The 144,179-nt window shown below is 39.5% G+C and overlaps 1 protein-coding gene across 1 annotated transcript; it reads right to left on the reverse strand.

The window, feature by feature from the left end:
- Positions 1-21,143: 21,143 nt before the first annotated feature.
- Positions 21,144-117,888, reverse strand: CTDP1 (CTD phosphatase subunit 1). Its single transcript, XM_059481591.1, has 13 exons — positions 117,767-117,888; positions 104,011-104,094; positions 101,478-101,571; positions 99,494-99,622; positions 98,014-98,164; positions 92,751-92,841; positions 91,449-91,615; positions 88,825-89,910; positions 81,529-81,670; positions 79,029-79,259; positions 73,048-73,213; positions 50,346-50,524; positions 21,144-22,161 (listed from the first exon to the last, which is right to left on the reverse strand). The coding sequence occupies exons 2-13, from the start codon at positions 104,049-104,051 to the stop codon at positions 22,020-22,022; spliced, it is 2,619 nt and encodes an 872-aa protein (XP_059337574.1). The 5' UTR covers positions 104,052-104,094; positions 117,767-117,888; the 3' UTR covers positions 21,144-22,019.
- Positions 117,889-144,179: the final 26,291 nt, after the last annotated feature.

A 144,179-nucleotide genomic window follows, 5' to 3' on the forward strand; every position in this document is an offset into this window, starting at 1 on the left:
AGAAAGTCCAGAGAAGGACTGGCTGTCTTTGTCCTGGTTTACAAAGATGCTAATTGGGAAGTTTAAGCAGGATTCACTGCTGTGTCACACATGAAACGGGGTGGTTAGATCACTCAGGTCAGAGCCGTAGAGAGAATCATTGCCTTGCTGCTGGGTGGTAGGCACCATTGGGCCAGCAGTCCTGTCCCTGGTGATTTTGAGAGACCTATAATCTTGTTCCAGTGCAGAACAAAAAGCCATCTAAGGTGCTGGAAACTTTTCCTTTGTTGCTAGGGAAGTCAGTCCAGTGAGGCAAGGACAATGTTTTTCTTTCTACATCCGTCCTCTAAATATTTGTAATTTCTGTGACTACTCATTTGTGCATTCTTTATTTTCTCAAAGCAGTACTATTCTGAATAGATCTCCTTATCTTATTCTCCAAGGGGTTTCTAAACTGTAAGCAAGCAGGCTGTGGATCAATTAGCTCCACCTACTCCATCTACTTCTTTTTCTTTTTCATTGTGTACTTAATAGCAAACAGTTGAATTTCCATCTCTTGGTGCCCACTAACTTTGGAGATGAAATACTGGGAAAACAAGGCATTTAAATCTTGCTATGAGAAAGAGCTACCCCAATGCAGCATAGAAAAAAAGACACCCTTTGCTCTTCATATGCCACACAAAGTCCTTCAGCTGCAGAGGAGTTCGAGTGGCTCAGGAATTTGCCATGGTAATATGAGGTTCAGACTTTGTTCCTGGAAAGGGCTGCAGTACCTACAATAGCTGGCCTTCAGTTGGCCATCAGGTGACAGCCTTAACACAGTTGCCCTGCAGGGTTACAATTTTTCCTCACACCCATCTTCCCTAGGCTTATTCCAAAAAGCTAATGATAATTTCTGCATAAAAGAAATATATTGACATTTTCCCTCTCCATTTATGATACCACCAAAGATACTATTCGTTATTTAGTTTTCTTTTTTGAGGTAAGTACCGTGCTCTTTATAACCCCGTTGAAGCCAACAGGTTTTTCTCAGCTTACATCTAGGAATGATACCAATTTTCTGTGTGTTTCTCACTGTGCCATTCTGCCTAGGACACAATTGTGGGAGAAGATAGCTTCTTCTTGTGTAGAAGCTATCTGACTGGGAATTCATGCCACTGTCAGCCTGTCACTGACCCAAAGCCCTAGGACATACCCCCTTGTTAAATCTAAAGAACATCATGTACCAGAGCCCCATCACTGCGCTGACTTGACCTTGAGCTATTACAGCATCTAGCAACTCGCTTGTCAATGGGAAAAAAAGGCATTCAGAGGGGGCAGAAATTAAAAAATGCAGCACAATAAAGCTCAATATTCTTGTATGTTCTGCACATATAAAGCACCATTTATCCAAATCCTTTTTCCCATCCTATTGCTTAATTCTATTTATAATGATGAAACAATTCCTCAGGAGCATGAACATGTTCATATACAGGAAGTAAATTAACTCAGTAAATTGCTGACTAAACCAAACAAATTAATTTTTTTTTTCTTTGAGAATAACATCCTCCCCATCCATTATCAAACAAAAGATACCTGTATTAAAAGCTTACACTTGAGGCACTCTCCCTGGTACTGCACAATTTGTGACACAAACACATTAAGTTTATTACAGCAGGGAAAATTATTTCTATCTGCAAGTATTTTGTAGTAGCTCTTTCTTACGTATCAATTATGGGTCATTAGCTTCCAAATAAGCAATATCTGCTCACACACATGGCATGTAGCCACCTTGAAAGGTGGAAGCACCTGCCTAATGAGGTCATCCTGGGAAATGCATGCAGCCAGGCAGCTCTGATTTACAAGTTTACAGAAGCAGGGGCTGCAGGCAGACACTTCGCCATCACTTCTCAGGCTAGGCTGTGCAGATGGCATTTTCTTCAAACTGTTCCACCTTGCGGTATGAAGTGTTTAATATGGAAGTTCAACCTATTCTATTCCAGGCTCAACATACTCCAGAACCTGAAGAAAACTAATCTCGGGGAAAGTGTTAGAGCAACATTTGCAGCTTAACATTTCTTAATGTTAAGAAATGTTAAGCTGCAAATTAAGCACAGCCCCTTGAAGGTATCTTCAGGCTTGCTCCTTGCCAAAAGAGTTTCAGTATGGGTTGAGATCAGGATCCAAGCTGATAGATTTCCTGTTGGTATTTAGACACCTAAACATACAGGTGTCTGATTTTCTTCATAATAAATGCTTTGCTTGTGGCATCACAAGATGCTTGTGATCTAACAGGCACTGCCTCAAGCTCCAGCATGGCCTAAGCTGTATTCACTCTACTGGATGTGCCATAATGAGACAGTAGCAAGTCACCAAAACATTGACTCAGCTGACTGAATATGAAAGGAATCAGTGGTCTATCTCCAAAGGCTAAAGGCAGGTAAGAAAATAATAAAGGTCACCAAAACAAATGCCACTAAGTGAACACTTGGCTTGACCCCTCAGCACAGTGTATCAAGGAGCTGGAGAGAGGTAGGGGCAGCTGTGGCTGGGAGAGTGCAAGAGAACAGCCTCAGCCCAAGAAAAAGTACTGTCAGCACATTCAAAGGTGTAGAAGCAAGAAAGGAGTTCAGTAAGTATCGAGCCTTCAGTGAAGCAAGGAAGAATGGATTATTTAATTTCTGGAAGATGAAAACTTGACCGTAGAATAGCATTTTTCTGCAGAAGATTGAATATTAAGGTATTAGGTAAACAGGAATGTACAGTTACAGACAGAAAAATGTATTGTCTGAAGGAGTTATTTAGAAGAAAGAGTGAAATAACCAAAGAGCTGAATATTACAGAAAATCTGGAACTGACAGTGAAAAACTAGGATAAAGTTTTATTTCTAAAATGGAAGGCACCCTCTTCCAAATGGAACCTAAACCACTTCCAGTTTCAGTATGTATCGCACATTACTCACATTACTGATCCACAGGTGGAGGACGTGAGGTGAGCCTCGTAATGTCTGAAGAAGAGCCATCACAGAACTTGAAGCAGTGAAAAAAAGATTAAAAAACCCCAAAGATAAAATACATCCTCAATTAAATTATTACTCAGCTAGTATGCACAAAGTCAAATGACTTCTGGCTCAGTTTCTCAGAGAAAATTAGATAGTTCTGCTCCAAGTGGAAAAAAAATGTATCCTTTTGCAAATGCATTTCTCTGTGTTATGCTTTTAAGTACCAGCTTTTAAATCATATTTGAAGAGGCCTGGGAAAGCACATTAGCACCTCTCCACAAGCACTGTTTGAACATGGTTGGCTCGGCGAGAGGGGAATGAAAGATTTCCAGACTCAGCGCAGACAAAGCCCAAAGGCTGTTGGCATAAGTACAAAGCTAGAATAGTGCTTCAAGAAAATGGAAAGAAGAATTTTTAAAGAAGAATTCACCAAAATGACATGAAACAGCAAAGAGGAGACAGGGCCTTTGAGAGCAGTTTTTCACAATTAGGTCACTGGTCTTTTGTGAATGTTGAAGGTGTTCCACAACAGGAGTCAGAAACCTGCGGAAAGCCTGTTCCAAAAACCCTTCTGGATCCCCTGGCTCACTTTTTACCATTGCAATTATCAGACTGCCAGGGCAACTGATACAGCAAATTGACTGTTCACTTCCAAAGCTGCTTGCTGCTGGTCTTACAGAGTTAATGCAGGAGCTCTGGGGAAGCAGCAGCATGCCTGGAGCAGCTCACAACATCCCTTGGGGGAATGAGAGACTTACCAGCCATTTCTGTGTCTAGAGGCACACAGTGCAATGCAAAGTTATCAACTACATTTAAAATGTCTTTTTTTGTGACCATCACTCTCCTTTCCCTGACTCCAGGTTAGCAGAGTGCTTTCCTGTGCCCTGTGTTTTAAAGAACAAGCTGGGGTCCTGCGTGTGTTTCTGGCTTGGTGTTTGCAGCCCCTGACAGCCAGCGCTGTCTGACAGAGTCATCCGAGTGAGCACTAGCCAGTCGGTTGCACCCTGCACCCAGAAGGGGATTTCACATTTGAAAGGAGCTCACCACAGAGGAGGTAAGAAAAGAAATGTCTGCCAATGTGCAAGAGGAGCAGACCAGCTCCTGGAACACATTTTAGGGAATGTGTTTCTGTTTATTTTCTTTCTTCTAGCTTAAATGTTTTACTATTTTCAAAAAGGAGACCATATGAGCATTAAAAATATGTATGCCGAAGAGTGCACTTGCATTCATAAGACAGCCTGCAGACAGGTGAGATGGCACATCAGAGCAAGAGGGATACAGGTTTCCAATCAAATCAGTCACTGTGCTGTGTGGAGCTGGAACTGAAGCTCAGCACAGGTTTAGGCAGGTCTGTGTGCAGTATGGCAGATTTTCCAACTACTTCAACTTACAGCGCAGTTCTGTTTCCTGAGTCTAGGGGTTTGGTGTGGAGCTTACTGAACATCAAAATTCAGTAAACTGTCACTGTTCTCTGTGTGATTAACAGAGATTAATGTTGATGTATGTGCCAGCATATGACACCACTGTTTCTACAAGGAACCATTACTCATCAGCTCAACATGTGGGATTAATTGGCTTTGCTTATTACTAGGGAGAAACAAGCAAAAAGGTCAAGTTGCCCTAGCAGAATTATGCACTATCACTTAGTAATATCTCTTCAGTTGGAAATACTCACTGAATTGAGTGAGAACAATTGTTTTTTATTTTTTGTCAGACTGATCCACTTGGTCTGTGTAATTAAGTCTAGAACAAATATATGTACCCTGACAGCCTCTTGCTACCTACAGACCACGTTAGTTGTGTACTGACAGTCATGTGCCACAGTAACATTTTTTTCCATCTCATTGTTTATTTTACTTTAATTCAAGGCATTTCTGACACTATGTTTTTTTTCCTGTGAGTTTGATTTTGCAGAAACAAACATTTGGAAATAATTGGTGCTCTTTTAGGCCCTACTAAACTACCTTCAGCACAACTATCTGTATAGACAGGGAACACTTAGCTGAGACCTTTATGCACTTTGAATAATCTTTTTTACAGTGTTTTTACAGAATTCTACAATTCAACTTACAAGTTACAAAGGATGTGAAATGAATGATGAATGGAGAATGGCTGTGATGCTGAATAGCTGTGTAGGAAAATCTTCCATAACAAAGAAAAAGGGGCTAAGGAAAGGTGTGTGCTGCTTCCACAAAAAGCAGGTGTGATCTCTTAAAAAAGCAAGTAATAGTAATGCGAGTCGTGTGGGCTGTTTTAGTCTGTTTCTTATTGGACAGGAACACCCCTGCGCCACTTCACCCCCCATTTTGAAAAGAAATATTGAAAAGGAATTGTTTTGCAAGCACTTAGAGATTTTGCAGAGGTTGTTTAGTATCAGGATGGGAGCTGTGTCCTAGGGATCTGAAAGTATCCTACTTCTCCCACTAGCTGGTGAGAATCAATGAAACCCAACTGGTCTCTGGTAGTATGGGCAAAGAAACCATGTCACAGATGTAGACTTCAGAAATTTGGTAAGGCCAAAGCTTTCTAGAAAGTTAAAGATCAGTAAAAATTGTTCAGGATTTTCAGATTTCCTGCTGTAGCCAGGAACACCAAGAGAGGAACAGATGCTCTCTGTACAAATGTGCAGGTCTTTGAAAGCCTTGGGATCATTTCTGATAGAGTGAAGTCTGGGATATTATATGCAGGGAATGCCACAGGAGGAGATAAACTAAAGCAATATGAGTAACTGCTTGTCCACAAGTTTGTTGCTTAGGCAAAGATTAATGGAGAAACAGTGATAATTTGTTCCTCTTGAAACAGAAAAATTACCCTTTTTTGCAACTCTGGGAAAGTATGCTTACAGTGCATTCCAACTTTTTTTTATTCTTGTACATAAGATTTATAAAAAGGAAAACTATAGAGGGATTCAACAATTTTTCAAGATGTTATTGGAAAAACTGAATCATGTTTCAAAAAACAAGACCCTGATTTATGCTGTAAAACCCAGTGTTTTACCTTTCATGGAGGCGACTTCAATAACAGATGGAACAGAATTTTGATGAATTTCCCTGCTGTCCTGGTTCTGGCCAGGACGGGTTTGGTTTCTGCAGTAGCCAAGAGAGGGCTTGGCTAGGACCTGGAGATTATTTTGTACCACCTCTCCTCATTTTCTGTATGGGGGAAGCATGGAGTGGATGGGTTGGATTTGTGGTGAGGATTTTGCATTTGAATCACTCTGTGTCTCACTTGTACACTTTTGTTATCAATATTGTTGCTATTAACTGTTCATTTTCTTCTCTCATTGCTGTTTCCAGTAAATTGTTCTCAGGTCAAGCCAAGATCTTTGCCTTTTGTGTCTCCAGTTCTCCGCTCCTGTCAGCACAGGAGAGAGTTGGAGGGGGAATGGAAAGCGAGTGATGGGCACAAGCAGAGCATGGTTGCAATGCGAGCACTAAATTCCTAAACTACAACAACTGTAAACACAAATAATCATGGAAGGGCTTTGTGGAACTTCTGAAGCTAGAAAAAGTAATTTTTATTTCCAGTATTTTGGTGTAATTTTCTCACAGAAGGAAGACCATCTATTTTTCCTTTGAAAGGCAATGTCCTTTCAGAGCCACAAAATTTCACTTAAAACAGTCAATAATGCAAAGCACAGAAATGCCATGCCTTTCTGAGTACCTCTTTTTGTCAAGCTTAATAGGTAGAAGCAACATTACAAAACAAACAGCTCTGGGAAAATAACACGAGCAATACAGATTATTCAAACAAAAGAGATTGCAATGGTTATCTCATATGACCGCTTCCTATTGTTATATTTGGAGTTATTTGTAGAATATTTTTATGACAATGCCCACCAAATCTTCATCTCAACATCATTTACTAGGGTTAAGAGATGATCACACATCTTTTGTAAATTAATTTAAATATTAGAAACAAATGGTGAAAGTAACAACTTATAAGTTGGCAGGGACACTAGCAGAGACATTTGTTGAGTAACATGCATCTGTTCTTTTATGCATTTACTAATTATCTTGAGTGGAGAATAAAGAATATATTAGTTGAAGTCACTTATATATTAAATTGAGGGAAATTACTAATACAAAGAAGACATGAAAAAAATAGGATGGAACTCACCCAGACAAAAAATACAGGGAGAAAGTGAGAAAATGAGATGCTATTTGTGGATTAAAACACAATCAAAGTGAAAAGTTATTCTAAATCACAAGGGGATATAAAAATCTAAGATGTGCTATCAAATAAACCTGCAAAGAAATAACATGGAAAGAATCTTAGGGGGTTGTACTTTCAATGCAGGATAACAAGGTAAAATAGCCAGAGAAATATATAATGAGACTGGAATATATAGATGAAATCTTTTCACAAGCACCCCTGGAATAGCCTGTTCTCTTCTTTATGAGATGAAGAAGATCTGATGAAAGAGACAATTCTGATCAGCACAGCAAATGGATTCATCAAGGTCCAAAATTTGATTTATGAGAAAGAATGAAAAGACTTCAAAACATTTTAGGTGATTAGTTAGATTAAGAGACAAGTACAGCCTAGGAACAAAGCAGCAGTCTTGAAATGCATAAGACCTATAAATAATGTTGAAAATACTTCACCAGCTAATCCAAAGCAAACATAAACGAATAGGTGAAAATAGGTAAAGAGAAGGTCAACAGCTCCTTTCCTAACAGCACACCATTAACTTGCACAGTGGTCTTGCAGGAGACATCATGAAAGAAACTCCACACAGCCCACTGAAAACCTGAGAAAAAATGTGCAAGAGGGGACAGCTAGGAGTGGGCAGCTTTGGCTTCCCAGCTGGAAGTAGCTGGTGTCCCCCTGCCCTCCCTCTGCCCTTCACTTCTCAGCAGAGGGATGTTACAAGGCAGTAGGGAGCCAGTTGTACGTGTAGATCCTGGTTGGTGGCACCCCTATGCCCCAGCCCTCTCCATGGCTGGATAATTGCTTCTCACTCCCTGTGAGGCTCTTTTGGGCATGAATTAGTTCCCATACCATTAGAAGTCAGTCTTTCCCTTCCTTGGTTCAAGTCTTTCCCTGGACACGCAATGGATCTGTGCCAGAGGAATGGTGCTGCTTGTTTCTCAACTCCAGCTTTGCCAATTCCAGGCTGTCCAGAGGATGCCCATGGGAATTCTCTTGCCTGGGGAGTACAAGGGCATTGGTGGGAAAGGGTGTCAGATGGGAGAGAGAAGCCCTAACATGGCAGCTGCAAAGCTGGAACCTCTCCTTGGGAAGAAGTGCAGTTTTGTGTCATGTTTCACAAAGCAGAAGAGAGCAGCAGGTAAGATTTGAATGGCAGATTTGGGGAGCAAGGAGTGAGACCTGGCAACCTGGCAGTGAAGAAAAAGTCTTGTTAAATTCCTTGGCATTAATGTTCTGCTGAGATGTTAAGCCATACAGCATCAAAAAGCAAGTTGTTGGGAGGTGTTTCCTGCTCTGTCCACCTCTCTAATCCAGGGGATATTTCCCTCAAACTGAGTTTTCTCTTCCGGTTGATGTTTCCACACCAGCCCTGATTTCAGAGGACTGATTAGCATGGATGTCCCTATTTCATGTACAACACTCCCCAGCACACAGTCCCTGTTTCCCCAAACCAACTCTTCTGTAGCTGCTGGTAAGGATATCATGTTATTCATTAAACCTTTTATTAGCATGCTGCTGTCTAACATTTCATTGTCTAACAGAACTCACTGCGTTAATGGTCACAGAGTGCAATGTTGAATGTGCTCCGTGGGAAATAACACACATCACACAAGCAGGAGGGCAATTGATTGGACAGTTTCATCTCCTGGTTTATTCCCCTGCTGCCACTGGCAAGTCAATATCATTGAGTGAATATGCCAAAGCAGTATCTTGTGAGAAAACCTGTCTTTGGTGGGATTTAAAGAAGAGATAAGAAGTAAAGAGAACATTAAAAGTAAAACAATACTTACGTAAAACTCTGTCAGACCTGAATTAGTCCCACCAGGTTTGCAAGTAGATCTTGGTTTCAGGCAGCATTTTCCTACAGTAGCACCAAGCACCTTCAAGCTTCATTTGCTGGATGAATTAAAACACAGTGACCTTTCAATGCTTTCTCTAGATAAGCCTGAATCAGATTCCCAAACCCAAACACCCCCAAATGCTGGGGACATTTGGATCTTACGGACAGATTATCAAGGTAGTTGGGGATAAGTTTAGATGTTTGTGGAGGAGGGAAATCTTCCAGCGCATTACAGCCTGCACAATTTTAACATCTGCATGGAATAAGCGTGCCTGTAAGGAGGACAGCATGACTGACTGAGACAGAAGAGGAGGAATAGGTGAATGTGAGCAAGTGATAAAATTTTCCAGGCACTGGGAAGAGGAGTTTTTGTGGGGCACTGCATGTGCCCAACAGCATCACTTCTGCAGTCCTGTTTTCTTGGTTTTGTGCTTCCAGGGAGAACATGGAAAGCTGGAAGCAAAACCCAAAAGGCTCATAATTAAAGGTGTGTCTACTACAAAATCCTGAGAGATAAGAGCACAAAAGATTAATGTGTTTGTGACAGTCTTGGCATCTGAGGAGTACAAGCAGAAAGGTTAGTGAAAGCTGGCAAAGCTGACCCCTAAGAACTGTTGCTCAGATATTGGAAGGAAAAGCTTCCTTGGCTGTAAGTTTGCTGGATGTTACTCCAGCAAAATATTACTCTAAGGAAAAGGCTAATGTTGTTAGTGTGGATATAACTAAATATCAAGAACTTCATTACAAGACAATTCCAAGCAGGAGAAGTGGGAAAATCTATTGTGTGCCTTATAGCAACCATGTTTGTATGAACATTCCTACAATGATCGTGACCTTTATGTGCTAAAGGACATGAATTTCACCTGCAAGTGCACATATGCAGTTTTGGGTGGAAAAGCAGGAGAATAGGTGGTTTTCTTGCCTTGTGGCACTTGCAGACAGCAGTGCAGGCAGGGGGTGTGCACCCCAAGGCAGATGCTGACAGCTGAGGCACAGCTGATTTTCTAAAGGAGTGTCCTGCATCACTGGGCAATGAGATTTGACTTTTCTCCATTCCTTCTACCTCTGATTTATTTGGAAATAGGATAGCAGGTTGCTGCAGGCACAAAATCTGGTGACTTTCAGAGGACTGAATTGTATGTTGGGCAGCACCACTCCTTCACCAAAACAATAGGAAGGACAAGGACCAACACTCCTTTTAGTTCTGTTGTTTCTGGGCACTGAAGTGGGAAGAAATAACACAGTTTTATCCCTTTTCCTTTTCTACTCTGAGAGGGCATGTTGGGATGTGCTGCCACACTTGAATATGAGAGTCAGGTGCTCTCCAAAGGTGTGGCAAAGACATCTTGAATCTGCTGAAATTAGTGGGATGGCAACCTTGGGCTTGTTGGGAATGCAAAAAGTGCATTCCCAACATGTGTGTAAGTTGTGACAGGTAGTACAGGCCTGAGTGGCTCATGCCTAGATCCTACCCAGTGCTGGGCAGCTCCATCTTCGAGGTGCCCAAATATCCCAGAGAAACCCCTTCCCACAGCAGGAAGGGCACACACTGAGCACCTCTGCCAACCCCTGCAGTCAGCTGAGAGGAGCTGAAATGGCACAGGGAGCTCAGAGCTGCTCAGGAGGATGCTCTGCAGCCATGCTACTCAGTCGAGATTTTCATAATTATTCTAATTTATAATTGAAAACCTTTTCGTTTTCTAACAAGCAGTGAAGATGTGTGGTGAAAACCAAGAGAAGATGTTTAGCAAAGAAAAAGAAAGCTTTGCAGTGAACCATGAAGTATGTTTTGGGGATCCCTGGTGAGTGCATGCTGCTTCAGGGACCTGACCAGACACCCACAGGCCCTGCTGCAGCATCCACAGGGCGCTCCCCATTCCATACCCACATGTGTGAGACACAGAATCAAACCCCAGTCAGAATCCATGGCAGGACACAAGGTTTGCTGTGCTGGGTACAGCAGCAGCACAGCTAAATGCCTGGAAAGGCCCTTGTGTTGTTAGAATGAAGTGTGCAGCAGAGCATCCCTGAAGGAGGGTCCATGTGGGGAGAGCTGGGCAGGCGGGGGCCCGCATGTCACAGCAGTGACAGACCCTGTGCCAGTCAACAAAACCCTTCCTGCAGCACGAAGCGACCCCTACAGTGATGGTGGAGAAGTGAGTCAGCTCACGGCTCCTCTGGCACCCGAAGCCCTTGCAAAGGGGGGCAAAAGGAAGGGGCAGGAACCCCTCCCCTGTGGAGGGATGCATGGAGCATGGGTGAAGGTACCCACTCAGCAAGGAGGGGCTCCCACTCATGAAGGCTTTTCCTGTAGGAGACTCAAGTTCATGCCTGGGCTCACAGGCATTGTGATTCTTAGTGAAAAAAGTGGCTAGAGAAAACAGAATAAAATTCAAATCAATTATGCTGTTCAAAGTCAGTCTCTAAATTAATCCAATTATGCAGCAGCAATCTTTGCTTAATGCCCAGAAGCTAGAAATGATGGTTAGAGCAGTCGTTGGGGAAATCAGTTGATAATGACAATAACTAACAATGGAAGATGCTATTCTGAAAGTAAAGTGGGGGGGGGGGGGGGGGGAGAGGGCAGAGAAAATACTCTATTATTCAACCTTCACTCAAAGTATATAGCTTAGCTATTACAGGATAATGCACCAGAGCTAACCAAGCACAGTGCTGCCTCCAGGTCTCAGCAAGGAAGAAGTTGAAACTTGCTTATCGTTCTTTGCTAAGGAAAGCTCCCAGCACTGTTATTATGGAAGTACAGCTCTTAATAACCATTGCACAGCCGTGTTCTGGAACAGTTTGCCCACACAATGTCTCTGCCTCTGTCAGGCAGGCTGCTAAAAGCCTATTTTTATATTTTCAAAATTTATTCTTCAAATCAACTTGGTGCAGAAGCTCAGCTTCAGGGCCTTGATGTTTTTCATAGAATGGTAGAACAGTCTGAGTTGGAAGGGGCCTTTGAAGCCCACCTAGTCTAATACCCTCCCTGAATAAAGTAGGGATGTTTTCAGCTAGACCGGGTTGCTCAGAGCCCTGCTCTGCCTGGCCAGGATACTCAGTCCCCCAGGATGCGACATCCGCAGCTTCTCTGGGCAACCTGTTCCAGCGTTTTGCCTCTCTCTCCATAAGAAGTTTTTCCCTTATATCTAGTCTGAATTTACCCCTTCTAGTTTACAACCACTACCCTTTGTTCTATCCTTCAGGCCCTGCTAAAAAATCTGTTCTCACCTCTTTCATAAGCCCCCTTTAAGTACTGAAAGGCTGCAATGAGGTCTCCCTGAAGCCTTCCCTTCTTCAGGCTGAACAATCCCAGCTCTCCGAGTCTGTCTTCACAGGAGAGATGCTCCGTGTTTGTGACACCCTTTGGACTTGCTCCAACAGGTGCTGAGGAGCTCAGAGCTGGATGCATTGCTCTGGGGGGCTGTCAGCAGAGCAGAGCAGAAAGGCAGAATCCCCTTCCTTGCCCTGCTGCTCACACTTCTTTTGATGCAGCCCAGGACAGGATTTGTTTTCTAGATGGCAAGTGCACATTGCTGCTCTCCATCTCCATCCCCCAGCCTCGCTGGTACTGGGGTTTGCCCTCACACAGGTGCAGCATCTCACACAATTTTTAACATGGGTGGCCACACTGGCCTTCTCGCTTAAAGCATGGAAAGACAGAGGAGGAGCAGATGCAAACAAGAATGTAGTCTTATTCTAATCAGTCAGTCTGTGGGCACACAGGCAGCCAGCTGAACCTGGGCCTCTTGAAAGCACCAATGAAGAACTTCATGTTGATAGTTTCAAGGTGGGACCTTTGAAATATTTTTAAAACATTTGGACCAAAATGCCAAGATAATGGGAAGGAAATAGCAAGTGGAAATTCTACTGATTGCCCTAGGTGATTTTCACTCAGTGCTTGCAATTCAGGTAGTCTTTATGGGGCAAAAATTGTCTGAAAGAAAGTATACTCATGAGTTTTGTGAGGGACTGGTATTTACACAACTGCACTGAAGTCACTGGTGTGTGGCATGATTTGCATCCCTCTCACCACAAATATTCTGAATCTTGGTCTAGCTTTCTTGTTTTGTAAGATACTTTATAACAAGATTTCATCTTTGAGCTGTAGCTCCTCTCTTCAAACTGCATCTTTCAGATCCTCTCTGCTGGAAAATAGATGCACCCTCCTGTGCCCAATCTCACACATCAGAACATAAAGAATATATTTATAAGATATTCAACTCTGAAAATGCTTGCATGTAATTTCTGAGGCAGTATCCTTGTTAACATTGGAAGAATCTGTTCCCAATATTGCAGCCCACGTGCTCCTCAGAAAACGTTTCTTTGAGCTGTGTCAGAATTTCACAAAAGATTTGAAGGAGCCTCATTTCAACTCAGTGGGAAAATCTTGTATTGTTTACCTCATTACACCTCGTTGCCTCAAGACTACTATTATTATTCATAGCCCCTCACATTCAAAATTGCATGTAAACCCCCATGAAGCTGTGAGCTTAGCTTAAAAATCATCAGGTATACTCGTGGCTGAGCTGCTGAGCTTTTTCACAGTGCAGCCAGGACAGGATTTCAAAGTTTGCTTCACAGCCTGAAGGAGCAGAAAAGAATATTCACATTTTTCTAAAGTGCAAATTGAAATTCCTGTAGTTCACAGACTCCACCGTTTTTAAGTGGGAGGAGAGTTGATAGCAGCCAGTAGCAGAAGTGTGTCACAAGAGTGCTGCAGCAATATCTACAGATACAAAGGTGTTAAATGATAATGATTAGCTAAACATCTCCCAAGAAAGCCAAGTGAAAATCATAGCATGAGAGCTACAAGCAGTGAGCCTTCAGTGTCATGTAAGGAAACCCTGCACAATGAAGACAGTTTTTCCTTTGTGCTCTCTAGGTTTCCAAATACTTCCCCAATGACCCAGAAGAGGATCTTGAATTAGGGTTAAATTCTTACTTCTGACCTGAAAAGTGGTCCGTAATAGCTTCCAGAGATGCCAAAGGGAACCTCCTCGGCCCTTGTGAGCTTCTTGGAGGGCTCCAGGGCTTCCATCAAGGGAGACACAGCAGTTCCCACCACGCAGGAGCTGCTGGTCTGGGAGCTCCATGGTGTCCCACAGCCCTTTGCAGCACAAAGGCACCAAGCAATGGGGGGATCTAAGAAAAGCAGCACATTTTGTGTCCCTAATACCATGACCTGGATCCCAGATGAGGCTGCTGGGGGATGGAGCTCATGCTGACTGTGTGGACCTGCTTCACCCAAACCCAGGCAGAGACCTGCACACAGGGGCTGTCTCATGGAATTATGGAATAGTTTAGGTTGGAAGAGACTTTTTAGCTCATTGAACTCGCTAACCCAGCACTGCCAAGTCCACCACTGAACAATATTTCCTGGTGCCTTTTGAACACTTCTCTCTGGACAACCTGTTCCAATGTCCGACCATCCTTTTTGTGAAGAATTTTTTCCTCAGATCCAAGTAAACCTCCTCTGGCACAACTTGAAGTACATTCCTCTTGTCATATCCCTCGCTGCTTGGGAAAAGAAACCATCCCACCCTGGCTACACCCTCCTTTCAGGCAGTCGTAGGGTCTCCCCTGAGCCTCCTCTTCTCTAGACTAAATAATCCCAGCTCCCTCAGCCACTCCTCATTGGACTTGTCCTCTGGACCCGTCACCAGATTCACGGCCCTCTCTGGACACTCTCCAGCGCCTCAGTGACTGTGTTGTAGCGAGGGGCCCGGAATGCTGTTCCGGGCTGCTCCAGGGCAGCTGCAGCGGAGTTGCAATCCGCCCCTCTCCAGCACGGACAGCTATTTGCTCTCCGAAAGCAGCAGCTGTTTCCGTGCTGCCACTCATGTCCCAGCCTGTGCTGCACCACAGCAAAGCACCGTGGCCAGGGCTGCTTCTGAGCACGGCGCATTTTGGGGCAGCAGCGGCTGCAGCCCCGCCACGGAGCGCTCGGGCTCCCCTCACACCCTCGGCGGGCTGGGGAGGCCGCGCTGTGTCTGCCTGCAGAGCTCGGCTGCGGCAGGGACGTGGCACAGAGGCGAGCGAAATCCATTAACCCTGGGGAGGCAGGGAGCAGCTGAAGGCTGCAGGCAGTCCCGTAATGAGGTAAACGATATAAGCCGGGGATCAAACAGGAATTAGTCACGGACTTGTTCCTCAGCACTTCCACTGCGACTCTTAGTGCCTCTGCCTCACAGATGTCAAATGTGGGCAATTTAAAGTTACATAAAGCCACAGCTGAAATTAACCCCTGCTGTGCCCCAGTGTGCACCTACGGGTACCCTCCTGTGATGGAGCAAACCAGGGGCTCTGCTCGGGGGCCTGTGCATGGGCTGTGGTTCAAGGAGAGCAGTAGTGTCGGGCTGATACAGGCCTGGGCACATTCTGTACAGCAGAATTTCTAATCTAATGAACTCCTGTTTTTCCCACTTTTCCCCCCTTATAGACTGAGGACCGTCTCATGTAAGGAAACAGTGTCCAGCCTTTGTTCACCTTTCCTTGCCTGAAGGATATGTTCAGATGGACGCAGACCAAGCATAGCCTCTGTAGGGAGAGATGAGTTCTTCTGGTAATGCACAACTTTCAGACTCTTGAGTTTCTTTCTTTCCCAAACCCACAGCCCACCAGGGGCCTGCTTTCACCTCCTTAGCTCTCTTAGGAATGATAAAAAAGAAGAGAGATTTAATGTGCCAAAACCCAAATCACTGAAAAGTGTCTTGCGTTGCTGACAGGAGGAGCCAGCTGCAGGGGAAGATGTGCTTTGTGCCAGCAAGCTGAAAGCCTTTTCTGCCAGCAAGGGAAAAGTGATGGTCAGTGAAGAAGATGGGTGCTGGAAGATGCACAGCTGCTGTTCTGAGGCAGGCTCACAGGTGACACAGCTTCCACAGGCAGCCCCTGGAGGGAGCAGACCCAAGGAGGATGCAGCTGGTGGCTGTGTCCTGTGGACATGGCACAGGGCTGCTGTACATATGGGCCCTGTGGTGGGGCTCCCCCCTTGGTCTGACAGGTTGGCAGAGAGCTTGGATCCAAGGATGCAAAAAGCAAAGGAATCAGGTGGAGTGTTCTTAATTTGGTATTCAGTATCAAGGAAAAGAAAGCTTTTCTGTGGGTTGCAACTATAAGATTATGAGAGACAAAGCTGAATTATTAAAACATTAATTCACCCAAGGACATGTTGAGCTCTCTGAGGACCATGCTCATCCACTTAATTGAAACAGAGAATCTCCCAAGCGCCATTTGTATTGGAGCTAAGTGACATATTTATTACTCATGTCCTGAAAGGGTCATACATATCCATAGTGGTAGATCTGAAAAGATAAGAAGCTTTTCTGACTTCTTGCTGTGCTTCCTGCCAGAAAAGCATCAGCACCTGGTCTGAAGGCAGCATGAGGAGTAGGAGGAAGAGGCTGTCGCCTATGGCCTTTGACCCTTACAACTGATCAATAGCAATGATAGTTTGTGCTTCAGCAAGAACAGCTTGATTGCTGTGAAGGAGCAACAACATCCAAAATCTGACAGAAAAACATCTTAGAGATGCTCGTCTCCCACAGAGAAGGGAAAGGAAGGAGGACCCAGCTCTTCTGACAGTCCTTGGTCAAGGTTTCTCCCTCATGATTACTGTCAGTAGAGGCCTGTCTCTGAGATTCACTTTTCCAAGGCTTCCCCTGGCAGGTGTAGAAGGGATGGAGAACTGCACTGCTCCAAGAGCAGACTTGGAGAAGGATGGGTGTTTTGTCATCGCCTATTAAATCCATATGGCTCTGCAATACAGTTACTGTCTGCCAGCTCTGGTGAGAGTTTGGCTCAGGAGGATCGCAGTGGTGCCTCAGGAGGAAGATCTGTCCCTATTCTGCTTCCCAGTCTCCCGGCACAGTGTGCTGACTCGTGGAGTACTGCTCAGTGGAAGAGGACAGCACATGGAAGGAACCCATGGACACAGCTGTCCATCCTGCAGATAGGGCAACAAAATGCACTTTTAACTCTGTTGTTTCAGGTTAGCATCTGCTCTACCTTTACAGTGCCTCTAAACCCACCTAATGACTAAGTCAACCCAGCTTCATCTTGGGATGGAGATCTTTAGAAGTGCCATACATACTTACATCTACCAGATATGGCTCCTTGTCTTTTCAGGGAGCAGAGTTAGGATGGAATGTGGAAAGAAAAGAGAATTAATCATCCTCTGCCAAGGGAGCTCTGACTCATGGGGTGGCAGCACAGGCTCTGTGGGCATGAGAACTCCAGGGGGTTTAAAAGGTCCCCTGGAAGTCAGCAATGTCAAGTACTTCAAATACATCAAACCCGCCCTCTGCTCAGTGCACACAACAGAAGCTGAGTCAAAATCAGCCCCCATCTCACCAAGTAAATGATCTGAGTGCTCTGGGGTTGGGAACTATGCCAACCCCACCCTTCCCTGGGATCAGGTCACGGGGCATTTCTGCTGCTCTCCAGCAAAAAGAGAAAGTCACGAAGAATGAGAGGAGTGAAAGGGATAAATTGTTGTACCAGAATAGAAACATTTGAAGTACTTGACATTTGTGCAAAAGAGGGCTTGGCTTATAGTTCATGTCTGTTTCTCCACAGTTCTAGCAATCCTGTGTTCCAGGTGACTGACATCCTTCTCAAATCCTGCTCCCAAATAAACTCTCAAGTGGCTCAAAAACCCATCATGTATTTATTAGAAGTCACACTCTCACTAACATGTGGTAGGGGATCCTCCAGTATAGTGTCTGGCTCTGGACTTGAAAGAAAACAAGCTTCTGACAATCATGCATCCCAAAGTTTCGGCTCCTTGAGAAACTCGGGGGTGAGTTCTATGCCTCCTCTGTTTTAGCCAGCAATCATGCTCCTTGTGCTTACTTTTTTCTTTTCCACTTCCCCCCCCCCCCACCAAGTAATCTTTTTACTGTGAGGTGACTGAACAAATGCTGTAGACTTTCCATCCTTATAGGCATTCAGACACTGACATGGACATGGACATGGACATGAACAGATAACTCTCCCTGCTTGAGCAGGGAAGATCAGACCAGATGACCTCCGGGTCCACTCCCACCTCAGCCATTCTGTCATGCATATATTGGTGACAACAGACTTACTCTGAAAGAAAGAAAACAGGATTCATGTGGGCCCTGAGGAGATCCAGGAAAGCAGCTGGCCTGGTTCTTGGGGACAATGACTTAACAGCTGCTGGGAATGGTTGAGTTGATCTTCATGGGAGACCAGACCAGAAGCAAAGGTTTTTCCATTTATGGTTATGAACTGTATGACACTGAGGAATAAATTGTTAGAAGAAAGATATTCCTTTTCCCACACAGAAGCACTCACACGCAGCCTACAAAAAGGCAGTATTTTCACTTCTCTGTACTATTTGTTACTGCTGTTACTACAGGCCATCTCTCTGTCTCTCTCTCAAAGCCAGGTCAGCAGGAGCACAGGATATGCAGCTGCAGCCTCTCAGTACAGGTATGCACGCCTGCTGTAGGTGATGCTGCCTGGGGGATTGGATGCTGCTGCCTCCTGTTCCTGGGAGAGGAGGCTGGGCCAGGTGCTGGGCTGCAAACACTTCTGAAATGACAACAGAAGGTGGGATTGGATAAGAAAAACAAATGTATAAAAGCTTGCCTGCAGAGAGTGAGAATTGGGAGTCTTCTCATGCTGAATTTTCAGCTACATGATGAGATCCTCTTCCTTAACAAGACCACTATGTATTTATTCTTCAACTTGTAACCTACTGCAACGTTCACTGTAGTAAAATTAGGCAGAGCTGAGAAACCTTTCTTTAGGTACAGCTCCGGGTTTGTGTATGCGTATTTTCACACTTGTAAGACAGTCACCTATTCCACAAGTAGTAGTGCCAAGAAGGAAAATTGAGACTTCCCACCCCTCACAGAGGATGTTACTATCCAACTCTGAGAAAACTCAAGGCCTACTTCACATATGCACAAAACCCAACAGGGAAAGTATCTGCTCACTTGGAGCTTTCCACATCTCAGTGCTAAGCAATGGCTCCCTCTTCTTCCCCGGTCCCCAGCACAGGCACAAGAAAAGCTTGGCCACTATGTGATGCTTTTTGCCTTGACCACAGGTCCCACTACATCCCCATCCCTGGAAACATTTGAGGCCAGGTTGGACCAAGGTCTGAGCAACCTGGTCTAGTTAAAGATGTCCCTGCTCATTGTAGGGAGAATAGAGTACATGACCTTTAAAGGTCCCTTCCAAACCAAACTACTGTATGATCCTCATCAGAGCCATGATGTCTTCTCATTCTCTTAAGAACTGGTGAGGGCAAGTCAAGGAGAAAGTAAAACTATTGGTCTTTAAATCAAAATTATGGTTCTTCCCAGTTGTTAAATAACCAGGAACCCTTAGGAGCCATCTTTCCTAGCCAGCAGTGATAGTACATGCTTAGAAAGCTTGATGAAGCAAGGTGCCCATTCTGTGCTCATTTCCACACCTAGTACCCTTTCAGAAACCAGTTCTGCCCAGTGAGTTCAACAGCCTCACCAGAAATCCGGCCTCCTCTTCAGCTGTCAGTGTCCTAGCTGACTACCAAATGTACAGAAGTAGGGCAAAAAGGCAGGATAAAACACCCAGTCAAATATCTAGGTCACTTAATGAAGAGTTAAACTCCTTTCACAAAGCACATTTGTTGCTTTTCCTAGGATGCTCCTGCACCTTCAAAAAAGTGTAAGCTAGTGGGAGTGAGTGACAATTTCATACATCCAGACTTCTCGCTGCCAGGTTAGAATGGGCATGTAACTTACCATCTACTAAATCTTCAGTTTCCACTTGTCTCTCCCACCTGTGCAGAGACTGGTGACCAGTGCCCTCAGCACAACCACTGAGGCTGAGCAGCAGCTTTTCAGCAGAAAGCAGGCTTGGTGTCTTCTGCCCTGCTCTGGCAGTGAGCAAGGAGTTGCTCAACCTCCCTGTGCTAGATCCCCCTACTACAAGGACTGGAGGGCAGGGATTGTTAAAGAGATACTGGAGTGCTGATGGCTTTTAGGACTCCTACTAAGACCACCCCCTCTCACCAGTTAAACCATCATTCATAAAGTAACACTGGGAGACAGATACAGCCTTCCTCACCAGACAGCCTGTCCGCAGGGAATCCCCTCGGGAATACTGTGAGGCCGCTGCGGTGCCTGGGATGCAGCACCCAGCAAAGGCTGGCTTTGCTCGCTGCCTGTGTTTACATTCAGAGTGTAAATGCTGCCCCAGAGTTGCGTGACTGGCAAACACCATCAGCCAGAACAAGTCTCTGTTGAAATTTCTGCTGTCAAGTCATTTGCAGCATCACAGTGACCCAGAAAGCTGATGTTATTTCACATTATTTCAATTGGGGTTTTAAGAAAACACAAAACACGCCCCACAACCCCTGGCATTTTAGTATTTAATTAAGGAGTCATCCTCTGGTAGCTGGGGATGCTGTATTCAGGTTGCTGAAAAAAAAGAAAATATTCTGATGTCCCATTTTACAAGCATTAGTCTTTTTCTTCTGTTATATGATCAAAAGTCACTTGGAGACATCCTGCTTTTTTTCATGGAGAGCTACAGCAAGCAGGGCACTGTAACATTCAGCTGTGTGGTACCTGTGTAAATGTCCAGGAAACTGTGCAGTTTCCCACAAAATTCACTATTTTTGTCTGTGGATGCTGACTTTGCATTTTTAAGTGGAAAACCAGTATGAATCTGAAAAGGCTCTTGTATTTTCTCAGTCCTCCTTTTATTGTCATTATGAAGCTTTAAAATTAGAGTGCTATTTGCAAAGCAGCTGAGATTCCACTGAAATGTTCTGTTTTACTGTTAAGTGGAAAAATGAAGTATTCCTGCACCAGTACTCCTTTTAACCATGACATACAAACTACTAAGTCTTCTTTTGCAAACATATTGTTAAAAGGATTCAATCTCCAGTTGCTAACAATTGAGAATAAACCATGATCCCAGCCACAGAAATTCAATACCAGAGAGACAACTCTTATGGTAATTTCAGAGGCCAGTCAAAGACACCTGAGAAAAGTCAGATGTTAGAGCCCATCAATCTTCTGAGCCACTGTTTCTCTTCTGTCCTTCAGCTACCTGCCCGAATCTACAAATTTGCTCCCGCTTTCAACATTTTTCATGCAGAATAAAGGAAAAGATAATACAGAAAAGCTTATATTTGATGGAAGGAAATGAACAGGAAAGAGAAACAAAGCATACAAAATGAACCTTTATTAAATGAAAGAAAATCTGTTTTGTGGGTCAAATATGAAATATACAAAAACTTTACATCAGATCTCTTGCCAAAGAAATTAAATTCTGTCTAGACTGAAGTAGCACTTGTTCTTTCCAAGACAACACGAATGGGTGAATATGCATCTTGTGGCAGTACAGGACCACACAGACTGCTGTGCTAAATTTCTGGTTACAAAGAAGAAAAGTTAAAAATCTAAATGATGTCTCTAAAGAACTCAACTATTCAACAAAGTAACCTAAAAATGTTGCATGTTGACCACTATGTATTCTCTTACAAGCAAATGACAGGTGGGTCAAGCGCAGAGTTCACAAAGCTTGCATATCACGTTGTCTGTTTCTATACAAATATAAATAGTTCTTTTTTATTTCAAAAATCCTTTTATATTCGATAGCTTTATTTGTGGAAAAGGATGACCAGTTCGTCAGGTTCCTGCTGTACAGCCCGGACAATTCCATCTCCTTTATTGTAACACATAAACCACAGCCGGCAATATTTTTAGAAACTTGATGTATGTTTAATCACAAGTCTTTGTATCACTGTCCTATACATGAAGGTTCTGCAGAGCTCCTAACATGTCTTTGGCATAGCACACCATGTCCCATTTAATACTTTTTTTTTTTTTTTTGCTTAAAAAAGTATATTTCATTTAGTAAAACAACTTAAAAACATCTATTTCTGATTTTGTAAAATAACGTATCACCTCTTGAGATGCTTTGCAAAATATACACACACATTTTGGAAAAACATTGAGTACTGACGTGAGGGACTCATCTGAAGTCCAATCTGTTTATGAGAAGTAAATATAATTACAAATCCTGTCTTCTGCATGACTCTCACATGAAGTCGTTCAGTTCAGCTTCAAGTGCTGCTGCCATTTCATCTGCTTCAGAGCTGCTTCCTTCCTCATCTTCATTGCTGGATTCTTTACTGGATTCACTGGCAGCATCATCTTCATCCAGTTTGCGCTTGTGACCCCTGGAAGGACAGACAGAGACAAGACCCATGAATGGAGGTGTCTCAGTGCTTACTGAGAGACTCATATTCAACATGAGAAAAAGTGAGGCTAGAGGACTCATCTTTTTTCAGCCTAGACAAAAAGTATGGCCCTTGCTTTTTCATGAACTAACAGTAGCCAGTTCACACAACTTGTTTTTTAATTGCTGTTATGTGCTGTCAGCAGTAGGTGCAAAGAACAAAGTAATGTTAATTTGTTTCTTCCATTCTTCTGAAGAAAGTATGAGACTGTTTGAGAATAATGAGTAGATTTACATTCCTCTTGCATCCCAAAAGAAAGAATGAAGCCATTGTGTGAAAGAGATATTACCAAAATACAAATGTTGCATGATTTCGAAATATTCAAGTTTCTGCTTTTCTTATCAAAATAAAACCACAACTGACGAACCGCATCTCACTGCACCAGCATGTACACTTTCATGCTTCCAAACTTTGGGGTCCCATCCTTCCCTTTTGTGTCTCTTTGGATTAGTCCTGCCAGGCTGAACAACACATTTCTTTGCATCTCTGGAGAATGAACCAGTTTAAACAGGAAACTGATGTGCACCATACCCTGCTGAAAGAATCATGTTCCTGGTTCTGAAAGATCTCCAAGGAAAATCTAATGCTTCAACTGAGACATAGCCATAAGCAAAATAATTCGGATTTGTGGAAACATAAAATCTCTTTTCCTTGCCAAAGGGAATTATATATCAGACGTGTACTTCTAAGACAAAAATAAAGTTGAGATTTTTGCATTGCACAGAATTCATAATGAGATGCAGAAGCACCTTCAAAATCCTTCAGGATAATTTGTTCAAATTTCAAGCAGAAAAATACATGCAGAGGGGCAGGCATCTCTCAAATAACTTTCCTTGCTTGGTAGGGCTTCATTAAGAAGAGAATGCACTCACTTGCAGTCATGAAAAACTCATAAAATGATTTATTTTAGGTAAAACAGTAATTTAACAATAATCCTGTTACTTCTGAGACCACAGAGAAATAGCATATAGCAAGAAAGAAAGACATTTGATAAATACTGACATGAATGATACATATCCAAAAGAAATGAAGGCAAAGATTAAGAGTCAAACTTGTGAGCTTGTAAGCAATGCTGAAATACAAAGCAATTTTCATTTACACAGACACGTTGATTGCTGTTTTCCAAGAAAGAGGAAAGCTCATTAGCCCAAACTGCTTGGTGTGTGAGCTGGCTGACTGACACCTGACTCATCCTTTCACTTTTCAGGGAGATAGATGGACAAGGTGTGGTGGGAAATCAGAAGGGAAGTCCAAATCAAAATGGGAAGTGAGCAGTACTATGTTCTACCTTCTCTTTCTGCTGCAGCTGTGGACAAAGAGATACTGCTGGCTGCTTTACAGAGCACCTCCTCCCACTGATGTCAGGTGGGTTTTGCTGTTGAGCATAGGGTGGTAGAATTAATATTCCAGGGAGGCAAGGCTGAAACCCTTGGATACACTCTGGGCTCTAAATCCCTAACAAGGAAAAATGGGATGAAGTAAAAGTGCTACCTGAATACTTTGCTACTGAAACTCAAATGTGGTGTGCTGAAGCAGTTTCAGGGTACTAAATGTAGCCTAATTCACAATAAAAAGCAGTTTCTCAGGCATAACAGTGATTATTTCCACACAGCCTCTATTAGCATGCAGTTTGGACAAGGAAGCTCCCATGCTTAAAATGCCCAATTGGAAGAAATCTCAGCACACTTTCATTAAAGGCTATACAAATATGTGGAGCCTTAGCAACACTTGCTTAGTGATGGTTTCAGCCTTCAGAACTACAGTGCTATTTCAGGCATTAATGATACTTTAGCAAAGAAAAGCTAATTGGGAATTAAAGAAACCTGAAAGAGTCTTACTCAGCAAAAGAAGAAATGAGTTGTGCACCTTTAACAAGTAGAGGATAAGAAGCACACATGCAGTGCTTTATTTATTTGAGAAATAAAGTCATGAAGGGAATCTATACCACAATGCTCACAGCTGAAAACATTTGCATTCATCTGCTTGTAAGACTGCATCTATGGAATCTGATGGTATTTGCCCACTGAAAAATCTGACAGCTGTCATTTACACATCTGAAACGTACACACAACTGCAGATACTGTATTGAAGGGTGTGTCAGGACAAGCAGGCTTTTAGAGCCTAAATACTATAATTTACTGGGACATAAATCAATAGCACAGATTTCACAGAAAAAAACCAAAACGGTCTGTGAAGAAATACAAGAAATAACAGCTCATTGAAATAATACCTCACTGCCAGTTCATTATTTCTTGAAAGTGTAGAACAGTTAATTTTCTAAACAATAACAGCAAAGACTAGCAAAATTATTACTTTATGCAAGAAAATAACTTTTAAAATTTCAATGTACTTCACAGCAACTAGATTTTGGTGAGGACAATCAACTAAATACAGAAATCTGAAATACTCAGTGTGACTAATTAATTAAAGAATGGAGCTCCAGCCCATAAAATGACTTTCCAAAAACCTTAATGGATGCCTCTCCCATATTTCATCCCTCATTCAGTTGTATTAAACAGTATCTTTGGAAATCCAAAAGCCTGACCATTATCTGTTTTGTCAGTTCTTGTTATTTCAGGAAGGCTAGAATGACAGCCCTGTTCAATCTCAATATGAAACATTAGTCATTTACAGGGAGGAAAAAACCATAAAAAAGCCAAAAAAGAAAACACAGCTAAGTATTAGTTCTCTATAGAAAAAAAATCTTCTGAATGTTAGCATTTTTTTATTGTGATATAAAAATCTTTCAGTATTTGTGTACTGTAAACTGCAGTTTCACAGGTACTCAAAAAAACATTTAAATGAGTATTATGATATGAAATAAAAAGCTAACCCTCAGAGAAGTATAGAGAAAGGATGTCAGGAAGACAGAGCTGCTCTTCTTCTTTGCAAATTCAGAAAAGAGAGATAACACTCTGTTCATAATTTCTATCTTCAGAGAAAAAGCAGTATATCCCCATGGTGGTGTACTATTAACATAACAAACAATTAAAAATGTATATTTTCCTCACTGTTTTGTGCCCATTCTTTGTAATTTCCCATTTCAGAGCCATAGTATGTAGCACTTTTGAGTGGAAAAGTTAAGCTCATACAGAATTCCTTCTTACTATTTAGAGAAAATGATTCAGCAGTGTTGCAGGCTTCCATTAGCCTGATTTGCATTTTTATAACGAATTTTGCTTGACTGTTATTAAAAGCTAAACACATTTATAACAACTGAGTATCTTTAACCTCACATATAAACAACTGCCAAAACAATGAATGCAGAACTTTAAATATCTTACAACTCTGTGAAAAAACCTCTACAATCCAGATTACCTTTTCCTTTGCATTAAGTATTTTTCTTTTGTAATATCCAGTACAAGGAGGCCCACCAGTTCATGTGCTGGAAAAATCCTTTCAAAAGAGAACTACATTTCATAAAATCTCATGTATTTATATGAATTGTCAAGAGATTTAAATAAACTAAGTGTAATTCACAATGACATTAAAAATAAAAAGAAAAAACTATTTGTAATTACATACAATTAAAAGTAGTTTTTAGGGAAATTTCATCCAAAGAATGCTAATAAGAAACAGTGATTTTCCAAATGAAGCGACAGGTTTACAGAGTTGCAATAGCACAAAGTACATACCTATAAAAAATCACAGAAAAATTTACTGAAAATGAAAATTTATTTAGCTCTTGATCCATGAAAATGAGCACTAAAATCTGATTAGAATGTCCTAGTCGAATGAAAACTCCATTCTCATGAATTCACTTTAAATTTAGTTCACTAAGAAAGCCATAGGAAACAAAGTGAAAGAAGCCCAGTATTTCTTGCTTCTATTATCTTAAGGTCTTAATTTATAATTGGCTGAAAATAATGTTGAAAAACATTCTTCTTTTCTTACTTGAAAAGCAGATTGTCTCTGTTTTTTTTGCACCCATTTAAGAAATACAGTGCTACATTAAAATAGAAACATCTAATTAGCAAAGGAACTCAAAGGGCAACGTAACCCTTGCTTTAAACAAAGCATACTTAAATCTTAAATTCCAAACCTCATTTTAGACTTGTAAATGAAAACTACAGAAAATACTTAAATATATCGTTCACATATCCTTTAAACTCCAAATACCCACAAATCCCCATCACTATTCTGATAATGAGTAAACCCTTTATTTTTTGCAAGTTGACTTGACTTTTTTCAGTATCTCCTAAAATCACTACAATAACAAGGCAGAGTCTGCAGACTAAATGTGTTTAGTCTTTTACAAGCAATCAGCTTACAGCACTGACGCTATAAATGAGGACTTCAATTTGCTACCAAACACAGCCAAGTTTCTCTCTAATGAGAACACTCACACAGCAGCCATAAGTAGTTTGGAAAGAGCATTTTGGAACTGTGTGCTGCCTTCTAACATCATCACAGCCTTGCACCACAACCTACACCACCCTGGCATGCCTCCAAAGCTCCGTGTGGAAGGTTTGTCCTGGATTCCATACACACCTAGACCACAGCTTTCTGTAAACTTCTTCCACAATGGAAAGAAGGTGATGTGGCATTTGGTAATGCAACTAGAATTTGACTTCCTTCGACAGGAATTTGACTGTGGGAACACTATATTCAGACAAACTAGTTCTCTGGCAATATTCTTCAGTTATGAAGAAGTAGGGCTGGTTATCCAGTAAAACTCTTCTTCAACCCATTCTGAAGATGCCAGCCCAGTACCTGGCTAACAAGCTTCAATGCCTTGAGCTCTGAGAACACACAAACTGAAAATCAATGTTGTGAGCATTAATATGTTACATGGGACAGACAGACAAGATGGTTAAATTTTCAGAGAGATGTTCCAAGTCTGAGGTTATGTTTTTTTAACATGGGATACGTGGCAATATCTTTAAGGTCCCTTCCAAGCCAAACCATGCTGATTCTATGCCCATTCAGAGTGAGCAATTGTCCACAGACTGCCTGTAACGCAGGTGTTTCCCCTCTGGCAATTTCCCTGGAACATCTGTGCAGGGACACGGGATTTCTGTCCTGGTGCTCCTCCCTGGCACTGGCAGAGCACAGTGCCAGGCACACATACAGCCGTGGGAGCACAAACAGCACCACCCCAGCACTGCTGGCAAGCTGCAGTGTGTGTTTTCACTTTCTGCTCCTGCTGGGACAAACAGGATACTATTTAGCACCGCAGGAACAAATGCCAGACAACTCATATATTTCCTCAAGAACTCACCCGATGCTGTCTACACGATTACAGCGTGATCCAGAAATCTAATATGCAGAAAAATTATGCACTGAGAATGTTCCTTGCACAGCCTCGGGGTGCAGAGAGAGCCCCTGCAGTGGGAGGAACAGTGTGCTTTCAACGCTGTTCACAAAAACCTCTTGCAGGCACCCAGCAATTCCAACTGACATCTCTGAAGAGTATTTTAACTAACACAACAGTAAAGTGAGAGCTAATTAAATTCTGTACAGCTTCAGTGCCTTTCTGCCTTAAAATTTAGCACACCTGTGCACAAATCCAATGGTGAGAAACTATTCTGGAAACTGAAAACATCCGACAACAGCTTTATAGGTAGTTCTCTGAACTAAACACTAAATTTAGAGTATTTTAAGTCAGGAAGTCACTGAAAATTTAATATAGCACAATATAGTAATAATTTCTGGATTTACAAGGATAGTTGATAAATTTTGCTAAAATTGCCTCATTGATGAGCTTCTGTCTTCTTAATGTTCAGATCAAGGGGAAAGTTTAATAACAAGAAAATCAGTCCAACAGTGGTTTCTTAACAATATTAATGTTTTCTTGAAGAAAATGGTGATTTCTTAATAGTTAAACATTGGGATATTCCAAAACCAAATAAAACTTTAAAATTAAATGCCGTGTGATTTTCTCTGCACCGAACTAATTTAGATACAGATAACAATTAAATTGGATAATGGAAAATTGAAAAGTTGAACCTACAATTTCGCTTCTGTAATTAAGTCACAGAAATAGAAACTGTGTCCCTAAAATATTACTTGTTATTAGCTTCAAGTTGTTTAAAAATAATCCATGTACTTATAAGGCATATACAACATGCAATATAATTATTTCTTCAAAAGGCAAAGGTGACAGCGGCGGTTTTATATCAGACAACAAATAATTTTGTCATTGACATATAGAAGAGAGCCAGAAGACAGAAGAAGAAAATTAAATACACTTTTCACTATGTGGAATGCCAGACTCTTACCTGACACTTTCATAAGGAAAAATGCACAGATTCACTCTAGCATATGATTTCTTAATCCTATTTGAAAGCTAAACCAGGCCTTTGTTGTTTGCAATTCTCTTTCCAGCTTCTTCTAGTTTACAAATATTACCTAATCTGACAATAAAAGTTAGACAGTAGTTCTGTAGCTCTGTAGGGATTCTGGGAGGCTGTAATACCAAGGCTCAGAAGTGAGCAAAAATAGTTTCAAGTCTTTCTTCCCAGTACCTGGGTGGGCATTGTACACCAACTCTACTGGGATTTGGTTTGAAAAGAATCTTTTGAAAATGGACTAATTCCTCAAACTAATTTCTGTATAGGATGGAAATAGTCTCAGATAGTGATCCTCCTTAGAGATTGAAATGAGTCATTGTTTCAAAGAATGGTTGTATGCAATAAAAAATTAAGATGAAAAGTGGGCAAAAAAAAAACTAGGGTGCATGGGCAATTTAGAAAACTCAAAACCATACATCAAAACAAGAAGTTGGAAACGAAACATCATCTGATTTATCTGAGAAAAGTAAAACTGCCTTCATTTTTCTCACAGAAGCACAATGTGTATGCAGAGGTACCCCTGTGCCAACAATATAAAGAAGAACCAACTCCAGTTTGAAGACCCCCAACACCGCAAAATAACACTTGAAATCCTGATTGGATTTGCCAGCATCACTTACAAACACTGAGAATACTCTTCAAAATGCATTATTTGGCTTCTTAAATTGTTAAGGTGGAATTTAGTTGACAACACACTGACTGTGATAATCAAGGAGGTTGAAATAGGATTTGGTATATGGTGGCTTTTAAAATAAGATATCCATAGATTATAATAATCTATAGGTTATGGACTACACCAAGTTATAAAGAAAGATGATTTTTCATCTTTAGTCAAAGCCTTCAACTCTGATTTTTACTAACTCGTCTCTTACTTTGCCCTTGTTTTCAATAAATAATGGAGATTAAATTGCAAATAATTAAACCAAACATCCTTCTAGGATGTTCATTCTCTGCTTTGCACACAAGAATATTAACTAACAACATCTCTGCTTCATCATAAAATATTGAAAATAAGACAAAACACATCATTGACTCTATATGGATACTGGTAGTACTGTCATTGCCACTGAGGCATGAAAAAGAGACTTCAAATTCCTTTAAAATGTTGTGTTCTATGGGCTAAAATACACACTCCCCTTTCCACACAGGTATATTCTTTCATGAAATTCACTAGGTCACTCCTGCCAAAACCGGTCAGCCCTTCATCCTCCTCACACTGCCATGTGATTTAACTGGATAACCCCCAGCTGACTGACTCTGCTGCCTGCCTCACAGTCTGCTAAGCCAGTAGCGCACCAGCTCCTGTAGTCAGCTTCCACGGAGTATTTACTGCACAACAGCTGGGGAATTGGAGCTGCTGTGAGGCTGTGGCTTACACCATAGTACCTAGCACTGAGATTGCTACATCTAGCAACGGGCTGCACGATTGTTTTCCCTGTATCGTACAGCATCTTCCTGCAATACTACATTTCTCTACTACTTATTTCTTTATCCCAATGGCAAGACATGTTATCTTGGCAATCCTCACTTCTTCCTTCCCTAAATTCCTAGCCCTGACAACTTATATTTTTCTTTATTTATTTGTTGAAACTGCACACAATAAATATTTTTTCATGCATTAAAACAGGTTTTAAGAAGACTGCATTATAATACAAAGCTACAGAGAACCTAGAAAATAATTTATCAGCATTGAAAGGTCAGCACTTGACTTCAGACAGTCCATTTTGCTACAGGATGTTTTAGAAAAGCTAGTAAGTTAGAAAATGAAATGACATCAAGGCAGGAAGTCACTTCTCAGTAAAAGAAATTTTCAGAAATTTGTTAGACATTTGCTAGGCTTCCACTAGAAACAGAGCAAAGTAGGGTCAAGGCTTGGTTTACAAATAAGAAAAATCTGAATTGAGGTTGTGAAAGTATCTGCCAGAACCATGTGACTTTACATGAGTTTTATAAGGTTAGCATAAATGATATATACAGCATAAAAATACATGCAATACATTTGAAACAAAATGCCAGCTATCTTTTTTTATTGTGTAATTCCAATAAAGTCCCTAAAAAAGTGGGTCTGCATTCATTAAATTTGGATCTCTATAATACTGGGTCAGTGAGCATCACCAATTCAATATGGATCAAAAGGCATTGCCAGCCCCCAGCCTATGTGCCAAATGGAACCACACGGCTGAGAATTCCCTGTACCTGTTGTTTTCACACCAGCTATGATGTGACAAACGACCCAGTGCAGCAGATCGCAGCTCTCCTGGCTCACAGTCTTGGGCCTCCCTACAGTCTGCTCTACAGTTTTTTCTGTTGATATTTCTGGAATAAATTTGAATTAGCAAAGGCAGTTTATACTTGATCTGTACTTTCTGGTGCAAAGCTGCAATTTTTTTATGATGGTGCTGTCCAAAACCTAGATTCAAGGTATTATTCAGCTGCAGTCTCCCCCATACCACTAATGAAGAAGGCATCTGAAAGAGAAGCATCTCATTATCTTTAATCAGTCCAGAGTAAAAGGCAGCTGCTGTGTCATGGAGAGTTAATTTTCTTTCCACTAGCCAGGACAGTGTGATGTTTTGAATTCAGTGTGAGACTGATGTTGATAACACACTGATGGATCAGTCATTGCTCAGCAGTGCTTACCCTGAAACAAGGACTTTTCAGGTTCCTGTGCTCTGCCAGTGAGGAGCTGCACAAGGACCTGGGAGGGAGCATGGCCAGGACAGCTGACCCAAACTGGGCAAAGGGTTATTCCAGACTATACAGTGCCATGCCCAGCACATTAACTGGGGGTCATTGGACAGGAGGGCCTGATTGCTGCTGAGGGAGAAGCAGCAAGGTGGTGAGCATTTGTATCACACATCACTTGTTTCTCTTAGGGAAATTAAACCTACCTCCTCATTACAATTATTATGAAGCTATTACATATTTTATTTTGTTTCAAATCCATAGGTTTACTTTTTCCTGGTTCTCCGCCACACAGGGCAGGGGGAAGTGGCTGTGTGGTTCTTAATATCTGGAGTTAAACCAGGACAACCTGGTCTTATCCATGTAATAGTACTAGCCACAGGCCCTGATAAAGTAAAATTATCAATTTACCTGGATATATGGATGTGCACAAGAGGAATGTGAAAAGCTGTTTCTCCAGGTGCCAAATGACTAGACAGACACAGCACTTCAAACATGTAACAAAAACTGAGACTGCAACAAGTTGTTCTTCTAATGCTTGAGAATGAGAGAGCCACATGAATGCAGGGACAGGAGCAAGGTCTGAAATGCCAGGTAGAGGATGAGACAATTCTCTGTTTGACTTTAGGAATAAAAGCACTCAACAAGCCCTCTCCCAGACTGCTGGAACACATTTCACAGCTGACCTTACTCAGATATCCCTTTGTCCTCCTCAGCCTGCACAGCTGACCCTCAAGGGTGAGGGGCAGGGCCTGTGCACAGCCCTGGCAGAGAGGAGAAGCCCGGCCACACACCAGGATCTTGCCCCACTGCTCAGAGGCTGTTTATCCACCCTTGCTAACACCTGGGACACAAAACTTTCTGGTATTACCATTCAGTGGTCTGAAGCAAACAGCAACATCAGCAGAGACATATAATTTCACAATTTTTTGTGTTAATCTGCAAGCTTTACAGGTTCTCTACCTAGCAGGAACATACTTTGCAAGAATACTTAACGTGATGTGGTTTGTCTGATGGGATATTTCACTGCAACTGGCAAAACAGATACTGTCATGTATTCAATTGTGTTCTCCAGTAAATATTCACTGGGATAGCTAAAGGCACACTCAAGCCACAGTGGTAATCTGAGAACAGCAGAAGGAGGCTCTGAACAGGAGACTTTCCCCTCAGCAAACGGGGACCACTTCTGTGCAATGCAGTGGCAATATGCTTGGGTCACACAGTAAAGGACATGTTTGCTGCTTTGCCATCTACAGTGGTGTGGGGAATCAAAACATCCCTGTTCTGCTTTTCACATGCATGGCTGAAAACAACATAGGGACAGATCTCCACAACTGGCTTGATACAGATACAACAGTCTTCTGAAGCAAATCCAAGGTTTCTAAAATATCTGACTTTGTTCTTTCCAATATAAGTACCTATTAGAAGTGATTAATAAACTACTTGGAAATGGGAATATCTACCCATTTTGATTCCTAGATTTCCTCCCCTTCCATTAAGAAGCAGTACTGCTTCTCTTCTACCAACGTTTTTAGCACATGCTTCAAGCTGGCATTTTAATTGAAGAAACACACTGCTGTTTAGCAGCCATTAAAGACTTGCAGGGATCAAGATTAATGCACATTAGTTATTATGTGGAATTTAACGTACTTTTAGAATTCATTAGGGAAACTAGAGCTATTTTTCTTGATTGGAACAATGTTACCTTACAGTTTCCCACTAATGTCCTAGGTCTCAACATAATGAAGGATTAAAAACCTTCACTGACACATCTTAATGTACTTCTTAGTTTCCTTATTCTCCAGAGATATTTAGATATCCACATATCTTACTAAGGAAAAACATAAATTGTTTAATAGCTCATAAATTGCAGTGAAGAACTTGGCCTGACTAAAGGAAAAAATGCTGCCTAAACTACCTGAGGGGCAACCCCCTGCTATTCTTCTGTTCCCAGTGCAGCTCTTTCACCAACACACAAACCAAAGCAGTACATTATGGGCTTGCCTCACCCTGAACTTCTGCTTTACATCTTTCTTATCCCACACCATTAGCCACAGATGCAGAACAACATTAATATCTACAGACTGCTGGAATAGGTTAGTGGTGCTGGGGGAACTGGGTGCTGGGGTTATGTGAGTGGAAGCAGGATACTGGAACCTGGTGCAGTTAATTACTCCTGTGCAGGAACAGAAATGGATACATATGACAATCTGATGCTCCAGTTTCTTACTGGAACTCAGATTTCATAAGAGAAAGGAACTGTCCCCTCTGGGTGTTACAAGTGCTCTGAAGTTGAAGACAGAATGAAATGGTTTTCCTACTCCTCCCTTTGTGAGGGAACACTAGGAGCTCAGGTTTTTAAATTCACTCAGGGTTCTAGTTCTCACCCTCTTGCCCTAGCAATCACATGAACCAAACTGGGACTGCTCATTCTTCAAGGTGGCAGGGCATTAAGCAGATCAAGTCAGTAACTTTCAAATTCCTTCCCCATCATCCTGGTTTCTTGCAGCCTTCACTAATTCAAGCATAAATTATGCTTTTGACATTTTTTGGATTTAGGAATACCTAAATGAAATGTTTCACACAGTAGCATCTCTCCCAGCTGGGCTAGAGGAACCAGCATTAGGTAACTGCCTGTTACCTGACAGTTGATGAACATCTGTGCATTGTTCTGAAAACTCTTCACTCTCACAACTTAGAAGGGGTAGTATTAAATTATCAAGAGTTCTCCTTGTCTGGAGGCTTCTCATACAGGGTCAGACAGCTCCTGGTACCCCTGGGTAGGGTTAGATTGGAATCTCATCAACACAAGCTCTCTTCCTTCTTCACCACAAGGACCTGACTCTGCTGTAGGCTCCCAGCACTTGCTCAGGGCTATTCTCACTCCCAGGTAGTTAATCCAGGCACTTTCTTTCAACATTGATCTCAGCAATGTGGATTTTACAGATCTCTTAACTGTGATATACTGATTATTTCAACACTCATTCTTGATCCTGAGACAAACTCATCACTACTGCACAAGCACAAGAAAAACAGAGCTACATGAAAAGACAAACATGTTGACCTGTTTTCTTTTCACTAGTCTTGATCACTGCTTAAACCTAAGTTTGGGGTCCTGGAAGGGTGCCAGGGTTGTCCCTACCACATATGGCCTCTTCTCCAAGCTGAAGTGTTTTCATTGCTTTGTACTTTCTTCCTCAGGTAACCTCACAGTTAAACAAGAATTCTCTGCTAAAAAGCACGTCTCTTCTTTCTGTTCTTTCTCTCTGATTATGTGAATGCCTCTCATAATTTTTCAGCCCTCACTCTTCCCAAAATGATTGTAACAAATGATTTCTGAAGTCTGCTTCTACAAAAATCTAGCTCTTGTAGATTGGTGCTTCTTGCAGATATATTATAGAAAATTATTTTCCCTCAGGCTCTAGTCCCTCCATTGTCCCAGGATGGAAGCTATTAGTTAATGGCTCTGCAGTGATAAAAGGCAATGACTACAGAAAGACTTCTACTTCAAATACATTGAGGCATTACTGAGAAATCAATCTCATTATTCACTCAGAACTCTTTAGTTATAGACAGAGTCACTAAATCATTATAGACATCAAAAGTCAGAACAGAGAAATGTAATAATAACAGCAATTCCTGCACATACTTTAGCATTTATTAACACATTTAAGGAGACAAGGGGAACAAGGAACTCTCCTGCTTGATCACCTATATTATGATTCCAAATTTTTGCCCCTAGAAAAAATGGCAACTTAGACTCCCCAATTCATTTTACAGATACCAGCACATGTCTATTGAAAAGCACAAGTAAAACCTATTTAGACCTTAAGTGAATTGAGAAAAATAAGGATGTATTTTAACAGCTCTTTCCTAAGTCTTGTAACATACTACTAACACAGAGATTTTTAATTGCTTGTGTATCCTTCCCCTGAAGTACCAGAACTGTTAGAACTTAGCATCATGTAAACTTGCACAGTTAATCTACATAGTATTGAAATATGAAAACCCATGACCAAAAAATAGTATTGATATAGAGAATTTGATAAAAAACATACTAATACAAACCAGCTTTCAAATCCAATACTGAAAGCAGTATAAGACAGCTTTATGCTATTTTTCACTTTTCCAAAGACACTTCTTTTCCTGATCTCAATTGCATAGTTGCTATATTAACTAACAGGTGTAACCATAGTATCAGTGTAAGCCAAGCAATAACTGCACACACAGACACAGATGGACTGAATGATATTGTATTATTGCACCTGAACAACTTGTAGGTATTTTCACAGTTTTACAGTAAAAGAGGCTAAAGGCAGATGCTCGCTCTAACCATGCTGTATTTCAAAGCATTTTCAATCTTCCCATCTCATGTGGTCTAACACAAGCACAAGTATTATAACCCATCACTTTGTGAGAAAAGTAATCTTCTGCAGTTTGTATGTCTTTTGGCAATTTACATATTGTGGAGGGAAACATAAAGATACCAGAGAATTATGTTAAAGTATCTTGCACAAGTTCAAAGCACCACTGTTCAGTTTTTCGGTGAACAATGAAAAAAAAAAATCTTCTTAGAACTATTGTAACAACTTACATTATTCTTAACATAAAGCTTAATAGATTTAGGTGACAGATTAAGTAGTGAATACCTCACTCATACCATGAAATGCTAAAGGAACTTGCCAGAAAAAGGAACACATAACCATAGAGAAATGCTTTGGAAAAAATCTCTTACAAAAAGGAAAGAAGGTTAAAAAATTCAACTGCTGTTTATATTTGATAGACTTGATGTGAAAAAAATCTTATGTTTTGTGGATATAAATGTTACTGAAAACAATTTATTCAAGTTTTTTAGGAACACTGTACAAGAAAAATAGCTCAGATATTCTTTCCAAAAAAGACTCATCCTAGGAGAAATCAGCAAAAGTCATTCAGTCCTATTGAACTTCAGCTATGGCACCTGCTTTGTAAGACTTAAGAAAAAACCCCAGGTATTTGTGATAATATTGTGATAATTAGCAAGGACAAGATCAGCACCACTGACCAGGCACAAGTCAGCAGCACTCTGGATGTGTTCCATTCTGCTGCTGCAGCTGTGAGCAGAGCCAGCTCTCTTAGGACAGCTGACATAGAGATAATAGGCATAACCACAACTCTGGTCATTTCAGGACTGTGGGAAAGGCCCAGCTATACCTTAAAGGGACGCCTTGGGATCAACCCAGGCTCTCACAGTGCACATTGATTCTGTGCCAAGATTTGCTTGGTTGGACCTGAGAACTTTTAGACTGTGCAGTTCACTTTCTAAAAGCCTTTAGGAGAATAAGAATCTCCATTTTAAAAAAAGGAAAAAAAAACCCTGCAATGGAAATTTAGCAGCTTGACACTTTGAGCAAACATGCACAAGCTGTGCATTTGCTCCTTGTAGGAAATATAGAGAAATACAAGACCAAGACTGAAGTCTCATGATTGAAATGTGAACCAGCACTTTGGTTAATTTTAGCTGCAGTTAATAGTCTAGATGTGTGAAAGTTCACACTCTCAGTTCTCTCCTGTGATTTTTTTTTCCTTATGCAGTTAATGATCTGAGGCTTTCCAAAATGCCTGTTCCTCTTTAACAGATATTATATGAGACCTTTGCAGGAACTCCAAGTATTTCTGAACTTGTCAGAAGCTGCAAGGAAGTGAACAATGTCCTTCTGTGATTTTTCCTAATGCAAGTCCTTATAGCTTTAATTTCCCTCACAGAATCATACAATTTCTAAAGAAACCTAAGGCTACAGGCTGTCAACATTGTTGTTTAATCTCATAAAAGTCACCATCAAGAATGAGAATAAAGAAAATTAAAACAGTGCAAGCTTCCCAAATGGAGCTACAAGCATGAAGCTTGCCTAATCACACAGCATACCTTTCTCACATCTCCTGATTTTAATAATATTCCTAATACTTTTCTAAAGCATTAGATAGGTGCACAAAAATATACAACACTATATTCCAGAGAAGCAAATAAAATATATTTTAATAAGAATACACAGTCATTTTCCTACAAGATTAATTGATGAATCTTCAGGGCAAAACTGGCCAGGTTGAACTGCAGAGATCTTTCCATTGCACCCAGGCTTATCCCTCAGAACTGATGTCTAGGTTTTGGGAGAGTTGCCCATTTCCATCCCCTTTTAAATTTTTATAAGTAACTGTGTAAGACAAAAGGAAGCTATGAATATTTATATCATTAAAAGCTGATCTCTTTAGATCAATATATGTAACTTCCAGTATAAAAATTACTGCTTTAAAAATGCTTTATCTTCAAAACATACATAAGACAGCAGTCACTTAAAATTTCTTCTTATAGAGACTGTAATTTGCTTTTTTTTTTGCTTGTGGAACACAGCCTTTTGTCCCTGCTGCCGAAGAAATGAAGAGTTTCAGTTTTATTTTATGATCTCCAGACAGGAAGGACAGTTGATATCTACATAAACATACACATGTGCCATATTTTGATTTCTAAAAGGAAGCCATCTGAAGGGTGTAATAGACTTGACAGTTTCCTTTTAAAATCAAGATAGGGTTTTATCAATTGTCTTTTCAGAAATCTTAAGATTATTTAAAAGCTCTTATATAATGGAAACTGACAACAACTTTCTGAAGCCTAAGGAAAAAAAGAAGACAGATGATGTTGAAGCAGGTGATGAGAGAAGAGAGATGATGTTGAATAAGCATTCAAGAGACTATAAAAGCCTCAGCCAGCCCATGGGAATTATTCATTCACATTTTTATTTATAGAAAGATACTATGGCATATTCATTTAGAAGAGTGGCTTCAGATAATGGGAAGTCTAACCAATTACAGAGTTGTAAAACACTACCAGCAGGAGTAACTGACAGAATATCTACAAAAGGCATTCCTGTACCTAAACTCTTAAGACATTCAAACAGTGTGATTCAGAAAATTCTCTTCCTCTAGACTGGGAGTCACTGAAAGACATATCTGAAAGAAAATGCAATAATTCCATTATCCCTGGAAAGGTTGTACTGTTCACAGTGCATCACAGCAGCAAGAAAATCCAGTGATGACTTTGCCATGCAAAGTATGTGGTGCTTTACACCCAAAGCACCTAATTTTGATTTACAAGAGCATATTTTCTTCTCTACTGTCTTTAGGATTTGATTTAGCTGGGTTGTCTTTGCTCTGACCCCCGAGAAATATCCAGTTCCTTACATCAAGGTATCATCCCTGACATTTAACATCTTTTCTATTAGTTTCCCTAAAATTTCTACCTTGGTTAATTCAAATTCTCCCTCATCCTCACAAGAAAAACATGCCTTTTTCCTAAGACATCCAGCCATGTAGAAATGGAAAAGTGATGAAATGGAGAAGAGTTCCTCAACTCAAAAGAACTTCAAAGTGTTTTGCTGGAAAAAAAGACATTCCCTGGATAAGCAATATAGATGTCATAGCTATTACACTTTAATATCAACTTTATACTCATGCTCTAAGCTCCTGTTATAAAGCATCACTTAAAGTTCATATATTTTCCTTTATGAACAGTGAAAGAGGTTAAATCCATGAAACGCTGAAAGGAGAACTTCACAAATACAGGCAATAGGAACAGTTTGAGGGGTTATTTTTTAATGTAAAAAGATTTAGCAATGCTACAACTCTGCAGGAGATGACACCAATTATCAAAGTTGTTTTAATTGGTACAGTGAAGGAAAACTTTCAAGACTTGTTACAGTTTATGTCACTGTTGTTGAGCTCTTTTGGAAGATGAGCCTTTCCACTGAGAACATGGTTATTTCTCCTTCTTTCTTCCATATTTTGATGCAATGTGTCAATAGTATCTAGAGAAAGCAATTTTTAGTGAGAACAGCTTTTAATAGCCAGCTTTGTATCAAGTATTTTTACAGAAAACTATTCTTACAAAAAATGCTCCTTAGTTTTCACACCTGTACAAAACAGGGGCAACAAGACTTTGTGGGGAGGATTATTTCTCTTCCTTTCTTCCCAGCAAGACGTACAAAGATCAGGTCAGTCTCACAGGATAATCTGGGTTATTCTTGCCACCAGAAAACTCATGTAATTTGAGTATTATCAGGTGCAACATGAGCACATTGCAGGAGACTGCAAGCAAAATTTAGACCCACTGATAGAAGCCAGAGCACTGCAAGACCCACCTTTATGTACTGCAGCTCCACATAATGTTCCCAGATGGGTGGAAAAGCAGTGGAATAATGGAAAATACACTCAAAACAAGCCCTTCAGAGATAGCACACTGGAAGCATCCCATCCTTAGTTCTGGAGGGTGTACAAGCTATTCAAAAGAAGCTGCTGGTGGGAAGTTGTGCTGCTTGGAGGTGCTGGACCTGAGTTTATACAAGCTCACCTCCAGCATTTCAGTGTCCATTAGTTTGTATCCAGCTCTTACATTGCTCAGATATTTTCACTCCTTCAGGGCACAGTATGACCTCAGCCTTTCTGCCACAGCCCTGCACAGTGGCAGGGCAAGCAACAGAGAAGCCAGGGAGGGCAGCTGCTCTGCTGGACCTCAGGCATGAATGAGGCAGAGACATGGGGGTGGGAAGGCTGAAGGCAGCCTTAGCTGCAATGACCCTGAGATGCTGATGCAGTCAAAGACAACAGGAAGGTCTTGTACCATAAGTATGAAATGGAAAAATGTGGAAATTGGAAAATATGAGCCTGCTGCTGAATGGGGCAGGAGAGCCAGTCACACAGACACAGAAAAAGCTGAGGTAAGTGTGTCTCTTTTGCCTCAGTCTTTCTTTACTAGCAAGATAAATCTTCAGAGGCCAGAGAAGATGGCGAAAGACTCCAGCAAGGAAGAGGAACAGCACAGGAAAGGACTCTTAAGCAAATGGGTCATACCTGACTCCATAGCCCCTGATGGGATGCACCCACAAGTGCCAAGGGAGATGAGCGATGTTATTGGGAGGCCACTCTCAGTCTTTAAGAGATTAGGGTGGTTGAGAAATGTGCCTGATGACTGCAGGAATGCAAATATCACTCCTACCTTGAACAGGAGCTGGACTGAGGGAAGGTCAGCCTCACCTCAGTCCCTGGGAAGGTGAAAGAGCAACTGATCCAAGAAACCATTTCTAGACACATGAGGGACAAAGTGATCAGTAGAGATGAACTGGGTTCATCAAGGGGAAACTGATTAACCAACCCTGATACACTTCTACAATGAAATCACTGGCTAGGTAATGAGGGAAAAGCAGAGGGTACTTCACTAAGGCCCTCGGTTATGTGTCTCAGGATCCTCAGAGACTCCTGATGGAGTGGAGTGTGGATCTAATGAACATGTACAAAATCCTGACTGGAAAATGTAAAGAAAATGGAGCCAGGTTCTTCTCAGTGGTGTACAGTGACAAGACAAGAGGCAACAGGTACAAACTGAAATACCTAAGTTCCCTCTAAACATCAGGGAATAGTTTCTCACTGTGATGGTGATTAAGCACTGGCACAGCTTATCCAGAGAGGCTGTTGAGGCTTCATCCTTGGAGATACTAAAACCTGCAGCACTACTGCCCTGCCTCTCTAGCTCTTTTGAGAACTCCTTACACAAGTAGCACATGCTTCTCCAAGACCAGAGAAGCCATCAAACACCAGAAACTTTGCGATCATGTGAAGAACCCTGATGCAGAACAAATGCTAGATTAGGCCTGCAGCAATATGAAATTATTCTTCTCTGTTATGGCAATTGCTCCCAGTGCTGAACACCTGGGCAACCATCTGAGGGCAAGAAGAACTTGAGGAGACACATCTGGTACACCATTACTCTTGCCTGTTCTCCTCATCTTTCACTCAAATACATTCCAAAACTTTTAGAAGAAAAACCCAGCAGCATGCTGGTCCTGCCTCCACAGCCACAGCACTAGAACAGAGATGGGCAGACCTGCTATAATGAGATCTACTTTCCCACCATTTTCATTCTCCATTGCCTCAAAACCCAATCCATTGGGTTCCCAGGTGTTTTACATACTGACAACATCAGCTCTCAGGGAAAAAAGGGCCATAGCTGAACAAACCCAGGCTATACATTATAAAGACAAGACATTAAGTGATCTATCTCTGCAAATCTGCTCAAAATTTGAATTCCTTCTCCCTGGACAACTCATGATACTAGAAAACAGTGGGAAAACCAGAAAATAGGAACAGATTCCTGTGGCAGGAAGAGTTTTCAGAGTGTCATCTGTCTCATTATGAATTTGGGAAGAGGGTTCCTTGCAAAATTCTGCAAAAGGAATAACTTCCCAGGGGCTACTCTGGAAAAAAACTCTATAGAGTCCCAGAGGCTTGCTTTCTACAACTTCCTTCAGTTCATCTGAATGTATCTGGTTTTGTGCCTACCTTTCTGTATGTGGATAAAACACAATTTCAAGCCACATGACCATTGAAAACGGAGATTATGGTAATTCATGACTAAGACTCTACTAAGAGCAGAGTGAATACATGAATCACATACAATTTTCTGATTTTCTCAATGCAGCAGCAGCTCATGTATCTAAAGCTGAAGATGGTACAAGTGCCTATTAGGCTCTTCCCTGAGTGTGCAAGAAATTGTTTGCACACATTACAGATAATTAAGCTGTTGGACTGCTTACTTTCCTAGGTAAGTCCTCCTAATCAGAAGAATGGACTCATCACTTCCAAGTCTTGCAGGCTGCAAATGCAATTTATATATGTAGCCAAGAATAGACTTTCTAATATAAATTGTAATTTTTCAGTGTAACTGGATGACATTAGAGTGTTACAGACATTATATGAGTAAAGCTAACTGCGAAATTGCAGAGAAGACTTCTCTGAAAAAAACAGGAGGCAAACTTTCCCTTACATACTGAATATTCAGATTCCTTTTCTCAAGTATTTTTCTTAGTCTTCTTGACAACTGGATGCACTCTGCTTACCAACAAGACTAATCAGCAGCTGGAAACACAACTGTAATTTAGTCTGCAACTTAACTGAAGCTGTAGTAGGTATATTTTCAGTAACAGTTTGAAACTTTAGGCCATTAAAATCATTAACAAGCTTGAAGATATGAATGACTCATCTACTTAAGTGCTTTCATAAAGAAACTGAGCCATGCATTCATTGCTTATACAGCTGTTTTTACCATTTATCAGTGTTGTGCTTATAATTTAAGTAATTTAACCACTTGAAATTTTAAAATAGCGTATTGCAATGTACCAACATTTAAATGCTCAAGAAATAACCGCAAAATTGTGTTCACTGTCTAGATGTATGAATATCAAAAGAGATAAAAAAAGGAATCCAACTCTGTAAGCACATAAAAGTTTAAACAGAGTAATTCCAGTGACTTTTAAACTTTTGTCGTGATGACACTGTATACACTGAGACAATACATTTGGCATCCATGCACATGGGCCTTACAGCTGATTAAGGCACAAATAGGGTTTTACTCTGGACAACCTCTCAGCTCATTCTCTGGATGGAAGGTACATTAGTGGCTGGTTCACAGCAAGCTCTTGGAGTGAAACCCCAGATTACACTCACCTAAAGGAAATGGTGAACCCTGAGATCCCTTAGGGAGCCACACCAAAGCACTTCAAAGGCACACTCCTCACCTGGGCTACTACACTGCAGGAGATACAACCTCCAAGTACCACAGGAACCCTCACTGCTATCATTTGCTTCTTGGCTGAGTACTACTTACTTTGTATACAGAAACTCCTTCATTTCTCACATTTCTGCTTTCAAACATTTGCCACTAAATATCCTCTCTGATTAACCTCTGATGAAATCTGAAATAAACAATATATCCATTTATTTTATGCTTTTGCTAATTGTTTTCTGAACAGCTAGAGTAGTTCTAACTATGCTTGATGATGTTTAAGCTTTTAGACTTGTCCACATGAATTTTTCTATATGAGATAATAAAGCCTAATTCATTTAAATTAAGAATAAAATAAAAAGCTCCTCTACCACACCAACAGAAGAAAATTAAACAAAATCTAAAAGTAAAGGACACACAGACCAGATGTGGAAGTTTAAGATATAAATGGAAAGATAATTTCTCATCAAAAACCTAACAAATTTATATAGATTTTATCTCACCCCCCCCCATGGGAAGGAAAAAACACAAGCCCTAATTTTACAGTGCATTCATTATAGCAGAATGCAGATTTAATTAAATTGAATATTGAGAAAAAAAACTTGAAAATCACATTTTTAGCATAAAAAATCTACAGAGACCTTTCCATTAGTAAAGACTTCCTAGGAAGCAGAGCAAATTTTGTATCATACTTTCATGGCAATGGAATTTTGAATCCTTTGTGAAAAGCTATTTAAGAAGCATGCAACAACATGCATCTGAGCAAACTCCTGCAATGCATCCAACAAAGACATATTATCCAGTTCAGACACAGTAAACAAACAGAATATTACTGCCATTTTGTAAATGCCATTATTTCAAATATTGTGTATAAAAGAGTTGGATGAGTCAATCTTAAATTCAAAAAGATTCCTTGAAATGTTAAGGAAAGACAATTGGTACTGCAGCTTTGAAACAGAATGGAACACATTTAAAGCCTTAAATGACCTGAAATGTAGACCTAAAGAGAGAATCCCTTGTGACTTTGACCAAATCTGTGTGTTCCTTGTACTCCTTTCTGCTCACAGAAGAAAAAATCTCCAGAACAAAAGCAGACTTTAAACAGAAGTGAACAATACTCTATAAATAGCTGAAGGCTGAATACTGTCTGACCAGCTGGAAGGCACCTAAGGAGTTAGAGATCCTTCATACTGTTAACTCTCTTCAGTGAGAATGGCAAGCGTCACTGGAGAGCAAATGTTAAGATGCAGATAAACTGTTTCACAGCTGTTTTAGAAGGCAGGTATCTCCCCAGTGGAGAAACACCAGCATAAGAAGAATTCCGCACTCCCTCTCCACAGGATGCACTCCTTTCCCCTCACTTGACAAACTGACTTGTCCACAACAATTCTACTCTTGAATAGAAGATGGCTGGTAACTTCTTATTTGAGGAGATGCCAAAGACCAGCAAGTGGCCAGCACAGTAACTTGTTTTTTGAGCCACGAGTAACAAACAGGCCTCACAGTTCTTCTGGTGGCTACAGACATAAAAAGTAGTTTTCCACTTAAATTATTTCACATGGTGGAAAAAACCTGACTCTGACCTGCCCTTTGGTCTGAGAAAACACACAGACAAGCACTGCCTGCAGCTGACAGGCTCCTCAGGGCAGAAGTCATGCTGAATCCCTCATCCTGCTCTAATAAGAAGAAGAAGAAAAAAAAAGGCAAGCAGTTTCTCTTATCAGAGAGCTTGAAAACTATATTGTGTAATAGTTTTAAATTAATTACAGGGTAACTCAGCATTTTATAAGAAATTCCATTTTATAAGAAATTCTCACCTCATTAGTGAGAAGAAAAATCTCTGTCTTCTAGTGGCACTGTTACAGGACTTGCTCTATCACAGCCATTTGAATGCTTGTGTTCTCTATTGTAAAAGCCTTCAAATACTCCTTCAAAAGAATGATTGTCCCAGCAATCTCTGTTACTTCACTTGCAAATGAAGCACTACTCATTATATATAACATTTTTGAGGCCATAGTATAAGAATGATGATTTTTCAAAGTGTGTTTACAGCCAAGTGATATGATCAGCATCTTTACAAAAAAGGGATCTAAAGATAATAACTGGGGGGATAAACAAAAACATGTTGGCACACAGTTTGAATAGGAACATTTCCAGTTCCCAATTCCTTCTAGAGCATTTTTAAATTTTCCACTGGTAATTATAAGATGCATCCAATATGATATTGGAACAGTTGAGTTTGTCAGTGACTTCTCTAGATATCTGCAATTACATTCTAATACTGTTAAACTTTTCTGATTTAAAAACCTCTTAATTTTCAGGTTTCAGCTAAAGGTCCACAGATCAATGAGTAAAGACACACTCAGAATAACTCCCCAGTATTTACCAAAGGTTTATGAAAAAGATTGCTATAGGGAAGGAATTACTTAAGAGCTTGGATACTATTTCACTTCAATCAAATCTACTTTTCATGAAGAACAGCTACTTAAATGAAACAAAGCATGGTCTGTAACTACACTTTCCAAGCACAAACATCCTTGGCACATAAAACCATCTTCTCTGCTTTGTAAAGAAGATAAGATACAAAGGGTGGGATTTAACAGATGCAGAAAGTTCAAGTCAGCAAAACAACCTATCTCCAACTACTTTTTCTCCAAGGAGAGGAAGGGATAGAAGGACAGGTTCAGAAAGACAAATTAGGAAAGGTCAATTTTACCACACATATGTGAGACAAAGACAAAAAGAAGCAGATAATCAACCTAAACAGAACACAGAAAGCAAAAGCACCACTGTCAAAAAACCAATGTCTTAATAACCCAAAGAATGTGTTTAAAAGGGGATGGGAAGCACCTCAGCTGTCTAAAGCTACCCTAATGAAGCTTTGGAGGTGGTCACTAATCAGATCTTAAGCCTATCAGATAAAGATTACAGCTGAAGGACTCCTGGTTTTCAGCACATTTGGACAATTTTCAAGAGGGCCTGAAAAAGGCACACCCTTCATACAGAAACTATCAACTGAGATTCAGCACTTGTTTCCATTTATTCAAATCCTCTAGAACCTGGACCTACAATTTTCTAGCTGGCAAACTGAAAGCAACTTGATTCAATGTAGCAGAGGGTAGAGTACTTGGGACAACGCACACTTGAAAAAAAAACCCCTACCTTTGTAGGAGAAAAAAAAAGTTAATTCAAATAGCTTCAAAAAGCTGTTATTACCTCAGTATTGATATTCTCATGTGGAAATTTTGTGTAACAAGAGCTCTTTCAAATAAAAACATTCCTATATGAAAACTTATTTTTAATATATAAGTACAGAAGCAAATTATGCCTTGCATGCTCAGAATCGTCTTCTATTTTAAAGTCTTCATCAAAATCACTTCCAAAGAGGAATGACATTAAAATTTTGTAGAACAGCTGGCTCATGTGAAAACAGCAAGATGTGCTGCCAACAGAAGCACTTTTCTTTAGAAGCTGATCCTGGATTTCAGTCTGGAGTGTTTCACCATTGCTTCTGGGAAAGAAAACCTCACTGAAACTGCTGTAATTTTTTAATTGCTTATGTGGACTACATCAAAGAGTCTGTTTACTTCCAAAGTGTTACAAATATAAGGGAATTCAGTCATTTAAACATACTCTCAGCTTGCAGTAACTATGAGAACAATTGTTATGCCAAGAAAAAAATGTACCCAAAGGAATTAAGAAAAATTTCTACTTTAGAGGTTGAATGCAATCAATAGTTTTGGGAAAAATAAAGTTGGTGAAAGTTTCAGCTCCTAACATCTCAAAACATCCCTCTGAATAGTCATTGAATCACAAGAGTACTGTACAGACTGGAACATGCTGGCCAATCCAGGTGTTTTATTACCCACATAAGTTAAGTTTTAAACCCAAGAAAAAAGTACTTGTAACAACCTTGCAAAAATCAGTCAGAATTTGGTTATGTATAAAAATATTCATCACATTGTCTTATTACCTGAAGGATGCTTTCTTCTCTCAGACATTTAATTTAGAATGCTGAACTTACATGAAATTAATAATGGGAGACAAATTCTGGCTGTTTTCTGTGAAACAGACTCAAACAAAATTTGAAACTTTGCAAGTGTAATAATCTATAAAATTGGAGCCATCACATCATCTGTGTTGAACTTCCTTAATTTGCTTCACCTTAAGAGAAGCATTTCCAGGGAAGCAGCTTCCAGCTGACAAATGCCTCCTATTACTGCAAATTCTTACAGCAAATCAGTCTTTCCCACAACTGGGAGAGAAGGTGGTTGCCTGTCAAGGATCTCTTTGCAGAGTTTAGGGCTATTTTTTTTCCCTACTCAATGATTATACATTCTCTTTAAAGGCTGAGTGGGTTTCCTACTTTGTTAAGGAGATATATTGGATCTCTCAGAAATAGAGTGAGACGCTCATTAAAATGCATTGAATACACTCAAGTAGGAAAACTGCATTTATTTACCAAATTACATCAAGGAACAACAATGAGCTGCTCTTCCTATCAAATATACTTTGATTGATTTGGGATTCATTATCTCATTGCCAAAATCAATAAACGGGCCGTATTTGCTTTCTGTAGTTTTCCAGCAATTGTAATTCTATGCAGAGATCTTATCCCCCTGAACAAGCTGCAAGATTCAATCTCACTCACCAATGCTTAACTGAAGTGCTGCCTCAACAACACAAATCTATATGGAATAAGCTTTGAGGGAACAGTCTTTAAAATGAGACATGTTCCTCTGTAATCCCATGGCCACTGACATGGCAGGCCCACAGCCAAAACCACAGTGCAGTTCTAGAAATGAACTGATCCTCTAGTTGTGGCCAATTCCAATAATGAACTCTGCTTCTTACTGAGGGAGTCTGAACAAGAGCTTTTCAAAAGGACCTCACTATTATGCATGGAAAATTCTAATGGCTCCAGAAATGTAAGTAAGTCGTTCAGAATAATGACACACCACAGAATTCAGATGACAAGTTTGAAACAATTATGTGGGAGAAGTTCTACCAATAAGAGCAAAATTAATTTGAATTTTCTTCAGACAAACAACACTTTCCAATTACCTGCAAACACAAGCAATTGTTAACTTTATTATTTGCTCACTTAAGGTTAAGGTTAAATGTTTTCTTGAACATCCAAGCATTGACCACATACAGATATTTTGATCCCCTTTTCTTTAGCAGTTAGTCCCCTTAAATTAAATCTATTTAAAAAACTGGAATAAAGTTACAGTGACAATGAATATATTCATTCAACTGGGATAAAAAGATGTCATCAACAAAATTTTGCACTGGAGTTTGCAGCAGTCTTTTCTATCAGTAAGAAAGAAAGGAAAACTCTAATTTTTGTCTTCTAGAAGAGTGGCTGTTCTAAGGAAGTACTATTATATTTGAAAGAAAACACTTAGGATTCAAAATATCACTGTTCCCCTTAAAATTCTGTTTTTCAGTAAATGGGCACTGAAAAGATAGTTGTGGGATTTCTGAGCCTCTGAGCTCAATTTTCCTTGATTATGAATTAGCAATGGATCCAGGAGAACGAAGCCTATCAGTTTTCTCAAAGATTATTTTTTCCTCCATGCTTGAGAATTTCAGAAGTGGCACGAATCAGAGAAATGATCATGGTATTCTGTAAGTTTCAAGACTGAAGACTAACAATAAATGTAAGTGCTAGTTTTTTTTTTTTTTTTTAAGTGTTATGGCTCCAGTGTCAGCAACTACTGGAAAAGTGTAGAGGAGCAGCAGAAACCTACAGTCTCTGTAGGCCTCATCTCTAATAGGAATGAGCTGAGCCAGATCTTAGGAGTACTGGATCATATGTGGACTGTTTCTTGTTCATCTTCTGTTTTTCAGAGACTGTTCTTGAGTTTCCCCTCTTATACAGTACCTTTTTAGCACATTAAAAACTTACTGAACATGAAAACTTCAGTTTAAAGCTTCAAACTTAAAATGTAATTGGAATGACAGGCTCCCTTCTTATCAAGCAGAATTTCCTGCCCAGTAGACACTGGGTCAGCATCTGAACCAGCACTTTGTATGTTTTCCAGCATGCCTATCAAGCTCAATACTGAACACAATATAGCAAACTGACAAGAAAACTCTTAAGAGGTGGAAAGAATAGAAAAGTTACTTAAGAAGCTGCTCAAAGACTTTATCCCATCAAGAACATTACTATGTCTATATAGTTTCTGAGTGAAGAAGTATTGCCAAGCTTATTTAAAAACCTTTCTGTATATGGAATAAAACATAATTACAAATGCAATTGCTCTATCTTTTTACACCATACTTGGGGAATAGTTATTTAGCAGTATTCCTTAATGTGACTCTTTCTTCCTTTTGGTTTCCAAAAACTGGTATGTCTTTCACACAATGAAACATCACGATATTAGGATGACTTAACAGTGACATGCCTTGCTGCTTCAAACTGTGTTCTGAAACATTCATCATTTGCTTGTCTTTCCTCTTTCAAACTTCACTTGGGAGAAAATTTTTCTTCTATCCATTTAAGACAAATCAAATTCTTTAAACCTGCAGACTTTTTTCTAAAGAAGTTCAATGATTAGAAATACCCATGATAAACTAAAAGGCTATGCAAGTTTCTCCTGTAGCTCTTTCTACAATAAGGCAACATTACTACCTCACTCAAAATATCTCCATAAACATTTATATATCACATTCTGTGGCAGTCTTTGTAGTTTCTCTCATACCTTCTTTGTGTGCTAGAACAAAGCTCAGAAAAGTTAAAATAATGTGAGTTGCTTACAACCTACTACTTATCCTTATTTTGGAAAAAGTGTTAGAGCCTAAAGTCTTATGGTTGGGAATTGAGTTTGGTTAGAGAGCAGAAAGGAACCACAACACACATCTGAGTCACGTTTTCACTTTCAGCACCCTATAGTACAAGATTATGACACTTGCAATTCTAAATTAAAATCATATATTGCTTAGTCTAAATTGTTAAGCTTAAAAAGTATTAACAGGCTGCAAATTGAGAACCATTCAGTAACATATTTAACATAAGCACTTAGCTTATTAAGTTCTAGTATACTAGCAACTTGGTTGATAGTCATTATCCAACAGTCAATGCTGGGACACTAAAATCAATTTTGAAGAAGAGACTAGCAAGTTTAAATTTCTAAGTAGAAAAGCATCCTAACAACCTCATTGAACAACATAAAACTGTCTCAAAAATTCAGGACAAAAAAAAGCATAGCTTTACAAACCATACTTTATTTTACTTAAAGTAACATTGCAGAGGACATGGGTCTGTATCTTACACAGCATTGAGACAACTTTAAAAGAAGTGCAGTTCAGTTGCCTTCAGTTCTTTCTGAACAGGTGATACACTGGTTCTCAATAAGACATTTACTAGGACCACTTCCTAAAATAAATCCCAAAACATTGCAGAGATAAGCATGACAGCTTCAGACACTTAAAAGAAAAAGTTACCTACGTATAATTTCACATCAGATGGCAAATACCAGATTGTAAGAAAGCATGCTGAAAGCAAAAACACAATGAAACATCATGAACACTTCTTACATTTGAAAAATTCATACCTGGGTACACCGCCTGTTAAACTTCTTTCACTTGATGACGATGATGATGATCCAGGTCTCTGATCTGCTTTCCTTCCTAGAGTCTCTGTTGCACTAGTCTGAGGTTTTTCACCTTCCTCTTCCGGCTTTTTTTTTTCAGTGTCACTTTCGTCACTGCCTTCTCCTAAGATGTCATCCACCTGCCAAAGAGTGGAGGAGTCAGTTTATCTTCCACGAGACAGCTCTGTATTAATCTTTCATAATCATTGGATCACTCTTAAATCATCATTAAGAATATGCTTCAAGTTTCCTTGGCCTTCTCTGTCAAAATTTAAATTAAACCCCAAGGTCTTCAACACAGCTTCTGTAACAACTCTAGCAACATTTTATTCCAATAACCTACATTTATTCTATGCTTAGCTTAAGGCAGATATTCTCACATAGATGATAGTCACACAAGAAACTATTAAAAAAAGAGTGCTGTCTTCTGAAATTAAAGAGATAGATGATTTATACTATTGTAACATACTGATGCATACTTTCTACTAGATACATTTTATATTATTATAACATATAGAATCACTTGGGCAAGGCAAATTAAAATCTCCAGTAAGATCTCTTACATTTAGAGGTATTCCTTGACACATATATAATGGTAAAGAAGTCAATTTCTATATAATACAGTATGAATGGAACAGAAAGTACAAACCCCATTTTAACGCGACTGCCTGATTGTGCGAATTAATAAGGACAAATCTATCAAAAGGTTTACATATTTTGTTAAATAATTGTTTGTCTTACTTTTGAAAAGTTACCATAGGATCTGATAATCCTCTCAAAACCTATGAACTTGATGTGACAGGCCTGGCTTTGCTGAAACCATCATTAAAAGCAAATCATACTCATGATCTACCCTAATGAGCTTCAAAAGGTTATAATCTCTCTGAGTTAGCATTCAACCTTCAAAAAGAGATAAAAACATAAGAAAATATAGGTGAAGATCCTCCCAGTCTCTCAATTTGTGTGACTGGCAGGAGACATGGAAGTAAGCCATGTGTGAGCATTTTTCTACTGATGTTAAAGAATTTTTCCTAGAAGCAGCTTATTTCAACATAAATTAAAATATGCTTCACTACTACTCTTTGTTCTCACTAATCCACATCAGCTTTATCAAGGAGAAAAATATCTGCATATGAAAATGGTCTAAAAATTTTTATGCTGTTTATTTGCTGCTTTTATACATATAATCCAAAAAGCTTAAAGAAAGCTGTAAGACAGTAATTTATATTTGGTCATTCATAAATGGACCTTTAATTTCCTTGTTTAGCTTGTTAAAAGCATATGCAAACCAGTTCAGCACATCTAAATCCAGACGGCAGTTTCAGGTATAAACTGTAGGAATTGCTGGGTCAAATACCATAATATTAGTCCAAAACCATTTTTCCTACGTACAGAAATTATGGTGTGCATCGCAAATAAGAACCATGGAATGCAATTAAATTAAATCAGAGAGACTGAAAGCAGTGCTAGAGATAAGCCAATGGTGAACCAAGGAGAAGAATGTGAAGTACACAGGATGGGTAATTTCCTGTATGTACAGAATGCAGTGGAAGTCTCAAATGTTTCAAGCTTATTGTTTGGGATGGGATGGCAGGAAGACCCTGCCTGTATAGATTTGGTAGAAGACTCTCCGGGTAGCTGACATGGCCAGTAATCGACAGCACAGATCCACAGCTCTAACAACTCCTTTCCTGCAAGTCTTTAACATTAAAAATCACAGATCTTCATTCCAAAGGCAATACTTTTCCAGAAAGTCTTAAGTTTAAAACTATGTTGTCACTACAAAATATGTTAAGGTTTTCAAAGGATAAAGTTAGGCTGATAGACATTCAGTATTGCAGATGCCTCTCTCAAAGTGAAGTTTGATAGTATTTTAAAATATACTTTGTGTGAACAATTTTGACAGACTAGCAGTCTAGTTATTGCCATGTCTGTTTTTCCTTCATCCTGTACAATGATAACATTATTTGTTTGAAATCTGAAATGCCATTTAATATCAGAATTACTAGAATTAGTTGTGCACAAATATATGCCATTTCACAGAAATACACTGAATTAAAAAAAAAATCATTGCATATGAAAATGATGTGGGATAGTCCCTACAAATCTCTAACTAGAAAGGCACCCAAACATGAATTCCTGCTTAATTATTGGCTAAATTGCAAATGTGCTGAAAAATCTAAGTGTTACATCATCATCTTCTACAATTCTCAAAAGAAATGGAAAACAAACAGTATTTTCATTGAGGCAGTGAGATTTCAGCCCATGACACTTGAACAAGTTAACAGGTAAAAAAACTTCATTAGTAACTAAACATCAACTATCTATCTATACCTGAATATATATATATGTATATATATATATATACACACACACACCTGAATTTTGAATAAATAAGAAAGTTCAAAGAACAGAGGAAATTTTTAATCTGATTCAGAATATGACAGATACAGATGTACCAAGAACCAACTATAGCTTCAGCTTATGTTATTGGATTTTATGATTAATATAAATGCAACATATAACACTTCAGAAGAAAATGCCAGCTAATTCCAAATCTTACTGGTAAGATACAGTGAAGAGATGTTTACTGCTTTAGTGCCCATAGCAGCTACCTTTAAAATAGACTTTTATAACCCAGCAACAATAATTAACATTGAAAAAGAAAAATTATTCATCCCTTGAAGATGGAAGTTGTTTAATTCAGCAAGAGAATCAAAAGCCTGGCAACTCTTGAACATTCAATTACAAAAGCCAGTAAAAGTCATCATGTGACAAAGCCATTTTATTTCTCGTTTAGGAGGAGTAGAGCATGCACTCATGCAAAGTATAAAGACCAAAAAGCAATGAGATTTTTAGCCTCATTCTCCAATTAAGAGCTGAAAAGTACATTAAGCTTTGCTAAAAGGGAAGTCAAAGCCTTCCATAACACTAACCAGCCAGATGAGCCAAAAATGTTTTTATTCCAGAAGCTGAGTTTATACATTTAAAATGAATTAAGACTCCAAGAAAAACACCAAAAAAATAAACTGCTATGAGCAACTTCAATTTTTCCTTAAATTAAGTTACAGGCAATGTTTTGATACAGCTTTATTAATATGACAGAGAACTATACAATTTTTGGAACTAACAACTACATACACAGTAATGCAAACTACATATTCAAAAAAAAAAGGAGCTGTGAATAACCTTTAATTCTTGTGCTTAAACTAGCAAGTGCTTTGGCATTTAAGTTCTATTAGAACTGAGAAGCTACCTTAGACAGCCAACAGGATAACACTTGGAACTGCTTAAAAGATCTCAAAAGTGGTACAATTGTCTGAAACACCTCTTTACTGGTATGGAAAAAAATCTACAAAAAGAATAGGCTTGATAAACAGCAATAAATTTTGTGCTCCAGTACACATTTCTGCCCCTCCCCACCAGTCTTTCCAAAGAGACTTTTGCTCCAACTGATTGTGTAAGTTAAGGGAGAAATAGAAAAAAACCAACCTACCAAGTATTTACAAGGAGTTCTTTAGGTCTATTTCTACTGCCACAAAAACATCTGTTCATTGTAAGCAATGCAAGCAATCAGTGCTGACATTAAGTACAGCTAAAACTCAACTCCATTTCAGCATAAAACGTGTGCATCCTGAGCGCGTATTTTTCAGATTGTGTTGAATGTATTTTATTTTAGGAAGAACTGGTAAAAAATAATATAGTCTGCCATTTGAATGTGTCAAAAGGTTTCAATATATACCTTATATTCCCCCCGTGGTATATAAAGTCAAAAAATCACTCTAAAATGATCCTGTAATCTTTACCCCTGGCTCCTTTCCAACATTCCCCTCTGCTTTGTCCCTAACTATTGCTTTTTGGTACAGAAATCAGTTGACTGACTTTAGAAACTTTAAAAGAGCAGCAAAATGAGAAGACAGAAGTAGAAAAAAGGACACTGAAAATTACAAACCAAGCAGCACTTCTGAGCATGTGAAATTAACAGTGAATGGCGGTATTAGATTGTAAATCAAACTAGAGAGAGTGGTGGCTCCATCTTTCTGGAGCTGTGCACTGAACTTGCAAACCTTCCAGTGCTGAGGGGTGAAAACAAAACTGCTCTGTCTGCAGCAAAAGAAATGCAAATAATACTGCACAAGTTTATTAACTCCACACTATAAAGTAATTTGCAGAAATGAATACAGCACTGATAACTCTAAAGCAGGTGCAGTTATATTCCCATAACCCAGCTTGCAAGAGGTCACCCAACAGTGCTCTCTAGACAGCACACACAATCACTTGACAAATCATTATTGTGGCACAGTCACAAATGCTTGTCCTCTCTTTCCTCAAGCTCCTCTAAGTGTACACCAGGCATTTGGTAAAGCAAGGAAAGGTTTATCAGGAGAGGGACAGAAGAGCTGATATTTGTGCAATTGACTCGGAAAGTTTAACTGCTGGACACAAAAGCAGCACAACACGGCAAGGAAGAGCGAAAGGCCACGACAGGACTGGCAGAGCCCCTGCACGAGCAGGAGGCAGAAAGTGAAGTGCTGGTTCACTTAACTTTCACAGGCAGTCCCTTAATTTCAAATCCCACCGGGTTCTGTGCTAAACAGCATAATACACGTTACCCATATGACAAACTTAAGCACAATCAGATGCTAACTATGCAACTTCATATGTCAGAGTAAAGTTTCTGTGATAGATGCCTATTTGAATGCTATCTTCTACTGAACACAGCATTAATCTAGTTTTTATGTATGTGTTCCATTGTACCCTTGATAAAAACAGCTGAGTTCAACAATATATCTATAAAATAGTCTTAATTTCTAGTGAAGCCAAACAGCAAAAAAGCAAAATCAAAGTGTTAAGAAATATAGTAGTACATAAAGACAGAGTTAACTGAAATTTCAAAATAGAACAAACCTTTCCTAGAATAAGGAAAAATACTTGAAGTGAATTTGTATTAATGATCATATATCAGCAGTTATTTACTCTGTGAATAAATTTAACAAAGAATCTGGTTTTAATGGTGTAAAATGGTTTTATGACAAGCTTTCAGAATATCCAAATAGTTTCAAAATAAGGGAATGTGTTTTTCTTTGCAATTTTTATCACTTACAATATCTGTATTCATAATCATTTTTGTAGCTACCTTTCAACAAAAAGACACCCCCAGTGATATTTACCAGTAGCTTCTTCATTTGCAATTAAGGAAACACTACAACATTTTACTGTCTTTTTGTAATAGAAAAGTATTAATTAAAGACATTACCGCTTTGTTCCTCAGCAGCTGGAGTTCCAGAATAAGAAAGCTTCATACTCAAAAAGTATCATTTAAAATACATTTTGCTTTTCTAAATACTTTATGGTATATTTTTGAGTGGGAGGTGATTGCCTTTTTCCTCTATGAAGGGGCACTAACCACAGGTAGCTTTTTTTAGTTTAGGCAGTAAACAGATTTTTCATTTATATTCCAAGCCAGGCCTTTAGAATGAGGGCAAAACCAAACCTGTAACTTGCACTTATGGTCTGGAATTATTTTCACCTACTGTTATCAAACTGCACATAGAAATATTAGCGGCTCCTGGTAATAACCTTCCAGTTTCAGGATGAAAAGCAATTATGTGAGAAGAAAAAGCCCTGGCTCGATGCTGAGCATAGCTGCTATGCTCAAACTTGAAAACCAGCAATTTAAAAACACCATGTGGAACTTACTTACAAGGAGCTCCACCGCAACCCCTGGAGGCTGCACAGGAACCCTGATGGGAAATGGATGGCAGTGCAGCCCCGATAGCTGCAGTTCCCAACGCTGCTGACAGCACTGGCTACAATGCCATCACAAGTTTTAATTGCAGCCCTGGGCAATAGACCGTGCTCCTAAAAGGCAGATCTGAAGGGAAAAAACCACAACCCACTACCTCTGATAATGTGACCACTTAACCTCTGCAAATGAAAAGGCAAGGTAACTGCAACTACAGCTGCACAATTCACTATATTTGGGCTTTACTACTGCAATTAATACTTTGGAATAAAATAAAATATCACTTAGAGATTGCATACTAATATTGTTATTAAAAAGCACTATAACAATCAAGTATCCTTGCTTATGATTGAATGGGATTGATTCTTCAAATAATGCCATTTAAAATTTTGAATTTCCCACCTGGAGAGCAATGTCTAGATTTGAGTAGAAACCTTGTAAACATTCTTAAGATGCCTAGAACAAATACGTGAAACTGCTAAAAGAAACACAAGGTGCAATCCTTCCTTGGTAATTAGGGTGCCTTGAGTGCTGACTTAAGGATGCCAAAGTCTTTCTAAAACATAAATTTAGTTATGGAACAAGGGGAATGGCTTTCAGCTGAAAGAGGAGAGATTTAGATTACATATCAGGAGGAATTCTTCCCTGTGAGGACGCTGAATCACTGGAACAGCCCGGATAAGCTGTGGATGCCATGCCCCTGGAAGTGTTCAGGGCCAGGTTGGATGGGGCTCAGCACAACCTGATCTAGTGGAAGGTGCTCCTGGCCACAGCAGGGAGATTGGAACAAGATGATCTAAGTCGCTTCCAATCCAAACCATTATATGATTCTCTGATTATTAGTATAATGAACATTGCTTTCTTTCATTAAATTGGTAACACTTCACTGGTGCCGGAAAGAGGAAAAAGCCCATTCCTAACTACTAATTTGTGAAATTTAAATTAAATTCACATGGACTAGAAGTTACTGATTTTAATATTAACATTTTTTTAATTCAAAGACTCTAAAGAGAAAATGTCTCAAGGGAGATAATACAATCACATTTATCCAAAGCCTTTCTGAGTCAGGGACATCACTGGAGCCTGGAAGCTATGGCTTTTTCCAATTATATGAAGGCACCCATAACTCTAATCTTCTTTTCCTTTATTCTGTTTTCAAAAGAAATCCTTTGCCAAAAGATTGTTAAATAGCAATAGGCCTGTAAATCTTCATTGTAATTTTTTTCAAAGGGTGAAGTCTAAGATAAAAAAAAATTAGTAATACCTGTGTGACCAGAATACAGTTATTCACCTATCCAGGAGGACAGACTCAATGAGAACCACTTAAAAATAAGAACAGCATTTAAACTCCAACTTTCCTGCCTATTAGCTCATGGCTGGGATGGAGAGGAGACAGCCTGAGCCCACTGGAGGCAGCAAGTGTGGAGCCCTCTGTTCCTTCGGTTGCAGCATTTCTAAAACAACGACACTCCAGCATACATAGGAGCTCTGTGGCTGCTAAATGCAATGATTCTTCAATTTAGACTGCTGAAAATATCCATGTCAAAATTCCAGAAAAGGCTCCAACAATGTAAGTTAAGGGCCAGTGAGTAAGAGCATGATCTACAGCTACCCTTCAGAGAAAGAATGTGTTTTTAGTCTGTTACTGACCATTATTTATGAAAAGTTCTGGCCTTAGGTAAGGCAAAAAAGCAAGTAGTTGAAAGAGGTTTGTCCTGGGGTTCTTTGCAGGGAAGCAATCCTCTGATGACATGGGGTACAGAACACTGCCTCCCCAGCAGCAAATGACTTTTCAGGTCACTCTCATAGCTATAAGCAACTGTGGCTTGCACCATGACTTTACTGCACATAAAAGAATCCATTTAGTTTGACATCACAAATATTTTTTCCTAATCTGGAAAAGTATAATAATTTTAAACTTAGTTTTGATCTTAATTTTTTCTTCTGTATATGAAAACTCTTTTCCTCCACGAACTGAAAAGCTTTTTTTATGTTTATTCCTACCAGCCAAATGTTTAGGTACAGTTAACTGAGGAGCAAGATATTGCCACTCATGTCTTCAAAGAAGCCACCAAGTATTTCAGCATGCTTTTGAGAGGTGATATTAGAGCATAATACCTGTGAACAATTAAACTTTCCTACAATAGACACAGTCTGTATTAAGAGATTTGGGCTGAATTTAAGTTGCTTTTGAAACAAAACATTTTCTTATTACAAAATGTCACTGGAAGGACAAGCTGTCTGAATCAGGTTAAGTTGTCCCTCAGTACATAAAATTTAAGGGAGAATGTGTGATGTAACTCAGTCTCATTTCTTCTGAGTAACCTCAGAAGAACTTGTCTTTCACATTCTCTCTCATCTGTTTTTTTTTCTTTAGCATTAGAGCACTTTTTTCTCCTTTCAAATTTCTGACTCAATTTTTAGAGTAACACAATGCATTTATGCAAGTGTCCAACACCCTTTTGTCTCAAACACTTCCAAGGCAGATTTCACTGCTCTCTACCACAATTACCACCAGCTCATTGGAGCAGGTGATGAATCAGAAATATCAGCAGTGACTAGTCTTGTTCATGATTTAACAGAAGAAGCACACTTCCTCTATTTAAATCTCCATACACTGAGAACTACCTTTGTCCTATCTTAATTTTGATAAAGGCATATTTCAGGTCAGAATATCAAACCTCGCAGTTTGTTATATCAGCTTTGGTAGACTGAGAAACAATTGCTCTAAACAGTTTAAGGAATATTACCAAACCTTAGAAAAAAGCTTCTATAAGATTTCTTTCCCATACAACTCATTTAGAGGTTGACTTTTATGTCCTGGATGACTACATGTAAATGAAAATGCATCTTGCTGAAACCAAAGCTGGTCAGAAAAAGCTATACATTTATCTCCTTGCTTGTTGTGTGACAGACAGCAGCAGCTTAGTGACCTACAACTGCTTTTTAAAGCTGGGTTACTGCTTAGCTACACCACTTCCCTGTCCCACTTCATTTCATGTCTACACTAACACACAAGCAGTAACAGTACATCACAGGAGGAAAAAGCAGCTGCAAAGAGACTTTGGAGACAGATCTCTTTAAATGTGTAGCCACAACCTGAATAGCAGAAGACTGCAACAGACCAATGCCTGGAGAAGTTATGTTAAAGTATTACCATATGCTTTTTAGTGACCAATACAGAATTTCATAATCTGATCAACTGAACCATGCACTACTGCTACAGCCTATTGGTACTATTAGCAAATTCTCTCCAGAAGAGTAAAATTTGTGTCACTGGGCCATCTTTCAAGTTTACCTCTACCTTAAAGTCTTAGAAAACAAAACAAAAATTCCTGCAACAGAACAGAAACTCAAGCTGCATGCTCAAGTTCAAGGGCCAGATATTACCAAGTGTCCTGATTTCACTTTAGGCAAACCTTCACCTTGAAGAAATGAGGCAGTGAGTGAGTCCCCAGGCGATAGTCAGTTGCACTCAAATTCTGTTTGTCTTTTTGTAGAAATAAGCACTATCTAAATATCCAGAGACTGGAATACCTAGAGATTCTGTTGATACTATACAAACAGAATACTAATGTACAGAAACTCCTGGAGGGAAGAGAAAGGAACAAGGAGAAAATTCTTATAAAAATGCATCTTTTGTATACTTTAATTCACAGCAACTATCAAGTCTGCAATATGTACGATGACTAAGATCACTGTAGTATTTTCCCAACCAACAAAAAAGGTCAGATAAGGACTAGAAGTATCCATACCTGTTCCCTTTTTGTTGAACACAGGTGGACATTTCAGGGATTTCAGCTCGCTGCATGCATGTGTCCCTAAGCTCTTATCTTGCAAAACTTTATAGCAACAGGTTAAAAAGCTGTAGCAGCCTATGGCTGTACTGCTCACCTGTTTTAAAACAAGACAGCAGCACACTTTGTTCTCAAAGCTACCCTTTCTTTAAAGTAGAAAGCATGCTTTGCTGACACACAGCAAAGAACAGCTTTGTCTTATAATTTTGCAAGACTAACAACTGTCAGTCTGGCTATTAACCAAAGCACAGTTTTGCCAGAAGTTATCATAACTTTCTTCTTACTCCTAGATATTTAGCAAGAGACATGCACAATCTAGATTTCTTTAAAAATAAATTAATCTAATTTGCTAATGAAAGAACACTTGCACAGGTTGTTTAAATACAGTCACAAAATACCACTGACATATTAGGTTAGAAATCCTAACATTCTATTAAAAATGACACATGGCAATTTAAGAGGGCACAGAGCCTAGACTCTGAGTGATCTTTTCTGACACTTCACTGCCAAGGGGAAACATCAGTAGGAAGCTGCTAATGAAATGCTGAGGGCAACATGATAGCAGTATGTTACTATCAAGGAAATTACACAATTTCTGAGCTCCTAACCTGGTTTTATATTATTTACGTTATATAAACACATAGAAATTTGAGTAAAAATAATTTAGCACAAAAATACTTAGTCTGCTTGTACTGCTTCTAATCAGTCCCTCAGAGCAAGCCTTTTTTGTATATAAATACCATCCTTTGACCTCTTGACAGTATCTGCTCTCATGTAGTTTCACTTAAAAACACAAAAGAATCTATGGATGCTAAACACATCTACTGCAGTGATTCCCTCCATGAGCATTTTGTAGAGGACAGCATACTGATGGCCCAAACCTAAGTAAGCAATGGGTTTCCTGGGCACCTAGCCAGCATGAAGTACCATCTACTGCTAAAACTCACTTGCACTCTGGCTCAGCTGATAAGTTTTGTTCTGATGCAGAGAGGCAGCTCTGAACAGGTATGGACAGGCTTCCTCCATTAATGCAACTTGATCACTGCACAAATGGTTTTTGAAAGAAAATGGGACAGATCTCAACATATACTCACTATTTTATCTGGAAATACCTGCTGAACTGGTGGATGGAATTTAAAATGGTATTTTTTTTCCTAATATGAGATGTGATCCAGGTTTTTGCAGCCTGAATTTCTAAACAGAAAATCTCAGCTTTTATGACAGAAGTACTAGGACACTAATCTACATATTCTCTTTCAAGTCATCCTCAAAGGCATTAGTTAATAGCACAGCCGACCTGCAAATACACTCAGCACATTGTCCTTGAAAACTGCTGAGAAGCATTTAGGGCTTAACCCATTTGGTTAACCCATCACATTGAGAAAACAGAGTGGGAGGAAACTTGACTTGAACTCATTTCCCAACACTTCAACCTGAATTACAGATTATTTAAACTACCTTAGAGACGCTAATGTGCTCCAGCTCAGAGGCAGATGCTAAACTTCTGAAATGCTGCAACCAGAAATGCACTCTTACTGCACAGTCATGATCAGAAAATGCTGAAGAACACCAGCCATAAATATGGACTTTACTTCAGAAGATATAAGAACCCAAGCAATCCTCACCCTAAAAAGAAGATACATAAAAGCATAAAAAGAATTGCTGATAAAATGTGCACACCACCCTCCCATTTTTTGCATCTCAACTTTCAAAGCTTTCTCTCAATGAATCTTTGTTATCACATATTTTAACAATATTCTCTCTCAGCACAGGGCTGGGTTTCACCATCCCAAGATTAACTGAAAGCATACCTTTTGCTTAGAGAGACTGAATATTCATCACTACATATATATTTCAGAGAAAAATAAGTTTTTTTTTGTTTTCAGAGGTTGAACTCCTTTACTTCTTTTTCAGCATGATATAAAGCTGTTCAGAAGTCACAGTCTAAGTGAAATTGAAAACATTATGGTGAGAACAAAAGACAGACAAAAAACTGCTTTCATTTACCTGCATGCAGAAGCTTTCTGCAGTTATCACAGCTACAAAGGAACTCAAACTATTGATTTGTAGAGCAACTGGGATACAGTAGGGCTTACTAGCTCAAAATCACTGCTATAAAACCATTGATATGCTGTATTCAGTATAGATTTATTCACACATACTATGAACAAACCCACCTCTAAGATGGGTAAGCCAGCTTGGATCTGCCCTGACTTGCTAATTTTAACTTAGCATTGGCAGTTGGCTTCATGAAGCATTATTTGTCAGCGAACTTCCCTCTTCAATAAGCCTGATTAGCTTGCTTTTATTATTACAAGAACCAAGAGATAGTTATCAATGTGCTCAAGCTCACAAAACGACCTCAAATAATAAGCATTGGGGAAAACCATGGTTTTATGAGAAATTTAAGGATGATAGTGAAGACAGCAGTTTTGAACCAGTTTCTACTGAACTGGGCAATTAGACTGCTTGACTCTGTACAGACAAGCATGTAGCTTTTAAGTGAAGTAGTGCTGAAATATGAGCATTGCATATGTGGAAGGATCCTGCATAACAAACCTACTCAATAGCAAGAATAAGGCATGGAGTAAATTAAGGAAAAAGAAAAGAAGCAATCCATAATACAGTGAAAGATAAGGCCAGCAGCTGAAGAGACTATCATTCAGAGTAGCTGTATTCATTGTGCCTGAAGCTGGCACCTAAAAGAAAAAAAAACTACCAAAGCAGAGATGTTTTCCCTTGAAAATGTCTCTGAAGAAGCAAATGCAATTATGCATAAATTAAATTTAACAGTAAGTCACCTTATGATAACTGATCAAGATCAGCTGATCATAAAGTAATGGTACAAACTGAACTGTCCTTCAATTCTGTAGGTAGAAATAACCCTGCCTTTGTGCTACCAAAATGGACTTGCATTTCTATCACCCCAGAATTTAAACCACAAATTAGGTTTGCTAGCAGACTAGCATTATGCAAATGTTTGCAAAGATTCTTCATAGCACTTAACATACATTATGCCATACTGCATATCTATATTTCTTTCTATGTTGAAATACAAGTATCAGAAGGTCTTGATGAACCAAAAAAAAAAAGCTACGAAAAAAACAGTTCAGACTTAGACTGGGACTTGAGCAGACACCTTTAAATATCTCTCATGGAGAGTAACAGCTCAAATTTAAATGTAAAAACATGTTAGACTCGTGATGAGGCTCAATCAGGCCCTCTATGCAGCTGCTCAGAATTATGTGAGGGATCAGCTTGCAAATTGTTTAACATGGCTCACACATCTCATTTTTAACTGTGGCCAATTAGTGCTGACAGCCTAGCTGCATTTCATTTAGCATACAGAGGTAGATGTAGATGCTAAAATAAGGTTATTGAACTCTATTTAAAGAGGTTTTTCCCCATTTTGTTGCATAAACAAACAGCTGAAAAAGGCTTTCAGCTTCTCCTTACTAAGGCAAGGCTACAGGTAGTACTACCAGAGTCGGCTGAAAAACCTTCACAGAATGTATGGAAAAGTCTTCTTCCCCATAGAATAAAGCAACACCTTGTATATACATTCTAGAAGTGGAAGCTTTATAGAACTACTTTCCATGTCATATGGAGTAACATTAGAATAACACATCTGCTATAAAATCAGGCATAGTTTAAAAGCCAGAAGTCATTAATATCTGCAGTATCACAGAGCTCAGGATTTATCCTTATTTGCCTAATAAATTTTACTTTATGCTTAACAGAATGATAGCAACATGGAAAAAGAAGAATCTCTCCTAAAAACCCAAGCTTACAATGAAACAATGTTGTGAACACCTTTGGGAGAATGGCAGAGGATCTGAATCAACTGTTGATTGAATCAGGAAAGTATGAAGACTATGTAAGATGGCAGAAGCACCTTTGCTGGCAAGTAAATCAGACCAGTCTTGGGCTAACTAAGTTTTGCCTGGATTTCCCTGTTTTTCTATTGACAATCCATCAATCTGATTACTTTGAGTTTTATCAGATTCCTCAAGAAGAAGCTAGTGCTGAAGCAAGCATGGCTACTTCTTTAGTTGAGGTCCACTTGGTGCAGCCCATTACTAATATCTATTATAGCACAAATATTTGTACTTAGCTTATGAATAAAGTAGGCATAATAAAAGTGAAGTCTCAATAAAAAAGAGGGAATGGCCTGAAGTCATGTCAGGGGAGGTTTGTGTTGGATATCAGAAAAGGGTTCTTCACCCCAAAGGGAGGTTGGGCACTGGAACAGTCTCTCCAGGGAAGTGGTCACAGCACCAATCTTGATAGAGTTCAAGGAGTGTTTGGAAAACACTCTTGAGTACATGGTGTGACACTTGGGAATGGTGTTGTGCAGGGCCATGAGCTGGACTTTGTGATCCTTGTGGGTCCTTTCCCACTCAGCTTATTCTGTGATACGTTTTCTTTTATTTTCCCCATAACAGCCTGACCAGCCAAGAACTTGATTGATCATGTTCACTTTGCTCAAAAGTCTTACATCATATTTTAATTAACAACTTGTCATGACTGCCATTAAACTAATTCATACATATATATGTAGTCTCCTTTTTTATCTACAAAATGCAGATATTTATACCGTGTGTCATCTGAATGCCAAAAGATTACATTTTGCGTGTCATGACACACAAAATAAAAAAAAAATCTCTGAAATGAAAATAAGACGTCCAAGTACATTAAAAAACCAGTGTTTAAATAGTATTTTCTAAGCAACCTGTGCAGAAAAACAGATGTGATCCACAACTGATTGCCTACTTGAGATAATATCAACTTTGATAAAAATCCTTTTCCTATTTTGGTAATGAGTTGTCTCCTTGTAAAACATGGTATTAAATAAAAAAGCCTCTTTCCAAACACTTCTAAAAAGTGCTAAGCAAGCTTGAACCATGATGCCCTCTTAAAACTAGCAGCCAATCAGCTCTATGCAATTAATGCATAAACTAATGGTCTGTAGAGAAATATCAGACCGAAAAAATAGCCAAACATACGTTTCACATTTTGATAATCCATTTGAATCTCACTAGCTTTATCTACACTACATATATTTTAGTGCTCTTTCTGTTAGGTGAATAACAATTAGAATGTCAATGTTTCTGGTCAGGATGATTTACAATTTAAGCATGACCAATATCAATTTTCTAAAAACAAATTTCTATCTTCTGAAACTAATCTTCTGAAAACAAAAGAAGAAAGCATAGCTGCTTTTTAGAGTGGTTTCCCTTTTCTGGTAGAAAATTAATTCTCCAAAGTAAAAAAAAAAGGCAGAAACAAACTACTGATGGCCAGCTTCTTTTAAGTGCTCATCATCTTTCTCTCCAATGCGCTGTACCAGTATCTTAGTTCTGTCCTGCCGATTCTCACTGTCAAACTATTAAAAATAGTATTGGAAAACTTTACTCAGTTTTCTCTACTAATCAGATGAGATATGGGTGAAATAATTGCTTTAACATTAATGCTCAATTACTTCTGTATTATTTAACTATATTAGAAAACGGTGAACGTCAAAATTGTAAAACGGGGGAGTAGCAGTAAATATACTTTCCTTCTTATACACCTGCTTTAAGCTATGTTCTTTAAAAAAACACATCATATTTCTTGGTGCATCAGCCAGCCATCACTTGTTCATGAAGACAAACCAGCAACCTGATTCCTAGCATTGCACCCTCACCATTTCCCTCCAGAAAATTCATCTCCCAGTAAAAAAAGCAAGCAGCACATGTAATCTTGCTGGGTTAAGCCATTCGGTAATAAGCACTCCACACAGAAAACAAAACTCTGTTGAGAGCATAGCAGCCAGTGGGGAATGCTGAGAGTCAGCATTCCATCAGTGAAGGAAGGTGACAATAGGAAATGACACAAGGATGCACCAATGGACTGAGACCAGCCAATCTGATTCTCCTCAGGTCTGCTTATATCAGAAGTTAGCAAATCCTTTTCACAACAGTCTCTTACCGTCTTGATGAAGAGCAGCACATTTACTTTCACTAATAGTTTTTAATTGTTTTTACAAGTCCAGTTAGAGTGAAAGCTGTCTGACAAGACAGCAAGACCTCATCACTTCCAAGGGCCAAGGGACTTGGATGACAATCACTAACAACATCAAGAGTACCCACAGTCTTATTCTTTTTCCTTCAAAAAAAGGTACAATTTACAAGAAGCTCACCAAATTTAGCATCTGTACAATTTATGACATAGTATATGCTAAGGTGTCAAAAAAGAAAATCTGTATGACAAACGTAGTTGTGGAAATTCAAAGAACCATTAATGTGGAAGGTAATTGTCCAAGGGAGCCTAGGCAGCTATTATTTGCTCTAGAGACCACATCCTCCACATCAAATTAGTACTTTTTAACTAACCAAGAGGCTAACCACTTACTGAGATAACAGTTTTCAACACTTTGAAGGAGTTTTTCTCCCTCCTAATTCACTGCATGGTACAGTCACTAATGTGAAATAAAAAACAGAAATTAAGGGATAAAGCTTGCTTAGATAAAAGCAGAATGCAGAGTGACAAAATATAAGAGCATAAGTGGCCTTATGTAAGAGCAGAATGGTGCAATTTCAGTCTTTGTATATGACCTATAAATTACAGCTCAGTTAAAGGAAAAGAATGCACAGAATACATCCCAAATCAACAGAACCATGTTAATGCAAAAGTAGTTCATTAGGCAATTTCCACTCAAGAAAAATCTTTACACTTAAATGCACTCATGCACAGAACATACCTTTGCAATGTGGCCACTTTGCAGCTGCTGACCACATGTCCCAACCAGATGGGAGGAATCTCTGCAGCTTCACTAACTGAAGTGAGAGATGGGAAAGCTAGAGGTCGGACTGGTATCAGATTCCCTCCCTCTCTTCCCCTGTCCCAAGTCCCAAACTGAGAGGAATTTAAACCAGGAAAATATTTTACCTTAGATGGCAGAGATGATGACACTTGACAAGACACAGATGCTACTCTCAAACACCATGACCAAACCACACCAACAAACACAAAAGCCGAAGCACTGTACAGCTAATAAACAATGTGTGCACAGCTGTTCCAGGACCTTAGTAATCCTGGGCCATCCTGGATGGGAAGGTACTGCAAAATAAACAGAAATCTTTCTGCCTTAGTGAACTTGTTCAATCTTACTGCCTTACTGGAAATCCCTTTTCAACTTCCTTCCCACTGGTGAAACCCCTACTGGCATCTGTCGAGGACTGGTCCTGGAAGTACTGACACATATGAAGACCTATGGCTGTCTGCCTTCTACTCTTACCATGGTTGTAGCAGCAGCTGAGATATGAGCAACTGAGAGCAGGATCTTCAGCTCAGCTCAGGGTAATTTCTTTTTTCGTTATCACTGACATTTTACAAATGAAGCATCTTAAGATTCTTGCTATGCATTTCTACTATTTACATGGACTAGTGAATTAGAAAGAACCTGAAAAATAACATAAGGGAACTGACAGCCACTGCTCTAGAAGGAACAGATGAGAATAATTTGTAGCCAAAAGGAAGAGAGGAATGAAAACTCTTGACCTTGTTTACTTATTTCATGGTCAAGTCATTTATCACAGACAAGAAAGTCAACATAATTATGAAAGGGACATTTATTAAAAAAGGGAAAATCTTTAAGACTATATAAAGCTGACTCAATTTTTAAAAGAAGCTAGCATGATGCACGAGGCTAAAAATCACCTTTTGTGTCTGCAACAAATACTCATGAAGAAAGAACGCATTTTACAGAAAAGCAGAGTTAACGCCCATCAGGAAGCAACAGTATGTAAAAACAAACAGCTTATTTATAACACATAGGACACAACACTGTTAGGATTAGATCAACTTCACAAAGTAACTGCATGATGCCATCCCAGTCGTTAAGGTTCTCTCCAAACATAATTTAGGAATACAAATTTAGAAGAAAATGATCCCTAATAAAAAGGAACTAGCAATCAGTTCTGAAGAAATCGGCTCACAAGGTGATCCATGAGTAATCTCTGGGAAGGAGGGCTACATGGCATCCTGTACAGAGACAATCAGTTATGAAAGGGAAGATGTGTACGTCTTCATGTGGTTTGTATGCCATTCCTTTCTTGCTTTAGCTAATAGATCTTATCTCTGGAAACAAATAAAGAGTCACTTGAAGCCTGGATTCCACTTTCAGTTTTTTTCTCAGTAAACTACAGCAGATGCACACAATGTTGTAGTGACTGGGAGGTCAGGAGCTTCCACCTATCCCTGGCAAAAGATGATAATGCCACACAATCCTACCCCAAGCAAGTAACAAAGGCTCCTGCAGGTGAGCGAGTCCATTCCTGCTGGAATGGGGAAAAAGAAGAGCTGAAGACAGCCTAATTTCTTCTCCCTGCAGAACAGGCTTCTGCTAAAGAACACTGAAAGCAAAGGTAGATAACTTCCCTGTCAAGTGACAGAATTGATCCTGACAAAACAAAAGTCATCCTGGAACAGCTATTAGGAACAAGAGGCTTCTAGTTAATTATTGACTGCATTTAATTGATTGGAAATTGTAAGAGCCTAAAGGAGAGATGTGGGACTCCAGATGCTCTTCAAAATGCAGTTTATTCCATCCAAGATGTTACAGCAGTCCAGGGTCGTGGGTGACAGAGCCTGTGCCTACCTACAGCTGTCAGCTCCAGCTGCAGGCAGGCTGGAGACCCTTTGGTTTTGTAACCTTTTGGTTACAATGCATTATATACTTTTCTTTGCTGAGCACCTTAATACCAGAGTAGAACCAACCTATACCTTAACTTTTATCTATAGCCTATCATAACTACTATAATTACCATATTCATGTTACTATTCTCCAATTACTAAAAGTCAGTACATTACAGTTTAAGCTAAAAGTTGTTATGCAGTTTTCTTGCAGTGGAAAATTCTGAGATCTTTTTTCTACTTGTAACATTTGCTGACTTGTTTGCCTGTACTATCTTTCTGCTTGGTAAAAACATCATCTTGTTTGAGGTGGGTTTATCCTTTGCTCTAAGTCATAAAAACCCATTCTACCTAACACACCCTTTGCTTCCTTGGTTATCCAGTAAAACTGGCTCAGCAACCTTCTATATCAAAACTTGCTTCCATCTCTATTCCTTCATCAGACTCTACATTCAAAAATCTTTCTGCCAAGCATATATATCTGTGAGACTTTCTTGTCAAACCTTGCACCCTTCCCAACAGAAAACCATTTCTTTCAAGATTTTTCTTTGGTGAAGATTACAGCATACTAGATACAATTCTATATAAATAGCATTTTTATGGAATGACCTTTTGCAGGTTATGTAGGAGGTAGCCAGTTATTTAGAAGTAAAAAATTATCCAATCTTGTAAAAGTGACTATAAACAAGCTTATTTGACTGGCAGCATTTAATTCTGCTGCCTTTACCATCCCATAACGGAGACAAACAGCAGCAATCCGTTGGAAAGCACCTCTGTCAGGCCAGTACAGAAAAAAGGGAAAACATTCTCTCGACTGTCAGGCAGCAGCACCAGGATACTGCACATTTCCCAAGTAGGGATACATTCCTTATGCACTTACTCTGATTTGGCAATTGCCCTTTCAATGGCAATTTTATTACACTGAACACTCACGTACTTCCATTTTTCTAAAATTCTAACAGTCCTTCATGTCAGAGGGAAAGGACGCTACCATTGGAGCCAATCTCCCAGATCTCTGGCACCAAAAAAGATACAAAAGGCTAAGTGACCTTAAACTGCAACCCAATAGCTGAAATGCTATTCATCTTCTTTGATTCACTTGGTATGCATAGCATAATTACAACTGAAAAAATAAGAGAAGATAAAAATATCTACATAAGATCAAATATTAAGAGATGCTTACGCACAGTAGTTCTTCCCAACTGAACAGCAGAAGCTTTTTTACTAGGAAAAGTGACAAACACACCTTCAAATAGGTTAAGGAAGGAAAGGGATTTAATTTGGGAATATATAATAATTTAGTTCTCTTTATCAGCTTCCATTTTGATATTTCCAACACAACTCTCCCACATATAAACTACCCGGGGCTGTGTGGTCTTCCACAGATTTTTGCAAAGAAAAAGCAAGATTTTCTTTACATGTTAACTGCAAAGGAATTATTTATTGCTAGTTATACCCATAGAAACAGTATATATGAATGCTTGCATTTCTGATTTAATTTTAAAAAATCCCAGTCCCTAAAGCTAAAAGACTCCTTTTGATCTTATCTGAATTTATGAGGGAATTCAGTAAAAATACTGAGGATGCAGTTTTAAAGCTTTAAATGCAGCTCTGCCTTCACTCTTATTCCCAGCTCTTCCCATCCTCTGCCTGCTCCTGGCACTAGCACTCATGCAGCAGCAACAGCGGGTTATTTCCGGAAGCTGGAAATGATGAAGATTAATCTGGAAATGGTCTTTTTTGTCCTAACCAGCTCCCTGAGCTGGCTTGCCATAGGGTCCCATGATTACCAACAGTGGCTAAGGGCAGAGACACAGCAGTTGAGCCTAGAGTGGCTTCCACTGCAGCAAAATCCCACTGGAACTTGCTTTCCCTCTCCTTGGACCACATACTCCTAACCCAAACAGCCTCAGCATGAGCACCCCAGAAGTGGAGCAAGAAATCACTGCTGTGACTGGAACAGACTCCCTCACTCTGCCCAGGTAGTTGCAGTTCTTGTGGCTGCCATAGCCACTTGAATGCATACAAATGAAGCAAAAGCATTTCTGTGGCAAAAGCAGAAATTTCACATCTCTTAGTGACAATTCCAGAAAGGTTCTTACCTTTTAACGTTTTGATAAAGAATGAGGTGAGGGCAAACACCTTTCTCTGGAAGTTAAAGAAGTCACAGTGTGACCAAAGTGAACTAGGTCCCCACTAGCAAGGCTTATTGAGCTTATTTTCACTTTATTTGATAATGCTCCTGACAGCAGACTCCACTGTGTACACTCCACTGAACGTTTGTATTTTATAGACTTTGTTACCACACATCACCTGTTTCCTAAGTGTACTCCTACACAATGCCAGAAAATCCTGCTTAATTACTTGTGTTACATTTCTTCTATGCGAACACAACACCTTTACGAAGGTGATGCTAGGAGTCCCAAGTTTTCCTTGCCTTTTATAGTCAGCTTCCAGGAGACAATGATCTGCTGGCACTACCATGTACAGTTAAACCTCCCTGATACATGTTCTGCATGCGCCCTTCCTCCATGTCTCAGTGCTAATATTTGATCCTTGACAAAATCATACTGGGAAGCTAAAATACCAGAAAAATCCCACCGTGCTTCTGCACCAAACAAACCCCAAACATAACCCCCCCCACTGGTTCAGCTGCCCAAGGAACAGAGACTTGGCGCGAGGGAAAACTTTTGGCAGCAACTTTTACCTCAAATCATACTCCTGGAACCAAAGCTAATCCAACTATGACAAAAAAAAAGAGTCACTGGAATTTGGGCTTCATTTTTTTTGAAGTTCATGTGGTCTAGTTTCCAAGCACAATATGCTGCTTAAGCAAAAGCATAATTTAAGAACAAATCATTGTAATTTAAGATGTTTATAGTTGCAGGAGAAATAGAGAAACTTTAATTTCTTTAGTCATAAATGTAGCAGCAGAGAGCAATCAATCACAAAACCAACGGTGCCAAAAGATTCAGACTTTTTACAGGGTTCCTAAATAGTATCTTTAAAAACAGAACAATAAATACTTTATGCAGTGAGTCTGAAAAACATGCACACTTCCCTTTGACTCAGTGCACACACTGCATCAGTAATTCATTATTATTTTTCAAAAGCCACATAATTAGAAAAAAATGTTAGTACATAAAATCATAAAGGTGACCCACAATATTAATTGTCTTTAAGTATTACTGACAATACAGATGGAAGGCACAGATGGATTCAGGGACTGGTATCATGACAAGGAGAAATACTGTTTCTGGGAAAGTCTGAGATAAAATGGGCAAAACACTTCAGAACAAAAAGCAACAGAAATCAAAACTTGTCAATTCCAAAGTAAAGTTTACCAGGTAAAGTTAGAAGCCTGAAGTTACCAGAAATTCAAAGGAGATCATCACAGCAGTTGAAAGTTATGGGACATTTTCCCAGAATACCAGCTTTAAATTCTTCTGAAAGTGCATCTCGAATTTACCCTGTACTGTATATATAAAGTCTCTTTTATTGGTGAAATATGCAGTTCCCTTCTCAAACTTTTATTAAATTTTAGCTCAAAAGATAGCTCAAAGCCTTTTATAGCTAGAACCTTGGAATGAATTTACTGCCAAGAACATGGCAAGTTATATGCTCCTGTCCCCACCCCAATGAACTATCCAAGCCTGAAGATGAATTCAAGCTCCAGGGTCACTAGATTTTATACTAAAGTCACACAGAGGATAAATTCATGAAAACATGGTGCACAGTGATCTGTAATTTTTCTTCTACATATCAACAGATACACAGATTCATCTTATGTAACATGGTGGCTCATTTGAAAAAAGTGCATAGAATGTTAAGTGAACAGCTAGAGGTTCACAATGAATTTCAAGTAATGTTCTTTAGTATGAAAGACATGCAGCTCACTCTGCAAGAGAAAGCTCCCTTCATCTGCAAAACAATTACAGCTATGACTTAACAACACTGCAATTGCATGTCTGTAGATAACGAGGCCCCAGCTCTCATTTGTCTCCCCAATCTTCCATATAGTCAGTGCATTTTACATCTGCAGACCCCTCTTCTCCCATCCCACCACTGATTTTTGTCCACATTAATTTGAGATTTACCATAAAAAAAAGTAAAGCAAAACAACTCCAAAGTGACACATGGCAAAGCTATCCAGAGCAAATTCAATAACATGTTTAATGTGAAGAAGCTATTCTTAAATGAAATTCTACTTTAAAGGTCTACTAACACACCACAGTACTGCGGTGTGTTAGTAACCCTTAAAGTAGAACTATGTACTGCTTTGCAGAACGTAACTACTTTTTAGCCTGAGCCGTACTTTTATCTGCTGTGGCTTTTACTTGAAGTTACTGTAGTGGCATACAAGGTCAGTTCACATACATGCATTATTTAATGAAAGTTAGAACTTATGTCATGTTAAAAATTTGTCAGAATTAGTTAAGCTCACCTCTTTATCCATACTCTCTAAATCCTCTTTACACAGCGTGTACAGGGGCATTGTTTCAGACATACTTGGCTGGCGTTTCCTCTTAGATGGACCAGGCTGCTCTTCATTTTCACTTGCTGGAAGGTCGTCTTCTTCAAACATCTGCTGTTGATGTGGCTGAACGACTCTGAAAAAATTGAGGAGTATCATGTAAGATAGATTTACTTGGTTCACAGCTACAAATAAAATCCTATAAACAATTTATGACTGCCATGTATCTACACTTTCACTTAATAAAGCTCTGCATTCATCAACAGGTCAGTCAAGTCTCCTGATTAATTTCAGTCTGACAGCTAAAGCTTTTATTTTACCTTTGACAAGGCATTCACACTCTTGCCTTTGCATTGTCCCTTTACATAACCACCAAATCTTCCTTGTTGCCAAGGGTTGCAGTAGTTGCAGATGCGCAGCCCTTAAAATACATTAATATTTCTGCACAAGTGGAGTTTCTCCACCACTTGACAAATTTATTATTACAAAAGCAATGTTGACATTCTAATGCATTTTCCCTGATCTATGCTAGGCTTTTAATTTTGAGTCTCTAAGTATATCCTTCTATTTCTCAACCTTAGAGACAAGAGTTCTGCATGTAGAAAGCACTTCTGCAGTGTCAGTCTTCAGATATTTCCCACATGCCAAGCCTGGATAAGCTGCAAAACAGCTAATATTTCTTTTTGGTTAACGTATTGAAATATAGTAGCTTTTTCTTTTAGTCTGTATTTTATTACATTGTTAATTACTATACTTAATTCAAACAAAAAGGAATATCAAAATCTTCATTAAAATGAATAAAATAACCATATCTTCATGGGAATTGCTTTATGATAGTAATAACAAGATAGACTACATGTACAACAACAGCAGGAGACTTCTACCTTCCTTGGGTAAATTTTTCTGTGACTATTACTTTAAATACTAAAGACTTCTGGAAGCTAAAATTATTATACAATACAGATTAACTTCCAGTACTGGTCTGACATATTAGCCTCCTGGAACAAATTACAGCAGCTCAGCACCGCCCAGAATCCAATTCAAAGGTCATATAGCTCACGGGTCACAAAATATTTATGTTAGCCATAAGACTGTGTATTTGGAGAATGACTACCAAAAGCAGGTAAAAAAGCAACTGTATTTGAAATCAGAGTTTCAAGATGCAACTTGAAACAGGTGAGAGACCATCAATCTGTTTTTGAGAATGACTGTGACTGAAAAAAAGGTACAGTGTAGTCTCTGCCTGCAAACAAGAGTTTTTAGCAGAATGGCTAATTCTCATCAAGCCAGGATTTACAAGAATCAGCTTAAGATCAACAGTCCCCCACAGAAAAAGCTTACAAAATTATTTCTCCTTTGGTGAACCTTACAACTTCTTAAGAAGGTTATCTAAATGTCACGGGTTTTTTTTCCTCAGTACTTAAATTCCAGAATGTATGAAATCTGAAAGCCATACAAAGCTGTCAATTTTGCTCATTTTGACAGCTCGTATTTAGGAAACACACATCTCTCTTCTCAGATCCCATGGACAGGTGCAGGAAATTTTGAAATCTTGTTTTGAATGGGAGGTTGTGAGGGAAAAAGAGGTGAGCCACTGCCATGCTACCCAGACCTGCACTACCTGCTGCAGAAGACCCCCAGCAGCACACACAACTCAACAGCACAGTAGACATGTGCCCCTTTGTAGTCTCCTATTCCTGTACAGTGGAATTTCCTGTGAAGCTTATACAATTTGGATCCTGCAAAAACGAACTAAGCAAACTGGTTTTTTGCTAGAGTTTCTCACTACTGCTGCCAGTTTTTGGGTTGTGTATTTTTCTCTCCCCTCCACTATGCTTTCTATTTTAAAGATCACTGTTTTCTTTTGCTATTAAATTGCTTTTAGATGGCAATCTTCATAGGTAGATGACAAAGATAATATGTCATTCTACTATATTTTCCAAATGGTTCTTTTAAAGTATGATTTCTCCTTACCTTTTTATTATATAACCTAGGCAGAAAAGGTGGTGATGCCATTCACATTATTAGAAAATCAGAGAATGGGAAAACAAAAGCTACAGGCATCTTACACAACTCTAATAAAAATATGACAAGCTTGACCATTCCAAGAATTGCAGAGAAGTTATATGCAGCATGACAGCCAAGCAGATTCTCTTAGACTAGGAATAAATCAAAATAAATCTGGCATATTTTTAAGAGCACATTGTCATATGGTTGATGAGAACTTCTCCTTTTACATTACACACAAATATTAGCTGTAAAATAATTGTATTAATAGCTTCTAAAGGCTTCTGTCATATGCCTTTTCCAGTATTTTCCCACTGCTACTAGACAAGAAACACTGGGCCTTCTCATGAAAGCATTCCAAAAGCAATGTGAAATAAAGTCTTTTAAAAGGTTTTTAAGACATTTTTATTTTGTCAAAACCATTTTTTTAGGCTTTTACATTTTCAGCTGCCTTTAAGTTGAATAAGAACTAGTGACATGAAAATGCAGGAATTTACATTTATTTCTAATTAAATGTAACTCATAAATCCTTTTTAAAAATAACACCATCTTCAACTCCACAGAGGTTCATTAGTGCTTGATAGTCTTACATGCACAAGGACATATATGCAGGGTGGGGCCAACATCTGTGCAAGCAACAAGCACCTTCTGTGACACATCAGGGTAAAAGCTAAAATAACATTATCATCACAAAAGTGTTAAAAATATCTAAATTCCAGTCACATGTTCAATTTGACACTTCATATTTTTCCTGTCATAATAACATTGATAAAATTAAGTAGGAAAAATAGTAATTATGAACATATAAATTCAGACAAAAATGTTGTAAGTGAAAGTAATTTATAAAAATCTTCAACTATGGCTTAAGCCACCAACATCTGCTTGACACACCTTTTCAAACCAAGCATTCAGTGCATCTTAGCATTATTTTAAACCAGGGTGCCACTTTTAACTTTTCACATGTAAATGACACCCATATTTTAAGCCTTGCCTCATCTGTTAGCATATTACTAGTGTTCACTAAAATGTAACTTGCAGTATAACTTTTTCCTTATTCTAGTCCAAGCTGCCATTAGCTTTTGCATTACTTTGAACAACTTTGAACAACTACATCACATGTCTCATGATCCATTACAACTTTAGTGTTTACTGCAGTGCTTGCAGAATACAGTTTTTGTATGAAAATGCAAATCATTGAGATACATAAGGCATGTCAAAGTTCTGACATACAGGTTATTTTTAGAGAGGAATCCTTCCTGTTCTCAGACAAAGAAGAGCTAGTGGCCACTAGCAGCCCCTGAGCAGCATTGCATTCCCTTTCCTTCTACTACAACCGTGAACTTTTTTCACTCTTCCGCACGGGCTGCAACAGCCATGACAAAAAAGCAGGTTCTCAAGCCTCAGAGCTGAGCAGGATGGCAAGACCTGTTGCTTGAAATGTTAACTACCTTAACTGAACCATCTGTAATTCACTGGTGACAGTTTCACTGCAAATTACATGTATAAATTTCAACTAATTGTATCCAATTTTATATTATGTTTCAGGTTGAATCCCAGAAAGAAACTAAAAGTGTTGAAACCCAAGACAGCAAGAACTGAAACTGTTCTTATGAAATGGTATTCAAATAACTTGAAACCCTTTGCAATAATCTGCCTTGTAAGGAAGAGGCTCTCTCCTAAGCACAAGGAGGTCCATTCTTAGTCTAAGACACCAAGAACCATTGCTCTGCCATGTGCAGCTACCACGTCCCCAAGCACTCACAGCAGTGCAATTCTGTTTCCCACTATCTGAAATTCAGAATCAGATGAAGATTTGAGAAACTCAAAGAAAATTATTGGAAGCTATAACTACCCACCCACAACAGGAGCAGCTGGGAGTGCCAACAACTTTAACTCTTTTTAAAAATCAATAGCTTAGTTGCAAATATTCCCCTCTTTCTGTAGAATGTGAACGAGGGAGCACATTAAGTCTGTCAGGACAAAAAAAAATATAGTCCTCTACCAATAAATTGCTGCACCAGTGTAGTTTTTTCTTAAGACAAGTATTATACCAAATTTTAAAGCAGATGTGAAGCTTTTCTAAAAAAATAAATGCTATCAGTGACGTATGCACTAAGATAAAGCTCACAGTACTGCCTTGGCTCTTCCTCAGTCAGACACAGCAGAGCTGCTTCTATTCAGCTTTTTGTTACTTCTTCACAGCCTTTCTGCTCTGTCTGCACTGTGGTATTTACACAGCCTTTCTTTTCTCTTACACTTTGCCAAAACTCTCCTCAGGATCTGAAGAAGACAGAACTGCCCTGAGGAACAGAGATGTGTCCCAATTAAGAGATTAGGGTTTACAGGTCACCAACTTCACCACTAGAACAAAATCAACAGGAAATGTGAATGAAAATAATTTTTCTTAGCATAGACCTTATGCTTATCTCTTTTCTTACAGCTGCATAGTTGTGGGGTAAAGTTGCAACACGGAGTAACTGGATTGACAGTCAGATTAAAACATCTCAATTCTGAGCACTGACAGTCACAAAAACCCCCCACTGAACTGAAATAGAAGATGGGAGTAGAAAGGACACACTCTGCCCACAAAACCTGTCCAAAGCTGTATGAAACTCAATTAAGAGGACACCTAAAATATATTTCTTCCTTTTCAGTATAATACACAAGTGAAGAAGCACCTCAGCATTATGGAAAAATAGGCTTAGGTGTGGACAAACTCTTCATCAAGTTGTTGACAAAGGTAGGGAAACCATTAAAACCCATTCTTTTGAAAGCATTCGATGATGTATTAATATCAACATAACCCATCATAGTGAAGCACCTTACAAGTATGACAATTACATAAAGGTAAAACCTTCCCAGCTCTAGTTCTAGAAGAATTCCTTTCAGCAATAACTGACCAAAAACCCAAAAATGTTTTTTAGCTCCTCTCTGGATACACACTGTGTCAATTATTTAAAGATTCTAATGCTCATTTACCATGTGACAGTAAATGAAAATAGACTTTGAAAGACACAGTTAAAAAGGAACTGAAAACAGGACATCTTCACAAACAAGAGAGACTCAAAAAACCTGTGTTGAAAACAAGAGGAAAGCTGAATTAAGAAAAAGGCTACAAACAGTTAACAGAAAAATACTACAAAAAGATAACACTTTACAAAGAAAAGCTTTGCCTTTAATTTGATACGTCTTTACCAGTGGAATGAACAAGCCTTGCTGAGCTTGTTAGAATTCTAGAAAGTCAGATCTTTCATTTAGATAATTGGGGATGAATTCTACATATTTCACACATCTTAAGAGACAAGGGGTGGTTTTGCATCTTAACACAAATTTTGACAAAATTCAGATAGATACTAGCCTCTGTACTTCAAAAAGCAGACTGCCTCTGCCTCCTCCACAATTAGTGTCTTGACTTAGTGATCTACAGATTAGTAACGAGCACTCAGCCATATGGCCTTATTTCACAATGCTCAGTCAGCTACACAACTCTTCCATTGCTTCTGATACTCCTCAAAAACAAAGTTAATGATCCATTTGAAGGAATTAGGTGAAAAAAAAATTATAAACAAGAGTGAAATGCTATCAGGTATATTTTATTAACAAAAAACAATCCAGTATTCCAAGACCCTTTAAGAAACATCAAGCTGCCTCACTTCAGCAATCACTTACTGTAACATTCTTTAGACTACACAAACTACACACTGAATTTATTTGGTTTGAGGTTTCCAGTTCAACTTCAGTGAGGCACAGAAAGCATCTGGAATTGTAGCATTCTGACTTCACTTCAGCTGATTATTTCCTTTTGCTTATTTTCTTGCCTTTTTAGAAAGCAAACAAAGTAAAGCAAAAATATCAATTTAATCAAATGAAGGGGTAATGAGAGTAAGATTTACTACAGAATCTAAAAATGTAGACAATGTGACTCTTAGCTATGCTTTAGGTACCTGAAGGATGAGTGTTCACCATGGACTGGCAAAGTGATGGGAGGAGCTGGAGACTGGATGTACATTGACGGCCCAGATGTCTGTGTGCCTTTCCTGATCAGCTTTCCAGTGTTAGGATCATAAATTCGAACTTCAGGACCAGGTTGAGACTTTGGATGGATGGGCGTTGGGTGAAACAGAGCAGTCTGAAATGTGCTGGGTGTATCAGGAAACGTGGCAGGGCTATTTTCTCTGTTAGAGGGAGTTCAGAAAAAAAATTGCATTAGAAATTTAAATGAGCTAACCAGAACATAAAAAACAAGGATTCCCTTTTCTTCTAAAGCAGAAGAGGGAAATGGTTTGGAAAATCTCTAAAGAAACATTTCTTCTCCTCCACCTCAATAAAGTCCCACTGAATTTAAAACAGAAAACTGCAAATACAAGATAATGTCATGTTTAAATTACTAAAATATTAATAAGTATGCCTTAGAAATTGTCTAAACACAAAGTTACTAAAATTATTTGCAGGTAGCAACAACAGCACAATTAGCTAAGCATGATAATCAGCATATATGCAACAAAGAGAACAGAAGACTATCGTATCAATCTTTCTATTTGGTCTCCAAATTTGCTCTGAGAGAAAATAAACATGCAGTATTAACTTGCAAGCCATCCTAACTAACTTTTTAAAATACTAAACTGCCTATGATCACCCTGCTGCATTTTAAAAACATAACTTCAGAAGCGTCAGCAGAAACATTCAGAGACCAGTCTGCAGGAATCACCGTACTATCCAATTGTCATGAAGTACCACTAAAAAAAAGCAAGCAAATTGAATAATTTTAAAAAATCATCAACTAAAACAGCATGTTATGCTCCATGAAAGCAACACTATGTTAAAAAAATATTCAAATAATTTGTAACAAATACTAGAAGTGACACAAAACTGGAGTTTTTACCAGATGCTTTTATGGATGTTTCTGAAGTAGTCTTGCAGCAGTAACACAGTAAACCAATTCCAAGTTAACCTATTCTTTTCTTGCTATCTTAAGTTCATTTTACATGCAAATGTTTTCTCAGGCTTCTCCCCTAGAGTTTGTATGTGCTTTGGACCTGTAATCACTATTTCAAGCAGCTTCATTAAATAGAAAATCTTTTCCAAAGCAGTTGCACATACTGGGTTAAAGGTATTTGCATTAAGATAGATATCTTACTGACTGAAGCTTGTGTGGGGGGGGACGTATGAAGTTAAAAGGTGTTGTATTTGAAAACACAGAAGTAGGAAAAATTATCATGTCTCAGTAAAAAGGAAGAGTAATTTAACAGAGGGACGAAGACTAACATTCATCTAGACATCAAAAAAAAAATGTTCACAAGCTACTGTCCAGGTTTCTACTGCAAAGGTTTCTACTGTAAACTTAGCAGTGTCAAATTAAGCATCTCGTGCAAATATTCCAAAGTTTGATTTAAAACCATCAGATACTTTTTAAATACTAAGTATCCTAGTCAAGCCATAAGCAGGCTAAATGTTTTTTCCCAACTTATAGGGATCCTGTGTCTCAACCTAATGCTGCATTTGATAAAATGCCCTAACTTTCACACGTTTCTTCTTTTGGTGTCTTCAAAGCCTGACACACCCATGTTCTGCCCTCATCAGGGCATCTTGTAAGTAGAAAGTAAATCCCTAGCACAGTCAATCACATCAGTATCAGTTTAATACAGAAATCCCATTATGCTGTGCTCCTTTCAGTCTAAACATGGAAGGGAAGATCCTTTGATATGCTTGCAGGATGTGGGTCTATCCAAACAGATAAGCCAAGACCAAGAAGCAGAAGCTGGCTTGACAGTACCTTGTCATGAGTTACTTTAGCCATGCTACTTTCATGCAGGGGACTGTTATTGTCCAAGTTCTTCTTTATTAATAATGTTTTTGGCTACCTCTTCTATTACTGTCACCCTATAGTGCACTAATTATTTTTTACCTTTTCTCTTTCAGCACTTTCTTATAATCCCAAAATCGCCTCTCACTAGTTCCTTCCTTCCGGTTTTTGCTCCTGTCTTCACACCTTCTAATTTTTCTTAGAATTTTCTATAATATTTTCCTGTTTCTCTCTTTCCCACCACTGCCAAATTTCACCAAAAATACTTTACTAGTTTCTCATGTCGTCAAAGTATGTACATTTTTTGGCAGCATAAATGATCCCGTGCTTTGGTGGCATTCCCTCCATAAGCCTCCATGGGCTTATGGATGAACTGAAAAGGGCAACTTCTCAAAATTAAAAGAGCTAACAACAGTAACTGCTAAAGAAAGTAATGTTACCACAAGTTCTCTCCTGACTGTGCTAGTTACTGAACTGACTCCTGATCCCTCAGTCTTCAATTTAAACAAAAGAGAAATGGAGAAAATCAGGGAGCTCTTCCATAAAATCCATAAGCATCTGAACTTGTCAGAAACCAATTTATTAACAAATCAGAAAAACCTGTTTTCATGGCCCCTATTCCCTGAAGGAACAGCACTTACCTGTGTGTTTTGATGTAGTCATCCTTTAAGGGAAAGAGCTGTTCCTCAACCTTGTCCCATCGCTCCAGGCAGCTCCACAGCCAATCAGGGTTTACAACATGGAGATCCTTGCAGTCCTGAGCTTGCCGTACTTTCTCTGTGCCTATTACAGAGTCAAACACAACATTACAGTGTTCCCAGAAACACAGAAGATAAACCAGTGTAGAGTTAAAACTAAGAACATTTTGTCATCAATTGTACAGAAAAGAAAAAGCACCACTTCTCCCCAGTCCAACAAAACAATCACAGCTAATAAAAGTGAGAATCAGAGTAAGATGCAGTATCTCAGACTCAAGCTCGATGAAGGTAACTTTCTGAAGAACTGGCACCATGGAAGTAGCCCATTAAGATTTATACAGAAAATCTCTGCATGTTAGCCCAATAAACAACACGAGTGCACTTTTGTATAACATCTCCTTCACTTGTATTTGTTAGCAGTCCAAGAAGAAGCAGCTTTTCAACGCTGTTGAATCCTGACTAACTTATCATACTAACTTTTTTACACATGGCTCTCTGTTCATACAGCACACTACCTTTTGGCTGTCACCCACCCAACAACCTCCATCTACCAGAGATGGAGGCAAAGCAGATAGAATTCCTTCGTGCTGAAACAGGAGCAAAGAATGTGAAGCTAAACACAGTAGGCTAGCATGCAGTCCAGGTGAGACCATCATACAATCCAGGTGAAACCATCAACAGTGCAGCTTGCAAGTAACAGGTGATCTCAAATTCTACTCTCTGGGGATGCCAGAACCAGAGAGAAACTAAGTGAAGTTGCTATAAATCTGCCAAAAAGCATCAAAATCAGTGCTGTGGTTTAATGCCAGCCACTTGTTGACTCCTCCAACCACGCCAGTGGGATGGGGAGGAGAATCCAGGAAAAAAACAGCACTAGTGAGCTAACAACAGCTAATGAAACAAAGTAAAATATAATAATACTAATAATATGAGCCCTTGTCTGTTTTCACACACACGAGAACAATGAAGCAATGAAGCCTCTAGAAAAAAAAAATCAAGCTTCAGAACAATTCTGACAAGCAAGCAAGAACAGTAAATTAATTTGATGTTTTCATCACAGTTCCCTGGAGTTTCATCTTCATGATTGTCATTTAACAATACGATTTTACTTGTTTCAATTTAAATGAAAATCTTGAAGTACCCATGCTTCTTCACATAATTTGAAGATGAGACAAAGCAGCTAACCTCAAATATTTCATACCCATTGTACAAGCTGAACTACAATCCACTGGGATAGACAGATGAACTGAAATGCACTTGAGGATTGACCTAACTAGTTGGTTAGACAGCTCAGTTTAAGACCTCCGTAAGATTAAACAACTAAACAGAAAGGGCAGGAGATAATTGCCCTTTATGAAACTCCTGAAAGCCTCTGTTTCGCTAACTTTTGTACCCCAAACCCAATGGAATACAGGAGTAGGGCTACGTTTTTCTCTAGATACACGTACTTTTTTTCTTGGATTTAGACTAGCAGAAAACAATGTTGTGTGCACAAATATATTTCTTTTTTTTTCAGGTGTAAATGCAACCAGTTGCACAGTTCAGGGTGTAAGAGCTGTACATATAAAGCTTTATGCCACACCACTATACAGTATACATGAAAAACAAAGTTAACTTAAGAACCCAAGATGAACACAAACACAAAAAAAGTACTTCAAGACACAGTCCTGTCCAAACCTCTAATGATTTGGACATCATGTTTTAATTTTTGCCACATAATAAAAATAAAATCACTGTCCAACAAAGATTCAGTGAAAACAATTTTAGAAGTTCGAGAGGTTCTACCTGGCTAAAACATAAAACCCTAATAAGGGAGGTCTATGTACTCCCTGAAAACATGCCCTGATTTAAGAAATCTGTTTTCCAAATAATTATGTGTTACAAAAGCAGCTGAGGAGGAATTTCATGCAACAATTGCTGGAAATGAGCCAGTTTACAGTGCCAGAAGTAGCTTTGACTGGAGATATTAATATTTAATTAACCTCAATGGAAATTGCAGAAATACCTGCAGTTAGAAATAGTTATGTATAAGTCTGTGTTTAATTTATACACAGGGTATATTTCAGAAGAAATAAAGCAAACGTTGAGAGAGAATCAGTTTATGAGAGCTGGGAGAAAAAGGATTGAAGAAGTTTAAGGCTTAGCCTGGACATTGCTTTTTTTTTGAGAATAAAGGAGGAAAGGAATGAAAACATCAGAAAAATAAATCAGCAAGAAGACAGCTGTTATAAACAGAATGCTAAAATCATGTTCATAAGCATAAGTTTCAGAGCAAAAAAAGGCACCAAGAGCAAGAAGTCTGGTAGAAGTTTAGGTATCTGTGCCTGTTATTAAACACTGAATCAGGTATCAGACAGAGCTGGCAATACTGCCCTGCACATAACAGCTCTGGAGCTGACTGAATACCACACGCAGTAGCAGTGGTTTCACTAGTAAGCCCATAATAGCTAACCAGAGCTGGTGACGCTGCTGGAGAACGGGACCATGCTGCTCCTTCTGCACTTGACTGGGGGAAACATGGACAAAACTATAAAATTGCACCTTCAGCTCATATTAAATCTGTGAAGTTACACGAGGAAATGGCTTTCTCCAACTGTTTTTCAAACTCATGTTTCTGCACTGATGTCAGGTGTTTAATCTTGCTGCTACTTCCTCCCCATCCCCACATTCTGCATTCACACATATCTGATTGTTTCATACTGGATGTATGCTGAGGAGCCATGCAAATTTTTCTAGTCAACAGGATTGTGACAGAAAACTTAAACATGAAAGCCAAAATAGTACAATTTTGTATGAAGTTGCTACTGGAACTAGATGGTTTTTAAGGTCCCTAACAACCTAAATGTTCTAGGATTCTGTGAAAGCTGGTGACACAGACTTGTGTGTAACCAAGCCCACCTCCTAAGAGTCAAAAGTCTTACCTTTCTCACCTCCACAACATCAAGGCTTTCTGCCTCTTCCCCATTTCTAAAGTGCAGTGGCCTATGGCACACTCCAGCATACTGAAAACTGCATGAGGGAATGCAAATGTGTCCTCCTGGGGAGGGCTTCCTATTTCTAGCTTTAAACAACATTTAGTGAAACACCAAATTTAACAAGGAGAAGAAATAGCACTGTGATAATATGTTTGCTGTCTCCTCTCCCTTTCCCCAGTGTAACTTCTCCTTTTTGAACTACACTTATTATGACAAAACAGCAAAAAGATTTAATCCATCCAAGCAACAGTACTTCTGATGCAGCTAAAAACATCTGAATTGCCCCTCTGAGCTGAAAATCACTTAGAGAAAAACTGATCTTCCAGACTACTTTTTTTGAATTATTGTCATCTAATCACGTTCCCCTACTTCAAAATCTAAAACTGTTCCAAAAAGTTAAAAAGGCACAGAAGGTTTTCCACATGAAGCAGCTGGGGGCCAAATTGATCACATCTACTCCCTGATGAATACAGTCTGAAGCAGATAGTATTGGAAAATGTGATTTTCAAAGCTGGGGAAGGCGCTCATCAATTCTACTTCTGAACTTGTTGAAAACATTGCTCAGCCTCTGAGCAATTGTGGCCTCTGATTCAGTCTCATGCAGAACTCCGTGTGAGTGCTCAAGGTTGTATCAGGACTAACCAAAGCACACAATGGGGAGAGATCACCAGCAGCACTTGCAGAACTTTCTCCTGATTCCAACAGACCAAAATCAACATATCCTTATGGCAGTTTGCAACCAGGCTGCCAGACACTGCTTGGAAAATCTGGATGGCTAAAAGTTTATTTCTCTTCAGATGATTATAAAGCAAGATCTATATATAAAAATTAAATCCTCTTCTGCAAGAACACTGACCTAAAACAAGTGACAGATGTGCTGTTCTGAAGCAATGCCTAAAGTTCAGGTTTAACTCTGCACTGTAAAACCAACAGGCTTACCTGGTCAATGGCCAAATTTAGAGCAGTGCTTAACCCGATTTTTTTTTAAAAGACATGGCCCCTGAACATATTTCTCAGGAAAAGTTGCTGTTGACACATCAGAGGAGTAGGAAATGGAAGGGCTCAAATATATTTTGAAAAAGAAAAGAAAAATTCGGTGCCTAAACTGATGTATTTCCATTCCTACCACACTGCAATAATTTTTGAGAGATCTGAACAGCTCTATCTGCTCCACCAGCAAATACTCAATACAAGAATCAACTACAGTGTCTTTCATCCGTTCAGGAAGGAACATAACAAGGTTTATGAAATAGTGTAATAAGTGCTTAGCCAAGTGTGTACACAGCTATAAAAAACTCATCCTACAGTGCAGTTTACTGATACTTAAAGCAAACAGCAGATGTTTCAAAAACTGAAGCAAGATCTATGCAGCCCATAGATAAGTGGAAAGGACTATAGGATGGCCTTTTGTCAGTCACTCAGATTTATGAAAGCTGATTAGATGATGCAAAGATCCTGTATTTTACAGAAATCCAGGCAGTAATTTTTGCCCAATATAATGAAAGACCTAGGTTTTTTCAGGAACAAGGATTTATTTAATTTCAGAATTCAGAGTACCTATGTCTACAGGGAAACAACAGGCCTATCTGCAGAGAAAGAGACAAGTACATATAAAGAATAAAAATTTTAAATTATTTACCCTAATAGGCTGGGAAGAATGCTGTAAAAACATCCTAAAATGTTTTTCAGTAGTTGTTCATTTCAGTGCACCAAGCTCTGGTGCAGGGAACCCCCATCACTTCAAGACCTAAGGGCTAACTGTTTCACACTGACTTCTTCCCTTTTACGTCCTCTGCCAAATTCTTCCTTTGCCTTCAAAATGAGAAAGCTAATAGTATTTATTCCCAAACACTACTGCAGATTAAGTATGTGCCTTCTTTACATCTCGGCTAGTAAAAAGCAAACATACACATTCAGCTGCTTGTCATAGTCCCAGGTCTGCCACTGTTAGTGGTGTCACCCAAAATACTGAACTAAAAGGTATTTTAAAATCACTTTCCACAAACATGTCAAAATAAGAAAAAAAAAAGATAAAAGTATAGATAACATTGCCTGGTCTCACATCACTGACTTCCAAAAAAAAAACTCAAGAAGGGACATGCTTTTGTTTCCTCTTTTCGCCAGCAATTAGACATCAAGCAGTGCTTCAGATGTTTGCTACAGGAGACAAAGATGCAATATTTGTATGGCTTAATGTCAGCAAAAGGCTTGCAATAATTTGCTCTCTAACCATAAAAGAACCGCTACGAAAATCGCATGGACAGATGTATTATCACAAATCCAGCTGTGACAGGACAAAATTTATACCCTTAAAATCTCTGATTAAGGAGTTCCCGTCATGAAATTAGAATGATGCAGCCTAACTACTCCCACCTTCCAGAGGAGAGAATAATAGTCCCCAGTTAAAAAAAACCAAAACTCCATCATAAAACCAGAGCCACTTAATCCACAAGGACCTTAAAAAGGGTTATTGGATCATACTGTTTTATTCACTATAAATACCTCTACTTCATGGCCATTGTTACAGAAGTAATTAAGTGATGATGAAAGATGACAACAGTATTGCCCATTAGGCAGAAATAATGGCTGCCAATTCACCTCAACTACAATTAGTGCAATATGCAATTTAATCAAAAACAAAGTTAAAATAGTTTTTCATATTCAAATGTACTTTAGTGTGATTTACTAAGAATGTGCAGGTGGAAAATAATTTATTTATAAAAATAGAACACAAGGATGCATAGATTCATCTACATAAATACACAACCCTCAAACGGTACATTAAAAAAAAAGTCAACTGCTTCTCATTATCACATGATGTGTACCTTAATGGATTTTTCAACACTTTTCAGTCTAGAGAAATGTGTATGTTTGGGACAGTCTAATTTACATTTATCCTATCAATTTTACCCCATCACACAACAGATGCATCTGATGTATAACTACATTAGAAGTCATCTAGTTTAAGATAAACAAAGCAATTTTTGAAATGAAACATTTTAAGATTTAAAATTGGAAAATCGTCTCTTATACTGATGGCTATTATGTCTTCAATGAAGTATGACCAACTTGCATAATTCCTTGCTGAAATAATTACTCCTATTTATGAAGTTTTAAAACAGCTGTTCAGCAACAGTAGTAAAACAATGGAGTCCTAAACTGATGCATCCATTGATTTCAAACCTTCACATTCAGTGTTGCAACTATCACATCTTCACAACCCAGAAAGAATCCCAGCTAATCTCAATGCATCTAATTCCATCTCCTGAGTTTTAGGTTGTTTTTACTACTAAAGCGTCTATCTCCATTTACCATATGTGTTTACTACTTAAATGCCTCTTGACATACAGATTTTTAAAATACAAGCCAATGAAACCAAGCTGCTTCTGGTGTACTAAAACCCCACATGAATAGCAGTACAAAAAAAATCCAATAGGTGGCAGATAATGTATTTCTTTGCTTATGATGTATACGTGTGTCCAAAAGTACCTGTAAATTTTAGATGATTTAAAACATGCAGTTTTACTTTTGGATTTCATGAATTTGACTATCAGATATTTAGATTCCATGTAATTTCAAAAGGCCAGCAATGAGGGAACCAAGACTCAGGCTGCACCCATAAAAACCAGTGTGCTAGAGCATGAAAAAAAAACCCAACAAAACAGCAGCTAGAGCTGCTGACTGGTAGCTCCTCTATGGCAGCTACCAACGGTACATTGCTATCCATTACAGCTATAAAAAACCAGGCAGCTTTGTCAAAGATGACCCAAAAGCTATGCTAAACTCTTACATTTCCTTTGACAAAATAATAAGCACAGTGCAGTGACAGGGTATTAGCAGTCTCTTAAAATAATTTATTTGAATTCCATACCAAGTGAAATTGAACCATGAGAGGTGAATTTGAGAAACTGAGAAAGAAAGCACCTTTGTAGCAAGATGATCATAAACATTTCTTTGACACAAATATTAAGGGTTTCCAGTCAACAACTCTGAGTCTTGGACTATTAGTATCACCAATTCTTAACAAAAAACTGAGACATGACACATTGCATCAGAGGGTATTTAGTGGCTCATACTTGTAACAATTAAAAGTCACATTTGAGCAAAAAAAAAAAAGAGAAAGATCCTTTTAAAAAGGCTGCTAAATTGTTTTAGGAAGAATCTTTCATTTTGATTCTAATCTCAGTTACAATAAAGTCTGTAGATTATACAAAAGAGCTCAAGACATCAACTCTAACAGACTAAAAGCTGCTCAGTAACCTACCTGTCCTTGCTGCAATGAGATGTGTTGCTTTATCAGGATCATCGGCACTAAGTACGAGATTCTTCACAATTTTAGCTCCAAGTGCTGTGGCATGATAGTGTTCCCGTGTCTTTTCAATAGGGAAGTTTGTCGGGTAAAGTCCACTAAATATGATGGTTACATCTGCCAAGACTTTACTTTTCAGTTCTGGTACTATTTTTCTGATGTCTGGAATTTCCTCAATCTCTTTTTTCAGATATTTATCATACTTGGTGTAATAATCAGTGTGAACTCGCACAAGGATCTCCTCAAGGTATATCAAATGGTCGTCGTCATCTGTATCATCTTCCTCCTCTTCCTCCTCCATGCTCTGGTCTAAGGACTCACCCATTGTAATTCCAGACTGTTCACTAATCTGAGATTCTGTTTCAGCTTCTTTCTTGTCTCCAGACCCATTTCCTAAATCACAAAGGCTTTCCTGTTCACTCTCCTCTTGAGCTTCATGATCAATTTTGTCCTGGATAATTTCACTAGGTAAAGACTGTGTTTCCCCAGAATGGTTCACCAGACCATCCTTTTTCTCATTCACATCAGTGCAACCCTCTTGCTGCAAATTTTCATCCTGCAGAGGTTGTTTGGACTTCTTCCAACTTCTCTTTTCCTCGTTGTCACTATCTGATACAGAGGTGGATGACTTTTTGGTATCCAATCCGTCATCACTTTCACTGTCACTGGACAGTTCAAAGTCCAAGTCATTTGTTATCTTCTCTTGGGTTTGCTGCTTCTCTGTAAGTGTTGTATCAACTTGTTCTGAAAAAATCTGAGATTCTTTCGTATTTGCCAAATCATCAGTGACCTCACTGTCCACTGTGTGACCAGTGCTATCATTTAAGGAGTCCTGGGCATTAACTTTATTATGAGAGTTCACATCCCCATCAGATGTTTCACTGCTTACAGAAGTACTCCCATTTGCAGTGCAAGTGTCCTTTGCAGTTTTCTTGAGACCATTACTGTGCTCTTCTACACATATAACATTCTTTATTTCTTCAACATCTTTTGCTGAAATCGCTGCTGAATCCAATGCCTCAGGTTTTGCAGAGTGGTTTGCTAAGACATAGGCAAGAAAGAAAACATATTTTTCCCTTTTTTTCTTATTTTCAGATTAAAGAAAATTTAATTTTCATTGACCTTAAACACAGAGTTTACATATGGACTTAGATTTAATTATGCTTGGAAGTGATCACTAGACTTTTCTAAGTTGTTAAAATTCTCTAGGTGTTAATGATTACTAGAGAGGACTCTCAAATATAAACATTACTTTTTTAAAGAAGTTAGATAAGCAATTTTTTTTCCTTTAAATCACAGGTCATAAGTAATTATTTGTTAACTCTGCAAGCATTAAAGGATTTATCTTGTAAATTCTACAATAACAACTCTGAGCAATGAAAATAACCAGACTGGGGGCAGATGGGCAGAATTTGTTTCAAAGTCCTAATCCAGTACTACATTATAAGAACTTTATAAATAAACAGCCATGTCTTTCATATTACCTAATTTTTATAACAAAATAACTGAACTTTAGCCCTTGAAAAGACATATGTATTTTAGCAATACAAAGATGCCATTCAAGCTTAATTTAAGACTGATGGAATGCAAGTAAAAGGGTAATAGAGTCAAAAGCAGAAGAATAGTTTTAGGATGTGTCCACAGATGTCTGCAGAAGCAGAGAAAGAATTAAAGAAACTGCAGACTTCCAAATTGTTGCACACAAATGCTCACTGGGAACACTGTGTGAAATCAGGCTATTTTGTCTCCCTTTTGTGTGCATGTTCCTGCCCTGCAAGTAAGGACAGGAGTCAAGTGTAGAGGTCTCACATCACAGTGACCCGGTTCAGGCTGATCATACTATTTCTACTGTTGTCTTGGACACTCTATCAACAAGGGAAAGAGCAATGCCACAAGTATTACATTAAAAAACCCAAACCCTTGGCTAAACTGGAAAAAGCCTGACAATTCTTTCTTATGACATTGTGTTTCAAATACATTTTGCCCTTAAATAATGACCAATTAATGTGTAATGTGTACTTTCTAAATCCATTATGTGTATTACACTGCTGAGCCTGTTGAACACAGGATTCTTGTCAAATGCCAGAACACTATGTTCACTAGGTGCTAAAAATTCACACTAATTTTATTAGCACGATTTAGACTGGGAGGCAAGCAGATTTCAACATTCATTTTCAGCAGTGTGTTGAGGCCAGAGTTTATTGCCTATTCCTCCAAGTCCCAAGGGCAAGGAAGGGGACTGAAGAGGTGAAACCTATAGAGAAGGAAAAGTCAGCAGGTTTTACATGGGGGTGTGAGGGAGAAAGTGTGTCCCCCTACACATTCTTGAAGAGTTTGGTGTATTGCCAAATCAGCTCTCAGCCACAACACTTCTGCTTCACTTCTGCTCTGGTGGACGCCAGAAGAAATGCTCTCAGTAAGAATAGTCCAGTTTTACCAAGCTACTCACATCTGTACTGTCAACTTCAACAGTCTGGGATTGCCCATCTGAGCACAACTGCAGTATTACTAAGACCATCTCAGTGACTTACATCTGTCATGCTTGAAAAGTGGACATGGTTTAAAAACAATCTAATTACCTTTCTTCTTCATTTGCATTTCTCTTGATCCAGGAGGTGCATTAATATCTCCTATCCCCTGAAAGTATACATATTTCTTCACAGTTATCAAATTGGGTGCAAACTTCCAAACATCCTCTCTATCATCAATGATGCAAACCATGGAATCTCCACAAGGAAAGAGATCTCTAAGAGACAAAATAATTGATAAATTATGCCAGTTTTAGAAATTTACATAGCAATGAAATAAATTTCTATGGATGTCCTGGTTTATTATGAGCATGTCTGCAGAACATGGAACTTACAAAAGAAACTTACAAAAAGCCAGCAATATTAAAATTATGGAATTCAAAACACAAGCTTTGAACAAATTAAAGTTAGTGGATAAAAGGGAAACAGCTCTTTTAAAATCTATGTTCCAAAGGCTAAAAGCAGAAAACAAGAAACATCTGTAAGAAAAAACCATCGCAACATTTCAGTCTTGATTTCTTTGGTTTTTGTCAACCAATAGCCCAAAGTCAACTTTCACAAGGTCAATACACTACCTATACAGATAGGTAAAAAGACACAAGAAGAGTTTCAAAGACTAGATTCATTCAAGCCAAGATAAAGGAAACAGAATTACTACTATCACCCATCACCTAGGAGGAAGAAAAGGTAGAGTACTTAAGATACATATAAAAAGCATCAAGAAAAGAAAAAAAAGCTTCTCATTTGCTACAGTCAGGTGTGGAGAGGCAATAACTTTTAGTATTTCATAAAATTGCATTAAACAGATCTGTCTTAGAAAAAAATCTTGGCTTTATACTCTGAAAAAAGAAAGAACACTCTGAAAAAGATCAGAATGTGAATTTAGACTAGAATATGAATTCAAGGCTCTAGATGACCTAATTTCAAGAAACACTAGGAACAGAAGGTGCTTTTAGCACATTTGAAAACCAGAATACTAGGTACTGAATTATGAATTAAACTCCAACTGAGAATTTTGGTTTAATTAAAAAACCCACAACATAAGTCATTATAATAAGATCACAAGACAAAGTGGAAATATGGTTGTTATTACAAGAATAAGAAGTGTAAGTGAAAACATGATGCCATGGCATCCCACTTACTGTTCTGCTACCACAGAACCCATTAAGTAGAGGAAATGCTGCAATGCCCAACACCTCAGTTTTACTGAGATGGTGTTGATATTTAAGAGGCAGACAAAGAAGGATATGAACATATTAAATGCAGAGGGAGTAATTTTTATTTTATTTTATTTAGCATATCTTCCCTGTTTATTGTCATGTTTTGTATAATACCTAAGATCCACATACATACCTAAGGTTCCCAGTTTTAGAAAATGGATCAATACATTCATCCCTTGACAATATCCGATGAGAAAAAAGCTTCTTTTCAGGGTCCAAAAATCCTTTTGGAAAAAGAAATCAAAAAGTTAATGTTCAAGATGTTTGTTCCTTGCTTATATTTTATATACTTCCGCTATTTTAATTTGAGCAACAGCAGTTTAACATACAATTTTGAGACATGAGATCAGATGGAAGAAAGTACAGTGGATCAAGTATTTGTAGCTAATTCAGTGAGAATTTTAAAAATTCCACCTAATTTTCTTTCAACATGGCAACAAAACTGAATTTGTGACAGCCAAATAAATATGGCTGAAAGAGATAGAGCAGGTGATAGACACACAATTTTTGCAACTTACATTTATCTCTCTATAGCTGGTTCTTTAAAGCTAAATGCTCTCCTTAGCTCATTATGCCTAGGGACTGCAGAGAAGTCTCACAAGAGTCGGCAATGTGCTGCAATATTTAAGCACAGTAGGAAGTTCAGAGACAGTTCCAGCCAGAGCTCTTGCATTTGTAGGTTTTAAGTTGTACCTCTAACAACTACTTCAATACATTTGCACATAATTAGTATATCCTGGAATTTCTAGAAATATTTACGCCCAGTTGTAGTAACTTTTCTGACTGCACTCTTTAAAACAAACAAACGAACAAATTAAAAAAAAAACCCAAAACCAAAACAGAAGCTATGCTAACTGATCTTCAAGCAAGATAAAGTGCTATTATTTAGGAAAATGATGACTTGGGTGTACAAACACACATGCACATGCTTCTGAATCTAGTCTGCAGCAATGAAGTTCACCTTCATGAGCAGATCACAGCCACATAATTGCTTAGAAAGAAACTGGCATATTACATGCTAACCTGTATTTTTTGTTTTACTGAATTAGTACTGAAACTAGTATCAACTTCTCATTTTTATGAATAATACAAAGCAGTCAATACTTACTTGGAAACCATCTTTTCAAGTTTTACTGTCTTTTACTTTAAATGATGGCCATATTATAACCAGAAACAGAATTCAAAATGACTACATAGTTGCTCTATGGACCAACTTTAATTTTCTTTCAAGGAGCTCAGATTTGCACAGAACACGTCTTCAACTCCTTTTAACAGTCTAGCTCCCAAGAGTACCTTAAGTTGGGACTTCAAAAACAAAGTCTAAAAAAACCCTAAAAATCAGTCATCACTTCTAAAAGTTGATCCTGTATGTAATAATATTGATGTGTAATTGGAATAACTTAAAACCCATAAAAGCAAGAAAATTCTGAGTTAAGGACAGAGGTTCAACCTTAACTCACCCGACTATGCTTAAGAATTGCTGCAAACTCGTAGAATCATCCCCTGTAGTGAGACCCTTGCAGTACCTAGGCATAATGAATTGAGAGAATTAGCTACAAAGATTTAGTGCTGTACACACATATACTTTGACAAACTACACAAGCTGTCACACAAGTTGCTGTTCTCCCCAACAAAACTCTCTTCTCCTAATTGTCTGAATACACAGGAACTCTCTCCACTGAATTAGACAGAAGTGCACTAATTACATGGCAAGAGGCCATGAGTGAGGCCCTCAGCCACAATGCTGCCGAGCTAAAACTGTAAGAAAAATGAAGTTGAACTAAAAAAGTCCAAATGCAGAAAGCCTGGCTGCCAGAGATTAGAGATAAGGTAGCATTCCTTAAGCTTCACAGTGATACTTTACCACTAAACTAAAAATACAATGAGGATAGAGCTCATCAAAGATCCATCTGCAAAGATACAAGCCCACCTTAGGAGAGTCCAAGATTAAGCTACCTGAGTAACAACATAGAAAACAGTACTGGTCTCTTTCTAAAAAGTTTTTTCCAGGTCAAATTGGTTTCTTTTAGATGTTACCTAATAACATCTTTTAGATGTTAGTCAAATAAATCAACATAAACAATTTGATGTTTTCACACAATTTGATGTTTTCACATCTCAGGGAAATGGCAGGTAACATTTCCCTAATTTCATAATTTGTTTTCTTCAACACACCTGCACCCACCAAAGCCACTCTCTCACTCTCCTCTGCAGCTGGACAGGGGAGAGAAAATATAAAGAAGGGCTCCTGGGTTGAGATAGGGACCAAGAGAGACTGGGACAAACTGAGCTTCCATTTAGTCTCATAAATTAGACACAGTGCTAGGTATGCCCCCAAGTTTCTTGAACAAACTGAAGACACTATAATTACCCTTGGCCACATTAGGAAGGACTATCCAGTGAGTCTACTCACTATAGCAGAGACTATTGCCCCAGCTGTTTGTTTCCCATCTCAGACTGGCTCTTTGCACACAGACTTACCAAATCGTATTGCCTGCTCTTATACAGACTCTCTTAAAAAATAAAATTCATAAATAAGTAAAAACTAAGTTAAGACCATCAGAAGATACAATGTGGAAAACTAACTCATATTGGCGATGTCTCAAATCTTAGACTGAGTTAAATAGCAGTTCCCAGGAGAAGTTATGTAACAGTTGGTACCAACATGAATTTGAATAAGTCCTTTTATTTATAAAACTAAAATTGAATTTCTGAAGAATTATGTTACCTTTAGTTCAAGTTGACATTCTACTTTACAACCTGGAAAGAGCTGTTGACCCAATCTTTCAAAAGCTGGGACAATTTCAGACACTGGTGATTATACATACACACTGTATACATCCTGTAATATACTTGCTGTAACAAACCATACATATGAATGCTCTCAACTTGGTCCTACTTCCTAAATTTCCTTGTAAATCTGGAGTGATTTCACATTGCTTTATCGTTACTTAATAGCTTCTGAACTTAAAACTCTGTGACATTTTATAACTAGCTTTTAAGCTGACATCTGTTTTAAATATACCAAACTTCTCTTATAGAGAGAAGAATTTAAGTAACAATTACTCAAAATAATTATTTAGTGGAGAAATACTCCAGGGAGCTCTAGATAATAAAATTCAAAGCTCATCTTCATAAACATACTACCAGATATCACTTCGTAAACATGTCAAACTAAAAAAGGGTTTAATATAAATTATTTCAGCAGATATAAATGGTGTTTACAAATATCAGCTAATCCCACTTAACAGCCAGCAGGAATCAGCTGAGATGAGAGAAAAGGACTAGGATATGAAAGGTGCAGCTCAGAGTTCAGGATTCACAAAGATATATAAGAAGTCTACAGAGGACTTAAGCAAACAACCTTTTTCTTGTGAAAAAGTTCCCCAGGATTTTATTACAAGTTCTTTCTTTATGTAACACAGGGATAACAAAGTATCAAACTGACAGCTCTGTGAGAAACCATTTTACCAATACTGCCATCAAGTGTTCTCTATATGTATCAGCCACGTATTCCTCCAGAACTGCATCTTGGCTGCACAGGGGGACCAAGGCCTGTACCCAATGCTCGTCCATAGACTTCAGCTGAAACGATCACCAGCCCTGCACAAATAACCCACTTGCAGTTTGAATGCTTCTGATGAGGTCAAACAGCTTCAGGCAGAAACCCACAAGTCTGTTGGTGACAGGAAGCAGCAGTACCCTATTTTGGTGGCTATTCCCTCTATGGAATAAACGGGGTAGCCTGAGCATGGTGACAGCAAAAAGTGTCAGCCTACGGCAGCACAGGCAATCCACACTGGGGCTCAGAGACTAAAATGGGCAGTGGACCAAATCACACATTGAGAGAAGACAGGGAAAGCACTTAGACATCCTGATTTAACTACCTCTGCAACTCCTCCCTGACTCTGAAGGCCACTTGCTATAGTCTAGCTTCTGACCTTAGGCTAGATCATGGCACACAGATCCAAGTGACGAAGACTGTCCCCTCACTTGTATTTAAACTGAGTGAGAAGAAAACTATTCTCTTTTGCCACAGAAAATAAAAATGCATTCTAAGGACAGAAAGGCACAGAATTGTTCATGCATTAGCAGTACACAACACTTAATCCAACAGCAAGACTGACAAAGCTTTAGGAAGATTTTTCAAACTATGGTCAAAGACTGAGCAACATAGAAACATTCACTTGGATTGGCAGGACAGGACATACCTCAAACCTTTCAACGAGTATTAGCTGGTGACCACAAATACCACATTTTGACCACAGAAATATTGTATGTTGCCATTCAGAAGTCTCTTATAATTGCCATTAAAAGCCTCTTCTATGGCATTTAACATGCATAAAGAATTGTCTGATTATGTATTTTTTTTTTCTGAAGTGTTTTAGAGCTAACTAGCTCTCTATTTTGGAATCATCCTTTCTTGCCAAGAAGTGAGATTACTGAGACATTGTTGTTCAAAACACTCCTGGCAATATGACACAAAAAAAAAAAAGCAAATGTGAAAGACAACTTAAAAAAAAAGCTAGGAGACATGGAACAGCAGTATGGATAGTCTGACACAGTTATAACCTAAAATATTGCTAATTATATTATCTTAGACCAACAGACTTGATAAAGGGAAGTTTGAGGAGAAAATGCTTTTCTGACAGAGAAGACTAAAATTGGCTTTTACCCCATCTTGATAGTTTAAACTCATGGTGTCCCTCCAAACATGATTCAGACCCATACACTCGCATGACCAGGGCAAGTTTCTTTTATGCTTCTCAGAAACAAGAAAACATTTCAGCCAGAGCCAGTGACCCACACAATAGACTACCACTGTTATAATTCAAATATAAGTTTTCACTTGGAGATTTTAAGTTCTTGAGAAAAAGATGTGAAAATATTGCTAGATTTCTGTTTTTCATTAAGTGTATCTCAGCTCCAGGACATAAACAGAAATGCTGTAAACAGATTTATAGCAGCAGAACTTCCTTTGGTGAAAGGAAACCATACGGGGGTGGCGTTCCTCACAGGATGAGATGATGTCACATTGCTGAATTTTACAGAACAGTTATATTAGATTTGTAAGACAAGAGAAGTTGCAGATCATTGTTAGGGTCCATCAACATAATTTCTTACTTAATAAGAAGGTACTAGTTAACAATCTGATTCTCTAACCATCAGTGAAACAAAGCAAATCTAATGGGGGAAAAATAAGGATTATTTCTGAAATTACAGGCCATACAGGCACTGCCTTGTAAAGTAGCTAAGAATTCCACCCACAGGACTATTTAGGAAGTGGCTTTGCACAAAACAAAGAACAAATACTTGAAAACAACTGCATAAAGAAAATTAGCTATGAGTATGAAGTCAGGGTAGGTAAATATTGTTAAATGAAACATACTACTCACCAGCAATTGTATGTGCATACAGTCTGCTGCCAAAAGTAAAAACATGTAATTCATAGAGCTTGGCAATTTTTTCCAGGAATTCCTTACAATGAGGACGCAAACGTGTGTGCAACATAGGCTCACCTCGCCCTAACTGGAAATGAAATATTCCCTAGAAGAAAAACCATGTTGAATATTATCAAAATAGCAAACAAAAATGTCAGCATTCCAGAGCTACCTTCTTCCCTCACTTCAACTTTATTTGGTCTTACTCAAAGAGGGTTTTGGTCACAGGATTATGTAGATAAGTAAAATCCAAAGCATGTTTCTGCTCTGTGCCAGGCAGTCCAACAATAATGCTTTCAAATGCAGGAAACTGCATTGTTGAAAAATTTATGATGCAGGTGTCTTTCATTCAAATCTTCATTTATGGCAAACCAATCTGAGAAACTTCTCAATGTGCTCATTTCACAGAAGTTCAGGATCTCACTACAATCAATACCTCACAGTGAACTTCTGACAGACTCATTTCAATCCGCATTGAGCTCAAAGAAAGTATTTTATTTTATCCAGCAAAGTCTGCCTATGGAAACACAGCAACAGAGAGCAAACCAGGAAAGAAGCTTATAGATTGATCCCAGTTAAAAACCTCACAATATTTAAAAAAATATTTTTCTCCAAACCATGAATTTATACTGATAGAGGCATAGCCTTTCAGACACACAAGATTTTTTAATCCTTAAGTTGAATACTCATGGTTTCCTTTCCTCTTAATTGCAATGCACATTTCTAGCTTGCTTTTTCCTAGCAATTGTGAACATATGCTTAGCCTACTGGACCGAATGGCTACATGCAAGAATGGCAAGAGGAAAGAAAAGAACTAAGCAATCACAGTTCTTCATGCTATTGATGTTTGAATTTGTATCCTCTTTTTCCAGACACTGTACACATTTCAACGTGTTTCTTGATTTAGAGTTTCCACATTCGAAATGTTACAAGCCAATATCCCTTGTCAGTTCAATAACAAGTGTTTCGTGAAGAAATTAAACACAACCTCTCCCCTCCTTACTCCCCCAAAAAAGATTAAAAAAAAAAACCCTACACATACTCATGGAATGACAGACAAAGGAACACAGGATTGCTCAAAAAGGGACTTTGAACAGTAATTCACTGTATCTGCCTCAGAGTTGGTAGTCACATTACTGAGTACTCAGCTTGTGAATTGCAGAGGAAGGAAAGCAGAGATTAAAATTAGCTACCTGAAACATCTCTCAAAATTATCATAAAGGAAAAGTGCAGGAAAGCATGAATGGATGAAAGAAAAATGTCCATTTAAATGTAGAGAAAAAGGAACATATTACAGAAGACTTGCTTCTCATTTTCTTTTATTCTTCAACTACAATTCTACCTAACCACAGAATGTTCTGTTAAAGAACCATCATTTAAATATTGTTGGAAACACTTCTGTTGTTATATTGGATTGAAAGGTAACCCCAGATACCTTATTGGACATTTGCTGGCAGTGCTGTTCTGTAGTATGGATCAATGTCTGGTCCAAATCTACCATGAGCACCAGTTTTCTATTTCGATGCAGTCGCTGTTGATCTTCTCTTCCCAGCTGCTCAGCTTGCTGTAACAGAAATATTCACTGCTAAGCTTAGCTTCATAGAAATACATTGCGTTTATCACCTTTTGTGCACACCTGAAAAGCCCTTCTGCTACAAACTAACTGCACAAGAAATGATGCCTCAACATAACTGTAGCAATGGCAGCTGTGGAACAATTTTTTTAATAGAAAAAAAAAAAGCTCTCAAAGTCTACTCTCAGATCTTTGTGACACTATTACCTCCTAAAATTCAAAAACTCAAAACATTCAAATGTAACAAATCGTGACAGCGTTCACAGAGGTTCTTGGACGAGGGGAGAGAGGAGAATGTTGACTCCATGTTGAGAAGGCTTGATTTATTATTTTATGATATAGATATTAGATTATAACTAACTAAAAAGAATAGAAGGAAAGGTTTCCTCAGAAGGCTAGCTAAGAATAGAATGGAATGAATAACAAAGGTTTGTGGCTTGGACAGAGAGTCTAAGTTATGTGGTCTGTGGTTGGCCATTAATTGTAAACATTCAAGATGGCCCAATCACAGACACACCTGATGCATTCCACAGCAGCAGATAACCATTGTTTACATTCTGTTTCCGAGGCCTCAGCTTCTCAGAAGGGAAAAAATCCTAAGAAAAGATTTTCACAAAAAGATGTCTGCGACAACAAATAAGTAACGATTGATTTAAGGCCCAGTGTCCTGATATGAAATAGCAGTTACTTTGAACACAAAGCAAAACTCATCAGTAGGTGTGAGAACTTTTCACTGCTATGTCCAGCAATTTTGCATAATTAAGTACAATATGTCTGAAAACCCCACACTAAGTATTAAAGCTGACATTCCTGGTCACCAAAATGATACCTGTGAACTTCAAATTACAGAATGTACGCCTTCAGACATAAAAAGCTAAGATTATGCAGTGTCACACAGGCACTAGCATTAAGACCTCATAATCCATATGATCCATAATCCTCATACAACTCATAATCCAGTCAATATTTACTCCTCCTGCACATATTTACAAACTTTCCAAGTACCACATGAAGCTCTGTGTTCACCTGATAGACTTCTGATAGCAAGTTGCAGTGTTACCCTCAAGACAGGTGAACTTAAAAGTAAAGTTAGAGCACTACAAAGCAGCAAGGATCAAGGGCAAACTGCCCTTTGAAACACTCCTCTATCATGGGGACACCTCTAGCTGCTTACATCTTCAGTTTCCCTCACTAGAGTTCTTTGATGAATTACCAGAAAAAAAAAATCAAGTAGTAACATAAAAAAGTATAAAGAGACCAGGTTGATAAAGAAGATAAACAGAATGTTCATCTTCAAAATAAACATGCTCTTTCCCCATCACAAACTGAGGAATAAACAAGCATATTTTGATAACTCAGATGAATGTTTTAACTATTAACAGATTCAGAATACTTATAGTATTTGAAAAATAATGAAATAATTTTACCATCCAGGTAAGTTGCAGCAAACTACCTTCACCATATCTAGTGGGTCAATTTCAAGGTGAAGGTTAAAGCTAGGTTTCAGAGACATTGCAAGCTTTGAACAGATGTCAGCTAATGGAACTTCTCACTAACTGTTCACTCTTGGTGACAAAAATGTTTGTCTGCTAAGTTTACAGGCTGCTGTCAAACTGACATCTTTGCAGTATATAGCTCCAAGAAACACCAGTATGAACCATGAGAAAAATCAATCTACACTAAGATAAACTCACAAAACCCTGGGGCCACTAATGTTCAACCCCAAATTCTTCTTCAAATGGACACCAAATTTCCTGTATCAAGTACATACCTCCTGTAATTAAGTTTCTCAACTGTGGAGCTACTGTGAAAGGTATGAACAAAGAAAGCAAATGATGGTACCTACCTCAGAGCTAACCTTCAGTTCTGGGACACTGTGAACCATTGATACGGTTGCTGTGGATAACGGTACGCTCTGCTTTCCATTCTTGCTTCGAATCCTAATCACATAGGGAAAAGAAACATCACATGAGAGAAAAATAGTTTAGCAAAATGTTAAATGGACTAAAATCTGTAGCCTCAAACTATTCACCACCAAAAAAATTATTAAAAAGAGCTATTTTAACTAACACACTTTTTCAAATTCTTGCTAATGCAAGTTACTAGACAAAATGGATTGAGATCAAACAAGCTCACCAGAAAAAAAAACTGCAAAAAGTCACTGTACTAAGTTATACTTCCATACAATTGTTTTGTAACACATGCTTTCACTAAGATGAAACACATTTATGGATTGATTTGCATCAAAAAACAAGCTATAAACTAGTGAAAACTACCAAACCACTCAAATTTGAAACTACTCAGTTTCTTTTTTTTTTTTTGCAATCACTCAGCATGCAATTATCTACTTGTTTTCCAAGCCAGAATATGAAAAATATGAGCAAAGGATAGACACAAAGTTACTCTCTGCACACAGAGTGACTTATGGGTGACTGCTGCTTCAAAAATACCATTGGAAAAAAATGATGTGTACATATATAGATATCAACACAGAATAGGTGTCACCCTTGTGTGCATATACATATATGTGAGACCGGGTGTGTGACTGCACACACAAGTACAAAATTGCTTCAAAACTCAGAAAATAACCCTCTATAGGATCACTTTCACTATCTTACATCAACCAACTTATTGCGAATTCTGACATCTAATTGCTCAACAATATTCAAAAAACCTGCCATACAAATTTTGACCTAGGTGACACATGCACATCTTTTAATTCTCCCATGTACCAGTCCCATCAAGGACAAGATTTGGTATCAGATCTACAACAAGAGTTAAACCAGATTTCACTTTGTGATAAGCAAACTGCTCAGGATCAACTGTACTGAACTGAATTGAGGCAGACACAACCACAGAGAGGCATCTTTCCCTGTACCATAGTGTATGGCAGCATTGATGTCCAGTACAAAAAAATACAAAAGTATTTATTTGGTCTGAAGTCTGTACATTTTAGTATCTTACATCCTTTGCTTCAGATTTCAGAAAAATTAATCTTTAACCCTAAATGGCATTTTAAATGAGCTTTTAAAAATTAGACATAAGACATAGTAAGAAGTATTAAGTGAATAAAACTCAATTTGCTGGACACCTTGAATTTGTCTGGATTTATTATATGAAACGATAACAGTAGAGCAATATTTAGATGTGACTGTATTCAAACCTCAAATCAAGTGTTCATTCAGGACAGATAAAGCCCTATTCATGATTATCCTGACTTTGCTAGGTTTGCCAAATAATACTTGTTTACAAAATATTAATATTTAACTCTAAATAAAAAGTTATATCCAAACATTAACCAAGCTACTTCTTCCACTCTCAATATCCAGTTCACTTGCACTGGTTTGTGGGACAATGTTCACAAAATAATTCTTAACAATGAGCATTAATTAAAATGAAACATAAGTATTTCCAGCCAAATGAAATGAGTATGCAACATTAATTTATAAAATCCAAGCAACTATACAGCTTGTTTTGGAACAGCTGTTGAATTAGTAATTTGCTATGCATAAGAAACATACTCTTTACCAAGCAATGAGACACAGCAAAGGAGAAATACAATCATTTTTTGAATTTGCTTTCTTTTTTTTTTACCTAAGGCTTAAGTTCTTTTAGTTCCATGGCATAATATTTCACAAAAAATTGAAAACAGTTAAGAAGCCTTAAATTGAAAGCACTGGAGACAAGCTAGCTCCCATTCAGACACAGTACAAATGAAGCAAGGGCATATGAAAGAGACTGCTATTACCTCTAAGCTATTTGCACCTGCACAGATAAAGCTCTCAAGTTTATTAAGCAAGCCAATCTTGACACACCATACAACTCCCAGTCTCTGGTGAGTACATGGAAAATCAGTGTGCTGAGAATTTACCTCTCTACCCATGCTCCTTATATTTTCTACCTAAGTTACCCTCCATTACCTCAATGAAGAAAGAGCATGCACAGTTCTTAAATCCTAAATGAGTAGGGCCCTCAGAGCAGCCTTCTCTTTACAACCTTTAGCAACCTGAAGGTTCCTGGAGAGGAACTATTTACAAGGATGTGTAGAGACAGGACAAGGGGGAATGGCTTTAAACAAAAAAGGGTACATTTCATTAGCTGTAAGAATGAAATTGCTCTCTGTGAGGGTGATGAGGCACAGGAACAGCTTGTCCAGAGAAGCTGTGGATGTCTCATCCCTGTTTAAGGCCAGACTGGATGGGACCCTGAGCAACTTTGTTGAGTGGAATGCTCCTCACAGCAAGGGGGTTGGAATTAGATGATCTCCAAGCCCCTTCCAGCCCAGAATATTTTATGATTGTATTAGATGAGAGAAGGAAGAGCTTGAATTCCTAATCAGAAGCAAGGAGAAGTTGGAAAAAAAAGCTGACAATACTTACTGAGTTAAATCCTGGCCACATTCTGCACACAAGCCTTTCATAACAACAGGATGGCTGCAACCTTCCAGTCTCACCAAGACAGCCCTGAAAAAGTCATAGGCATTCCATTTACAGAAGGCAGATTACAGACATGTAGATTAGTAACCCATAGACTGAATTAATTCAAGGAATAAATTCTGGTTATGACTTGAGTTTCATAACCTCAAGATATATGCTTTTGCCACAACATGGCGAAAAAGACAATCATCTATATTTTCAAATTATTAATTTTCACAACTTTAGAAGCCAACTGAACCATATACTAGGGTCAGTTTCTAAGCACAGTTTAGCAAGGAAGTTCAATGAGAACAAGTATTGTTTGTCCAGAAACAGTTTACATTCATTTACATACAACTCCCCATCAATACCCTACTGAGCTACACAGTAATGAAAACCAAATGCAGAAACTTTAATATCAGAGAACAGCTCAGGTTCTCTTTTAAAATCAGAGTCCAACCATTAACCTAACACTGCCAAACCCACCACTAAACCATGTCCCTAAGCACCACATCTGCATGTCTTAAATTCATCCAGGGATGGTGTCTTGACCCTTTCCCTGGACAGCCCATTCCAATGCTTGACAACCCTTCCTGTGAAGAAATTTCTCCTCATATCCAGTATAAACCACCCCTAGCACAACTTGGTAATTTCCTCTCCTCCTATTGCCTGATACTTGGAAGAAGCAACTCCCATCTGGCTACAGGCTCCTTTCAGGCAGTTGCAGACAGTGATAAAGTCCTCCCTTGAACCTACTTTTCTCCAGACTAAACACTCCCAGTTCCCTCAGCTGCTCCTCATCAGACATGTGCTCTAGATTCTTCACCAGCTTCACTGCCCTTCTCTGGATATGCTGCAGGACTTCAATGTCTTTTTTGTACTGAGAAGTCCAAACTTTAACCCAGGATTTGAGGTGCAGCCTCACCAATGCCAAACACAGGGGCAGACAAATTCTATACCAACTTAATCTTATTATTTTCATGGCAGACATATATTGCTTCAATCTTCTCATAAAAATATTTTAATTTCTGATCCATAAGCCTTGACTCACCACATGTTGAAATAAAGACATAGGAACTGGTATTTTATTCTTTCTTTTAAACAATGGCTAAAACCAAACCAGAAATTGGAGCTGGAAACAGAGAAGTGTGACATTCACTATTCCAAACTCAAACTCTTTAGAAGACAAACTCTAATTTTCAGCTGAATAGTCCAACTAAAGTATTCCTGATCCAGTTATCAAAATTCCTGGTCTTGAAAATATCATTATTTATTTTCTCTCAAACACTTAACAGTCATTGTAAGAGACTTGTTTCTGTCATTATAGATGGAGAAATTGATCTTTCAGACTTCCTATTTTTAAAAAATTCTAAGTAGATAGCAGTACTTCAGCTACTACAAAATTTCACCAACTCTGTGATACTGAGCTACAGCATCTCTCTAATATTAAAAAAAATTAAAGGTCAAGCAGCTAAAAAAAACCCAACCAAAAAGCAAAAAAACCCCAAAATCTGAGCTCTTTCATATACTGACTGTAGTGTCTGAAGTATGGCTTCAAACCTGTATGCAATAAGCAGACTGCAACATGAAGAAAACTGTTTTGCATGCCCAAATCTCTCATTCATATATCTGACTACTAAGCATTTGGGAATTCTACAGAAATTCAGTTTCTAAATAATACCTGCAACTGATGACTCTACTGCAGTAGAGAATGATGAACAGAAGAAGAATTTTCTGCTTGGGAATTACGCCTCCTCTTCCTGTGTAGGCATCTCAGATCACCTTTTTTTTTTAAAACATGGTATGTATTTCACAGAAAACAAATTTCCAGAAAACAAAGAAAAACAAAAAAAAAAACCAAGACTCTTGGCTCTTTAAAAGAGCTGCACAAGATAAAGTGGCCCTTCACTGTGTGATCATTTCACAGATTGCACAGAATTTTGGTCTCCTCTCATCCCCCTATGTTTGCATTATTTCATCTGACTCTTCTCCCCACTCCCTTTGACAATATCTCTATCTTTCTGTCTTTCACCTTGATTCACTGCAAAGCTCCCTTTTAGGCTACCAATGCACACTAATGACTACGCCATTTTCATTCTCACCATGTGCTCAGTGTATGAATCAGAGATTACAGACACACCTAAAAGGCCAAAAAACATGCTCTACAGTACAGGGTACAGAAACATGCTTAAGAGATTACAGTGCCTGAGTTTATACCCCAAATGAATTGGTTTTCAATAGTTCAGAAGAAAAAAGCCTTTTAACGCCAGCTTGGAAGTCACAATATCTCTAGACATTCTCTACTTCACAGTGAAAGTAACCTCACACTCCAGGTATGCAACAGGAGAAGCTGGCATACTCCGGGGCCAAGATGTGATTCAAAATTGGACATGCAAGAGCAATGAGTCTTTTAAGAAAATTAGAGTTCTAAGTTACTCATTGATACTGTTCCTAAACAGCACCTCTGTACCTTATCTCATACCAAGCATGACCACTAAATAGCATTTTCCTCTCCTGCAAAATCTAAACACAACCAGAACTCCTGGCCACACTTACATGTACTGGAGATAAAAAAAAAAGGACATGATACAAAGTCCTCTGTCATATTGTTCTCTGTAATGCTTAACCCAAAGGACACAGGAAGAACTCCAGAGCTGTGATAAAGCTCTGAGCAACATACAACCAAAGGATCAAGTTTCAATTACAACTGTCAGGATCTTAGGCAGACCTCTCTCAGGAAAAAAGCCCAACACTTCTTAGTGCTGAAGAAGGAAAGCCTCAACTCTACTAAGGCTAGGCATACTTAAATTTTAGCACATGTGTTTTAATTACTAAAGAGGAACAAACACAGACCTCAAGTAGAACAACTTTTTTAAATTTCATGCCTAGAAGCTCTCCTTTACTTTTGAAGTCAGAGATTTTCAAAATGTAATGGCCAAGATCAAAGCCAACTATCAGACAAAAGTGAGCTGAATCAGAGTGTGCATGACTGGTTTTAAATGGGTGCATACACCAAACACAGGTTCAGGTTTCTTCCTGTTCTCTTCTCCAGGCTGTAAGTGAAACCCACTTAGAAGAACAGAGCCTTTCCCTATTCCATTTCTACAAAGATAAAACAGATTTCTCCTCCCACCCCCTCCAAATAAGAGGAACTAGGGCACACTTTACTGCTGGCAACATTAACAGCATCCTTATCTTCTTCAGGATCCACACCGTGATAAGCAGAGCTAACTGGCTACTTCAACAACAGCATTCCAAGGAAACTGCCACAAAAGATGCAAAATCTTTTTCTAGTTTTACAAACTGTCCCAACTGTGCTGATGAGCTGGGTAAAGAAACTGGGTAAGAATCACTGCACTATGACAAGCAAACTTTTTTCTGAGCAACCATGGAGGTGGTAGATCATTCCAATACCCAGTCTGATAGCTAAATGACTGCAACAGAACCACGAACCACCCACATGGTGTCTTTAGTACAATGAAGCTCGAACTAGTAAATAAGGAAACCTACTCTGGGCCCTTAATCACATTTTTTCCAGATGTACATGTAAACAACACAGAAATTAGGCAAGCCATTAAGGTAAAATTTTACTTTTTATGGCCACAAACATGAATTGGAACAGATATTTACCAAGAGCCTCAGGATGCAACTGATCATAAGCTCATCACTGTTCTCCCAGTACTTACACACACTCTATTTTTAAACCAAGTCTTTTAATAATATATCTGCTTTAAGGAAGCAGCATGGTAAAGAAAAAACCCAAGGGGGAAAGTTTTTATGAAATCCAACATGAAGGTTTTGCTTTTATTAACAATGGAAGTTAATGCTTGTGCTAATTCTAAGGCCTGGTCATTACTGTTGACTCCAAATGGAAGAACTTTGTATCAAGCATAACCTGGTTCCTGGTAACTGATTTACATTAGAAAGATAAAAAAGAGTTCCTCTATTTGTGCTACACCTCAGTTGTAGCAACCAGTTTACTGGATCAAGGGAACCCACTGCAAACAAAAAGCATTCCCCGAAACATTTTATTATTGCTTAAATTTTCTTTTGTGGTTGGTCATTTTTTTTTCAGCATGTCTAACACTTCCAGCAGCAAGTACAAGAGTTAGAGAACAACAAAAACAAGAACTCCCTGAGACTTTTTTCATAATAAGCTTACTATTTACATCAGGAAGGGCTGGCCAGCTGCAGCACATGAGTACAACGGCCACAAGATATCTTCACAGCTGTCTTCAGTAAAGCCCTGTATCATAAGGATACTCAGCATAACACAGGAATAGAGAGGTTTCCTCTGTTACTCAGAACAAGTCAAACCTGACTGTACATTAACCATGGCCTTCTATTACAGCTTGGCTTCACTTCCAGAGGCAACAGCTCCAATGTCATGCTGCCAGAGAAAGGCAATAGCCTACTTTCCTTACTCCCCACCCTCGCGTTTCCCCTGAAAGCCCACCCCCTCCTCTGGCACTACCAGAAAAGACAATTTCAGTACCCTGCAAGATAGAACTCACTAGCCCTAACCAAGTTTTCTGCTGGTCTTAGAGGCAAGCAGCTGGTAAAACCAGTCTAGCAAGGGTGACCGATCAAAGCTGCAAATGTTCCACAAACAAGGCTAAGACTGGGGAAAGACAAGACACAGTTTGAACAACTCACATTTTCTCTCCACAGTAAACAGGCCACTTTGTTAGCATTTATCTTGCCTATCTGTAAAGACTAGCTTGGACAACTCCAAGTCATGGAAACATAAGTCTTATTTATTATCTTAAAAGTCTGCTTCAAGATATCATGCACTGACATTGAAAATACAGTGCAATTTTCCAAGATGAAGGTACTGCCCTGCACTGATTCATATCTCATGCAAGATACGGCAGCCAAGCAATTGCTGGGTTTCCTCAGTTCTGTTTGGTATAAAGAGAGACCTCAAATACCACAAGAAACACACAGACCAAGTTGTGACTGTGATCCCTTAAAGCTGCTGCCTTCAATCTGACGCCACATGCCCTTCCAATTTGCATTAGAAGATGTCCAAGAGTAGTAGTGCAGCAAAAGGAGATGCTGGTGTGCAAGCAAACAGAATAATCACTGCCTTGTTTGGCAGAATGCTCAAGGGGATTTTACTGGCAAACTGTCAAGGGGTAAAAATACCAAATGAACACATCTCCAGATCAATGATTATTAATACCAACCATTACTGAATCAACCAACTGATCCACAACAAATATGAGCATAAAATCCTTCAGTTGTCAGATGAAGTTAGCATCAACCTAAAGCCTGCTTCTACGGTTTCATTCGTCAGATTTCCGAAACACTGATATTTTTGTTTGCTTATACCAGAACAATATTTTGTTCAGGTATAAGCAAGCGTGTGTGTCTGCAGCATTTAGAATCCCTACTAAGGGCCCTTACAACCAATTTTCATCAAACTACAGCCTTTGTTACACAGGACTCCAGTTTTGTAGCAAGGATATTTCCAAAGCCTGAGTCACCTTAGTCTCACCACATAAGAGTATTTAACAACTGGATTTATATATTTAACTCTCATTAATATCTGTGAGGAAGCAGAGAGGGTCCTTGAATAATTGATTAAAAATACCAAGGACTCACAAAACACATGGCCCTTGTTGTTCCAGGCAACACATGGCCAACAGCCTCTTCAAGATATTGGAGGAAATGTCCACTACAGAAGCAACTTGACTTACACTCAAGGATAGCAAACACACAGAGCTGCATTTCAAATATGCATGAACCCCAAATGCCTCACCCACACAAGGCAGGCCGTTTGATTAACTCCCCCAAAACCTAAACAAAACCCCCGTACCCTAGCCTAGATTACTTGCTAAGAACTGCTGTGAGCAGTAGCTCACAGAAAGCACAGTTCACACTTGAAGGCATCATCTCAATTTTTCAAAGCAAGTGGGGAAATTAATGGTCTTGAGATGATTTTTCCTCTGTTAAATACAGGCTATTCACAACTAGGAGTTAACCTGTTGGTGAATTTTTTCTCTACTTTTCAGGCAAAATACCTATACAGATTGAGACTAAGGTCATAAATGCCAAGAGAAACGTGGGCCTGGAGTTTCTGGGTTTTATTTATAATCCAAAAAAATATCTTAAATCTACTTCCATGATTTGCAAGGCTTTAAGTATTTCTATTTACTTGTGGAGAAGAGTTAGCATTACAAGCAAGGAGGAAACCCTCTTCCACCTTCTATGCAGACATCTGTGAACAGCTTCTTGCATTTTTCTAAAAGCCACTTCTAAGAGTTAACAATGTATAATCATTACATAAGATCTAGTAAAACTTTCAAATATTATTTATTATGTGTTTTTTATTTAAAACATTTTAAACCAGAAGTATTATTACTTATGAGAATTCAAGACTATTTTTTTAAAGGGAGAAGGTAAAAATACAGCTCTCAATGCTTTTATATAGAACCCCTTCAAAATAAGGAAGGTCACACAGAATTAATTCAGAAGTAGAAAGATGCAAGCCTGTAACTCTGTAACTTGTATCTCTAGCAATAAGTACTTTGAATAATCACAGAAGAAAACAGGCTGTCATATCTTAGTAATTAATTTAAGCAATAAACAGTTCTGCAGCCCACTCCCCCCATTACTGTTGTCAAATGCTGACATTACCTTTATGAATTTGCTTTTCTATTGCTACTTCTCTCTGACTGCAGTATTAGTCACGCAGCAGTTCTCAAATACCTGCTGCAAAACTCCACCTGGGAGTTGAGGAACATCCATCTGACAGCAGGATCAATCCAAATCTATGTGATGAACCCTGGCTATCTAAGTGACACTTATTCAAAAATTTGAACTGACTGAGTAGTGACTGTATAGGCTTCTAATCGGCAGAACAACAATTAACCTAAACCCGCAGTTTTCTCAAACCACACTTGAACTTTAGCATCAGTTACTAAAGAATGGTACTTGCAGATGAACTGCTGCAAATCCAGACAACAGGATCGGACTAATTCCACTGCTGGCTAATTTTTGGGGGTTTTTTCAGGCATACAACTCTCCCTCAGATAAAGGCAAAATTTCCCCTTATCTCAGAACAACTTACCACTGCATTCTTCCTACACCCAGTCAAGATCACCTGTAATTACCAGAACAAATCTGGTTTGCCTCCAGCACCTGTAGGTTCACATCTAGACAAACAGTAACAGATGAACACCAACACAGCCTGGACATCAAAGCAGAGAAAGAGAGTTTCAAATACAAACACACAGAGAGCAGCTGACATCAAAGCTATAAACATGGGTTTTACCTCTTCTTGTGCAAAGAACTCTGTGAGGATCCTGTGATTTCTCCCCCTCTGCCTTGGAAAGCTGCATCTATTAACAGAATATTACATCTTCTTCAAACATTTTATCACTTTTCCCGCTAAAACCATACACTTAGGCAATCACAGTCCTTTTGCCTGTTACTTCCAAACAGCAAATAAAATGGGAAGAGGCTTACTGCAGGATGCACAATCCTCCAGTCTAACAGCTTCCTCCCATCCTTTCCTTTAATAGATACTGTGGCAAACTGAGCTGGACGCTACATCCTGCATACTCTCCTTTGGGACTTGCTGTTAAACCAGATAAACACAGTTACATAGGAAAAATTAACAACTTTTAACACCCTGAAGAGCAATTATGAACCAAACTGTCCTAAGTTACACCACAGTGTTCAAACGAGGAGCAGCAGCTCCACATTTGACAACAACCATATGACAACAGCATCGTGTGAGCCCAGAAACCCAACACACTCTGAAAGCAGAGGACAACAGCTTAGAAAGTTGCTCAGCTCATAAAAGGTAAGTATGATAAACAGCTGTAAAGTTGATCAAGTTCTCTTCTTGAGCAATGCTTTCTTTGGTTAGGGCCACTTGCCCCTGCTTGGCCTTTCTGTGAATGGGAATCCACAGCATTCACTCCACTAAGCTTGAACCAAGACCATTTGCCTTTCACACCTTTTCAAATGCTGCAAAGTCTTAGAGGCCATCTTCAAACTAGAAAACACTAGAAAACAAACAAATAGGCATTATTCAATTCTACTGCATCAATATCTCTGCCTTATGCTACACTGTTTCTTAGAACGGTTGTAGAAAAGTATTTTTTTTTAAAGATATTAGTGCAATAGTGACCTGGCAATATCCCAACTGTTATCTTAAAAAAGAAAGCATTTCCTTTAACACAGCAACACTGTGTTAAAGAAAACAAGGGGAGCCTTTCCATCTTCCAAAGCCTTTTTAAGACCAGCAGTCTCTCCTACTGGTGACACTTCTATCCTTCCCACACTTCCAATTCCATAGGTCTAACTTCAACATAACCAAACTTAGACAAAATGCACAATCAAGATCCTTAAACTGCAACCTGTAATGCATTACCTGCTCTCCAGGAAGTCATTTCATGCTCCCCTATTTGCTTTAAAAGACAACTACTGCCAATTCAGCTATCCATATATAGCAGAAGACCTTAAGTTAACCTTTGATTTTTAAACTACATAAAATAGATAACCACAAGAATATTTTATAAGTGACAACTTAAAATGAATTGTCTATTATAATTTTCCAAAAGAGGTCCCAAAAATTAAAGGCTAGCAGCTCTTTACTGAACCTTGAGACTAATACGTCAAGACAAACTTTCAGAACAATTCAAAGCTAAAGTCTTGTCACTCTCTTCCTCAAACTTTTTCAATCCTTCCCAGGAAAAACATCTATGTACTGTGCAACATAAAAATTAAAGGTCTCATTGCAGTCCCCCTGTGAGAATTTTTATCCATACATTTTCTCTTCAGAAGAGAAAAACTACAGAAAACCAGGTCGCAGTTGCAGAGAAGAAACAACATGTGCACCTGCCTTTGAAAAAGACTGGTTTTCTAAACAACTCTAGTATTAAAGTAAAGCTCAAAAGTACCCTAAAGAAACTAGACAGCAATAACTAAGAAAGAGAATCCATGACCATTTGGGTAAAAATACAATCTATTACCAGCACAGACATTTACAAACCAACATTTTTTAAAAACTGCTATAACCTGCTTGTAGTTCTTCAATGGGATGCATAAAATATTACCATGAGCTATCTCATTCTGTCTGCTGGCCCACAGACTCACACACAGCAAAAAGTCCTTGAGCTCAAGTAAGGTGAGCAACTCACAGTACAAACTAAGAGAGCAGAAAGTTCCGTCATTTGGGAGAAACCTTTTAAAGATAAGAATATTAATAAAGACTATCATACAAAATGCTGAATGGAACATACACAACTTAAAAAATGTTATTCCCCAGTGTTGACATGCCATTTATTCCCTTGATGACTCTTCTGGCATCTACACAATCACTTTGATCTGACCCATCTATGGGCTACTGCTGAAAGGATAAATTACTCCCCCTTTCCCTGTACCACACTCCTGTCGAAGCAACTAAATAAAACAAGTGAATTGATTACTATGGACCATTTAACAGGAGATTGGGGGAGAAGGATGAGAAACCAAGCCATCTTTACACGTTTTCCAACACCCTGCTCAATGCAAGTTGAAGGCACTCAAGTCTGAGCATCCCTTCCAACCAACTCTCATATTAGCATGAAGCAAGCAGGAAACCAAGGTATAAGAAAGCCACACTGAGAAAAACTGCATACCCAAGGCTGCTACAACCATACTACTGGTAAATTCCAAGCCTGATGCCTGTTTCCAACCAAACCCGAATGAGCAGCTTGATCCTCGTAGATAAAGAAGCTCCTACAAGTTTTGTGAAACAAGGCCATGTAACAAAAAGGAACTTTGTCCTCTACCATTCAGTCCAATGAACAATCCTTTGAGCTTCCAACTTGTTAGGTGTCTAGGAATAGGCAAAAGAGAAGGCAATCAAAGACAAACGCCCTCATTTAGGGCTTGTATCTTTTTCACTATCCAGGTCAACCAAACACCAGAGAGATACTCTTCTTTTAATGTTTCTTGGTATCACAGTACACAGCAGAAAGGAGAAGGGGAAAATTAAAAAAAAAAAAAAGAGACTGAAATCAGAAAGATACATACTGAAACTTACTATAAAAATAATGGGATGAATTCAGGCATAAAAAGGAATTAGACAAGAGATACACTAAGTTAGGATTGTTAAGTATTATTCAACAATCCTCAATGTTTGGCACTGAGGGGGTTTTAGACTCATACCTTCATCAAATATTTGCCAGGATATTATGAAAACATTTGTGTCTAACAAACAGCAAGGTACTTTTTCCTGTAGTTTGTTATAAGTGTCACCATTTTAAAATGAACTGCAATTCATTAGCATTTTTTCCCCCTTAGAAGACTGTCAGATACATGGTACTGGGGTCTGGCCTTAAGTGGACAGTAAACCAGGCCCTGAGCCTATGTGACATTAGATATTATTTTAAAAAAATATAATCAAGTTTCTGGCACAAAAAAAACCCAAAATACAAACCAAAACAAGCAATGACACAAAAATCTAGAATTTTAGAGAACAAATCCCCACCTCTTTCCTGCTATCTTCTCCACAACCAAAACAAGTTTTGCTTCACTAGGATCCAGATAGTTTAAACATGATGTTTATTACAACATGAATATACTCTGTAGAAGAATGTGAATTTTTTCTATTAAAGGTATGTGGGAAGACACAAAGATACCCAGATTAAATATACAGGCAATAAATCTTTCAGAAGACTCTTCTAATGTGAACCAAACAAGACACTTGTAATACTCTTTTATGTTTTATATTAGAAACATAGACAATCATTTAACATTAGAAACACTTATGTAAATATTTGCATAAAGCATTAATACTGACCCAACCCAGAATCCTGCCATACCTGTAGCACCTTCAGAATGATTAACCCAGATGGCTAACTGGCACTAATAATACACAGAGCAGTGCAGGATTTTTGGCACTTTATTTGTTGCTCCTGCTACCCATCAAAATTACGCTTCTTAAACATCAAAGGCCTTTCATTAACTTCTTCCTGCACTCCCTGTTATTTACAGTCCTAAAAGGTTAGACACCTTTCTCTCTCAAGTTCCAGTCTGACTCGTGGTGCAAGCCTAACTCTGCAAGAATAAGCAGAAGTTACCTACTGCCTGCATGCCTTGGGCTCTTCTCTGGGAAAAGTTTGCAACCCTGTCAATACTAAAAAGTGGGTAGTAACAGTACAAAAAAATTAAGTGCTGTAAATGTGCAAAATTACTTTCATGCAGCAAAAGATTCCATCTCATGCTGGATAGGAAAGAAAAATAATCAAAAGTTAGAAATGCGTCTTCTTAATTGGGAGAGACTTCTGCTAAATGATGTCTTTATTTCCAGAAATATTATGATCTGACAAAGAAGAAAATTCAGCCACTCATTGCTTATCCTCAAATAAAAAGATTTGATCAACTTATGTTCTCATGTTCTAATGAAAAGGAAAAATATTTTTAATAGAAACAGTACTTCTACAGTGTTTCAGAGTCTGACAAATACTTGCAAGTATCTTTGGTTCAAAGAGAATTCAGTGCTAAATCAGCCTAACTTGCTAAATCAAGTTCATTTTTCTAAAGGCAGCATGGCCATTCTGGATAGTTTGGATCAAAAAAGGGCATCTTCAGCAGATGATGAATAAATTTCAGGGGCTATTTACTTTAATCACACCTGTGTTTTAATAATGCAACATCTTAACCCATATTGAAATATTGTTACTGAAATATTATTATTTCAATGCCACAAAATGGGAAGCCACAGGCAAGAGATTTAATGTTTGCTAAAAAAAACTTTTAAGTGACCAAAAAATGCATTTATGTCTTCAACAGCTGAACAGTTCTATTACCCTTAGGTCATGCTTATTCTACCTCTTCATTTGAGCTTTTCCCTTGCACTCACCCAGTACATACCACAGCAACAAGCAACAGAGGAACCTGACTGAAAAGTCAGAATTCCAGAAGCATAACACCGAGCAATGATCAATATCAACCACAATCTTTTAGTTGTTTAAGATACAAATATTCCAGAAGCCAAGAACAATGGTAATAAAGAACACAGTTTATTTTCTAATTGTCTCAAAGCAAGGAATTGCTCATTATAATCAAGTGATAGTTGACTGGACAAATCCAGTAAGTACAATATATAAAAATTGGTGCATTCCAGTCCATGAAGTTAACATTGGGCAAAGCTAAAACTAAAATGCTGCTAAATCAGCAGCAGATCCAGACTACTTTAAATCGATTATACTTTTCACTTATAATATCTTTAGTTTGGTTTTCCTTCCAAGTGCTTAGCTAAACAAAAAAACTGATAAAGTTATCTCCCCTTTTATTCAGTGCTAACAACATGAATGTCATCATGCATATGGCATTTTAAAATCTCAGTCTGTACTTTTAAGATATTTTTTAGTCCGACTTAGTATTTACAGTACCTTTGTTCTACATCAGGTATTAAAGATTGCCCATGCTGCACCAGATGCAAAAGCAGAATGCTGATGCAGCACAAAAGGAAAGCCAGTCTTATCTCAGAAAGAGATATCTCTATAACAAGAAACACATAGCTTGCACCTCCTCAGTAGCACATTATATGACTGACTGATATAAAAATGCATCAGACTAGTTTTTCTTGAACCTTCCAGAGCACTCCCATTCACAGATGTTTTGCATATACTAGTGAATTTCAATCAAGAAAGTTTAGGCCTGGCTGCTCCCACCTAAAAATCAAGAGAACTGCAATCAAAGTAAATAGCTTGCTGTAATAAACCAGAAGAAGTAGATTGTTTAACGAGTTTCCTGCTGAGAAAGAATAAATCTGCTTAAAGTACAGGGTAGCAGGCTATTTGCCCAACTCAATGTAGAAATCTGGGCGCCCCACTATCAGGCATTTAAGAATTTAAAAGTCAATGAACATTCAGCCTTATTAGACAGACCCGTTGCTAAACTATAGGAAAAAAAAGTCTTTTTTAGTCCCTTGCTCTTCTGAAAGATAAAATCTTGGTTGTATTTGTGAAGTCTCGTACATTAAAACATTCGCAGTATTAAAAACATTTAGATGGCCAATGTTACATGAAAGGTACTTAATTTTAAAATGCCTTGCCGCACTGTTGTTTCCCATTAAAACTCCTTCTATGGTTTGAAATTATCTGTCTGCTCCCCGAGTTTTGTACCAACCTAACAGGCGAACAACAAAGAGTCTATTAGGAGAAGAGGCAGTAGGCAGAAACTGATGCTCAGAAAGTTCCACCTGAACACGGGGAACAACTTCTTTATTGTGCTAGTGGCTGTACACTAGAAGAGGCGCCCCAGACTGTCGAGGCTCCCTCACCGCAGATATCCCAGAACCATCTGGAGGCAATCCCGTTCAACATGTCGTAGGCCGACCCTGCATGAGCAGCGAGGCTGGATCAGATGACGCATATGGTCCCTTTCAATCTAACTCGTTCTGCGATTTTGTGATTTCCAAGTAGCGCTTCCAGTAAGCGCAGCGTCTACAGAGCCCCAACACAGCAGGAGGGACGCACCGCTCTCTGAGACAGAGCTCACGGCAAAGGGCTCAGCTCTGAAACACGGGAGTGGAGCACGATCCCTCGGCACCTCCCCGGCCGCTTCCTCCTCCTCCTCCTCGCACAGCAGCTTCCCTGCGCACAGCGCCGGAGGAAGGGCCTTTGTGAGCGGGGCCCGGCCCGGCCCCTCGCAAGGAGCGCGAACGCCGCGTCCCGCCACGGCCGCCCCCCCCCCGTCCCCGGCCCGCACTCACCCGGGCGCGATCACCTGGCCGGGCCGCGCGCACAGCTCGCGCACCACGCCGGGCCGCTCCGCGCGCAGCCTGCGCTCGGGGCCGCCGCGCTGCGGGCGGGCGGAGGCGCCGCTGGCGGCGGGCGGCAGCGGGGCGGCGGCGGGGCCGGCGGGGCGCGGGGCGGGCGGCGGCAGCGGGGCGCAGAGCGCCAGCACCGACCCGATCTGCACCGCCGCCCCCACCGACACCTTCCACTCCAGCAGACGCAGCGGCCGGGGGCCGGGAGCGCGGATCTCCGCCACCGACGCCGGGCCGTCCGCGCCGGGCCCGCCACCCCGCTCCGGCCGCTCCTCCATCGCCCCGGCCGGCGGCGGAGGGTGAGTCGGGGGTGCCCGGCAGTGGGGCCGGACCTGGCGCTACCGCCGCCGGGGGGGGGGGGGGGGGGGGGGGGGGGGGGGGGGTCGGTTCGCCCCGACAGTCACCGGTGGCGCCGACGGCGGCGGGGTCACGGCGGCTCCGCGCAGGCGCCGCGCCACGCGTCCGGCCGTGCTTAAAGGTACAGGCGCGGGCGGCCCGGCCCGCGGGGCGGCGCGGGGAGGAACTACGGCTCCCGGCAGCCCCCGCGCCCCGCCCGCCGGCCCCGAGCGGCGTCACAGAACCGGAATTGGGAATATCCCGAGTTCGGACCCGCGGGCGTCTTGGGGTCCGACTCGTGGCCGCGCACGGAACACCCCCAGAATCACATCATGTGCCTGAGAGCGTTTTCCGAGCCGTTCTTGAATTCTGTGGGGCTTGGTGCTGTGACCACTTTCCTGGGGAGCCTGTTCCAGTGCTCAGCCATCTTTTGGGTGAAGAGCCTTTTATTTTCCTATTATCCGACTGTTTTGGTTTAGCCCCAGCCAGCAGCCACGCCCTACGCAGCCACTTTCTCACAGCCCTTCCAACAGAACTGGGGAGAGACTTGGAAGGGCAAAAGCTGGAAAACTCATGGTTGAAAGGATGACAGTTTAACAGGAAAACCAAAAGCCATGTGCTCAAACAAAGCAAAACAAGGAATTGATTCACTGCTTCCCATGGGCAGGCAGGTGTTCAGCCATCCCCAGGAGAGCAGGGCCCCATCACATGTCACAAGTTAGGAATGCAAACACCCATCACTCCAAATGTGCCCCCTTCCTCATTACTCCCTCCACTATATTTACTGACCATGATGTCCTGGCGTCTGGAATATCCCTCTGGTCAGCTGGGGTCACTTCACCTTTCCTGGCTGTGTCTCCTCCCAAGCAACCTCACATTCATTGCCAGCATGGCAGTATGGAAAGCAGAAAAGGCCTTGGCTCTGTGCAAGTCCTGCTCAGCAATAACAGAAACATTTCTAAATTATCAACCCTGTGCTCAGCACAAATCTAAAACACAGTTGCATTCCAGCCACTGTGAATGAAGTTAACTCTACCCTAGCAAAATCCAGAGCACCAATCTAAACCTCCCCTGACACAGCTTCAGGCCATTCCCTTGGTCGTGTCACTGGTCACTACAGAGAGGAGATCAATGCCTGCCCTTCCTTTTTGTGTTGTGAGGAAGCTATGGACTGAGTCCCCCCTCAGTCTCCTCTAGGCTGAACAGACCAAGTGACCTCAGCTGCTCCTCATACAGCTTCCCCTCAAGACCCTTCACCATCCTTGTGGACCTCCTTTGGACACTATAAGAGGTTTATATATTTTTTATATTGTGTTGCCCAAAACTGCACACAGCACCCGAGATGAGGCTGCACCTTTGCAGAACACATTTGGACAGTCACACCACTCAGCTCTGTGCTGCTGCTGCCTCATGCCTGGACCCTGAGGAGCCTCTGGAAGCTCTGCAGCACTCTCCAGCTCTCCCCTGGGTGGGAGGGCAGGTGGAAGAGGAGGGCGCCCTTGCCTGGCAGAGCAGCCAGCTCCCTGTGGCGCTGGCCCCACACTGCAGTACACTGGCAGGGCAGGGAGGAGGAGTAGGGATGTCTGGCAGAGAGGAGCTTGGATGTGGGTGTATCCACGGAGGATCTTGGATGTGGACATGGCCCGGCAGAGGCACAGCCAAACAAGGCTAGCGGGGCTGACTGGAGCTGATGTCCCTAAGGGCATGTGTTCTCCACCAAAAGGTGCCGTGGACATGCTTCCCACCCATGGCAGGGTACTTTTATCTTTTCAGCCACATGCCAAGGATGGAGGCCTTGTGCCATGTGCCAAACCTAGTGCAGCCTGCTATGGGGCAATGAGATACTCCATAGCTCCATGCTCCAGTTGAACATTCCATGGGAATTCCATGGGAATGCTCAACTACCTCAACATCTCTAGTGCTTATGTAGCCAGTGCACCAAATCTTTTTACCTCATTAGTGTTTCCTGAACTAAGGAAACTTGAACTTGACCTAAGAGCTCAGCAGCAGATGCCAGGGTCTTCCACAAAGAGTCTTTTCCAGAGAGTGACTGGCTTGCTAGTGGACGGGATTTTGGTAGGGATGTTGAGGAATACATGTAGTGCCCATAGCTCAGTATGCAGGTGCAGTGTGAGCTGCAGGTGGAGCACTGGAGGGGCAGGAACCTGAACCTGAGTCCAAGGTGAGAGGCCATGACCTGCCAACCCTTTGCATAACAAAGGGCCTGGGGACCTGTGGTGCACCCAGGGGACCTGGGCAACCCAGAGACACAGGAGGAGATGGTGACTCCAGACTTTCCCATACTTTAACTTAGAGGGTATAAAACCCCAGGGTTTCCTTTGTCACTCCTTAGAGGCACCCTCCTCAAGCTGTTATTTTTGATATTGCACCATGATTAAATTATTTTAAGGATCAGGATGTCTGAGATTCTGCTAAAGGAAACCTGGGGTTGAGCTAAGGAAACCTGGTCTGACTGGGAGTATGGAGGATGCAGCTGCCAAAGGGGCCTTGGTCCCAGATTAGGTGATGTCAGAGTGGCTCCTGGATGGTCAGACAGGGAAGTTTCCTTACCAGGGAGAAGACTGCCAGCATACAGTCTACAGGCAGTCTCCAAACAGTAGGTACTCCTGAGTTTTTCCCTTTCAACATTGGTTAAGAGAGACCTTAAAACCAGTGTGGACTGGTTGGGAACTGGACCTGCAAGACATTGCGATGAACATCATTATGAGCTTGGGTTGTGAGACAGCCACCATCACCAGCAAACAGAAACTGGGAAATTTTGGAGTGAAAGTTGCTGTGCCTCTATTATGAGCTCCTTGTACACAGATGCAATGGCATATTGTATTGTGTATTATTCTTAATGTTCCTTTCATGCTGTCCTGCACATGTGGTAAAGCTGCTTCATAAAAAGTGAGTACTTTTTGCATAGTATTCCATCTCTCTACTACTTGTGTTGCTTTATTTGCTCTTTCATAATCTGAAATAAATAAAATTTGAAAATCTGAAATGAAAATAAAAATAATCAGCACTGAAGCAATATGCCGTTGTACTCTTGCACATGAAAACTGAACTTTGAACCCCCAGTGAGCTCTGATGAGGCCACCTTCAAACTCTACCAGGAAGTGCCAACTTGCAGGATTTCTCTTCAACTCTCACCTCAGTGTTTTTATCTCACACCCAGCCTTCTTTCTTTTGTAGAGTGGATTGATACTGTTTTGCTCAGGGACAGCAGGCTGATGACTGCCTCGAGAGTGCAGAAGAAAAAAAGATAGCCTCAAGGATCAGGAGAATTCATCAGGAATTCCACTATTAAAACTTTTTAGACTTCCAAATCTAGCAAAATCTGGTTCCATCAAGACTGGTTGTCATAATAGTCAAGGAAAGGATGAAATAATAGCTGGAGTGGGAAGGGACCTTTAGCAATCATCTAGTCCTAGCTCCCCATCTCAAAGCAGAGGCAACTAGCAGGTTTCTCTGGGTCACATCCAATTCGGTTTTGACTGTCTCCAAAGATGGAGACTCTAGAGCCTCTCTGAGCAACCTGTGCCAGTGTACGACCAACCTTACAATGAAAAAAGCATTTTCTTGTGTTTAAGTGGAATTTTGTATGCTTCAGTTCATGTCAATTGCCTCTTGTCCTTTTACAGGGGCACCACTGACAAAAGTCTCTTCTTTATCATCCTTCCCCCATCTCTATCAAATGTTTATACACATTGGTAAGATCCCTCTGGAGCCTTCTGTTCTCCAGGCTGAACCATCCCAGGTCTCTCAGCCTCTTCTCACGTGACAGATGCTCCAAGCATTTTAATAGCATTGTGCCCTTTTGCTCCTGTTATTCCAGTCTCTTGCACTGGGCCCAGCACACCCAATGTGGGGTCACCAATGCTGATGTAGGGGAAGGATCACCTCCCTTGCAGCGTGGAATGCTCTTGTCTTCTTTGCTGCAAAGTTTACCTTTGCTTGTTCATGGGGAGCTTGGTGCCCATCAGGGTCCTCAGGGCCTTCACTGCAGAGCTGCTTCCCAGACACTTGGCCTCCAGCCTGTCCAGGTGCCTGGAGTTGTTCCTTTCCACAGGCAGGACATGGGATTTCCTTTTCTTGAATTTCATGAGGTTCCTCTCTGCCCATTTCTCCAGGGTGTCACAGTCCCTCTGGATGGCAGCAGAGCCATTTAGCCTGTCACTCACTCCTCCCAGATTGGTATGACCTGCAGACTTGCTGAATGTGCACTCTGCACCATGGTCAAGGTCATTAATGATGATGTTAAACAGTATTGTTCCTGATATTGTCCCCTGGGCAAAGCATCTGTGAGTGGGAAACTAGTGACAGGACACTCCTAGCACAGCATGAAGCACCAGGGACAAGCTTCATATTCACATTCATAGGCATCTTTGGTTTTTGGGTTGGTTTTTTTTTTTTTTTTTTTTTTCCCCATTTCTGCCCTAGAAAATAACCTCTTAAAGAAAACCAGGAAAGACTGTCAATTTTTTCCTGATTCCCTAAGTGTAATCTTGCCTTGTTTTGAAGGTTAGCTCAGGTAAATAAACTTTGTTGGTACTGAATTATTACTTGCATTATTGTATGTGGAGAAGATAGTCTTGGCAGCAGAGCAGAACCATGACACAAAAATGGTCTGGCTTTGTTTGCCCTGCAGGTATCTCAAACTGATAGTTGCTCAGTTTTCCTTTTGCCTGCTAATTCCCCTCACTCAAAGACACACATTTAAGGTCACGCATCTTTAACACCTGTCGTTTTCTTGAAAGCTGGCCTATCACACAGCTTTTATATGTTCCAATGTCATATCTATCTTACCAGGCCTCCTTGGAGGGGTAAGGATACACAATATTTGATCCCTCACTGGTGGGTTTGATGGAGTGACTGAATTCTGACACTTCCAGTCAGAGATGAAGTGAGAAGAGCTCACCTCCCTAGCAATTCTGATACATTAACTCTTATCTCTGGAACAAACTAAAGGTATGCTGCAGCTTCTGCAGTACTGCTGACCTCAGGAAGCCTCTGCAGCCCCTCCTTCCACAGTAACTATTTTGGGATTTTCTCTGCATTGGTAGTTGTGCAGATGAACAGCTCAGATGGGAGAATAACAACAGAAATCTACTTAATAATTGTTATTGTTTTTGTTATATTGATTGCCCTGAGACAGAAGTTTACAAAATATTTGCACCAATCAATCTTAGGTAGGTGCAAGGGAAAATCCCTGAGATGGTGTGTGATGAGAGCATTAGGGGCAGAATCTGTAATTCTATGAAGCTAGTAGAATCCTAAGGAGCACACCATGTTAGGATGCTTGACTTCATGTCTGGTTATACCAGATGGCTTTCATCAAGAGGCAGATGTTTTTCCCAGTCTTCCCCTCAAAAAGGACATCAGAATTTAACAACGCCTTTGTATTTGAATACCTAGTATGAACAAAAGCACATGGTGTAGACATCAGTTTCACAGAACTGTTGGGTGAAAGCAGTGCAGTGGTAGATACAGCCCTGTGGCAAAGCACTTCTTGAAAATGATCAACTTTTAAAAATACAGACATTGTAAAAATACAGCTGACTTCTAAGAGGATAAACAAGATAATCTGCAGTGTAGTTACTTAAGTTGAAACATGCTTAGCTAAGACTTCTTTTAAAATAAAAGACACGTTACCCTGCTTTATGTGTTGTAGCTTTAGTGCAAATTCAAAATGTATTATATAATGCCTCTTAAAGATTACTTGGCTGAGTGTTTTTTGCTATTCAGACTGATGACTGAGGCTGTAAGCCTGTCACAGCATACTTAATCCTCACTAATACCTGTTCCATAGTAATTCTTGGGAGTGTGTAGAGTACGAGGTAGTCAGCCTCCCAAAATCTCCAAGTGGTTTAGAGAGATCTGCAAATGGGGGAGAGCCACGAGGCTCTTGCTCCATCTCTCAGGGCTCTCAGGAGAGCTGTGGGGTGGTTTGCAGACAGGCTGTAACAGCAGCTCACCAGCAGCTCAGGGACCCTGCTCCAGCCTGGAGCCCAGGCATGCAGCTGGGGCTCAGGGTGTCTGGGCAAAGTCACTCTCAGCTTCCCCTGTGGCTGGGGATTTGAATGGAGCAGCTGCCCTGGTGCTAGACAGCCCCTTTGCCAATTACATGATGTAATGTTATTATGGGAGCTGTTGCTGAACTACTCAGAAGTGATGCAGAAGTTGTTCAGGAGCCACAGATTGGCCATTCCCTATGGCAGGGAGTTTGTAGCTGTTTATATATAATTCCTCAGTATAAGAAGTCTGCAGGGTGGTATCACTTTTAAATAGTATGAAAAAATATGGAGGCATTTAAAAGGTCTCACAGCTCTTCTGTGCCCTGACACCTTATTGTATCCACTGTGATAACCAGTGACAGATTCCAGCTGGGGAAGCTAAATAACCTCATCCTGTGTTTTGAGCAATTCCAGTAGGAAGAGAAGCTTTACCCTCCTCAAAAACTGGCAGAGCTTACTATCAGAAACTAAGGCAGCTTGTGCTGGATGTGAGTGCCCTGTGTGAAAGAGGTTTGGGTAGTTTCCATTGTGGCAATCCTTTCCTGACTCTAGATTCTTGAATTCTTAGCCAAGGACCTTCTGCCAATGTTTCCCCTGGCTTTTACAGAAGCAACCCAGGGAATTACTTTAACACACAGAATACAATAAAATGCATATCTGCAGCTTGATCCCACTCCCACTGAACTATCAGAAATATTGTCAATTGCCTTCAAAAGGAGATAATGCAAATTCTTAACATTGCAACAGTCAATTAGCCGGCAGTTTAAATTGTACTGTCAGCAGCTTTTCCATCAGCTGTCTCTTAGTGTCTGAAAATGTGATCTTCATACTGTGTTAACTGAGGATCTTTTTTTTTTTTTTTTCCAGAAAATATCTTTGGCAAAGCTCTGTGCTCCTCAGTGGAAATATAGCAGAGACTAATTTAGCTTTTCAATTTTTGGTTTTCTTGGGCAACCTGAAAGTAAAAGATATTAAAAAATGAACAGTTTGTGAATGTTAGTGTTACATTTTCCCCACAGTTCCTTTTCTGTGAGTGGGGTTAGTATTGCACAGGTGTATGTTCAGCAGTGCAAATACCTGTGCATGGAAGTTTTTCTGTATAGCAGCATCAAGACAGGCTCATGCCAGATCAGCTGCACAGGAGATTACTGCATGCACATCATCAGGTATGTGGCTGTCTACCCATACACACACCAGCACAGACACATCCTTTTGGTCCTGCCCTTGAAAACCCTACAGGTTGCTGTCTTTAGTCATAAAGTAAATCATTATTTACTTAGGTTAGGGCTACTCCCACGATGCCTTCACAGTCATGCTTCACATCTTGAAGCCCACGTAATTTTGAAGTGCATGACTTGGAAGTGTGAATGAACACTTCTCCCTTTCCTTAGCAGGGATGCATACAACTTAAATCCCTTCCTCCTCTGCAGAAGTGAGACATGTCTAAACATTTTCATTTCAGAAGAGAAGCTGATGACAGAGTTTCCTGTGCCATCACAGCAGAAGTTCATTCAAGTGCTAGACTGGGCCATCGATCAGACAGGATGGGGAATTTTTATAACCTAGGCTGTTTGTGACTGCAAAATGTTAGAGCAGTGATTTCCAGCCTGTCCTGTGCAGGCTTTTGGGACTGCTGAGTCCATGGATTGTGATTAAGAAAGACACTTTGCTCTCTAGTAGTCTACAGCTGGGAAAATTTCTTTTCCTCTCACGTCCCCTGGAAAATATATAGAGATGAAAACCAGCCAAAAAGCCCTGCCTTAATGAAACATCTGCTCTTCTTATCAGACTTGTGTGAAAGGTTTATTGAGTCCAAATTTTTCAACTTTCACCCTGCCCCTCCCTTTATGGTAGGCAAAAAAAAAAAAGAGAAAGAAAAAAAGAAAAGGGAAAGAAAAAGAGAAAGAAAAGTGGGGGGAAGGTAAAGGGGAAGAGTATGGGGAAGAAAAAAGACAAGGAAAAAGAAAAAATGAAAAAGAAAAAAAGAAAAAAAGAAAAAGAAAAAGAAAAAGAAAAAGAAAAAGAAAAAGAAAAAGAAAAAGAAAAAGAAAAAGAAAAAGAAAAAGAAAAAGAAAAAGAGAAAAAAAAAGGAGTTAAGTTTTTCTCAGATCTGAATTTTTTCACTGTCCCTGGCAGGTGGCAGGGCTGAAGTGCTCCCACCACGTTGAAGGACTTGCCTTTCTCAACTGTCTTTTTCTAGCAGAGTGCCATAGGGTGGTTCTTAAAAAAACCCAAATATTTAAAATACTGAGTAAGATAACTCGTAATTAAACAAGAAAAAAATTGTTTATTTAGAGCAACAGAGAAAAAAGATCTACTAAACTGGGGGAAAAAAATCATATTGTTTCTTCTATACAGGCAAAATGGGACAGATAAATTCAAAGTTCAGAACACGATTGCAGGTAATATTTCCCCACTTATTGTGTATCAGGAAAAGTTCAGAAAACCAAGCAGTTATGTGGAGGGGGAAGAAAGAAGCTGTCAATTGTGATTTTTAAGCAAAGAAAAGTCATAGCACTGCAAAGAATCAAAAGAAACAGAATCAAAAGTGATCAATCAGGGAGCTGCTGATTGAAGGGACAACAAAAAAGTTATTTGGTCTGGTGTCTTGCTGAGGAAGGACATGCTGGAGACAGAAGTCATTACCAGGTGAGGAGAGTGAGATAAGCATAATTTTATTTTATTCAAAGCAGGGATGAAAAGAAGAGCATCTGAAGAAGAAGGGAGAAGACAGGACTATAAATGATCAAAGAAGACATAACATATACTATGTAAGAGACAAGCATGGAAGCTTCATAAGCTGATCTTAAAAAACCATAAGTTATGGCAGTAGCGCTAGTTGTAAGCCTCTGAACTGGGGAAAGTGGGGTTCCATACACATTACTAATAAACCCATAATCATATATTGAAACATGTAGCAGCCATGTGGATGTCTGCACAAGCTGAGAGTTAAATCTTCTTCTCCCTTTTACTTCATCTGAAAACTTGCTGTATGGATGGTTCTGAGGGGTTTTTTTCTCATTTAGGGATATTTTGCGGGAGACATTTTTATAATCTGTTCTCAGGATGGCAAAGTTTGGACTCCCCCTGATCTTTCTGATGGACACTTTTAAAACAGAGGTGAGAAATGATCCTCAGTCAGGATCTTCTCTGCTCCAGGTGCCAGCTTTTTATAGCTTTTGATGGATCGCACAGGTGGAGAGGCCAGCTCTTGTTGTGCAGTCCTAGACTATGACAGTGTTTATGAGGTTAGTCCCCTGATGGAGATATAGTAAGCTATGAAGCCACACTGTACTGATGAACCACTCCACCACTGGTTCTTGGAGAAATTTATGTGTTCTGTTCTTCTCGGTGCTGCTGTCTTAGAAAAGTAAGTGAACAGTGTATGCATCTGGGACAACATTCAGTATACTAAATGCACATTTCTACAGGAGCAAAATCATAGTAGAAAAGCTAGCATCAGATGTGATAGCACAAGTCAGAACTATCCTCACATAGAATTCAATTGTGGTCAAGATCTGGTAAACATTTTACTTTTCAACTGCATGCTTTGCACGCTATTTGTATGACATCTCCTTTTCTCTCATTCCCTTGTTGGCTGACTTTGTGCTCTTTTGGCTGGTCCCCCCCCCCTTTTTTTTTCTTCTTAAGCCTAGTAGTGATTCACTGGAAAAAAATTCATTTAGCCAGTGAGCAGGAATTTCTGACCTATTTACAAGTGAACTTTGCTATACTTTTCATAGGTCAAAGTCAAGCCAAAGTACTCCCCATACTGCCAGTTAAAGCCCTGTCAAGTTCTCAGTGACTTCTGAGGTTTCCCCTCCAGTCCATCCGTGCTTACCTGGCCTGCTGTGTCCTAGGTGCTATTCACTGCTAATACAGAATACTTTCCCATAAAAGAATCTATATTCTTGGGGATGGGCCGTGTGTCTTCCGAAAGGTCTCTAGAAGACCTGGAGGAATAATGAGGAATAATGTCATTGGAGATTCTACTCTGCTCACCGGGATAACACGGAGTTAGCTCTCGGTGCTTGAGCTGTTGCTGGCTCTGCTGTGTAGCCTCCGCGTTTCCGAGAGGATCACCCGCGTGTCTGTGAGCAGAACAACCTCATGTTGTACTGGCATTCACCACAGGATGGCAGTGCAAGATTTTAATTGTCAGTGTTTCAATTGTCTGTGTATGTGCCTTGTGCGTGTGACAGCATAGTTAGACAGAAAATTAAAACCAGTACTGTTTTTTCCATTTTGAAAACAAAGATATACTGGTTTCCTTTGAAATAGAGTGGATTGTGAAAACACAGAACCAATAAGAAAACAATGCTGCTGCTGCACATGAGGTGCTGCCATATTTCAGAAATGTACTTCAGCTTTCTTTGTATGCTGACTCTGCATTTAATTAATTCACACCTCCTCCCGCAGTGCAAAACCTGTATTGCAAAGGTTGTTTACATGATGTACTCTGAGTGGCTTTTGAATTTACAGAGCTTTAGTCCTGACATTGCATCTTTGGCCTGTGCGCAGGCATACTCCCTGCTGGTGTGGTCTCAGAGCACGTCCTGCCTACAGAGCTGCAAATGATGTTCAGAAGGTCAGTTCAGCCTTCCTTCTCTCTCTCCAGTTTCACTTTCCCATTTTCTTTTTGCATGTCGAATCAGGAAATTAGTTTAATCTGAAAATATACCTGACAAAACCAAACAGTTGTTAATTGGGTCCCCTATCAGGCTTGCAGCTTGGGTGCCAGCACGGGCAAGAGGAGGCAGCAGGGAGCCTGGGATCATCATTCTGCCTGCACCTCATGCCCAAGATGTTTTAGATGATGGCAGAGTTGAAGAAAGCTCTCAGACCTGGGCTCTGCTGGTTGTTGATTCAACTGACTTGCCACCACTGGTGCTATTTTCTGGTCTGGTCTTCACAGTGAGAAGCTGATGGTGTTTCTTGCTCTGTGACATTGATCAGGATGCAATACAGTAAAGTCTTATCAGGTCTATATCATTGCTGCATGCAATTCAAGTTTTCAACAATACATCCTGCTTTGAACTGCTGACACACACACACATACACACACTCTCACACACTCAACATCTCACTGATACTTATAATTTCCAAGCTAGAGCATTGCACTGGCTACATGGCTAAATCTGTACAAAGAAAGAGTGTAGCTCTTGCTGGAGACAGTTTGATAAACAAAAACTAAAGGGTTGTTCAAGCAGTATCTATCAGTGATGCCACTTTTTTAAAGCTTATGTACATGTCTTTAGTAGTCCCAGTAGTCCACTGACAGATAAATAAAAAATAGAGTTCAGCAGTGCTGCTGGAGGTGTGATAAAGGTTCCAGAGCTGCAGTTCTGTTTTGTCCCCTTCCCAATAAAGGGCAGTTTTATGTTTCAGGAAGTTTCTGGGATGACTACTGTGATCTGAGACAGAACCAGCCTTCACTGGAAAACTTAATGGAGGAAAAATGCATTTTCTATAGCTAGTACCCAGCACTCTTAACCATATCTGAGAGAAGTGCTACTCTTACACTGAGTGCTAGACTTCAGCCTATATTTGTAACATTTCTAAAACTTGTGTTTTTCTTTGCGGTGTAACTTCAGGAAAATATCATTTGATCTGAAGAGAAGATTATTTTTCTTTTTTAATTCTTACAGAACATATCTCTCTGTCAGTTCTAGTGATATAATGATAACTGAAAAGTGGACAGAAATATACCTATTTAGTATGAGATGTAGCTACATTTTCTAAGTTGAAGTGAGAAAAAACATCTACCTCTTCACTCAGAACTATACAAAAGTTCTTTCATCTTTTCCAGGCGTATAATCTGAGTTTTCTTCTTGCACAGATAGAAGCAGTAATACATATTAAATGTGTCTGTCCAACTGCAGCAACAAACTGCAGAACAAGAACAAACACCTTCAAGAACAAACCTTGCAGCTAATACTCAGTTAATGTTCTCATATGTTTCCAGATATAGTATCCCAAACCAGAGATACCGCAAGTTCACAACTGCACAGACCCTGAGCCTGTCACACACACACATTCCTTAGTTAAGGACTGAAACTTTACCCCACCCCTGTGGCACAGAGATGGTGATGATATCTGTTTCCATGGCAGGCAGTGGTTGGCACACCTGCAGCCTCGGTATGAGCTGTGGGCTGGTGTGACATGCTGTGTGGCAGGGGAATTAGGGGCAGAAGGAGAAAGGGACAGCATCACTGTAATTGCTGCTAGGATGGAGTCCCAGTAGGCTTGTTGTCCTACAAGACCATGTGAGAGCAGTCATTTTTTTCTTCAAGAGGGTTTGCAATATGATGAGGTCTGACCAGTAGCACAGCTGCAGCACAGGTATCAGGAGCACAGATCCTGTACTGCTGTGTTCATCCATATGCAGGCACTTCACTATGCCACACTCTGAACACAATTCCTGTGGCAGGGGCATTTTTGGGGCTGGAGAGGGGAGGGAAAGAGGCAGTCAAAACCAGAACTGAAAATGTGCTAAGGGAAGAGGAATATAGGAAGGAGGAAGAAAAAGGGAGGAGGGCATTAAGAGGGCATTAAGAGACTTAAGGTAGCAGCTGAGAACTTACAATGGTGAGAGAGGTTCTTAAGAACAACAGTAATAAGAGAGCAACAGACAAAGTGGTATTGTTTGTACACAAACACACGCTCACACATATGTCAGAATTGACAGAAAATTGGTATTAGGAGGAGGGGGACTGTCTCACACAGAAAAAGGCAGGGTTTAGACATCTGTGGCTGTCCTGGTTACAAGAAGTCCCCAAACGCCTGCTGCTCTGCATGCAGTGGAGCTGCTGTGGAAACCCTGAGGCTGTGGAGGTGCCCACAGCTGCTCTCCCAGGACGTGTCTCTGAGGGCAGCCTTCAGCCCAGCAGCAGGGCAGGCGTGCAGCGGCTGCAGGGCTCTGCCTGTGTGCTGGCAAGCAGACGGGTCAAGCTGTGCTTCTGCGGGAGCCGGGCAGAGCTGAGAATAAACCCCAGATTTCCTGCGCCTCGGCTCCATCCATGCAGCCGCTGCTTCCCCACGCACTAATCTGACATTACAGAACGTATGGCGATGCAAAGCCACAAAGAAACTAAATTAGGAGAGCAGTAGGCGTATGACTTGCCTGCAATGTTTCCCTTTCACTGCAAATTTCTCGTTTACTGTTATTTTTGCATCGGCCCGTGTGACTGAATTCCCATAAAGTGGTCTCCCACACCTCAGGCAGTTGATAGAGCAGGAGGCAGTCACTGGGCCAATCTGTGCCTGAAAATTAGAGAGACACAGACCAGGCATCTGAGAAAGAGACACTGGTGTGGGAAGGGATGTATGAACCACTTGGGCACAATTCAGTTGTTAGGCAAATGATTAAAGCTAAAATGGAGGAAAAGTGAACTGCTTCCCTGGTTGTATATATAAGCTGGACATTTGTGGGGAGTGAGCAAGTGGAGGGGTTATCAACAATAAAAGAGCAATAAAAAGATAAGATCTTTGCATTCCAATTAAAAGAAAAATCATTGCAACAGGATCAGATGTTTTCCCTGGCAAAGAATTTTTTTCCAGGCAGGAGAAAAATACCTACCTCTTTCCTTTTATCAAGTATTAACCTATAGGCCTCTGACAGGAAAAGGCAGAGAATTAGCACAGGGATTTCTATTGGAAATGGGAAAACACTTTTTCCCCCTTTTTTTCTCTTTGTTGAAATTTGAAGAAGATTGGACCAATGAATCAATGGGGTGGAAGAAAACCAAGCTATTAGGAGATTAACACCAGGGGAAACCTTTGAGCAAGATGGCTGCTGTGATGGAACTGGGTAAGAAATGACAGAAACAAATATCAGCTTTGCTTCCCATTCCTATCGCCTGCACATTAGCCACACGTTTGCAGAACACACCATGCAGCATGTGCTGATCCAATGGCAAGGCTCACTTCTGCAAGAAAGCTTTTTCTAACTGAGACTTTCAGCTCCAACTAATGAAAAACAAGTATCAGATGAAGTGATCTAATGACAAATTCACAATATTCAGTGCTGAGGAAGCATATGTGCAAATGCTTGAGTCAATGGAACAAGTAGCTTTGCCTTTTCTGTACTGCTTTTTCAAGATAGTTCCAAAGTGGCTGCAGTGATGCCTAAGGGTTAAGCACATGATTTACTGAAAACATTCAGAGGCCACATTCTGGCTTGTCTTCCGTCTGTCAGTGCCAGGCAGGTAGACAGATAATCAAGGAGCAAGTTGGTTTCACTGATTAACCTTAAGGATCCATTGCGGAGATTGCAGCTTTTTACAAAGTCAAGAAATGTTATTGATTCAACTGCCCAGGAAGCCTACTACCTCCTTAAACAAAACTTGAGAAATTATTTCAAAAATTGACGCCCTTAATTATTTACTATTGAGTACAGTTTTAAAATATGGTTGTTGCTTGATTTAAAAAAAAAATAAAATCTGTTTGCAGTGGAAGACAGAGGTTTGTTGTTTTTTTTTTTTTTTTTTTTTTTTTTTGCTTTGTGCATGTGCAGTGTAGATCCGAGAAGAATATCTGTTTATTACTATGGAAAATGCTGATTGTAATTAATGCAGGAAAAAATAAGGAAATATACCTGACAACAAAGGGAATGCAATATTTCAGCCAGTATATTCCAGACAAAATCATTTGAATGTGACAGAGTGTTACCTCATAGAAAATGTAATGCAGTGACTTGGTGTCCTGTTCTATGAGCAAGTTTCTCATCCTGGCTTCAGCTCCCACAGCGCTGGAGGAGCCATGTTCATGCTGGGCACAGCTGTACTGGGCCGTCGGAGATGGGGACTGATGGGGAGACTTCCTCAGGCAGATGGGGCTTCTGGCCTGAAATGAGATACTGCAGTCACATTTATAGATCACAGTTTTGAACCTATTGCTCGTCTGTTGAAAGATGTCAGTTTTCCAGCGCGAAATCTATCCTCCAGATTTTCTGGCCAGAACTTATGTTTATCCGTCTCCTAATTCCAAAACCTCTTCTCCAGCACTTCCTTTTCTTTGACAATCCACTAACAGCTTCATTCCCTTCCCTATCATTGCCTCATCTTTCTTCTTATGTGGAAGTGTAGATCAGCTGAAACATGTATATTTCTTGTCTCCTTCCAATAGCAGTTTGATTCTTTACATTAACCTTAAATTTCAAACACATTGAGGAGAAAGGTAGGAGGTTTCTGTACCTGTCATTTGTTTAGGTATTGAGATCTAAACATAACTTCATTACATCCCCCACTTTTGAGGTTTACATACATTATAGAAAATGTTTTAACAGCATTTGGCAGGACACAATTAACCAGTGAGCAGACCCTCCTGATAAATATTCACAGGTTCAAATCTGCATGTTGTAGGCTGAATTAATATCTACACCTACTGCATATGGTAAGTATAATGTCATGGAAGTACTTCAGTGAGTTGCTAATTCTTAGTGGATGTATATATCTATATAGATATATATATCTATATAGATGCATATATCTATCTCGAGCTGTAGTTCCAGATAAAGATTCCTCATGTGGGTACCCAAGCAGTATCTTGCATGCATTCCTTGTGGTCAGTGAATATGATGGGTACATCCTTAGTGGCAAGATGACAGTTACTTCTTCATGCCAGGGGAATACCCAGAACAGCATTAATAGGTGTCAGTTGCAGGAAAATTGTCTGACCCATTGAATCTTTATTTTTTTCAGAGTAGAGAATTTCTATTTATATAAACATTTTTAATGTTGCATGTATTTAATGAAATATGTGTTATAAAAAGTGGGTTTCTAGAACTGCACAATTTGTCTAAGTAACATTTTCCTAGTTAACAAGTGTTTAGGAAAACACCAAGATCCATCTTAATATAAGCCAACAGATGAACTTCTCAAGGGTACCTTCTAACCTAGGTTTTTCTAATTTAGCCCTAACTTAGGACTTACACTTAGTCTCTCGTATTCTAGGTGACTGCCTGAGTGACCAGTCTGCTGGCGGATATGGGAAGAATATCTCCTCTTCTGAGGGCTCCACTTAATATTAGTAATTAAATACTTATTTGAGAAGGTCTTTGGACTCTGAACTTTGCTGTGTCTCCTGACTGGTGGGCTAGAGAGTCAAGGTGTCTTTTCTCTCCCTGCTATCTTCCCTCTACTTTGATTTCTAGAACAGTGGTAGCTAGTAATTTATATGAAACGGAACATTTCCAAAAGTAAAGATAGAAAGAAACCAACCCCTTGGTAGCTATATCATTCCCAAGTTATGCCACTACGGAGAGATTTGGGAGAAAGTGTTTGGATGCAAGAACTATCTGTAGACAGACAAGAGATTGGATCAAAAACAATATTTTGATTGAGTTGAACTTATACATTTTGGGTTTAATCTTTATCTGTCAGCACCTTTATACTGCCCTGACTCTTCCCCATATGCTGAATTTGGGGGAAAATGAGAGAGACCAAGCCATAAGAAAACGTATTAAAAATGCAATACTGAGATACATACTGCAACTCCATTGACTTTACAATGTCTTTGAAAGATATTACTAAATCCACTTTCTTTAGTTAGTTTTAAATGTTATATTCCCCTGGTTATTTCTGTTAGCTGTGTTTCCCTAGTTTTGCTTTTAAAATACAGAATTAAATATTAAAAGGTTAAGATTTCTTTTTTATGCTTTCCTCCCCCCACCTCTTCTGGTCTAGCCTAAATGCCAGGAGGAGAAAATGCATTCTCAGACTTAACTCAGCTGCTAGCTCTAAATATTCTGTACTAAATTAAGTACAGAAACATGGTACAGATACAGATATATGGTACTCTGGAAATATGGCTTCAAGCAACATAATTGTGATAGCTCAGGAAACTGCCCTGACAATCAGCAAGAGCTCTATCCTGATGAGTAATGGGGGAGATTTGTCATTGTCTTCTCACACCACATATTTACATATGAACTCTACTTTCAGAACCAATTAGGCATCATATACTTTTGCACATGGGCACATTTTCCTGAACAATATGGGAAGAACAAACTTTGAATTAAAAAAAAAAAAAAAAAAGAGAAGTTCAGATCAATCACACTCTTATTTTAATCTTGCTTTAAACATACTGTTTCCTTTTTTTCCCTAAATAGCTTTTTATGTGGTTGCTGAAACATCTTTGTAAGAAAAGCTACAATACTCATACAAGGAAAGTCCCTGGTGGTTTTTCAACACCATTTTTATTAAGTTTTTTTTAATATTAAAAGGGAAGATCTAATAAGCATATCAGCCATAGAAACCTCTTATCATCACAGCTACTGTTTAAGTTTTATGAAGAGTAAAAAATGACATCTATGCCATGGGTTGTCTATGGAGATATCTAAAGTGGTTTGGGAAGGTACATTCTGAAGGAAACATTTTTATGTGCAGAAAAATTAGGTCTGAAAGTGTATTGATTAAGCAAGGAGATCAGCCATGCAGATGAACATTTAGGTGTTTGAATTGTTTAATGTGCACTGTTATCACAGGAAATGAAGATACACACATACAACAACACCAGCAAACTAATTGATTAGCTGCAAGAAACATAGACCTTTCTTCCAAATGTTTTCTCCTTCTACATCAGTTTTCTATAAATAATCTTCTAACGATTAAAGTTGACAGCTCTGAAGACTTAGATTTAGTCCATGACCAGTATAGGTAGGTACAGCATAGATGAAAGTATTTGATGATTTTTCTATATCGCCATGTATTATTCTCAAGAATTTTTGGCAGACCCTTGAAAAGAACTTTGGAAGAACCAGAAAAACTATTTTTTCCTACCAAATGCATTTACAGTATTGTACCAAACTCTCCATAATATTGGGAAGGACCTCGAGATGTTGGTGATAGTAGACAAAGGCTCTGACAGAGCAGACGCACTCATCAAAGATCACTTTACCCATCTTTACAAAATCTCTAGTGTTCATTTTGTTAATTTAAATGCATCTTCCTGTGGGTGGATGAATTCTGTCAAGCCATGTTTCCTCCAGATAAGACAGGAGGTCAGATTATCTAAACTATTACACGTTTTACTGCACAAATCAGGACCAGGTTCACAGGTGGTAACTCTGGATTGCTTTTTCAATCAGGAAGCAAAAGGCATATATGGTGTTGGAGCAAGTCCAGGGAAGAACAATGGAGATAGGGAAGGGCCTGGAGCACAAGTCTGATAAGGACTGGTGGAGAGAGCTGGGACTATTTACTCTGGAGAAAAGGAGGCTCAGGAGGGACCTGAGCTCTCTACAATTACCTGAAAGGAGGCTGTATCCAGGTGGGTGTTGGTCACTTCTCCAGTTAACAAGTAATAGGACAAAAGGAAATGACCTCAAATTGTGCCAGTAGAGGTTTACACTGGATATGAGGAAAAGTTTCTTCACAGAAAACGTTTTCAAGCATTGGAACAAGCTTCCCAGGCAAGTGGTGGAATCACTGTCCCTGGAACTGTTCAAAAAATGTGCGGGTGTGATGCTCAGGGACATGGTTTAGTGGGGTACCTGGCAATGCTGAGTTGGGGGGGGTCTCAGGGGTCTTAAAGGTCTTTTCAAACCTAAACCATCCCATGATTCAATGAATCCCATAGGTGTGTGAACAAAAGAGAGTGTGTCTTGTGTGCTTCTTTGTTACCAGATCAGAGTCTGGCGGAGAAAAACTAATGACTGGAATAACTTTGAGACCCAATATGTGTTACATAGCTTTTGATGACTATGAGATACTGATGATCTGACTGCATCAATTAGCCAGGCTGTGCAGGATCAGTTCCTCTCTATAGTGTTCTGCCACTTGCTTGGCATCCAGCAGTGGGAATCAAACAGTTGAAGTCAATCAGAAGAATCTGAGGAATAGCTAAAACTTTTCTAAAGGCTGTCACCTGTATGATGGCATCCATCCTGTTGCAACTGGTTTGAGGCAAGGGGGTTTCCAGGGTTTCAAAAAGTTGTCTTTGTCTTCCTTCCCCTATCAATCAATTGAATATAGGAGCAAATTTAATGTATGGTCAGAAACGACTTCTTTCATCTTGAGATTGTTGGAAGATATGGCCTTCACATCTCATTTCAGGGTTTCACATCTAGCATTAATGTAAATCATAGAATCATGGAATCATAGAATGCTTTGGGTTGGAAGGGTCCTTAAACATCATTTAGTTCCAACCCCTGGCCATAATCAGGGCTGCCGCCCACTAGATCAGGTTGCTCAGGGCCCCATCCAACCTGCTTGAACGCTTCCAAGGATGGGGCATCCACAACTTCTCCAGGCAGCCAGCAGACTGCTGTAGTGCCCTGCCCGTGGGGCTGCCATGCAGAGTGCGGGCTGTGCCTAGCATGGCAAGAGGACAGCATGCAGCCCTCTGCCTGGCAATCAGCGGTGCCACACAGCTGAGAAAGCTGGGCTCACTACTTGCCTCTGATAGGGCTGACAGCAAACCACTGTAGCGTGCAAAACTGAAAAATATCTGGCAAATCTGTGGTGTTGCCTGTTGACCTACCTGTTACTGTGGTGACTAAGATCAGATGAGTTGAAAGAAGAGGCAGCACTGGCATGGTATCACCCTGAGACGATGCATGTCAACTTCCAGTGATTTTTAACTGTTTCCACATACATGCAAAAATTTTCCACATATATGTGCAAACAGCCCAGACTTCTTTCTCCTGATATATGAACTGCTGGGAGCTAGTGGCCAGGCATATTTAAGTGTGTGCAGTGTTGCTAGGTGCTTACTTTAAGTATATTCAGATACTCTGGAAAGGTTCTATCTTCCCAGACAGGATAAAATTATGATTGTTCTGCTTACTGGACAAGGATTTTTTTTCTTTTAAACTCTTGTTTTTAATTATATTTGAGCAAAGCACTCAGAGGCTTAAAGACAGGAATCCCTTCTTTACTAACTTGTTATTAGCCTTGATTGTTCCTTTTCATGTCTGTTATGAGAAGGAAGAACAGAAACTCAGAACATGTATTGCTATGTGATGACTATTCAGCATCTTTCCAGTGCTGGGGAAAATGCAGTCTCCTCATAGGACAGCTCTTTTAAATGTACAATGTTATGCCACCAGAGGAAGTACTCTTACTTATTATTAAAAGGCAGCTATGAGTCTGTCTAGGTATTAATTTAATATTCCCCATAATTACCAAGTGTTCGCCTCTGCTTGTGCAAAAGGTAGTGAGTCACCTTCCAAACCTTCCTCTTCCTCTCACTTAGGCTCTGTGCTACATCACCCTCAGTTCAACAAGAGAAAAAATCACCAGGCAAAGCTGACTTTCAGCAGTGACTTTTTAGGCTTCTTTTAGAATGAAGCTGTGAAATAAAATCATAGTGTTTTGTTTTCTCCAGGTTTCCCCAGTCCATTCTCAGTGGCCTCCTTCGGTGTGCAAGTTAAGCGCGACTCTTGTGCTTCAGCCTCTTTCCAGCATGGCTGTAGTTAGCAGTTGGCTGAACACCCAGCACTGTCACTTTGTTTTGTAGCTTTGCCATCAGAAAATGACAATTATAAACCAGCTTTTTCAGCTTGTTCTTCAGGTGCTTGCCCCAGACTGGAAACCCAGTATTTGAATAAGTAAGATTTTTTTTCTAAATTAGCATCCCTGAAAAATCCCAAGCTCCAAAACATCAGCCACAGAACAAAGTTTCTGAGCCTGGCTGTCCCACCTTGTGTGCTCCATTAGGACAGGGGCATGAGCTCAGCTATCAAGATATGGCAGCAACAAGAGATGCAGGCTACTTCACATGCATTAGGCAGGGTCTTCATGACAAGTCAGTCTCCTAAAGCATTCCTAGGGTCACAAACACTCTACAGTTAATACATTTTTGAAGGGTAAATGGAACAAGTATCATCATCTCATGTGGCCTCTAAGCCACAGTTCTCATCTATATTCTGTGTTGGACCTTGCCACTGAAGTTGAACTTGAATGTTTGTTCAAGCTGCTGGGATTTTGTCTGTAGCTCTTTTAAGACTACAGGCATCTGCAGAGGAGGCAGGAGCACTCAGCTGCTGCCTCTGTGCCATGATGACCTTAAACATTAAAGTTCCAGACTTTAACTTCTCTCCTGTATAAGTAGCCCATGGACTGGGAGAGCGATTTCAGTAGGGTGCACACTCACCATGTGCTCACCATATGCTAGCCATGTGCTAAGGTAGCTTCACATGGCAAGGACCCCTCCTCCATGCAGTGCAACAAAGCATCACCAACAAAGCTGGTGCAGTTTAAGTTGATCTCTCCTCAGCTTCGCTGGTTTATTACTGCTCCTTATCTGAGTATCATCACTGATAATATGAAGACTCTGTGTCTGCTTCAGTGCAAAAGAGAAAACCACCAAGGCTGAAGAAGATCATAATACCACTAATAATTTCCAGACAGTGCTTTCCAGTGACATAAACACCCTCTGGATCATCAAAGGAACCTGAAGAGGTTAGATTAAAAGAATAAAATAAAAACAGAAGAAGGGCAGTATCAGCATTCAGGGGATTTGTTAAATTGTGATTGTAGAATTAATGAAATCAATAATTTCCTGAACTGAAGAATGAAGTGATACACAACAACAACAACAAAAAAGCCTGAGTCTTCTACTCTACATAATCTCTGCACAAAATAATCTTCCTCTGAGGTATCTGTGGAGTCTGGGAAGGGGAAATGTTCAACTTGCTCTTCCTTTAAGTCCTAGTACAGCTAGATAAGAAATTTTGTAAAGAAAAAGAAAAGAAGCAAAGCCCACAGCACATTTAAGCACTCCAACAATGCTAGGAAATGTAGATGCCTGTTTAGAATGTTAACATCTCATATTTCCTCCCCGCAGCTTCTAGACACAGAATGGGCGCAGACCACGCTCCTGTTGGGGCTCCTCCTGCCTTTTTCCTGGAAAAACCCTGTCCTCTGACACAGGGCAACCCCAGGGCTTTTCTCCTGGGCCTGTCTGCACAGATGGACCTGCTGCCTCTCTCCTGTTTTTCTCAACATCAGCAAACAAATTGCTCTGTCCTCTTCTTCGTCTTCCTGGTGTTTTTCCAATATACTTGATTTCGCTGTTCTAGACAGTACTTAACATAGTGAAATTTCACAGTGGATGAGGATAGCAGTTCTTTAATGTGTCTTTTTGAGTGTCCTTGCACTGAAAAAGTGAATCTCATTTGCGAGTGTTGGTGTAAGAAATATGAATGCAATTTCCTGAAGTTTTGCATGAGACGTGTGGGAGCAACAACATACCTTTCATATCCTGCCAATTTGATTTCATTAGGTCTTGGAGAATGTTGGCTCTAGGGACAATTGATAGCCAACTTGTTATTTTGTATAGCTGATGGTTTTTATGTGACCTTTACATAAGCAGGTCTTACTATATATACAACAGCATATGTGTGCATGTGTGTATATATATATACATATAAATAAATATATATATGTGTGTGTGTGTGTGTGTGTGTGTGTGTGTGTGTGTGTTTGTGTGCCTCTCCCTCTGCCCATGGCAAATGGTACACCACATCCATCCTTTGAAGGCAGTCAATTCTGCAGCAGCTGTCCACCAGAATAAAAAGACTAATTCTTAAATTAATTACTTCTCACTTAGACAATGTAATAAGTTTAACCAGGACTCTTCCCCTTCTCTCCATATCAGAAAACATAAATTGCTGGGTACTAGGTAGGAAAAGCAGCTGCTAGCATGCTTAGAAGGAATGAAAAAGTTAGATTAAAATATAAGTGCTATTTCATGTTCGTCCCCTCGTCCTTTCCTAAATCCTCAAAGATGTACCATTTTTAGAACATAATTTTTTACAGCATGCTTATTAGGCAGTGGGAGAGACAAACATTATTATCCTTATATTACAGAATGAATGAAGTGAGGCAGAGAGGTCTCAGAGGATGTGTCTATACTAATCATCCTATTAGTACAGACATAGAATAATTAGTATACAATAACTCTATATTAATCTAAAATGATAATAAAATGGACTATTTCAAATTCCCTGACACCAACATGATAGATGCAATGTATTTTGTGTCCATATGATGGTGAACTACTTCAGTCAAATCAGTCTGGCCACTTTCAAACTGCCTACCAGGAATGATTCATAGTCTGTGTTTAGGGCTGAAAAATGTGCCTGCAAGTCTAGAAGAGACTTGCTTAGGTCAAAATGATGATTTCCCAGTGTGATTTGGCCCATGGGGTGTGAGTACAGACCTAACCAAATTATTTTACCTAGTGCCATGCAATAGCCATATTGCTGTACTTAATTTTGGCATCATCTTTTGCTTCTGTGAAATCTGACTTTTGCCTCTGCCTCTGTTGCTCTCCTCTTCCAGCCTGGCTAGGGTGTGTTGCCACTGGGGGGCAGGTCTCCAGAGCAAACAAGCATGCTTCTTTCCTACAGGCTTGGAAAGAAGAGGGCAGAGAGCCTTAGCAATAGTTTTGCAGATATTTCTACGAATATTTAAGTTCTGATCAAATGAAGTTCCTATGGAAGGACTGGATTTTGTCACCTGTATAGTCTTGAAGCAGCACCTCTGTGCAATCATCTGTTGAAATCAATAAGAAAAGATACTGCTCTTTGTTAGGACGCATAGGATTTAGCCATAATGTGTTATGTTATAGAGGAAAATAAAACCACAGGAAAAATTCAATACAAAGCAAAAGTGACACACCATAACTCTGCTACTGTCTCTGTCAAAGTCTCTGTTTTGGGTAAGTGGAAACTGGTGCAACTAGTACTGAATGTGTAGGAATCCTACAATACTGCATTATAAGGGACCTTAATATCCTTTGTTACACAAAGTATGTGCAATGTGGACCAAATTAATCTCTGGCTCAGTTCTATCCAATGCATTAAAATCCCTTGGTTTATTAATTAGTCCCAGACCTGCATATTTTTCCACCATTCTGTCTACCACTATTGGAGCAGCAAGATTTTCATTAATTTTCATGCAACACAGCAAATTACTTCCTAGGAATTAAATCCTCATTTATCTTGCAACATTCAGGGACTTTGATGAATAAGTGAATTGAGCCAGCATTAGTGGGACATTATATTCCAAAAAAGCTGCATGTCACCTAAGGTGCCCCTTTCTATACACAACTTATCTACTGCTGTGGGCAACATATATGTCTGTTAGCATAAAATATTATTTTATGAGTGACTGTTCTGTCTGTCTGGAACAATACCAGCAATCTGCAATCGAGACCCAACCAAATCTCTCTGCATCCATCTTGCAAACAGGAGAGATGAAACAGAACATTCATTACCAGTCCAGGGCAGAAATCAGAATCCCTTGGATGGTGTGAAGGTACATAAGGGCAGTCAGAGCAAACCGCTAGTAGTTGTAGAAAAATGAAATGCTGCTCATTCCATCCCCAGAATACCTAACATCAAATCACTTCAATGGGCTTAGCAGCTGTAGCTCACATGTGCTGCAGTTCTGAATAAGCATTTTAATTTCCACTCCACAATTTTTGATCTACCTGGAATAAAAAAAAATTCCTGTAAATGGAGCTTGCTATGCTTGTCCACAGTCTTTTCACCTCAAGATTAGCCTCCTGTAATATGCTTTCCTTTTGGCTATTGCCATTCAGAGCCTGAAGGAAGTCAGGAATGCAGCAGTTGTATATTAATCAGATCTTAAATTCGCAGCATGTCACACCAGTGCTCTCCGAGCTGCCTTGGCTGCCAGCAGGATTCAAGGTATTGGTGCTGGCCTTTAAAACCCTGGATGCAGGCTCCCTCCTCAAAGCACACTACTAGACAGCCATCAGTGGAGGCATTTGGGAGGCAGCTCTGCTGGATAGCAAGGACTGCCAGCAGGGCATAGTTTGCCAAAGCAACCTTGGGTCTTCAGCTGCACTAAACAGCTCCACATGCTACTTGAGCTCTTTTTCCAGAAAATTTTAAGAATTTAGAAAAAGATCATCTAAGAGATGGACTGTCTTTTCTCTCTTATGAGATGATTCCAAAGGGTAGTATGGGTGTACCCTATAAATATCACTGAAACAGATTAAAATGCACTTGCAGTTAGCACCTGAGCTGCAGCCCTGCTGTACTTGCAGGCTTGATGTACCCACCTAAGCGGAACCTCAGTTTTACCTTACAAAGTACTAAACAGCAAATCTAATTCCTGTGCTTCAATGAGAAATGTCTGTATCACATCAATGGGGCACAAGAGACAGACACTGAGTGCTGGTTCCAAACCTGACCTGTGGAAAAACAGCACCTGAGCTAGTTAATGTGAAGTCCAGTTATAGCACCATGTTTTCTCTTGGGTGCTAGAAACAGCTGAACATTCAAGCATCTCTATGTTGGCAGTTAATGAATTGTGTAAGTGACCCTGGCTACAACACCGGATTTTACCATCCTCAGTGCTAATAGAAAATGCACTGATGCATATTTCTGAAGGAGAGTCCTGAATATGAAGTAGCAATAGAGTTAGAACCAATCCTCAGGCCATTGTACAAAGCAGGAACTACTAGCAATAATGGAGGCTTCTGCCCTCTGAAAGGGGCTTCTCTTAAGTGAGAAGTGAAGTGCAGTGGCAGTAGTGTGCCAAAGCATGCGCAGGGACTGACTTATGATGATGCAGCTGTAACAAAATCCCATTTGTAATGAAGCAGAATTGAACTGTGAAATTATTTCATAAGCTCTTTGGATGGTTTGGAGGAGATGGTTCCCATCATCTCAGGCTGTCTTTTGTGAAGGCTCAGGAAGTATGCAGGTCCTGTTCTGCCCTAAGCAACCATCATGGCTGTGAAAAAGTAATGTGGGTTCTCTCTACAGGGGACTCATGGCTGTTCTTTGCAGTGCTCTGGGGCTTCATTAAGGTGCTATTATTTGATAGCTTCTGTGCCTCTTACCCATTCATAGAAGCACATATTGCTATGTTAAGATAAAATTTAAAACGCTGGAATGTAATAATTTTTAAAATTATTGCTCTATAAGTAGTTATGTATTCCCACATGAGTGTGTATTCATTAAGCTGTATTTTTTAGAGAGAGTAGATAAGTATGATATTTGAAAACATTTGAAAATA

Source organism: Ammospiza nelsoni, chromosome 1 (assembly GCF_027579445.1).
Source record: "Ammospiza nelsoni isolate bAmmNel1 chromosome 1, bAmmNel1.pri, whole genome shotgun sequence".
Taxonomy (NCBI): Eukaryota; Metazoa; Chordata; class Aves; order Passeriformes; family Passerellidae; genus Ammospiza; species Ammospiza nelsoni.

What these genes read in the sequence shown, in the direction of transcription:
- CTDP1 (XM_059481591.1), bottom strand. Translation starts at nt 104,051, where the DNA reads ATGAAAGGCTTGTGTGCAGAATGTGGCCAGGATTTAACTCA. An exon ending in AACTGAAGGTTAGCTCTGAG is followed by an intron (nt 99,623 to 101,477) that starts GTAGGTACCATC and finishes TTTCTGTTACAG; the next exon opens with CAAGCTGAGCAGCTGGGAAG. An exon ending in GGTGAACACTCATCCTTCAG is followed by an intron (nt 73,214 to 79,028) that starts GTACCTAAAGCA and finishes CAATTTTTTCAG; the next exon opens with AGTCGTTCAGCCACATCAAC.